Source organism: Marmota monax, unplaced genomic scaffold (genome assembly GCF_021218885.2).
Source record: "Marmota monax isolate L192 unplaced genomic scaffold, Marmota_monax_Labrador192_F-V1.1 WCK01_AAM20220418_F8-fsc00125, whole genome shotgun sequence".
Lineage (NCBI taxonomy): Eukaryota > Metazoa > Chordata > Mammalia > Rodentia > Sciuridae > Marmota > Marmota monax.
Window position 1 is genome coordinate 5,482,449 of NW_026695235.1, and position 144,179 is coordinate 5,626,627.

Sequence of the window (144,179 nt, forward strand, 5' to 3'; positions counted from 1 at the left end):
GAATGTTATGCCACACTTACAAATTTATTAAAAAATTATAATCTAGAGATAGCAATAGATAAAGTACAATTACATTTTCCAATTAATTATTTAGGAGTTCTATTATCCTCAACCATGGTCCGTCCACCAAAAATTCAAATACGAGTAGATCAACTCAAATCACTTAACGACTTTCAAAAGTTATTAGGAGACATAAATTGGATAAGGCCTTATCTAGGCATACCAACAGGAGAGTTGGGACCTTTATTTGATATCCTAAAAGGTCCATCAGATCCAAATTCACCCCGCATGTTAACGCCTGAAGCAAGAAAGGCATTAAAAATTATTGAAACATATATGGAAAATATGCATTTGGATAGAATTGATATAACTTTGCCTTTATTATTTATTGTAATACCAACAAAAAATATTCCTACAGGAGTATTTTGGCAAGAAGGTCCATTATTGTGGATACATTTATCTTATTCTCCTAACACTATTCTTACTAGGTATCCTGAGGCTGTAGGACAATTAATACTCAAAGGAATAAAAGCAGCAAAGGGAGTGTTTGGAATTTCTCCCAATAAAATTATTACTCCATATACTATGGATCAAATTGATGAGTTAGCTAATGAGTTAAATACTTGGGCAATAATCATGTGTAAATCTAATGTTTCATTTGATAATCACTTACCATCTAATCCTTTGTTGTCTTTTTGGTCTTCGCATCCTGTAGTTTTTCCAAAAATGACAAGAAAAACCCCTATCATGAATGCTCCAAATGTATTCACTGATGGGTCAAATAATGGTACAGCAGCAGTAGTTACCCCTGATCAAACTTTTACATTTTTAGTACCCAAACAATCAGCTCAAAAGGTAGAGCTTAATGCAGTTTTACAAGCTTTTGTGATGTTTAAAGATTCTGTATTTAATTTATTCTCTGATAGTCAGTATGTAGTTAATGCTATAGTATCCCTTGAAGATGCTGGTAGGATTTCCCCTTCCTCTACTGTTTTCTCTTTGTTTTCTGCTATACAAAGTCTAATCTGGGACAGAAAAGATCCATTCTTTATAGGACATATCAGAGCACATACAGGATTGCCTGGAGCCCTTAGTTTGGGCAATGATTTAGCAGATAAAACTACACATGACATACATATTTTCTCTACACTAGAAGAAGCTACACATTTTCATAAAAGGTTCCATGTCAATGCTAATACTTTACAAAAGCGTTTTAAAATAACTAAGGAACAAGCTAGACAAATAATAAAACAATGTCAAAATTGTGTGACCTTTTTACCACAAGTTAATCTTGGAGTCAATCCTAGAGGACTGATACCTAACCATATTTGGCAGATGGACGTCACACACTTGCCACAATTTGGAAAATTAAAATATTTGCATGTTACAGTTGATACTTCTTCCGGATTTTTGATGGGCTCCCTTCATTCCGGAGAAAAAACTAAAGATGTTATAGCTCATTGCTTACAAAATTTTGCCACTGTGGGTGTTCCAAAACAGTTAAAAACAGATAATGGTCCTGGTTATATTTCTACCTCTTTTAAACAATTTTGCTCATCATTTGGCATTACTCATATAACAGGAATTCCATACAATCCACAGGGACAAGGCATAGTTGAAAGAGCTCATCAAACTATTAAAATGTACTTACTAAAGCAAAAAGAGGGAATTGGAAAGGGGTATATGTCACCCAAAGATAAACTTAAAATAACCCTTTTTACTCTAAACTTTTTAAATTTGGATTCCTCAGGGCTTAGTGCTGCGGAAAGGCATATGTGTCCAAAAAATGTACATAAGCCTAAGGTACTTTGGAAGGATATTCTAACAGGACAATGGAAAGGTCCTGACCCAGTGATTGTCTGGAGTCGGGGTTCTGTTTGTGTTTTTCCACAGGGAGAACAGCAGCCGATTTGGATTCCAGAGAGATTAACTAAAACAATTTCTACAGGCCAAAAGGAAGATGATTTGACTCAAATCCATAACAGCTGATATCCAGAACTCCAGTTTGGCTATTCTTACATCTGCGACAGTGATTAACCAGGATGCTTTTTTCAATATTTATTTTATTATTTGCCTTTTCCCACATCATAAAGTTCTATTTTATTTTTGATCTCATACAGACCTAGGTTAATGTTTTTCTGATCAGTTTTATTTTTTGACTGTGGAGTTTTTAAGCATTGCAATGGAGATTTCACCTAGGTAAAGCTACAAGGCCTTTACTATTGTCTTATGTGTTGTATGTTATGTGTGCACACTTCCGTTTTGTGTTGTATGTCTGTATGTGCGTATGTCCATATATCATATATGAGGAGCGCTCATGACTAAATGGATCCGAATTTTTTTATTCACGTGATTTTAATGGTTTAATTTAGATTGGGTAAACAGCTGTTGAAAATTGTTTTAATATGTGAACAAATAAGGAGGTTAACAGATCTGTTTGTTTACTTTCACCTTTCCTTCTCATTATATTTAATAATTCTGTTCAGGATAATGTAAATTGTTCAAAAAATTGTTTTCTTAGTGCCTGTTGGAATGTTACATAATTTTTTTCTTAGCATCATTGCCAGAATTCCTATCTTCATCCCAGTGCCGGTGAAGACAAAGATAAAACCAAACTACAGCTTCTTCGATAGTTATCACAACAAACTGTAAAAACTGATGCATCAATGAATAATAACTCAACAAGTAATGCTCAATTAAGGAGTTGATTTACTTTGGGAGGAAATGGACATATTGACAGATTCCTCTGCTTTGAATTGCTTGCAGACCTTGCCTGGACTATGTATCACTTGTATGCATTGTGAACTATCTGTTGGTACAGCGAATTGTGGTAGTGCTGGAGTATTTTTGCTGATGGTGTCACCGGTGGTACAATTTTTCAAAGGAGCCCTCAATTGGCTTAGTGTCATGGCATTTTGCATCCTCCTCCCTTCTACTAGTGATGGTCTAAAATTTGGGGGCCAACAGAGGTGAGGCAAAGAACCTCACCCCCCCACTGGTGCAAAGGCCTATCCACAAGTATGGCTGTATGCTGGACCGGTAGTCAGTGACGGGTATGATCCAATTGCAGTGGTACCAACCTAAGACAGGAGGCTGACGCCTAGAGGTCAGTTCATCCGATGACGGGTAAGGACCATATGTTGAATTGGACTGCCTAACAGGCACGGTCCCTAAGCCACATTGCTTGTTGTTTAATTAAACAAAAAGGGGGAGATGCTGAGAGCCACGGCCGAGTCTGTACGGCCCCTGGCATTTTGCCAACAGTATTGATTGACAGGCGAGGCATTACTATCCGGGTCTGCTGCAACTTTTGAGTTCTCGCACTATTTTGGAGTTCTCATGGGGATTTCCGGGGATTCCCTGAGAGTTCCCATTGGTTGGGGAAGTGCAGGAGGAGGGATTTCCGGGAGAGATATTTCCGGCTGGGGGTTCCTGGACAAGCCTCCTGGCGCGCCTTAGGGAGGATTCCCCCGGGAGCTGTGTGAAGTGTTTTCCTGCAGTTTAAAAATAAAGTTTGTTCCTGCTTCAGTGGCTCGTGATTTGTGCCCAGCAAGACTGCGGCACCACCCCTCTATCTAACACTCATTAGAAAAAATGAATGAGATTGTTAAATTTTCCTTAAGCCGACCCTGGCTCATCCCTGGAGTTTAACTTCCCTGACCTTGTTATTTCCAGAATATATTTAGGAAAAAGAAATGATTGACTTTTAGGTAGGTGACCATTCAAATCTTTTTTTAAAATTAATTTATTTATTTTAATTAGGTATATATGACAGCAGAATGCATTTTGGTTCACTGTATACACCTGCAGCACAACTTTTCATTTCAGTGGTAGGGTCGCACTATATGTGCAGTCATACATGTACTCAGGGTAACAATGTCCATCTCATGCTACCATCTTTCCTGCCCCCTTGCATCCTCCTCACCCTCCTTCCCCTCTGCCCAATCACAGTTCCATTTGAATCTTTGAAAATGCACAAGATACAGGATTGCAACCCAAACGTTCTTCCCAGACCTTTACACCAACTAATGTCAACCACATACACAATTCACTTCCAAGCACGTCCTTGTATGTTTCCTTGCTGGCTGTCCTTCAAAGCAAAATCATTATTACATTCGTATTTGATTGCTATGTGGTACCTCGATTCTCAATTTTAAACTAACTAAAGTTGAACTTCTGCTACTAAAGAACACTCACTGTCTGAAGGGAACTATCTAGAAGCATGGTGGGAAGGGGTTTCAGTCTAAGTCCTCCCATCCAGGTGTGGCTGTCAGTTGGCAAACAGAAGGCGCTAATGAGGGTCTTGGCTACCTTTCACTTGCTTGAGATACTAAGAGACTGATCTCTCTTCAGATTTTGGCAATGGAGGCTCAGACATATACACTTTTACTCCAAAAATCAAAGTCTTTTATCTCTAAGAAAATATTTAGGTAGTTATTAGTTACATCATAAGAACCCTCTCTAAATATTAATCATTAAATAAATCTTTTTGTTTGCTAACTTATGTCCTCCCCCTTTTCACTGGTGGCTTGGAGAAGCCTATAAAATATCACCAAACTAAACAAGGGTCGTGGGTTGTGCCATTGTCGATTCCTGGTGGAGATATTACACTATAGTTATGTAGATGATGTTATCTTTGGACAATACCGAATGAGGGGTTCAGTGTATTTGTCTGTACTGTTTCTTACATCCGAGTGTGAATCCACAACTATCTCAAAACTGTAAGTTTAAAAATAGGGTCCTGATTAGAATAAGATCTATTCCATCCTTGTGTAGTCATGATGGATTCTATGATATAGACAACTCAAAAGAACCATAAAAATTAAATAAAAATAAAAACTCAATAAATAAGATTCTATTTTGCATTACAAAAATAAGTAATATATAAAAGTGAATAAATCATCAAAAGAGTAAAATGCAAACAACTAAGCATATCATGATAAAGGCAAAAGTGGGCAGAAAAATGGGAACCGCAGGAGTTTGCGAAAGGCAGAGAAAGACGGCCGCAGCGTCCGGCCTTCCTCAGCAGTGTCTGAAAGTCTGATGAGCTTCCTGGGGGCGCAGTAAAGAGGGAATTCCTTTCAAGGATCACAGTGCTCAGAAGACTTCTTTAACGCCAGAGGGGAGGGAGGAGGGGACTGAAGTTCTGACAACCGAGAGGAATCTCTCTTGAAACCATTTATAGTTATGTTTGCAATATCCAGCATACCCCACAAAAGATCAAATAGAAAAATGTGTAGGACGGTTGTTTTAAATGTTCTGTCCAAGATATATAGATGATGGAACTCCATGGTATAAATTTCAGGGATAAAAGCAATTTTCTAAGGGAACAATCAATTTCAGCAAGGGTAATTAAAGCCAGCATGGTGACATCATTTGGCCACCTTTCTGCTATCATTACTTCATGATTATTGATGCAGATTTTCCTCCTGACACTGTGAAATGCATGTTCTTCGGGAGCAATGGTTAGATACATCTCTTCAATGCGTTTCCGGCATCTTCATTTTAAGCAAAATTCAACTGCTTCCAGCCATCCCCTGACACCCACCATCCCCACCATCAACTCCAGCCTGGCTACACAACTGCAAATCCAGCTTACACGGGGACTGGTCGCAAGTCCCTGCCCAAAGGAGCCACTCCAAACAGGACACACATAGCCGCTGAAGCCCACAGTGTCATGGGCTCACTGCTGAGCTTCCTCTCCTTGTGACCAGCAGAAGCAGGATTTCTTACGCAGTCATGGGCAGGGTGAGCTGGGTGGTTGGCTTCTGGCTGGCACAAGTCCAGCATCTCTTCTCAAGCACAGTGGGAGAATTCAGAAGTTTAAGAAACAGTCTGGGGTGAGGATAGTTTATAATTTATTGTGTATCTAAAATAACTAAAAGAGATGAGTTCAAGGTTCCCCCCAAAAATGCTAATTACTATAATATGATCAGTACATGTCCTTTACACATAGCACATGATCACACTTACCCCGTAAATCTGAACAACTATTATGTGTCAATTAAATACAAAAACAAAATAATTCAACAGCTCAAATGGTTCCATGAACTCAAACTCTACTGGTGGATGGGGGTCAGAGCCAAGAATCCAAACACATTCTAACTTCCTGGAGGTGATTATCTGTTCAATGTCAAGGACAAATAAAGCTCTTGGAGAAGCCACACAGAAGTGAATCAAATGAAAAGCAAAAGGCTATCAACTCAAGATTTAAGGGAGCAATCTGAGAAACACATCCAGTGAACTTTAAATGGAGCCTTGGAAAGAAGGGAGTTACATAGACTGTCAGAGGAGAGAGGGTGCTGCTCCCACAGGTGGGGAAGAATGTGAGGTGGGAGTCTGCAGTTCACCTCTGGGGCCCTGGGACAGGCTGGCTTGGTTGGAAAGCTGGGCCATAGTGAAGAATAACGGCAGAGAAAGTTGGAGAACTAGGACGAGCTGACAATAAGTATTCGAAAAACTGCACTTTGGCACGTAGGGGACTCACAAAGGCTGATGTCAGCAGGCACCGGCCAGCTAGCCTAACCAAAAGTAGACAATGGAATGTCTCCTGCATCAAAGGTACTCGCCCTAAATTATTTTTGATCTATTGGCACATCTCTTATGATCTACTAAAAAATTAAATTTTTCATTCATCTATTGTATTCAACAAGCACATCTCAAGCCCAGATTATTAATGATGTCAGATCTTGTATTACTAAAACAAATGCATAAAGATTCCATTTCTGATGACAAAAAGAGAGTCATTTGTTTCAATCATGGAGGACAACCTTATTAAACATTGCCAACTCACTGCCCAGCTGGCTGGTCACCAAAGCACAGCTACACAACAAATGGAATCAGAGGGTTGTCAATCTTCAGATAGTGTCACTGCCCCCAAAATAATAAACTTAGGGGGAGATAAATCTGTTATGACTTGAACACTCTTGCTTCTCAACTCTGGAGTCTTCAGATGCAGCATGTCCACAACCCTTTTATATGGCTAAAGACTATTTGGCAAATGCTACTGAGGATGGGCTAAAAGTCTTATCTGCATATGAGCTTTATACATGCTTGCATAATCTGACTTCACCTTTCAGAAAAGTAACTTAGTAAAATAAGTAAAAGTCCCTGGTTTGATATGATAAGATCTACCAAGTTCTTACACCTGTTTGGGACACTGAGGTCTTGTCTAAGAAGTCTCTTCCCCCCCAGTCACCAAGTTATTCCACACTTTCCTCTACTGCCTTTGCAGTGCTGCCTTTTATATTCAAATTTTTATATTTTTATATTCAAATTTTTGAATTTATCTGGAGTCCACCTTTGTAGACAGTATAAAGTTGGTGTTCCATTTGATTTTCATTCATAGAGAAAGGGAGTTTTCTTAGTAGCAACAGAAGGGGAGAAGCAATGAAAGGTGGGGACAGCCAGTGGCACGGGCATAGGATTCAAAGATGGGGCCACCACCAAGAATAACTGAAAATCAGGAGGAGAGGAGTGGGGCCAGCAAAGGCCTGGGGAATACTGCCTGTCATCTAAATCCTTTCTCTTTTCCTTTACTTGAATAAAGCTGTTAATCAAGTCAAACTTTTCAAAAGCCACATTGGTTTTGAAGCCTTCCTTGCAGACTGATTTCCCAGTTGGAGAGCCATCTGAGTTCTGCTGGTTCCCCACCAACTTGTTACATTCCTTCTTTTTGGAATGACTTCACAAATGAAGACATTATCCCAGACACTCTTCCTGACACCTTTGGGATGGGAAGTCAGCCAACAGCAAGAAAGAGTGATGGTCCCCAGGAAGGGGAAGCCACAGGAGCAAAGATGCTCCACATCATATGTTTTCTTTGAAAAGAGAAGGACATCACCTCAAGTATCTGCTGATACTTAAGATTTAGAAAATAGCACTGTCAACTCTCTAGCAAGTTCACATTACCCAGAACCCCCATTACCGTTGCATGGGTTCTATATGCAAAGGCTCTGAAAACACCCTAAAGAGTATAAAATACCTTGGTTGTGTTCATGTAAGAGACTTTACAGAGTTGCCAGAGAGCACTGAGAGAATCAAGAAAGTTGAATTTTGGTTGCTGTCCTTGACCTGGAACCAGCCCTCCACATCTATCAGATTAATTTCCTCTAAGAAAATGGGTCAGTAGATGGCTTCTCACACTCTTTCCTGTTTTAGGAGTCTGGCATCCAAACACACAATTATATTCTTGGAAAATTCCTTGGTACCAAAAGATCTAAGAAACATGTTTTGACCCAACAAGAGAATTTTACTGAAATTGACCACCACACAAAAACTTTGTAAATTTGACTGTCCTTTTAAAATATGTCTGTAAAATGGCATTAATTGGTTGATAAGTAGCTGAAATGGCTTCAAAATCTCATAAGTTTTTATTATGATCCAACAAGGTTTCTATGTGTTCTACTTAAGATGAATCCATTAAATTTTTATGATTACTAGACCCTTGCGATATTACAGTTCATCAGAGAGATGCGTTGTACTTCTTCGTGATGGTTCAATGTTTTCTTATCAGTCTCAATATTTACCATCTGAGGGGTGAGTGTGTTTGTGGGTGACCTCTGGTATGCACACACCTTTCCAACATACACGAAACCCTGCCATTGCTCAGTACAACCCAGGTAACCACCTCCTGCAGCTCTTCTCATCCTGTGTCAGACCCACCTGGAAAAGTCCCACACCTTGATAACTGGATTTTCTACTCTTGGCTGAGGGAAACCAGGAAACCTAATCTTTATTTTTCTACAATTTACAGAAAAGAAGGATAGAACTTTTTCCACCCTGCAAGCCTTCCCAATTAGGGAATGTGACTGGTGTCCAAAGGCACATTTGAATAAACAGCCATTTCTATGTATCTATATTTTTTGCTTTTCTATGAAAGGAAATATGGTAATCTCATTGGATTAATGAATGTATCTGCTGAGAGTCCACCAGTTGTCAAGCCCTTAGGTGACTCCAGTTTCTCACTGCTATTAACAACCAGAGGACGACAGAACCAAGTACGACTTACACAGAGTCAAGGGGAAAATACTTTCAGTCCAAAGAATGAGCCATATCACCCTCGGCATGAAAAACAACTTCAGTTCTACAGCCAGAATGGAAAATTGGAGCTCTTTACTGAGGGTGGAAGAGACAGAAAGGGTGGGGGGGGATCTCTGTGTGGTGCCAAGTGGGACAGAAACTGAGGAAGAAGAGGATGCCCTAGAAATGGTTGTGGCAATCCCCGACCTTCCTTTCTCTCCTCCTGTTCATTCTCCTTCTTGGTCTCCTCTCAGCCTAGGCCCTGGTCAGAGCTTCTGTCTTGCCCAGGGACACCAGTACTGGGCTGTCCTCTGGCCCTGGCCCCAGTGACTCCCACCCCAGTGGGCACCATTCATTTCCCTTCAGCAGAGCTCCTTCTCGGCGTTAGTCCTCCAGTCCCTCCAGTTTTTACCAATCTGAAGCACGTTTCTTCTGAAATTGCATCCTCTTCTGGTTTCTGGGACAGCTCTTCCTCATCACTCTTCTTTCTGCCTCTAACCAAATGCTACCATCCACTAAGATGTTTTGCCCAACACTCTAGACAGCTTTTCCAGCTTTTTTAGGTCACATGTGAAGGTGATTCTGATGAACTCTTCAGAGAGCTCCAGCATGAAAATTTCAGCTTCCAATTGTATGTTTTCCATCTTGCATTTTAAATTTTTAAGCACATTCCTTCCTTTAAAAAGTAATTTTTTAAAAGTGATTCCTTGCCCTAGTTTTTTCAGTTAATGCCAGCATAATGCATCCATTAACGTGGGTCTGGAATCTTATATAAGGCATTTAAATTCTACTTTATTTCTATGCCTAATATTACTAATATTACTAATATTTTGATTATTTGAGGTTCAATTAACCATGGTGAAGGCTGAGCTGTGAGCTATGCCCCTTTACCTCTCCAGCTGAAGGCACTTGTTATTGGTCGACTGCCAACCTGGGAAGCAAGAGCCCAGAATGCAAAGCTGCAGTTCATGTAAGCAGGGAAGACAGATCAGTCTCCCTGTTCTTAGTCTACCTCCTCCATCCCACAAGGTATTTTCTCCCAAGACTTGACCCATCCCCAAAGGGGGCAAACAGCATCCATCAGCCTACTGTGAGCATGTTAGCTTCTTCTCTGTCTTAGCCACAGCTGTTCCACCACTGGGAAACCAGGAGTTGACTGTAGCTTTGATTTAATTGTAATTAGGGATTAATATCTTTTTCTTCACCAGAAATATCTCCTAATTAATAGAAAATGAATGATAATTCCAGAATCTTTTCACTCCTTTCTCACTCCTCTCTGTAGTTTGGATTTTAAACACTAATGTGTTACAGGCTGATTCCCCAACGGCATGCTTTGGGGAGGTGCTGGATCCTTCAAAATTCCATGGGTCTCCATGGAAAGGCTGCAGGTCACTCGGGGAATGCCCTCAGAGGGGATTGTGGGAGCCTCATCTCTTCCTCTTTCTCTCTTTTCTCCCTGTCCTGAGCTGAGCACTTTGCTTCCCCATGCACTGCCGCCATGATGTGCTGCCTCGGGGCCAATTGATCATGTAGGGGAACCTGCAAACCTTTGAGCTCAAATAAACCTTTTATCTTTGTAAGTTGATTCTCTCACATTGTCCTTGTTATAGGATGGGAAGCTAACACACTACCATATTCTTAATTTAAATCTTTAGGATCTCTCAAGTAGAGGGGGCCTATTGTTCTTTTTTGCTTAGAGTAGTTAGTCTCTAACTTGAATTCTTCAAATACACACTCTTGATCATACTGTTCTTCTACTGAAGGTCTCCATGGTCAATTATAGAATATAGCTTACATGTCACGTACAAAGCTAGCATCCCTGCTATAACAAGTTCTTGCTTCTTCAGAGTCCGTTTAGAGTCTCATACAAAAAATATATACAACATAATCACAATAACCTAAGTATCCACAAACAAGGAAATCATAAATAAATTCTAGTATATTAATGAGAGGGTTAATAGGGAATCATTTAAAAGAATGAGGTGTTGGCAGGCTCAGATATCCACCATAGATGTGCCTTATTTTTATGTTTTTTAGGCAAATGAATTTTAGGAAGAACTCACTTCAACAAAACCCATAGCCACCTGGGAGTGCAGCTGAGGGAGAGAGAGGGCTTTATTCTTATTTTGTTATGGTTTCATAAGCTTCTGTTTAATTGAAATGTTTGACAGCAAGTATATAATATTTTTTAAAGGTCTAAAGTCAGGAAAGGGTTTATAATTGTTATCTTAGGACTTCATTTAGAAATTATTCCCTTTACATTTTTATTTGGGGTACATTAACATTAGTGTATGCATAGACCTAGAATTTAACAGTGTAATGTACTCACTAGATTGTGTACTTATAGAAGGCAGAGTCTACAGTCAATTCAACTTGCTATTTTCCTATCAAACATATATTAGGAAATGTATATAAGCATGTGTGTGTGTGTGTGTGTGTGTGTGTGTGTGTGTGTGTGGTTCTACTACCAACTTACCCCAGTTAATGCCATATAATAGGACATAGACACAGACATGGACTGTGACTCTGGAATCGTTCCTCTAATGCTGTTTTCCATATTTTCATATGCATATATATGTGGAGCCAAATGGGGGACTTATCTTATTACTGGGCTGACAAATGTGTCTTGATCCCTGCTGTGGGAACTCCAAATCACCAAATGTTTCCAAACATACAAAAGCCATTCGACAAGGAACGTTCAAGTTGGCCTAGACCAATGTGTACACACGACATGAACTGGCTTGCAGGAGTCAGAGAACTTTAGGTGGAAGACACATTAGCAGGAAGCCCTTTCTGAGCAGCTGACACTGGGGAGCCACACCTCATAGGTGGCAGAGGGATCTCCCAATCTTTTAGGGGTAAGGAAACAAATTCTAAGGCCCCAGCCAGCTCCAAGGAAGTGTTGGCTTTCTAAACACATCCAAAATCCTGTCCAGTGAGTAATAGGTATTAGCTGGTGTTTAATTAAATATTTAAAATCTTAAGGAGGCAAAAACAATCACCATAGAAAAGAACAAAGAAAAGCAAGCTCAGCCTTTGCCCTTATAGCAGTCGATTCCTCTCCCAAACCCCAGGTAGCTGAGAGGTGGAAAGTCCAGAAACAGAATCGAACATGTCTAATCTCTTTTATAACAATGTTCTTATTTTAACCTATGTCATCAGGGGAAATGGCTGAAAATAGTGACAAATACGACATCAATAAACATAATAATAATTGATTTTCCAGAGATGAAAAATTTGAAATTAGTGGCCATTTCCCCCCAGAGCATTGGTTGATTAATTTAATGTTCATCTTAGTCTTTCAAAGACATCCTCTCACTACTGATCTGCTCTGCCAGACTTTGTGATGTGTTTTGTGGTTTAGGGCCTGGTGGTTAAAGTATATTGCACAGTTCTGCAGTTTTAAAGAGCATCCTGATAGTTCAAGGAAGGCTGTAGCCAACAACGACAAGAAAAGTTAAGACACATAAAGCAATTATATTTGCAGAGATTGGAATTCGGGTTTTCTGTCAGGGTGTGTTTACTGAATGTACTACTAACATTTTTCCAGCTTATGTGCTTAAGTAACAGATTTTAGGAATATTACCTGCATTTTCCCAGAGCTCCCAACTGCCACTTTCAGAAATCTCAGGCGACCACTTTTCCTTCCTCCTTTTCCTGTTTCCCTCCTTCTCCCCTTCCTATCTTTCTCTTTTCCATTTCCCTCTTCCTCTCTTCCTTCCTTCTATAACTCTAAAACAATGAAAAGTCATCTTTAAACAAGTTCAAAGTCTCACGTTCATACTCATCCCGAGAAACAAACGAAGTACCTATTGTTGTTTCCTTTTCTGCAGACTGGAGTGAGACACTGAGAGGTTCCCTGGCTTCCCAGGATTCTGTGGAGCTGAAGAAACAGCTTAGGGACTGGTGAACCCTCCCAAGCTCCAGGCCTGCACGTGTTCTGTAAATAGCCCGCCCTGGGGCACGCTGAAGAGAACTCCAAACAACCCCTCAGCCACAGCTCCACCCAGCACCAACCACCCCACAGGCACTCTGTCTGGGTGTGCACAGTCAGGAAGTCTGGGTTCCCTCTCCTCTGTCCCTTCCAAATGGCACATCACTCAGAACTGTGTACTTTATCATTCTGCACATTAAGAGTGAACTGGCATTCACCTCCTTAGAGACTAGGGATTTGTGAGATTCTTTATATCACCACCTGCACAGGTGAGCCTAAGCTATCTGCTTTAGAAACATTTGGCATGGCTCCTGGCACTGGCTGCCTGGTCCCTTCCTTTTAGAGCTGTCCTTACCGTTTATTCTAACCTTACTTTTCTTTAAGGCCATTGCTATGCCAAGTGATTTCTCCTTCCTTGAACTCCTGCCTATTGTCCTTGCCCTCTGAATCCACCAAAAAATGTGACTTTCACCTTTCCCAGAAAGAGATGACTTCACGCTTCTTTCTTCCGCTTTCCCTGATCCCTACAATTGTACCTGGAAGGCATAAGATAGCTCTGTGGGGCCACAGCTGGCCTTCTAAGTGTAACTCCATGTATACAGCCCTGGCGCAGGAGTGTCACGCACCCCCAGTGAGTCTACCGAAGGAAGTAAATGACAGAACACAACTGGGGCTCGTGAATGGAAGTGAACTTCCCTTGGACACTTTGCACAGAGTGATTCTTCTTAGACAAGAGTAAAGGTGAGACATAGTGCCAAGTTACCACAAGGCCGAGTTCCCTAGACCTGGTCAATATCAGGCATCAGCAGAAGACTCCAGCAAATAAACCAAGCCATTCCTCGAAGGAGAAAACAAATCATCACTTGGAAACACTTACAGATGCATTCTGCAAACTTCTTTTCATCAAGATGCAGCCTTCTAAAACATATCAGAAACAGAGGGGAGAAAACCTCATCCTTCCCTTGCCTAACTCTGCCTTCTGGAGCCATTAAGGCAGTGTGAGGCTGTGAACATGAGGGATCCTACGATCATGGGGAGGGCAGGGCAGGACTGAGGAATCGAGTTAGAGTGACAGACACAGCCTGAGCCACTCAGTCATGGTCCCCAAACACAGGCCCCATTTATAACCTGTTCTTTAACTTTGTTTATCCCTATGGAAATTCGCAGAAGCGTCTTACTTTCCAGAAGTTGGGGCCCTATAATCATTACTTGTCTTTGGAGAAAATGAGATTAGGAGCCTTTAATTCCTCTTCTCAGAAAGTCCACATTGTAATGGATGACTCTTCACTGACCCTCCTTCCCTGGGTGGGGCCTCTGGGTTTTCACATTTCCCTCTTGACCTTGGTAAGAAGAAAGAACAACCAACAAAGGTGGATCCTTGAAACCAATCCTCACTGGCAAAAGGAAAGGGGCAGGAGGGGCTCACCTGTTCAGGTAATGTTTGTGATTGAGTCCCGGCTCTCCCAGAAAGGAGCACCCTTCTGGAAGTGCATACCAATTCCAGAGGTTTCCATCTTGTAGTTTGGAACAGATGCTGTAACAACAAAATCAGTGGCTGGGTGGATTACACAGCAGGTGTATATTCTCTCCAGTTCTGCAGGCTGGAAGTTCTAGATCAAGGTGTCACCAGGCTGCTTCCCTCCAGGCTGAGGGAGGATCTGTTCCAGGTCTTTATCCTGGACTTGTAGAAGATTCTCTTCTCCCTGTGTCTCTTCACATCTCTGCATCTTGCCCTCTTTGTGTCTGATCTCCATGTCCAAAATTGCATTTCAGTGAGAACAAGAGTTGTGTTGGATTAGGGCCCACTATAAGGACTCTTTTTTAATGATTCCTTCTATAAAGACTTCATTTCCAAATAAGGTCACATGCTAAGGTCTTGGGGTTAGGCCTCTACCATATGCATTCACTACACAAGTCAACCCATAACACGGCTCAATTAAGTCATTCCAAGTTTCAAACAGAATGACTTTTGGTGACAGATAACCCCCGTTGGCCAGTGTGTTGCAGATCTCAATGTCTTTCCATCTCCTGTCAGATTTCAGCTCAGAAGTAGACACCCCACAGCTCCCACCCAGCCTCGGCCCCCTCTCCACCACTGCAGCAGTTCAGCATTGCCAGTCCCCTCACTTTGTCAGAAACTGTGCCTAATGGTGGCACTGTCAGAACCATTGGGGACAGCCCTTTGGGAACAGATGCTGGGCTTTAATAAACGTCCCTCCAACTTCAGTCAAGGGAACCAAAGTCTGTGAGCACAAACTGCCCTCCTACTGCTGCATGCTTTGGCTGGTAGGCCCTTCTTCCATCTTATGAGACAGTAGCAGTAGTATGACATCTTCAACTCTTTCTCTCTGACTCCTTCTTCTACTTATAAGGCCCACATGATGATATTAGGCCTACTAGGTAACCCAGTGTAACTGCATCTCAAAGCCAGCTGTTACAACCTTTCCTCCCCCTTACCATGTCATGTATAATATTAAGAAGTTCTAGGACTAGAGTATGGACATCTTTGTGGAAATGGAGCTCACTCTTCTCCCATGCTAAGCAAAGACAGTTTCCTTGTAGAAGGGAATTCTGATGTGAATGTTAAGAGAACAAGGCTTTTATATCATCACAGAAGGAGAAATGTCCTGGGCTGTTGAACAAAGAGGGGACCTAGGTAAGCATAGTTTGGAATTTAGCAAGGTAAAGCATGAGAGATGAAACAGAGAATGAGAGTAAATACAGAAAATCCTGTAAGAGTATCAGAGGTTTTTAGGGGAGTAATTTATTAGTGTTAGAGAGCTGAACAACATCAGGATAGGGTGAAAACATCAGATTTAAAGTCTTAATTACAGATGTTCCAGCTCTCAAAATGAAGGAATCAGAATTCTTTGTTGCACAATTCTTATTCTAGCTAATCAGTTTTCTGGAAAGATCTGGGACAATGATGGACAACCTGGTAGCGAGGTTCTGGGATCTTTGCCAGGAAGTATGGTCTCTGCAGAGTTTTCTCAAGTCAATATACACTCCCTTAGCCAATCTCTGTTCAGAGCCCTGTGACGAGCCCCTGTAGGCCCAGGCCCAGGCAAACTCCCCAGGCCCCGCTGGTCCCCTGCTGGTCCATGGTCCATGCTGTCTGGGCCTGGCAGTGCCTTCCCTGTTATGAAGTCAGCTCCTCCTCAGCTTGGACATGCTGTGATATGACCCTAGTCATGGGGTAAGGACCTAAATGGGAGGTAGACACCTCTTGAGAGAGGCTCCCATTCTCTGCATTGTCTCCAAGAAGGAGGAGAGTTCTAGCTCTTCCCCAGGGACAAAGCTACTTCTTACGTCAAGGATTTAGGGGAACTTAGAGGTTCTAGATTTTGAGGGCACCAACATAGATGGTTTCATCCAGGCAGGGCTTGGACTAAAGTGAGGTTGGTGAGGCTTCTAGGGAGCAACTTTTCAAGAACAACTCCTCACATGTGCATGGACCTGAGAGAGGCACTCCCTTCAATTCTTTACCCTGGGCACCTTGCTTGCCTAACCCTAGCCGCTGCCTTGCATCCAAGTATCAAGTCACATTATTTCCCAACAGGAACCTGACACTGGCCTAGTAATTGGCCTTGCTCACCTACTTCAGCAAGGCCCCCAGGACATTGTATGATTTGGCTATTAGGATGGAGCCTGGAAGCACAAGGAAACTGATAGCCATGGACTGTGTTAGCTGCCCTTCCCTCCATTGTATGATGGACTGAAGAGATCTGGACACCTGGGCATCCCACAGAGCATCACACTGACGTGTTGCATTAATGACATCATCTAATCAAGCCAGATGAGCAAGAATCAACTAGTATTTTGGAGGCCTTAGTAAAACTCACATGTCCCTAAGGAAGAGAGATAAACCCCATGAAGATACAGAATTTTACTATATCAGTAAAAGTTTTAAGGACTTTGGTGGTCATAGTATGCCAGGGCATCCCATCCCAAGTAAAGGACACAATATTGTACCTCCCGTAACAAAGAAGGGAACCCAAAGATGACATCAAGGACTGACTTGTGACATTCCCAATAGCAAGATTATTATGCCATGAGTAGCAGAAGTTCAGCAATGCTGAACTTCCTAAATAAATGAACATCTGTTGATACACTTAAAGGAACATCAGCAACTAAAGAGATCATAAACACAAAATTTGATCAAATTTCCCAGCTAGTTTATCAATTAGCTCTTGTTGCATTAAAAAGCCACACTAAAGCTTAAAACCACCACCATTTATTTCATTCATGATTCAGTCAGCAATATGGTCTGGATTTAGTCAGATGGCTCCTTTTATTTTGTCCAGATTCACACATACATCAGTGCCTAGCTGCAGAGTCATTCAGGGACTGGCTGGGTTGAGTGGCCTCTGCTGGGATATCTTGCCTCTGCTCTCCATGTTTGCTCTTGCTCCAGCAGGCTAACCTGGTCTTGCCCACAGGCATCTGGGCAGGGTTCTAGTGAACAGCAGTCATTGAACAGCAGTGCATAAGACCCCTGAGTTTTTGTGCTAGGTTCAGAAATGGCACAATCCCACTTCTGCTAAATTCCCTTGGTCAGTGTAAGTTACCAGATTCAAGAAAAGGGGAAACACACTCTTGTCACTGATGGGAAAGTTGCAAAGTCACATTACCAAAAAAAAAAAAAATACAAGGAAAGTGAAAGGTTGTGGCCATTTTTGCAACCTACCAATCTGCTAGATTCTGTATGAATTAACATGTTGGGGCTCATGAAGAGTGTCCCTTAATAGACGGAAATAAAAGCCTGATCATATTTCTAGGCCAGTCATTTCAAGGCAAGACACAGAAGTTGCTAAGTAGATCCAGTGTCTCTCCTTAGAGACCCAGCAGCACAAAGAGGCATGAGCCAAGCCCTGGACTATACTGCATCTCTCACTGAAGGGACCTGCATGTCTCCTGTCCTCTTTTAGAGTCAATTTAGAAATGACTCCAGGACTTCTGCCCTCAGAACAAAGCAAATCTGTTAAGTATACTGAAAAGCAAAAAAGAAACAAATTCCTACAATCTACCTGGCATTCTTCCCCATGGTTTTTATGATATTCTTTGCTTCAAAGCAGAAGAAAAATAAGGAGTTAATATGACATATAAACCACACTAAAATACTATTATGTCTGAACACACAAAGAAGCAAAAAGAAAAGACAAAATCCTAAAAATACCAAGATTCAGAGCCAAATGTAGCATATGGTTTTGGGAATCTAATCTTTACAATGAAGCCCCCAGACTCCTGTCAGAATGAGCTCAGTGGTGAGGTGGATGGGGTGATAAGATGCGGTGTGTGTAACTTTCCACTGGGTTCATCGTTAGCATAACCATGTGCCAGCTGTCCTTCTCCCCTCAAAACTGCATCAGTGAAGCAAAGCAAATCTCCTATGTCTCAATCCTACTTTTACTTTCATTTGCAAGGTTTTTTCCTCTGTTCTTTTACTTTTCTTAGTTCTCTTTCTACTTTTTCTTTTCCCTTCCCTGCTAAGGGAAAAAAGGATTTTTCAAGGTTTACTCCCTCATCCAGTTAAAAAGGCAAGGGATCAGAACTCATGGAAGTTTTGGTCTCCCTTTTTCCATCTCAAGGTGAGATGAGGTCAGTTAGATTTGCAAAGTAGCAGAGGCACCGTGAGCATTACATGTTCATGACTCTAAGAACAAGAATTTGGAAGAAGAAAAGAAAGTAATTAGGCCTCTCAGTCATAAAATGCCCTTAAGACGTGGGTTTAAGAAAATAGGTGCTCAGAAGTCAGAAACAACTTTTAGATTCTCAAACATCATGGTTCCTAGTCCAAAGAGCATTTAGAGACTTCTCTATAAACCATTGTGATCCCCCTGATCAAGCAAGTCCCTGTTTCCAAGAGTACCCACACAATGGACCTTCTTAGACACAAATCAGTAAGAGAGTCTAAACTGAACTTGCCTTGATGAGCTTCCTGTATTCAAAACACCAAAAGATGGGAGGCAGCATGGTGTGGTGATCAGGAGACTGGGCCCCAGACACCTGCTTTAAACTTGGCTCTTCCGGCATCATGGCTTGAATGGTCCCTATCCCCAAAACCCATGTTGAAGTGCTAACCCCCAGTACCTCAGAAGGGGGTCCTTAATTAGAGACAAGGTTTGTGCACAGGTAGTCAAGTTCAGATGAGGGCATTCAGGTGGGGCTGAATCCAATATGACCAGCTTCCTTATAAAAAGTGGAAATGCGGACACAGATCCAGGCACAGGGAGAACACCATGAGAAGATGAAAGCAGAGACTCGGGTGGTAAATCTCCAAGCCAAGGAATGCTAAAGATCACCAGCAACCATCGAAGCTAGGAGGCAGGCCCGGAACAGAGTGCCCTAGCAGCCCTCAAGAGGAACCAAGCTGCAGAACTGCATCCTTAGATTTCTGGTCTCCAAAACGGTGAGACAGAAAATTCCTGTCACTTAAGCTGTTCAGTTTGTGGTGCTTTGTTATGGCAGCCCTGGAAAACTAAGGCAACCAGTCATCATCTCCTTGACTCTGTCCCTCGCAGGTAAGTGTGGATAGTAAGCATCTAATGCAAAGGGACACTCAAAGGAGGATCCATTAGATGAATTAATATGCACAAGAGTTTTGAATGGACATTGACACAAAGACAATAGGTATATAAATATTTATTTTAAAAAAACTTGTTAAAGACCAATATCTGCATGAGATGACAGGAATCATTAGTGGATTTTGTGGACTCTTCAGCAGCATGGTGTTCAAGGGGAAATAAGAAATCTTTTAGAAACCTAAGTGCCATTACTAATTCCAAACATCAGCCACGAATTGTTATAATTAGATCTACGCTGTTTTCTTTGTTTTTCTTTCAATAGTGTGTTCTGGCAGTGCCTAGGGCCTTTAGGTTTCTAATAAATTATTAATCTAGGAGTTAATAATTCATGTTAATTGGTGCTATAAGCACTTTCTCTGGCAAATGTGAGCAAAGGTCACAACTTTTTAATAGTAAATGTGAAACCTTTTCTAAGTTTCTTTTTCCATATCCTATCATGGAAATATTAAGATATGGAAGACAAAGTTTAACCAGAGTTGAAAAAGCAAGATAATTCCAGGGGAAAGGTCCAGACCTCCAGTCACAGAGCCCTGCTGGAAGAAGAGGAAGTCTCCGAGGAACCAGAGGACTCTAGCCCAAGGGAGCCCCCCGGGAAGGATACAGCCACACAGGTTTGTGAACCTTTGTTGAAAGGTGTATAATAACTAAAAGTGTTGATGCCTTTTTGGTCAAAAAACAATTTTTTTTTTCAGAAAATAAAAGAGAGCCTGTGAGAGACTAGCTCACCCACGCGATTTTCATGAAGAATGGTTATTTTTCTAAATTACAAGGTGCAGAGTGGAGAATTGAGGACAGCCATTCCTCCTGGGTGACAGCACAGAATTCGAAGTCAAGCCTACCACCACTGACTTCTTTGATTTTAATGAATGTATTTATGTTCTGCTTTCCTCCACCCCCAGAGACAATTTGAGGTGATGCCTGATTGCAAGTCACAGAAGGCAAGAAATAAAAGGTTTCTTACCTTCACAAATTTGCACATGCTTTCCAACGGACTCCCCCTGGGTCTGCAGAGCAACCACAAGGGCCCAGATGCTCTGGGTGTTTTATTCCTTTTTGAGCCTTGATAATTGTTTGAAAGCTTCATGTCAAGTCGCAGACTGATGTGATAAAATAACTTTCCCATTTGGAGAATAAAAGTATTCTTAGTAGCTTTTTTCAGCTCTGATTAAAAGATAGATGTAAAATATGCAAAGAATGATGTCTAAAGACTGAGGATAAAAGTTAAATGAAAAGCACTAGTTTAAAGAGTTTCAGGGCTCAGGGTCCAATCTTCCAGCTCTAGTTTTTCTATGGAAATGTGAACAGCATATGCTTCGATTGGGCCCCTTTTCAGCCATTTACATATTGGGGAAATGTATATTTGGCAACAGATCCTATTTTTAGGCGTCCTTGAAACTTGCCCTTTGAAAATGTTTTCACTTCTGGCACATATGTGTGTTTTAAGCAGAATGAAAACAAAGCAAAAAAAGAAAACTATGTACAGAAAGGAATGATTTTTCCAGCTCTGGGTAGCACAATAAGAAAGCAATCATTCATTTGTGAGTTTAAAAATGGATTCTTGCCTGAATTTTCCAACTATTTCCTTCTAAATGACCATTTCTCTACAGAACTGAACTAATGTAAAGAGACAGGTTGTTCCAGTGCCAGAACCAAGCCAGCAAAAAAGGACGGCGGCTGTATTTTCCTGGGAGGAACTGAACAAAATAATACCTACTCTGTCTCCTCGCAGCCCCGGGGGTCCATTCAGAAGAAGGTGCCTCCAGACCTGATGCGTGGCTCCGAGCACACCTTCCCAGCCTGCCTCTTGAGCACCATTAGATCTCTGTTAGTTGCAGTCAGTAACAGAGATTCATCCTTGTGTCGATCATGCAGCAAGGGGAATCTCTGTCACTTCCTGTAATTAATGGCCACACCTTGAAGGGAAATATGGGAAAAGGGTGCTCTTCATACACAGTGTGGGTGTTTTCAGAACAGGCTTCACCCTTGCCACTTTTTGACCAGCTAAAATGCCAGAACTCCAGCAGAGGAGGAAAGAGGGGAAACAAAATGTTTCCTTGGGGCTGTCTCAAGCGCTCAGACTGTGGTTCATGAGACTTTTCCTATCAAATAGATGACCTGGAAGACCCCTCTCTGCTTCAATGTCCTTACCAGTGCCCTTCTCATAGCTCCACCATGTCATCTTCATGAACCTCTAGATAGATTCCATTATTGAACAGAAAATAAGAAAGAGAAGCCTCGTGCTGGTGGAGGGCCTCCCTCTAATTGCTCAGTGACCCATCACAGAATGTACCATGGGTCTGGTTTTCAAGATGAAAAAACTGAACTGCCACAGTCTGGCTGGGCACAAAATCACGAGCCACCACACAGCTTGTAGATTCAAACAGCAACTCTTTATTTCCGAACTCACACCAGCCGTCTACAAACACGTTCTGGGGAAATCCACGTTCTCTGCCCAAATCCACGTTCTCTGCCCAAATCCCCCTCCACTGGGCTTCTATCTCCAAAATATACTGTCTGAATCCCGTGAGAACTCAAGGGGAACTCAGGCAGCAGGATACGCCCTATTCCCAGCAGGAATAATCTTAAACCTTAAACCTGGAACCTAAACCGGGAACGCCCTAAACAGGATTATCTTAAAACCGGGAACACCCTAATCTGCCTTGGTCCTTGAGCAAGGTCACTTACATTCAATGTCACTGCAACATGTCAGCAACATGGGGTACGCTGGCAAGGAAATTGTCATACCTACTTGGCTAATGGCTCCCAGCACTGAACAGAGGTTTGGAGAGGCCAGCACTTGCTCTGAAGCACAGATGGACAGTGTCAGATGGGGACCACGTCCAGGACCCATGCCTCCTCTGAGGTAAAAGTAGGGATCCGTTTTTGAATTCTCACCTTTTCTCACCTTTGTAACCTCACTTTTATTCCTCCTTCTCCATAAAAATGGCTGGACTTATGCCATGTGTCCCTGAATCTTTACCTTCCTGTCCCCAACAAAGGAGAAAAATCCAATCTTATCTCTGAGAGATTCAGAGAGCCCTTGGGTACAAATGGCTCCTCACTGTCTCACTTTCAATCAGTGTGCCTCAAAGTTCTTCCTAGACTTCGTTTGTGACTTCATTTAGCCTGTCTATAAAGATTCTAAGATCAGTGGGGTTATTTTTCCCTTCCATTCCTGCCCAAGGACAAAGAAAATGCTGAGGTTCAGAAAGTGTACCCCAAAGCACAGTTGCTAAGCTCGCTGGGTACCTTGCACAGAAGGACTTCCCCCTGCCCTTCTCCTGCCTGTCCTTCCCCTGCCACAGCCCTTTCTCCCTCAGGCAGGCCACAGAAACATTCCTCTTCCTAAGGTGGGTCATAGGCTCTAGAACCCCTTTCCCCCGAAGCCAGTTGTAAGACCTAGAAATCCTGCTGACTTCCCCCTTCTGTCTGGAGCTGGGGAAAGGAAAGTCTCTGACCTAGATTGTCTGAGAGCAGATCATAACACCCTCATCCAGAGGGGTCCTGCCTGTATGCAGGAGGAAGGAATGTCTCCAGGGGAGCTGAGAAGAATCTGAACAGGCAGGCCTTGCTGGGTCTCCCCACTTGGGACATCACCACGCCCTTCCATCCAGTCACATTTCAACATAGCTGCCCAGGCTCCATTGAACCGAAGCACAAATATTGTTTTTCCTGAATCTTTGGGTCTTCATTTCTGAAGACTCCCATGTCACATAAGACTTCCTTTAAATAAATATGCTATGCTTTTCTCTTGTTCACCAGTCTTCAGTCATAGGCATGACCCCATGACAAGCACCTCCCCACCCCATGCAAACACGTGGGTGCTGCTCTTGGGTGCCGGCTCCACAGCCCCACTCATCTTCCATCACATCTTCAAAGACCTCCCTTCCATATTCTGTCCTTGGCTTGGCCCTCAAATATTTGAGCTCTTTCTCACCAGCTTCCCCTCACTGCCCTCCCCGTGGGTGTCCTGACTGGGAGTGTCCAACCTCACTGCTGGGCAGCTGGGTCTGCTAATTCCCCCATGGACACTGATGCGCCCTGACTCCTGCCACTCTTCAGGAGCCACGACCCCCTCTTTCCTTCCTTGGAACATGGATGTTCTCCAACCACAGCTGTTTCAAAACCTCAGCTCCCTCTCCTTTCTCCCACCTCCTCAAGGATGGTTCTTCAGTCACTTCCCAGCGACAGCTTCTGCCCTACCCAGTCTAACAAACTGAGCAGTGCTGCTCGATGTTCATAGTGCACTGCGCCCAATCTGGGGGTCTCTCCCCACCCAACCTGCTGCTTCATGTTGGGCTGCCATGATGTTGATTTGGGGGGGCCCAGCTCCTCTATGACTTTATGCTGATCCAGAGTATTTGGCTATGTGCAGCTTCTCCTCATTTCTGTCATGCCCCAGCTCCTGAGCTGAGCTGTTAGTGCTGTGGCCCTGGATGCATAATAAATTATTACACTACAATGAAAATATGCCACGAATAATTGATAAATTACTATACTACAAATGAGCACTTAATTTCTGTAGATATGTATAAGTCATAATCACTCCTTCAAAGCCATGAAAATGCCTTCCCTACAAAACGTGTCATTATTCAACTGCAAACGCTGCATTTACCCAAAGTTCAGCCCAGCATGGCAAGCTTTGCCAGCTCAATTTAATTCCCACATCTACCACAGCATGTTGGCTTGACGTATTCCCAAGTATTTAAGTGAGTGAATTTTCCCTTCCTCCCACCCAAACCCCTCTCTCTTACATTATACCACTGATTTAGCCTTAAGAAAAAAATTAAAGCATATTCCTAAGCCTCAAATGGAAAATGTCCTCATGTCTTCCGTTGATGGAATCTACTAGAGCTGTGTCAGCGTCCAGATGCACATTGATTTAGAGAGCAAACTAGGAGTGCTGAGAACTGGAGCACTGCTTGCCGTGTCTAGCCCAGACCTCTCCACAAGCTCCAGGCTTAGTCACCGGCCAGATGTCTACCAGGACATCTCGAGGCACTCAAAATGTCAGTTCTTGAGTCCAACTTTTTTGCTTCTTCTCTTCAGGTGAAACCAGGAAGTCTTGGCAGTTAGTTTGGATTTCTCCCATGCTATTATCCCTCCATGCCATCCACTTCATATCCAAATCTGTTGAATGGATTACCTAAAATCACCTAAGCCTGTCCTCTGCTGCCTGTGCCCTTCTCTCTAGAGTCTCCATCATGTCCTTCTTCAATGCTGAACTAGAAGTGGCATCACAGGACATTACCTGCCTTTTACCCATACCTTGGGCTTGCATAAAACCCTTCACTACCTCTCTGTTGCCTTCACCATAAACTTGTGAAGAGGCCTGAGAGGGACAGATGGATTTGGAGGCAGCCAGAGCCTCAATTCACAGTGTTCCTTTTTTGTTTGTTTGTTTGTTTGTTAATATCAACATGTACACAAAAGACTGGTGCAGTTTTCTGGTAGATTCTATAAATGGAAGTATTCAGATAACAGCAGGGGCTGATTCATGCTTCTTAGAGTGACTTGCAAGATTTTCCAAGGTCTGGCTGCACTCAAACCCACCAGTCTTTGCCCCTGGCTCTTTGCCAACATCCTCACAGCCCCACACAAACCCTTGCCCCTTATTCATCAGAGAAAAGTCCATTACAAGCTTGCTGGGATGTTAAAGCAGAGGGGATGGCTTTCAGACTCCGCTGCCTCCTGCCGAACCCTGTCCTAGCTCAGGCTGCCATAAGTAAACACCAGAGACTGAGCAGCCAGAACAACAGACGGTGATTTTCCCAGAGCTGTGGAGGCTGGAAGTCCAAGATCAGGTCAAGTAGGATCTGCTTCCTGGTGAGGGCTCTCGGCCTGGCTTGTGGAAGGTCACCCTGTGGCTGTGTGCTTGCTTGGCCTTTCCTTTGTGCATGCCCGGGGACAGAATCTCCCTCTCTTCCTCTTGCTAAGAGGCCACTAGGCCACCAATTCTATCTGATTAGGACACCATCCTTATAACCTCATTACTTCCTAAAAGCCTCGTCTGAAATCAGTCACATGGGGGGGGTGAGGTTTTCCACATATGAATTTTGGAGAAGCACAGTTTAGTCCATAGCCACCCACACCCCAAAACTCTCTCATAACAAAATCCACTATCTGCACACGGCAGAATAACTCTCACTGACTTGAATGCTCTACAAATCAGCTTGCTTTTAGGAAGAATGACTTGGTACAACATAGAAGATATTTGTAATATATTTTAATACAGTTGTACCAAGTTGTATTATTATTGTTTATGAATAGAAAAGCAATATTTTCATGTGTATTTTAATTTGCCAATTTATGAAATTATTCATATATATATATATATATATACTTAGCCAAAAATGTCAACTTCATAAATACAAAAGATATATGTATATATAAGCTATCTTTGTATTATCAATCAACCATACAAATAATTTGTAATTTACTTTTTGTTTATTATTCTTTTTTCTACTGAAGTTCTAAAGGTAAAGGTCAAAGGCATAGTGATTGTCTAAACATCAAGCTTTTTATGAAAGGAAGTTTCACCACTGCCATCAACCTATGAGTCACTGCAGGAGGGAGGCTCGATGGGCTGATAAAGGCCCACTTTACCTGCCTTTCAGGACCATGCCCTCTCCTCTGTCATGAATTTAATAAATCCAGAGACGAAAGTTGCCATTCTGGAAATGATGCTATCAGGAATGCTATCAGGAATCATGTTACAAGTTAGAGTTTATTATCTTTAGCTCATAGCTCCCTCTGACATATTGAAAGACTTTAAAAAAAAAAAAATCCCAGGACTCATTAAACACCACAAGTTATATGGTGTCTGAGCACTCAATGTTTATGGAGACCATTTTAAGTTTAAACTTCAGTCCCACTTTAATTACGCACCTTCCTTGCTCCCATTCTGTGTTGTGTTTGAGTTGCCCAAGAGGCTGGAGCTGCGAAGAGGTTTTGGTTAGAGTAGCTGCAGAAGCAGCGTCCACACCAAACCAGTCTGCGAGCCCCTGACACGGAGACCAGAAGACTGAGAATGCCCTGCTCTCTAATGTGGCCATCTTCTAAGCAAATTTTTAAAGTGCTCCAGACCTGCGAGTTGGACTCTCCTATTCATACCAAATGGCCACTCTAAGGACTAATTAAGAGCTGTTTCTTTCTGATAAAAAGGAGTCTATGCACTGAAAGATAAGAATTGTCCTACACTAGATCCCAGAGGATTAAATTCTATAGCTAAGGCATAGGAAAACCTCAGCCTGTTTTCAGGGAACCCGTCTCTCCCTGCACCAGCCTGCCCTCTGCCCCACCCACAGCCATGGGTCAGTAATAAAAGACTCCCTCTTCATCAAGACCTGGCTTTCATTTTCACTCTCCATTCCCTCAGACTTGGAGTTCTGGAACTTTTCTGCTTTTCAGGAGATCTCCATCTTGATCCAAGTTTCAAACATCAGTTCAGTTTCCCTGGGGGTTTTCTTCCTCTTATTCTCAAACGCGTATCTCCTGCTGGATCTGAGACCATGGACCCTCTCATTCCAAAGAAGCCAAACAGCTTTCTTCCCACGTGTGGCCTTTTTTTTTTTTTCCTTTTGGTCTTAGGACAGCTCTACAGAAATTAACTGACACTGGCTTCTAGAAACATTTAAACTCTGAAAGATCATAGAGGGACCCATGCCCACACCTGCCGCCATTTCCCATCTCTCCATTCACACTGTGTTTTGGGGGCCTTATCTCCTCAGCCACCCCTTCCTCACCAAGCCAGTCCACCACTTGTTGGCTAGGGAAGACCGTGTCCAGATGCTGACTGCTCTTCCCTCCTTCCCACTCCCTGCTTCTCCCACATCACTACATACACCTTTCTGTTCATAAAACTCACAAAGCAGGCAGCAAGCTGTCTGTAGACATAGAAGATATTTGTTATATATTTTAATACAGTTGTACCAACTGTAGAAGCTGCTGGTTCCTCCTAAATAAGTCTGCTGTAAAGAGCAGCAACCATCCTATACTAACGAAAAGAGGAATCTCAAAGCTTAGGCCATTTCCTATTTCTTCATCAGAAAAGGGTGCTGGGGCTTTCAGTCCCCATTCATTTCTTTAAAATGTGACAAGCACTTAAAAAAACTGAAAGACTTTTTCATGTATAAATATATATGATATTTTTCTGAGAAAACTTGAACCTGGAAAGGCATAAATCCCATTTGAATTCAGATAAGAGCATCTCCCAAGCATATGCTAAAAGACTTCCCCAGAGTTCTATCTTATTGGTATCCATATATTAAACTTGAGGAAAGAAGGGATCCCTTCTTGTCCTTGACAAGTTTCTAGGAACCAAGGCATCAGGATAGAGCCATTAGAAAAATTAAACACTCACTTCTAAAAGGCACCCAAATAAGCAAAACTTTCTAAAGAAATGGACATTTTATTTCTTTTTCATTACAAAATTAAATAACAAGTAGCTCAAGTTGGTTGGTTCATCATTAAGAGCAATAAAAAAAGTTTAACATTCTGGTACTTACAAGTGTTCCACCCTTTAAAAAATATAACTTATAGAGAAAAAGACATATACAAGTAAATGCAATCTGAAACTCCCCCTTGTATTACAGGAAAAGATGTTATAGGGACATTATGAGATTGATCAACAAAACTGGAATATGGACAACACATCTGAGTATTGTATCACTGCTAAATTTACTATGGTTGATAAGTGTACATTGATTATATAAGAAAATAGACTTGTTCTTTGGAAGTAAACACCGAATATTAAGGGGCAAAGGGCCACGATGTATGCAAATTATTTACAAATGTTCAAGAAAAAAAATATTTTGTGTGCCTAAGTACATGTACACTGGGTATAGGGGCAGGCACAAGTAATAATGAAAATGGAGTCAAACATTCTCAGCAGGTGAATCTGGGTAAAGGGCTCTTTGTCACAGATCCTAATATTTTTATTATAATCTGCCTATACATTTGAAATTATTTCCAAACTAAAAGTTTTAAAAATGTATCATTTTGTTTGAAGTTGTTCTGAATAAGAGTTGGAATTTGGAAAGACAAAATGAAAGAACAAGTAAAAACTTAATTTCAGGAATATAATTCTAATGCATCTAGGTGGCTTCTTCCCATCTTCAGAGATGGTTACAGATGCTCATCAAACTCCTGTGTGCCAGATGTGTCCTTTTCTCTGTAGTCCTCCTCATCAGAAAAGAGCCTTTAAAAGCACTCGGGCTGGTTCCAAATATCTCCAAACAAAAAGCATGAAAATGAACATCTTGGAGTCCGTGACCTTGGCCTTGAACCCTTTGTTTCTTCCTGCTGTTGATAGAGCCACCATGGAACTAGGCAAACATATCTCTATGCTAACCCCAGGGGGAGTTCCCTGGATCGAAGTTCAAAGGCATGAAGCTTCATATTTCCCTTTCAAGTTAGGAAGCTTAAAAACCCCTTTGAAATAAATGTCTATATTCCCGACCAAGGTACCAAACGGTGTTTTCAAGCAATAATGATAATAATTAGCAGCAGTATAGTATGATTCTGTTCTAAACTTTTAAAAGTATTAATCATTTAATCCTCATTTAATACTTAGAAATATTATGATTATTTTCAGTTTAATGATGAAGAAACCAAAGCCCCGAGAAATTAAGTATCTTGCCCAAGGTTCACACAGCTGGTGAGATGCTGAATTTGAACCCAGGCAGACTGACTTTAAAATCTGCATTAAAGCCACTTTTACTTCTCAACACCATCCTCCTAGGACTCAGACATCTCTGTGGGTTAAAACAGTTCTAATTATCCTAGTTGACTGACTGGGATGATAATACAGGTGCAATATTGTCTTTGTCCAAAATCCCATTATGAAATCCCTACTAAAAGTCCAATTTATTCTGTGGGCCCTATTAAATTTCTAGGACCACATTTAGCATTTGTTCTTTTTCGTGTGCTCACCCCTCCCAAATGGGCTAGAGAGACTAAATACCTCATTACTTATTCATACAATCCTCGATAATTTCTTCATAACACAAATGATCTCTCTCCCCTAAATCCAGGCTGAATCATTGGTGGCATTTGGCTTCCATCACAATAGGAAATGTACCATTTCCTTGTATATAATCTCTGAGTTGCAGATCTCAGGCTTGTTTTGTGGGTATAGCTGGCACTTCACGTAGGTTTGGATGGAGAAACCCAGCTGGGCACAGTGGTATTTCCTGTGGTCCCCCCTTACTCAGGAGACTGAGGCAGGAGGGTCACTTGAGTTCAAAGCAGACTGGGCAGCAAAGCAAGACCTCACATCATAAAAGAAAAAGAAATCTGTTTTCCCCTCTCATGAAGCCAAAGATCAATGGTAGGTCTTCTTGGAATGAGCAACCATTTTCCTCATTGGTTTCTCTTCCCCTGAAACCAAAAGCACCATAGCAGTGAGGGGAGAGGTTCTGTAAGAGATGTATGGGTAGCAGCAGTGACACTAGCAGGAATAGCGCTGCAGTACTGCAGCAGTGGCTCTCATGTCCCTGAGCACCAAGCATTATTCTAAACACTAACTCACCCTGTCTCTGGTCCACGAGGAAGTTGAGGCAAAAAGCAAGGCTGTGTTGGCCACTGCCAAGTCCACTTTTGCAACTGCTCTGTATTGGTCACGTAGTCTGACTGCTCTAACGGATGATGCTAAATCCCAGCAGCATCACTGTATGGTGGCTTATGCCCCACTATTATCACAGTCTGATCACAAGGTGATCTGGGCACTATGGCCCCCTCCTTCTCATGGATCTACCATCCTCTGTCCTCAGAGTTGTCCTTGGAACATGCCCAGCTGATGAAGAATAGGAGTCCTGAAATGTGGTCTCCCTGGGACCAACCAAAAACTGAGTGGCTTGGGGAGCATGCAAATGTGCCTGGGGAGTAGTGGAAAGGGGGCCAAGGGGAGAGGGCAATGCTGGTCCCTGTCTGCCCATCCAGTGAACCAGGCCAGTCCCCCCTTGCCTTGCCTCACAGAGAAAGCCAACCAACACCCACACAGGTCACACTGTGACTTCTTGTGTTTTTAGGGGTAATCAGCCCTCCAAGACTTCCAGGCCAGGCTCTCCTTCCATAACTAAACAAAAGAAGTGGGGTGGGCTGAGGAGCACAGTGAACTTTCTCTGACTCACCTGAGCTTTGACCCAAAATAAGCCAAGTGCTGACATGCAGACTGGGCCTCCACCTGGGCACGGTGCTGGTTCATATGAGTCTGTTCCTGAGTGTTCAGGCAGGGCTTGGCCAGCGGAGCCTAGCTCGGTTCCCACCACACCTTATTTGCTTACGAGGTCACAGAACCTTCCTGAAGTGAAGCCGGGCACAGCAGGGCTTATCTGACTATGATTACAGGCATACAGGAAGACTGGCAGCGAGACACCACGAAGGGGCAACCACCTCCCTCCTTGACAGTCAGCTGATCCTGTTTATTCCAGATTTTATTTGGTTCCTGTCAGTCTCTTAAGACATCCCTTTTAAGAAATATCAAACATCAAATTCCGGACATTCAGCTTTTCACTGGTCAAAAAGATCTCATGTTGCTTTAAAAGCGTCTCTCAAAGACCTTGACTTTGCCTATTTTTTGTTATTTTAGGGGTCATCTATAGTGAGGCCACTATATGAAGACATGGTTAATATACAATTAATTCAACGTTTCCTTAGAAACTTGCAGGTTTATCTTTTTCCCTGACTAGTTTATGTCTTTACCTAATATCGGAGCCCACCTCCCAGAGCAAAGTCAAACTGGTATTTCCATTATTCTCAGAGTAGACAGGCTGTCTTTATAAACATTAAAACTTTTTCTTTCAAGTTAAAAACACCACTGTTTTCCCAGGAAAAATATTTAAGAAATACTGCAGTGTTTGCTGCCAATATATAGCACAAAAATTTAAAAACTAAACACAGAAATGACCATCTCTGTCTCTCTTCCAGTAGGTCAAGATGAGGATGGACAATCCAGTCTGAGCCAGCAGTCAGTGGCCCATGGGAAAGTCAAGACTCTTTCTGTCCCCAGTCCAGTGAACCTGCTGGTTGGAAACATCTACTTTGAGGTAAGTTACATGCAGCTTGGGCCCTTCACAGGAGATGGACCTCATTTCCAAGGACAGGCCTATGTATGAGTTGTTGAATGCTCTGCACTGGTTGGAGAGGGTAAAGCTAGAGGTCCATATATCCCACAAATCTCAGAAGTAGCTCAGATTCCCTAAGCCTTGTTAAAAACAAAACATTCCCTGTTAGTCTTGACACTAGTCTTGCTTGTCCAGCACTCATGGTGGGGTTCCACAAGAACCAGACGCAGGTCTGTGATGGTACCTCCTGGGGCAAATGGTGCTTTGTTTTCCCAAAGGAAGCCCAAGAGAACTCCAGAAGGAAGGAGAGGCTTTTCAACGTCTAGCCAAACATCAAGTCGCCAAATGACTCTTCTACTTATCTGTCTTTTCCGTGGTCAGTCAGGGCCCCACCTGGGCAGCAGCACCCCTAATGGGAGCCCAGGGGTGACAAAACCCCAGGGAGAGCAAGCAGATTCCTGTGCAGAGACTGGGAAGAAGAGGGCGCTGAAACTGAGAGCCTCAAGCAGCAGCCTGCTCTTGGCAGGGCTGCTGCTCATTTTCTTTGGCTCGCTCTGAGTACCTGTCTGAAAGCACTGCAGTGCAGGAAGGAAATTTTTCAAGAGATTAAACTATTATTGTTTCCTGTGTGGCTGTCTTCACTGGTGTACGAAAAAAAAGCTTTAAGGGCACTTGAAAAGAGATCTGTCTGAATAGCAGGGTTGTTGTGATTCATCCCCCTCCCCTCCAGTCGGGATTTGGCCAATTTCCTCAGGAAAGTGGTTGATTAGGACCCATGGATTTATCCATGGCCTAAATATAAGATGTCATAAAGGTGATTAATGGTGAGCTCACCATAAGAGGGAGTTAAAAGTTTATAAAAGCTATTTTTAACGGTTTGGAAGAAGAAAAAACTCATTTGTCATGTTGCCAACCTGTTTCAATAGTTAAAAACCTCTTTGTAGCCCCTGATCATTCATGCTACTAACTGTTAAAGGTTGGTTGTGTTTTCTAATTTTGTAAGTTTGTTTGAAAAATCAGTTCAATGTGTTTTGCTGTTTATATAAAGCACATGGGGGAAGGAAAATACATAAAATGTATTTGCACCATGATTAGTGATTGCGGCTCATGGTGACATTTATGTACAATAATCTTCCTTCTTTTTTCCACCCTGCCTCAGGAGAGAGAGAAGTGGTCTTTCTGTTTATATCCCTGCTGTATAAACATCTATTGAAGGAGTTTCCAAGATGGTTTTCAGAGCCCAACTACAACCAGCCTGGGCTTCCCAGATCAAGGGAAATTGGAGCAGTTCAGAAAGTGAATGATGGTTTCATGGCTACCGGCAGTGTCTAAAGTGGCCCAGACATGTCATATTGCCCAGATATGCTCCACAATGTCAATTTATTGTGATGACAGTTTCATAGACAAAGTCCCTCCTTTTAAATAGTACATTTTCTTTCCAGTCACAAACAAGCCAACTTTGTTTAAAGGAACATATATGATTAGCCTCTTTTTAAAGTTAAGATTCCTATAAGGTACCTACCAAATTCTCTGAACCCAGCATTTAACATTGGCTGAATAATATAGCAGCACACAAATATAATAGGTTGACACCGTTGGAGAGAGAGCTGGGCATTTTGATGGATTTATTTTGTGGACTGTGGAAACATGAAGGTATGCACAAGTGGGCGTTCTGCCCCAACATACATGTGGCAGGTGAGATGTGAGAGGGATTAATTATTGAAATCCAATCAACTGCTATTGACAATTTTGTCAACATCAGGAACAGACAGGATGTTTTCTGCAATTCTTGAAGAGAATTGGAAGAGGACCCCAATCAACAGAGGCAACTGATGTACAGGGTATTCCTTAATTCCTTCATTATTTAGTAAACATTTAAAGGACCCTCTAATGTACCAGGAATACAGATTTAGACTTCAATGACTCCATGGGGAACTGGTAGATAAGAAGACTCTTACAACAGAGGGAGATAAGAGAATGGCTTTCTCATACTCCTCTGGCCTAACACTTACTCAGACCCATGCACCTACCTGCAAAGGAGGCTGGGAATTGTAGTCTCCAGCTGAGCAGGCGTCCCACTTCACTCCGGAGTTTCTGGTTAACATGTAGCAGTTTCTCCATGGGAGATTTTAAAGTATCATCAGGCAGGGGTCCAAACGGAACCATCCAAGAGCATCAACCAGCACAGCAGCTTCTGCCTAGTATGCACTGCCTAGGCCATGCTGCAGGGTCTGCCTACAATGATGGGCAGAGGTTTTATTGTTATTATGCATTAAAACTGATTATCATCACTGTGATTATTTGCAATCTATAAATAAGAAATGTAATTAATTTTCATACTTAAGTTGTTAGATTATTTTCACAATTTAAATTCAATTGTTATCAAAGTAAATAGCAAGGCAGACTATATGGGATTTATCCAAAAAGTTGTACAGAATTTAAGTACAAGAAGAACAGGGCTGGGGTTGTGGCTCAGTGGTAGAATGCTCGCCTAGCATGCATGAGGCACTGTGTTCAATCCTCAGCACCACATAAATGTAAAACAAAGATATTGTGTCTACCTACAACTTAAGAATAAACATTTTTTAAAAATTTAAAAAAAAATAACAAAGGGCAAGGAAGTAATACTTGCGTTAGCAGACTTATGGAAAGAGCTACATGAGGCGGGTCACCTAAGTTGGGGTTAGCTGCTACCGTGGGGGGACAGTGTGACCACCTAGGAGCTCCTCCAGTGTGAGCCTGTGTCTTCATTACCCTTGTGGCCCCAGAACCTAGTGGAGCTAATTTCCTGGCATTTATTGGCTCTTGATTAACATTCAACAAAGGAAGAAGACTACCTGGGTTTTAAATGACGGATAAAATGCATAAAGGCACCACTAAAGGGCCACTGGCCTTGGCCTCACCATCCTAAGTAGAGATGATTAGAGCTGAGGGTCTCAAATTCCAACATAAAAGTCACCGTGTGGCATACATCAATGACACATAAGGACCAAAGATGGTGGTGCTCCTCTCAGAGCCCTAGTCTCAAGCTTTGCTACACGCCACACTACCATGGTACATAATGAACTTATTTTCATAAACCCTATAAATGTCTTACATATAACACATATTGTATAGTTGTGTTTGGGTTCAAAAGAATCAGTTTGTCAAATGCAAACTTATATTTTCAGAATACTTGCAGGTTTGGCATTTTTCTTCCTTTTTATTTTGTTTTATTTTTTGTTTTGTTTATTTATACTCAGGATCTTTAAAATCTTGAAGCATCCTGGGCTTTCTCAACTTCTTAAAAGTCAACTTCTTTCAAGTCAAGTGCCCTGAAAGCCCTGCCTTCTTTTGTCCCATCTAGACATGGCAAATGGGGTTCACCCAGTTTCCCAGAGTGAAGTCACTGGGTTCTGGCAATTCCCTGGTACTTCCACCTTTCATAACTCTTACTGTAGCTCACTATTCCTTCTGGGCCTGTACCCTCAGTATACCCATGCTTCCACTCAGTACAGTCATTCATGGAAACACAAAAACAAGAAAAGAACATTCAGATAGACACAGGCTCCAGGTTCCTCCCTTTCCCAGGGGGTGCCTCTTTAGACATTTACAGCATCTGGGGTACCTACTGTGCTCCCCATTCAAGCTATAAATGTCCATTCCACCCAAATCCCATAGCTTATAAAAGGACTTCAGTGCAAGCAATCTCTAAATGGATTTGATAAAAGTAGGTCGTTTCCATATCCCATGTCAAGCCCCACGAGGGAAAAACAACCCAAATAGTGATCCTTTCCCAGCAAAGATTCAAGGAGCACAGCAGTGATGTTGGCATGAGAACAGATTTTGTAAACCTGTGATTCAGGGCTTGGTCAGGGCTCTCTCCCCTTCTCCCTTACACTTTTCCTCTGTGTGACAGTATTCATGTCCCTAACTGTCTTAGGCAAATACTGAGAGCTGGTGAAGTCAAACCCCTTGTCTGGAGCTGTGGAGCAGTGACCTGGGCAGCTGGAGTACAAGTAGATGTGCAGAGCCCAACGTGCTGGCTCAGTTCTCACACAATGAGCCAGGGCATGCCAACCTTCATCCCACAGTACCCTGCCTCGCCTGAGGCAGAGGCCTGCTCCACACAACCCACAGCTCAGAAACCCAACATCTACCATCCCACAACCTCAACCTCCTGGAAGCTGCGATTGCAGAGAAGCAGCAAGAAAACGGAAGTGGGGCAGACTGAAAAGAAGTTCAGACTGAAGGGTCGACCCATAGCACTAGTACTCTTCCAAACCCTGATCAGCATAAATTTGGACAAATAGCATTGACCAAGTGCTATATTAAAACCCTAGACTAGCACATTGAAGAGCAACCCCTATGGGGTCCCTTCTTGCACTGAGGGAGTACTGTATCTATCACATTTGAATAAATCCTACTCACACTCACTCATCCTCTTGAGACAGAACCTAGAAAGAAGAAGTTGGTGAGCTTCTGGGGTCTGCTGCAACACTGGAAGGCAGAGCCCACCATTAAGAGCTGCTACACGTCACAGATTTTCTCAGCTGCAGAGGCAACTTATGACAGCTATGGCAACCACACTTGCCATCAGAATCAGAGACACTCCAGTGTCACTGGGACAACTTCTAAACCTTAACTCCAGATTCAGCCTCTCCTTCAAGCTTTCCACTTACTTTGCCTATTGGTAGCAGACATTGGGATATCTCAACCTCAGGCATCCCAACTTCACCCCACACAAACCACACAAATCTACACTCCCCGTCTCATTCAGACCTGCCCCTCCTCCAGTTCCCTAAGTCAGTCAAAAGAGGCACCACCCTCCTTGGTACTCAAGCTGAACATCTGGACATCACCTTCCTCACATCTGATCCATCTTCAAATCTTACTGATTCTGTCTTCTAAATTCTTCTAAAAGCTACTCATTGATACCCTCTCATCCAGGTAAGTCTAACTCCATTTCTGGAAAATAATAACTTTCTAACTTGCCTTTCTACCCATTCTTGCCTCTGAACTGTCCGTTCTTCCCTCTGAAGCCATAAATATCTAAATGTCTTTTTCCTCATTCATCAGTATATTTTTGTAATGAATTTTCAAGTGGAAGGAACAGCGTCAAACAAAGGGTACACAGAAGAGAGCAAAGAAGTCATGGTCCTGTCCTCATGGAGTGTGCACAAAGTAGTTGGTGTCGTTGTCATGCTTAGTGTCTGTGATTGCCAGATATGGTCCCCAAAATGTTCCTAATGGAAGAAGGGCACAAGCTAAGGAAGGTAGGGAGTCTCTAAAAGCTAGAAAAGGCAAGAAAGGGGTTCTCCCCTAGAGCTCTGAGAAGGAACAGAGCTCTGCCAACAGCTCGACTTTAGGCCTGTGAGATCCAGTTTGGATTCTGATCTCCAGAACCGTGTTGTCTAAGCCACCATATGTGTGGTAATTTATTACAGCGCCACAGAAAAATTAATACCATAGTTTCATAGAATCAAAATAATACCCTTCAGTGGCTTGCCAGTGCTTTGAGATGAAGCCCTGAATACTCAGCAAGCTCAGCAAGACTCCTGCAACCTGCCTGCCAGCCACACAGCTTCAGCCCAGACACGTCTCTGTTCTCCCCCCCACTGCCACCAGTTGAGTTGCTCTCAGCTCTCAAGAGGGCTCTGCTCCTCCCATTTATTCCTGGAACAAACCCTGTCCTCACCCCAGAACTCTCCTCTCTTTCTCCCCTGCTTCATGTGACACATTCCTGTTCCCAACTTCAACACTGAAATTGAAGGCCATTTTCTGCAGAAGTCTTGTCAGAACCCTTCAGTCTGGTCATGTTCCAGACTCCCTTTCTCCTCCCACTTCCCTGCTCACACCTGTCCCCGTGTGTTCTAAAGTTGTTACTTCCTACTTGATTACAAACTCGTGGAGGAAAAAGTATAGGATCCTTTTATTCTTCTTTAGACCCCCCACCACCAACCCCATGCTAGGTGCTCATTACAAATTTCCAAGATGAACGAATTCACGAACATGAATGAACAACAGACCAAAGGTACATTTCTTTTTCATCTGAAGAGAAGTCCCTACTGAATACTGGCCACTTTTTATATTCAAATAACTGTTTCGTGGTCTAAAATGCTTTTGACATCTTAAATTCTGATTCCTTTACCTAAACATAAGAAAAAAATCCCACCTCTACTATGATGCAGACAATCGAGTTGTAGCTGGTAACCTTCTTTTGCCTTTTAGAATCACTTATGATTTTAGAATCCTCTATGATTCTAGAAGGTTCACCTCCTGGGTCTCTGTATTTATTCATTTCAAGCATAATGGTAGTCACCAAACACAACATGACCAGTGACAGGCAGTATCCAAACAACCATTGACCCATGGCAACTTGGAATTTCATCATTCCTCTCGACACATGGATCCCTGACTTCCCATTTAGAGTCTAGGTGTGGAAGTATGCCACTCTGCTGGGAAGTGGACCAGACCCTTCCTGGGGTGTCCCCTTAACAGCAACTCCTGTGGGGACCTGCACCTTCCAGGAACAAGGCGCACGGTGAACAGGCCAAGCAACGGGCCGGTCACCTATGATTTCAGAATCACCTATGATTCTAGAAGTCCCCTCCCTTGTGGAGCTTGAGTCTTAGCTTCAGAAGAGTGGACAATAAGCCTTTGAGTCTTCTTGATCAATTCCATTCTCTCCCATCATGGCTTTCTAAAATAAATCATAAAGCCACTGACCCTCTTCTGTCCCTCAGATTCCACACAACAAAGGCTTGTGTGCTGACAAGAACCCAGAATTCCTCCAGGTGAAAAGGATGCTGTGAACCTTCCCAAGGGAGGAAAAGCCTGCAAACGGACATTCTTGAACTGTAGATACAAAACTTAGGCATGAGTAAGAATTTACAATAGAGATGCGTATGTGGATATACACATAAATTTACATATATCTCTGTGTGAGATGGAATTTCAGAGCAGGCAGAGGAGCTCTCAGTTGAGTAAAAAGACATAAGACTTCATAGAGCAGCTGGCTGGGACAGATGAGTATTATCTCTGCTTGGATGTGGCACTGAGTCCAGGAAGAACCTTTAGGGGTGGACAGGCAGGAAGGTGGGTAGACTAGCAGATCAGTGTGGCCATGCTGGAGGACTTATAAGAGGGACAGCAGGAGGCAGGCAAGGTGGTTCAACTGACGTGGACTTCATTGGGTGGCCCTGAACATTGACCAGATGAGTCCATATGCTCTCCAGCCCGCTGCTGGCTACTGAACCCAGAGAAGAAAGGAAGGGGACAGTGCCACTGAAACTCAGCCCTGGAAGGATATTCCCGCCCAGCTAACCCTACCTGTCATGGAAAAAGTCACAAAGACAGATGGAGGATTACAGTCCTAGAGTCTCATGCTCTCTTTCCTGCACCCTTCTGAGAACTCATTACTGTCTAAATGAATTATTAAATTGATTCAATGGGGGAGGGAGAGTGGGGAGCGGGGGCATGGCTACTAGAAACGTGCTTCAACTGTCTCAGCCAGAACCAAGTGATAATGGCCTGCAACTAGGGCACCGGGGACCGGGAGGACGGGTGCAGATGATAACCCTAACAATAATGGGAGGTTAGCTGTGCATGATGCAGGGAAGACGCGGGGAAGGGGCTTCCAGGTTGAAGCCCATCCAGCAGATCCCCCCGGTAGAGAAAGTTTTCAGTCAACATCTGTCAGACGGAGCGAACCTGTGATGAGGGGACAGACAGTAATGCTTTTCCTCTCCCAGTCTTACATTCTGTATCCCCTTTCCTGGGTCTTTATTTTCCAGGAAAATGTGAAGTAATTGTCAATGGCCAAGCTTTCCTTTCTTGCCACACACATTCAGGTGTGACCGTGGGTAGCCTAGAAAAATAGCTCAGGACTGACTCCATGCTGTTCTGTGCCTGAGGGAAACAGGCGATAGATCACAGAGGGTACAAATGGGAAACAGCAGGCCTAAGGGCAAGCCCAGATGGCCCTCATCTAGGGGTCTGCCACTGAGATGTGCCAAGTCACAGAGGAAACCTTTGGCACTCTAGAGCTTTGAGAAATTCCTGATCCTGAAGTCAAACTTGCCTCCTGATCAGACTCAGGTCACTTCCTGCAGCCACAGAAGCACCTAACAAGCACCTAAACTAACAAGGGCAACAGGGAATTTATCCCTCCCCACAAAGTCAGAATCTGAGGGTAGGACCACTCCTCAGATGTGTGGATCCCAAGACAGAACAAGGTCGACACCAAACCCCCCCTGCCTATCACACGTCCACCATTACCACTAACTCATGTGGTGGGTTTCATATTGGTGCCCCCCCAAATTTTGACAGCAGTGGCATCTCTGAAGAAGCAAAGAAGTCACAAATGGGAGGCATGTAGGGAGGAAAAATTGGAACAGAAATGGTAGCTCAAGATGCACACGAGCTCTGACTCGTTCACATTAGCTGAGGCATCACGTGTTTGTGAAGTTATAATCCATCTATCAGAAGCAACATGGGTGCCCCCAGCCCCCTCTCCATGGCAATGACATCTACTTACTGTGACAAAAAGATTCATCTTGGACAATGAGCTAGTTTGTACACTTCCGTTGTTTCCCAACACCAGTTCAGAGCAGCATAACAGATCAGGTAACCAATGCTCCATGGAGTCATCTGGAACAGAACAATGGGGGAGATAAGTGCTGGGGCGGAAAAAGTCATACACAAGAATTCAAGAGAGAAGCACATTTATAAATCAATCACATTGTAAAATGATAGAAAGGGAGGGGTGGCGGAGAAGGGACATTTCCCTAGATCCTAAGTGTCCACAGGAGGCCTGGACCTGAACGCCCAAACCTAAAACAGCTCTCTGTTCTGTGGCTTCTGTGGTCTTTCAGCACAAGCTAACTTTTCTGGCTGTGTTTATAACTGAACTCTGGTGTGAAATACTGAAAAGAAAATGACTACAGAGGACCTATTTAGACCTTCCTGGCAAGAGCCAAGTTGGAGGAGTGGAGGGAAAGGGCTGTTTATCTTGACAGAGGATTCCCTTTCCAGAACCGGGAAAACATTCCTTTTGTCAAAAATGGTTAATAGCCATCCAACAACACAAAGAGTGGTTTCAGTAGCTCAGCATCCACGCGGGGTGCCTGGGAGCACTGTGACCATGCCCCCATGGAGGGAACGGCAGCAGACTCATGGCCATGTCTTGGAGAGGGCCAGTGTTGTTGATGGGCATAGGAAAAATATCATCACCTCCTACACTTTCCACCAGGGAAAATGTGGTCACCTACTTAGTAGGTGATATAGACATGCTGGACCAAAAGTGAGGCAAGAGGCAATATTAACACATCCTCAAAATGCTTTGAAAGACCCAGCAGCCTTTTCAAATAGGAAGGACAGGGACGCCATGCCCTTCCCCATATACCCTCCCCATTCTAAAGGAAATGACTGAATTTTGTAGCCTTCTCACTGAACTCCCTGACTGAGCTCTGAGGGTAATTATCCTGGGGTTAGGGGGTCCCTGAACAGAGTATCTACATGTAAAACATGTAGGACTAATGGAAAACACCTCAGAGTTGGATTTGGATATGTAGGCTCTATTGTGAGTCTGCCACCAACCAGCTGGGTATCCCAAAACAACTCTGAGTCCCTCTGAGCCACAATTTTCTAAAAAGCTTTTAAACTCACACAATACAGCCACAAAATTAATAAGCTCCTTAAAGTTCATCTATATTAGAGACAAAATTCTGGATTAGTTAGCCAGTTTCATGACTTCAAGTATTGAAGTCAAATGGTGACATTACTGTCTTGTCTTGTTTTGCTTTCAAAGATATAACATTTTTATTTTGTTCTTCAGATTTCAGAATTAGCTCAAGGAACAATTATGTGTGGTTCATTTTACTGGCCCTTTCCTCTACCCACACCAGTCTTCTGTGTCTTTTCTCTCTACATACCCCTCAATTTAAATTAAACTAAAATGATTTTTTTGTTCTCAAACTCTTCAACTTTCTAATTACTTACAATACTGTTCTCTAATATCTTCATTACAAAAGCTCCTTCCAATTTATTGTTTCATGATTATGTAAATTATTTGAGTCTTTTATATGTGTTCTTCTGTAAATCAGAAAAGGCATGTGTGTGGGGAGTGCGTATTTCTCTGACAACTTGTGCAATTCTGACTCACTCTGAATTTTGTAATTCAAATAACAAAAGTTGGAGGCAGTAAATTCAAATCAGATAAGTACTTGTCAATAAGATGTTTCTGGAAGAGTGTACTTAGCCTGGTAGGTGGGAAATATGTCCAAAATATTTGTAGCTGCTCCCAAGAGGTGGGGTCTGTTTCCCGCCCCTTTAACAGCTGTATGACTTGCTTTCAAAGATAGTGGTACTTGGCCACAGCTCAACTTAGTCCTCTAGAGGGCTCGTAGGCTTCCACGTGATGCTGTAAGAATCCTGCCATCACTGAACAAGACCCTATCTGTCCACTGGAAGACAAGAGGCCTTTGGCTCTATCACCTCAAAACCCCAGCCTGTTGCCAACCAAATACCAGTCAAGTGATGAAGTGCTCTGGCATCATTCAGGCTCAAGATGACCCACCAAATAACCACAGGCTCACAGCAAGCCCAGCCAGGATCAGAGAAACCCATCCAAGACCAAAAGAGTTGCCTAATAGAACCATAAACTAAAGGAATGTCTGTGGTATTAAGTCAATTAATTCGGGGATTGTTTGTTACACAACAAAAGCTGACCGATATACTTTGTTTTTAACAAGAGCTAACCTAGCTATCGTTTTGCATTATATTTTAGGTATTAGCATAATCTAAGTGAGACCCCTGCCCATCCTGCTTTTACCCTCACCCTTACCAACATAGTACTTGTCTCTTTAGATACTACTGCCCCTTGCCATCCCAGGGGGAAAATTTAATAAAACCAAATTTTAACAAATATATGAACAGGAAGAGTATTTTTAGATGTATTGTCTCAACAAATTGTGTTTGGGGTTTTTTATAACAACTTGTGAAGTCATAAATATCATGCCCATTTTACAGGTAAGGAAACTAGCTGAGAAAGGAAAAAGCTTGTCTGTGGCCACTAAATTATTTGGTGGTGTCTCCACTCGAAAGTCTATATATTCTTCTCTCTGCTTCCACTATCTCAAGTTTCTCTTATCCAAGGTGTTTTCATTACAGAATTAGAATTTGCACTCTGGAGGAGCTCGTGGCAATTGCTCAGTCCTCTGACTTCCTGAATAGGCTCTGAACTGGCCAATGGGCAGGGCAGCCAGCCCTGTTTTTACAAGTGCACTTTCAGTAAGGAACAGGGCACTGCTGTTGCCTGCACACAGTTTAGCCTGCTTCTACACCTCCAGGGAAGAGCTGAGTGTTGTAACCAAGACCATATGGCCCACAGAGTCAGAAATCTTTGCCTAGTGTCGCTTTACAAATAGAGTTCACCTACCCCTTTTCTGGAGTTGCTCGCATTAGGGTACAATAGGTAAGAATACAGATTTCGTACTCAAACACATGAGATTTCATACCAGCTCCACCATTTCCTGACCCGCCTAGTATGGGCAGTTGGTTAACTGCTACAAGACAGGTTTCTTCCTCAACCTTGCTCTAGATGCAATCAACCCGTAAGATTATTAAGGGATGAAGTGACAGAGGATGCAGAAGTGCTTAACAAGGCACATGGCACAGATTTGATAAATGGCTTTTCTACCATCACTATCAACCAAAGTAAGTTTCTGCCTCCTTAAGGCATCACATGAAGTTCAAAAGCTGCTGTTTGTGGTCAGCACTTGAGGCACGGGCCAGACCCCTTCAGCAGAGGATGGCCTGTCCCAGCTGCATGCATTGGGACCCACAAGCAGCCTCAGACAACAGGGCCCACAGAATGGCCTGCAGCCTCAGACAAGCTTTTCTGATCAGTCAGGAAAGGGAAAGGCCGGGCCCACCTCAGCTCCAGTGAGGATAACTCTGAGGGTCAATCCCCACAGAGTGACAGAGGCTGTGACTCAACTTCTGTCCTGCTTGCCCCCATCCCCATAATTGCTGCTTCCATCCCAGAGCCTCTGCTTAGTGGATGCCCTGCATGCCAATGGCATGGACTCCCAAGAGAAGGATATAAGATACTGTGGTTGGCAGAATAACACCCACCTTCAAAGATGCCAATCATCAGCATCTATGAATGTGTGACTTTCATGGCAGAAGGGACCTTAAAGTGGCTACATTCTAATCCTTGATTATCTGGGTTGGACTAGAGGATGACATGAACCCTTCGAAGCACAGAACCTTTCCTAGCTATGGCCCAGGAAAACATGAGTATGAAAGAGCCCGAGAAGAACACTGTCGGCTTGAAGATGAAGGAAGGAAGGGGCCCTGAGCCAAGGACTGTGTGTAGTCTTTAGAAACTGGAAAAGGCAAAAAAGAGAATGGAAACAGACTCGCTGCTGCAGCCTCTAGGAAGAAACAGCCCAAAGACACCTCGATTTTAGCCCAAGGAAACTCACGTAAGATTGTGACCTGCAGAGCTGTTAGGGTATGAGACGTGTTGCTCTAGCCCACGACATCTGTGATATTTGCTATAGCACCAATAGAAAACAAATACAAATAAAGATAACTGACAAATGTGAAATGCACAGGGACAGTCTACAGGACCCAGAGGCTCTTCAAAGACCCCTGAGAAAACCATGTATCTGGCACTCAGGGGAGATGTGTCACAGACGGAGAAGTCAAATACAGACAAAAAACTGAAGTCATAAGGACAGACACTCTCCTCAGAGTGGCTTCTGCCTGGGAACCGTTCTACCAGGTGAGGGGCATGAGGACCAATTTGTTTTGCGATTGACCAGTGATTCTTCTGGCAACATCGGGACACCAGCTAGGTAACAGTAGGAACATGGAAGACCACATAAGGGTCATTAGGATTGTTCATCAGACTTTTAAAACTATAATAGCAAAGCTTTCCTGTTCAGCCCAGGTGTTAGAGTCTGTACACAAGTCAAAATAACACCTGGCATTTTGACAGGGGAATGTTAGAGTTCGTAAACAAGTCTGGATGGTGCCTGGCAAAATGCCAGAGGGAGTCGTTTGAGAAGTAACAAAAGCGAGCCATTAAGTGTGGAGATTCCTGATTGGTTGACTGATGTATCTAGTTTATGCTAATTAGATAAGCTGTGTGGAATGTATAAATACTGCTCCTGTCCTGCAATAAACGGCTCCCACTCCTGCTGTATCAATGCACACAAGTTGTTCGTCACCCTCCGGTTATTTTGCTGCAGCCGGACTGCGGCACCCAGGAAGACTTTTTGGCTCAGGAGGGAGATGGTCAAGAACAAGCAAGGTCACGGTAGTGCTTTCACTAGAGCTGACACTGGGCACACAGAGGGCTTTTGTAAAGTCTCCTGTTCATTCAGAGAAAGATGCAATCACCAATAGCAGTGCCCCCATATCCACGGGGAATGCATCCCAAGACCCCAGTGGATGCCTGAGAGCAGGGTCAGTGCTGGACACTTTCTGTGTTGTTCTTTCTTATGCCTATCTATCTATGATAAACTTTAATTTATAAATTGGGAACAATATGAGATTAACAATGAATAATCAGAACACAGAATAAATATAACAATGTACTATGATAAAAGTTACTTAAAACTTAACAACTGCTTATTTTTGAAATTTTACATTTAATATTTTTGGATCCAGATTGACAGCAGGTATCTGAAACCATGGAAAGCAAACTCTGGGACCAAAGCTCGCCGTACAAAACACACAGCCCGCACTATCCTCCAGCAGGCAGACCATCAGAACTACTGGGAACCTCAGAATCGTTTCACCCACTCCCATCCTGTGCAGATGCAGACCTAAGGACCAAGAGAACTGCTAGGCTCACAGTTCCTGGAGCACAGCCTCTTGACTGCTTAGGTTCTGGAGCAGAGAGGGCCAGGGCCACAGACAAGGCCTGTCACTTTCTATCAGCCAGTCATCTGACCCCTTCCAACATTGCTCTTTAAATATTTGCCCTGCATTTCTTTCAGTGGGGACAAGATTTATTTACATTTATAAACATGTAGACAAAGAAATGAAGTCACTCCTCAATTCAATTTCCCCATCCAAGTCAGCATCCATATTTAAAAAGAAATGATAGCAGAACACTCCTCACTTTTCTCTACTGACCATACATGTTCGGGAGGCACATAAAGGCTTTAAATTTTATAGAACAAATTAATCCCATTATTGCCTATAACTACACTGCAGAATGCATTGTTTGGCTTCAAATTTTCAGCAGGTATAACTGCCTGATTCTCTGGCAATAATCTTCGAAGAAGGACTTGGGCAAATAGAGAGTGTTTTTATTTCCATTGGAGAGTACCGTTTTGAGTAGATGAAGTTAACCTGCCCGAGTTATTCTGGTAGACTTGGTTTTACACTCAGTTGCAACAGGGGGAAACTCCAGTTCACTGGGGCACCAATGACAGAGAAGTTTACATTCACTTTTACAGCTCAGTGCCCTGAACAGCCATCCAGCTATCCTGTCCCCTGATACTGCTCTGAGTCCTGAAGAGACTTCAGGTCTGACAGATGGGAAATGGGGCATCAGAAGGACATTTGGGTGCACCCCAAGAAAGCACCACCTTGTTCCCAAGGATAAGCAGTGGCTAGAAAGGTGCAGAATGATGACCATGCGCACACAGAGAGAGCCCAGCACTCTCATGCCTACCCATGTGCCATTTCCCAGCAGAGAGCCTCCACCGAGGGTCAGGGAACCATGAGAGCAATGAAGACAGGTGGAGGAGGAGGAGGAGGGAGGGAGGAAGGAGAGTGGGAGACTAAGAGAGGAAGAAGCGAGGGAGGAGAGAGGGAGGGACAATGGAAACAGGGGAAGAGAGGGAAAGGAAGGGGAAGAGGGAGGGAGGAAAACAGCAGAGCTTGTGTTCATAACTGCAAACTAGCCCAAGGCCCAACAACAACTACACGCAAATCATCGCTCCCATGCACTTAGGATGCACCCGTTTTCCTGTGCTTAATGTTAGGAGTGGATACCAAGTGCTGAGAGGTAAAATCAGAGGCTGATGGGAAACAATCCTGAAATTAGAACACCAAAATAATCTACAGATGGAAGAGAGAGAAATGCCTCAAAGCACCTAATTGCAGTCTGGTAATTTTGTCTGCAAAGAAACACACTATTTGCATCAATTAGAGGTGAACTCTCCTCTAGACCCTTTCAATATGCACATTTGCCAAAATTTGGCTTCTTTCTCCAAAGGTCTGAGTCAATGCCCCCCACTGTTTACTAAAGAGCCAGTCTTGAAGAGCAGAAAAAAAGTTTTACAAGCTGCTAATGAGGGCTTAGCACCCTTTGAGGAACAAATAGCTCCAGTCAGCAGCTCCATGAGGGAAATGAGCCTCTTGCCTGCCAGGCACAGCCAGAGCACAGTCCTGCATTGATTGCTGAGGGAGCTCAGCAAAGAAGGGTCTACAGGCACAGTGCAGGGGACACACTAAGCATCATCTCTGGTTTTTCCCAAAACTCAAGGCAGATGACAAGAAAGCATACCCACAGTAATAATTGGAGTTTCACCTCCAGATGGTGTGATTCCTTTTGACTTAGGGAAATTTCCCTGTCAGGAAATGTTAGGAGTCAATACCAATTGCTGAGAGAGAGTATCCTCCCTTGTTCCCTATGCCACCCCCCATGCCAAAAAATAAAAAATAAAAGTAAAAACAGAGGCTGGTGAAAAACAATCCTGAAATTAGACCACCAAGATAATTCATGGCTCAAAAAAAAAAAAAAATTTCCCTGTTAGGGAAATTAAGGGGAAGGGACCCAAGGAACACAGTATCATGTATTTTTGCTTATTTCATTAATTGATCTAATAATTTTTGAGTCTCCTTTTTGTACCAGACACTCTCATAGATGCCACATTTGCAGCATTAAACAAGAAAGATCTGCAAAGTCTTTGCCCACTCTCTGGGTAAGACAGAAAAGCAAGTCCTCAAGGAAGTACCAACAGAATGTCAGGGGATAACAAGTGCTCTGAAGAAAAGTGAGGCAGGTTAGGATGGAGATGTTGGCCAAAGATGGCTCCTCCTTTGCAGCTTGAGTCAAAGTAGTTGGTGGTGCAATCTACTAGAATATCCCCACTTCCCAGGGCACATGATAAAAAGATGGTTTTGCCTATGGAATTTCCTCTGTCTCTATTGCCTAGAGAGGACAGAACTAGACTGGACCTATTCCTTGGGAGACTCATTACTTTATTTTAGCCCTTGTAGGCTGGAATTTGGGGAGCACACAATTCATAAATAAGTTCAGTATAGCCTATTTATCTTTTCTTTTTCCCCATGTGATTGATATCCTGGGCATTGGCTTCTACTAGGATGATGAATTTGGCTAGAAATTTGTCACATTCATTCAAGACTAATATGGTGTTATCTGGCACAAGAAACAGATGGGAAATCATTCCTGTAGGACTGAAACTCAGACTGGGCTCAAAGGAAACATCCGAGACATAAGGAAATCATTGGAATACAAACGCTAGACAGTCTTGTGCTGAACTAGAAAATGTCTTAGTTCACCAAAATAAAGTATTTATAGGCAGGATGGGGATGAGGAAACGTGAACGCACAGCACTTATGCAGCTGAAGTGAATTTTCTTAGACTTTGAATAAACAATGAACCAACTTAGGGAAGTCATGCAGGTAACAAATGTTTATTGAGACACTTCTGCCTTCCAAGTGCCACTAAGCAAGGAGTGGGGACCAAAGTAAACCTGTTGCTTCCCCTGGAGAAGCTGTGCTGTGAGGGGAAAGGGGACAGTAGCAAAGCAATTATAAATAATAAAACACTTATAAAGCTAAATTATGGGATGCTCAAAAGTGCATTCTGGGGCGACAGATCTGGTCCAGAGAGTCATGCTGAGACAGAAAGGATGAGCGGCCATCCTTGAGACAGCCATGGGGTATAGTAGGAGTAGTGTCTTGAGGGAGAATGATGGAAGAGGCAAAGAGGTCAGGAAAGGTCAGATCAGGCAGTCAGGATTTTAGAAGCATGTCTTGCTGGCTATTTATTCTAAAAGCAATAGGAAGCCACTAAGTGGTTATAAGTAGAGGATGGAGGGTTGTGTTTTTAAAGATCACTCTGGCTGCAGGGTGGGAGAAGATGATTCAGGACAAGAGTGCTCATGGCCAGGCAAGGAGGGGACATGATGAAGCAGGGGAATGGGATGCTGCACAAGCTTATTAGGAAAGAGGAGTAAGACTGGGTAATGCACAGGATGTGTTCCCATGTGCAGGGTTAGGCCAAGGTAGGAGATATGGCAGGCAAGGAGGTTGCAGGGTCAGCTGGGATACCCAGACTCTTGGCAGAAGCATTTTATTAAAATGGAGAACTACAGAAGTTTGCATGAGGCTTGGTTCCAGTTGCCACCCTAGGTAATACAGATGTCATCTAAGAGGAAATCTGGAATGAAAGTCAGAGAAACCCAAGGAACAGAGAAGCCATTGAGGAGCAAATAGATATAGAAAGTAAAAGACAGAAAGAAAAACATGAAAACCATCAACAAATAAAATTAAGTAAAAGACAGAAAGAAAAAAATGAAAACCATCAACAAATATAATTCAAGCGCCTAATACATATGGAAACCAACAGAGAAGGAAAAACATGATAACCACCAACAAATGAAATCAAGCAACCAACAAAGATAACTGAGGACCTCCCTGCCTGTGACAGATGAGAGAATTGCAGCAACGTGTGGGACCTGAGAGACACCAGCAACTGCCTGGCTGGGTTTCTGGATGGGTAGAAATTACGGCATTTTTCCAGCCAGGGACCCCCCACAAAGGCAGGAAAAATGCCAGAGGAGAGAAAAGGTGTCCACTGCATGGAGCTGGGAGGAATGGAGAGGAACCTTCTTGGCTGATGAGAAGGCTGAACACAGAAGCCAGAACACAACTGCACTCGCTCTTGACCATTTTTGGATAGAAATGAAAATACCAATGCCTAGTCATCCTGAGGTGCAGAGGTTTTGCAAAACAGAGTGTGTCCACGACTCCCAGCCCACATATACAGGCTTTGCATTTAATAACTTGCATGTGCAATGTGTAACGTCTCTGCTCACTTGAGCATCTTAACCATAGAGGATGGAGTTATCGCCCAGGACTGCAGCAATGCTCAGGGTGCTGGCAAAATGCAGAAATACGTCATCTATAAGATTCCCTGGAACCAGTTACTGGGGAATTCATTAAAAATGTTACAGGTGGTATGTCACACCTAGAATTAACCTCTTGTCCCACAAGTGTGTCTCTCCACTGCTGGAGAATCTCCCAGATGGAGAGAAAGTAGACTCAATCAATGTATTCCAGGAGGTCATATTGCTTAATGATATGTACAGTAAGATCCAGAACTCTAATCACCCAGGCTATGAAGGGAATGGCATGTTCTCAAAGGAAAGAGGGGACATAAGAATGACAAGTCATTCCTCCTCCTCCTCCTCCTCCTCCTCCTCCTCCTCCTCCTCCTCCTCCTCCTTCTTCTTCTTCTTCTTCTTTGTAAAGGCTCTAGGGAGAGAAATGCAGTGGGGAAAATACTTCGATATTAATAAGAGTTTCCCTTTGAATTTTCTTATACTTGTGGCAAGTCTTTCAAGTCTCCCTCAAATCAGAGTCAGTAGTAGGCAGTCAGTGATTCAGGGAAGCATCTTATAGCAGAACAAGGAAGAAAAAAGGGGGGGTTTTAATATGACTTTGAATATGAATGAACAGCTTAATTCAAAATTTATAGCCTTCTCCTTTCCGGAGACCAAGATTTTGAGCTTGAACTGCTCACTGTATTAGTCTGCTGTTACTATAGTGACATACTTGGTATAGGCTGCTTTATAAAGAAGAAATTTATTTAGCTCACAGTTCTGGGGGTTCAAGGGCACAGTGCTGGCATCAGCTCAGCTCTGGTGAAGGTAATGCAGATGGCACTACAATAGTGGGAGCAGGTGCAAGAGGGAAATCCCACAGCAGACAAGAAGCCAGAGAAGGGGAAGGGGCTAGGTTTGCTCAGTCCCTCTGCAGAACTGATCAAGGTCCCATGAGAAATATCATAATCCATTCCAAGTCAGGGCCCCCAGTGACCCAACCAACTCAGTCCAGGCTGCCCTGTTAAAGGCAGCCACAATGGCCAAGCTTTCAACACAAGAACCCTTGAGGGACACATGAATCCAACCCATAGCACCCACAGCTAACTGCCTCAGTAAACAAGGTCTAATTGGTTTATTATCATGAGTGGCAGGCACAGAAATCCAGCCAAATCTGCTCAGTTTTGAGCTCTTTATTGCCAGCATCATGCCATGAAAAAAAGCCCTCTCTGATTTTATCTTTCCCTTTGATCCATGATCCCCACTCCATTCCCTGAATCCCTGGAGTTAGTCCACGCTCAAATGTTTGCTTATCCACAAACATGCATGAGTCCTTGTAGAGTATGCAGCACCATTATATGTGTGTGTTTAATTAATAATATTCAGCTATTAGGTTGTGATTGTTAATAACAAGTGATCTATCCACATGTGTTTATCTATGTTGTGGGTAGTGACTGCTACCACATACACACACAAAAGGCTCAGGGCTTAAAGTTTATAAAACAAACAAGAGATTGGAAAATATGAAATATTAGCTGGATTGTCCTGCCTCACATAAGAGAAAGTGTCTCTGAGTTGGGAGGAAGGAAGAACCAAGTCCATGGGGAAGAAAAGAACCGAGGAGGGCTGGGGTTGTGGCTTAGTGGTAGAGTGCTCACCCAGCGCAGGTGAGGCACTGGGTTCGATCTTCAGGACCACATAAAAATAAATAATAAAATAAAGGCATTGTGTCCACATACAACTAAAAATATATATATATATATTGAAAAAAAAAGAAAAGAACTGAGGTATCAAGGGGCGTCATCAGTTGCCCTGACTCCCAGATAAACCTGAAATCAATGGTTCCCTTGATAACTGATTTAAAAAAAAAAAAAGTGTCTCTTTTCCCTGCACTGGCAATGAGCTATCTGGGAAGCCCCAAACTCAGTCAAGTTGACCACAAATTAACCATCACAGAAGCCTGAAGAGTCTGTCTGCCAATGAAACACTAAGTTAGAGACACATCATTGGTTGGTCAGTGTGTCCTACCACCAAGACCACTGGAGAGAGGGCAGCAACTTGACTTCATAGCTCCTCCATCAGAACTACAAGAGGGTGACACAAATGAAAATCAGTACCTACTGCCCTCTCTCCTACAGGACAGCTGGGGTTGGAGTGAGGAGACCATAGTCCAGGAGGCTGCCCCTTATAGTACCACTTTTCAGTTTTTAACATTTTCTATTTAAAAATTAAAATATATGTAGTCTCCTCATAAATATACAAAAATATTATTTATCAAAAAAGTAGTGTTTTCAAAATTAAAATTTTAAATCTCAAGTGAAATTTGAATACCTTGATTACAGAAGAACAAAAGAAAGCATAGAACTTTTTCTTTAATTTGAAAGAAAATCACTAAGCAAAAAAAAAATGATAATAATATAAAACAAAAGGAAAAGAAAACCATTATGAAACAAATATCAGCTAAAGTCAAAGGTGATTAAAAACAATTCCTAAAATCATGGATCATACTCATATTTTCTTCAACCATATCATCAGGGTATAAAAAATTGGCAGGTAGCTAATAACTACTGCCGAGAAAAATAACTGGAAAATTCCTGAGTTATATGTTTGCAGTTCCACTCCAAACAGTTGTTGGCTCATTACCAAAATCCAATGAACCTTTATAGCACTCTCTTAAGTCAGAAAAAAAGAAAAGAAACACAAAATAGACAATTTGAAAATTAAAATAAGAAAATTAGGGTCTGTCTTGTGCATTTGGTGAGCAAACTTACGATGGATGCTCTTTATTCCCAGGAGGGAGGAGATATGAGGTCATTCAAAGATGAAAGACTCATTGGGAATTATTGAGAAAGGTTTGTATCAGTACAGTCTTTGTCCTGAGGTTGATTTCAAAGCCTCCAAGAAGTCTGACCTTGGCCTTCACCCACAGCAGCAATCTAATTATATTTTATTCTGAAGGAGTTCTAAATAAAGATCCAATACATGCTGGATGGGCCTCTGTCATTATAGATCAATTATCATAGATCACTCCATCATAAAGTCACCTTAGGTGAATCCTATCAAAAAATATTTCTGGGGCATCACAGATCAAGTGGCTTTGTATAAGAGGATCCTGATTCCAAGACACACACCCCCACTCTCCCCCCACACCAGCCAATCCAGTATGCTTTCTGCTATGATTTGGGTCTGGAAGCCACTCAAAGGCCAGGTTTTAGAGGCTTAGTTGTCAGCTTGGCACTATTGGAAGGTGGTGGAAACTTCAAGAGGTGGAGCCTAGTGAGGGCCCTCAGGTCACGGGGTGAAGGAGACCACGGGATCCCAGTTCCTTCCTCTCTCTTTGCTTGCCAGCTGCCATGAGATAAGCAGCTTCCTCTGCCACACATTCCCACTATTCCTACTTGCAGTGGGACCAAAATCAATGGGGCCAACTGACCATGGTTTGAAACTTCCAAAACTGTAAGCAAGTTAAGTCAGTTAACTCAGATACTTTGCTACAGTAACAGAAAGCTGACTGCAACTTTTCCCAAAGTGTTGTTCTACCAGGAGTCAGCAGGCTCCAGCATCAACTCAACCTGTCCATTCTGCATCTCTAATTTTTGTTCTATCTTTGACCAATGCACCAGAAACTCGCTCCTTTCCGTAGACCATGAGATTTCCACAACCATTTCTCCCAAGTGGCATTTACACAGGGCAAAAAGGCACAGCAAATAGTTACTCACATCTAATGCCAATAGACAATAACAAACTATGGCAGCCACCAGTGGCATCTAAATAAGTCCTTGTATTGAGGTTTGCTTTTTTATTAACTCATGTTTTTTGTTTTTTGTTTTTTGCCCACAAAATATCTAATCAAATAACAGTACATTTGCTTGTGTCAAAATTCTTTCTGTATGGCTACGGACTCTACAGTTTATACACATGTCATTGTGAAGGCAAACTGTCTATATGAAGTAGGTTAAATTAACAACTTGGAGAACCACCCATCTCTAAGCATGCCAGGAGCTAATTTGTGCCTCAGGTAACAAATAGGAAGTCTTATTTTAATTTGGTGCTCTTTATTTGAGTCAACCAAATCTCTTTTTTTAAAAAAGACATGCTTCTAAGACTAATATTTACTTGTTCCCCCTGAGATACTTTAATTGGCTTTGTGAAATCAATGGTTCCCTTGATAATTGATAAAAGAGTGTCTCTTTTCCCTGTGCTGGCAATATCTTGGTTTGAATAACAGAACAGATAATTCTTTCACAAATATGAAAAACAGATTTTCAGAAACAAGCTTATTTTATTAAGCCATGTTATTTAATTTTATCTGACATTTGAAAGTCATTTTTGCTAGTAAGCACTCTACATTAATACCTTGAGTTCACATAGAGTTTAACAATATGAATTTCCTATCAGAGAAAAGTACAATATATGTTTGGCAGAAGCCAAGTTCATAAAGAATTAACAGTTATCAAATCCCAAAGGAGAAACAAATTCTCTTTGCTCTTCCCTGGCCAGCAGTCATGAATCCAATTTGCACTTTCAAAATTCTGCCTCTTACCCTGGATTCAGGAATGAGAGGACTGGTTGGTAACTTTGCATTTCCATGCCCAACCACATGAATCCAAACACCTGTAGAGAAGCAATGGTCACCTGGGCAGAAAAGGAGTATCAACTTTAATTATTTCATGTTAAAATACCTAGAATGCGGGCTGTGGCTATAGCTCAGTGGTAGAGTGTCCACCTCACATATGTGAGGCACTGGGTTAGATCCTCAGCACCACATAAAAATAAATAAAGATATTGTGTCCAACTTCAACTAAAAATATTTTTAAAAATACCTAGAATGCATCACAGAGAATAAGTTATTTTTATGTGCGTAAGTAAATGTGACAGGAACCAATATCAAATTAGAAATTAAATGGATTCCTAAAAATTTGTGTTAGATGAAAATCAGCTATTGAATCTTACTTTCCTTTGACATGTATTTATTTGAAAATAGTGTTCAGAGTTTGAAAGTGTGGAAATCAAGCAGTAATACAAAGAGCAAACAGCAAACAATTCGTAGAATTTCAGGAAAAGAGCACTCCTTCTTACTATAAATATAACGGATGTGAAAAGACTCTTTGAATAGACATGCACTCCCTGCTGTACTTCTGGGCGTTAGGAAACTGTTTCACCTGGCAAGGCTGTGTTAATCTGGAAAACTCTGCCCGACCTGAAAGGCTCCGCCTCTAAATATCCAGCTTTTCCTGTCCTGTGGTCTCAGAGGGGAAAATGTCCAAGCTTCCATGAGCCCCATAGCACATGAGTGCCCCTCTTTCTCTCCTGGCACCCAAGCACTCCTCTCTGATAGCTCTTGTAGGACGAGGGTGGGTGGTGACTGTCAGCATTGCTGATCTGGGTCCTCCACTGGGCCCTGTGCTCCTTGGGGAAGTGCACCCTTAAGCCCCTTTGGGGTTTGCAACCTACATCATCACCTGCATCCTCAACCTAAGTAATAGTTGTGAAATAAATGAGCAAACAAATTAAGAAATTAAAGAATTTTAAGTAGTATGTTGAATTCTGGAAAGTTCATCATGGCTACCCCCTGGATGGACCCCTATGTGTGGCCCAGACATCTTTTCATTAGCAGCTTCCTTATATCCTGGTGTCAATCCATGGGCTAGTTTTAGTTTGGTTGTTCTAAGTCATCCCTGAGCTCTCTGATTTCAGAAAGGAGAATCAGTGGACTTTTGAGACCTGATGTGCTCATCAGTTCACATCAGGGTGACTCAGGAATAGGCCCACGACACCCCACTTAACAATGTCAGAGTTGGCCGACTTTGAAAACTGTTCTCCCCAGCTGCTCAACAAGTGCTGCCAGGGGGATTGTGAGGTCTACAGAGACAGAAGTGCTCTGGATCTGATGAAAGTGTGAGGTTGCCGGTTATAGGTACGGTACGTGCAACATCCAGAAAGCAAGTGCCAGAGAGCCCATGGAGAGGGCATCCCAGGGGCCCTCACAGCCTCAAGGCAGGCCACACAGCGTCCACCTCAAGTGCTCATGAGAGTCCTCCCTCTGCCTTCTTGGAATAGATAGCTGTCCAAAAATGGCTGCGCATACACTAGCTTTGAAAGTCCCCTGAAAGGAAGCGTTGAGCAAATGCTTACAGGACTTGTTAGGATCTTAGCCTCCCTACCCCAGGGAGCACAGGAAGCCTTGGGGTTCATGTGCCGACAGGTGGCTATGAACAGAGCAGCGAGTCGGAGACCATGGGCAAAAACAGCCAAGGAAAGGAGTCCCGGAAGGTAAGCCCACCTGAAGCACGCTGTGTACTGGTGGGATTGCAACCCAGGTAATGACAGGAGCCGCTTGTTTTCCACAGATGAAGAAAAGAAAAAGGCAAACTGGAACTAAATTACCAGCAGACCTCACTAGGGGGTGGGAAATTGGAAAATTCTCTAATGAATATTAGATGACAAAATGGGAAGGTACTTTTCCTTTTGCATATTTCACTTTACTAATCATGATCCTGAAAGCTAGAAAACATGGCGTCCATATTCCACCTGTCAACCTTCAGCATACAGAAGTGCTCTTACATTATTCAAGGTTCTGGAATCTTCTTAATGCAACCACCATCTCCTATAGAGTATGAAGTCACAGACTGGCTTGAAGGGAAACAACCTCAGGAAGGTATCAAGCGGCCTGCAGAACCGTCAGTTGCTGAAAGCTCCTGATTCAGTGGTGACCTTGAATTTGAAGGTTTTTAAGCCCTCCCTGGACAGCCAACTACACAACTAAAGCACGATATTCCTCTAGTACTCTTCAAACAACTATATGGCAAAATTTGTTTACAGAATTTACCTCAACAAATATTAAGAGTCCCTAATTCAGTTGAATTAGAGACTCTTCGCTCCTCTCTCCTCTGCACTGTTGCCTCTCTGGTTGGCCACACTCTCAGTCTGTTTCCATTTATCCAAATTGCTAGGAAGCTGCAAGGTTTACCATTACCAAGAGCGGCTGCCTCTTCCTAATAGCAAGGGCAGGGTTTTGAGAAGCTGAAGATTTTGTGGCATCTGCAGAAGTATACAACGTGGTGGGTATGAACAGATGTTCACAGTTGCTCTTACTGGTTTCACATTTTTCCACTGCTTCATCCAATGCACAGACTAAGAACAGATATTATGCTTTTAATATGCTGTGTCTTGAATTTGTGACTTGTGATCATTTTTAACAAACTCCCCATGAGTTAAAAGTGAAGGCAGTTTCAGTTTCCTACTTTAAATAAAGTAAACATCCCTCTATGTATATAAATATACACACATATGTATTATTTCTCTCTTTTTGTGTGGGGCAGGGTTTCAAAAAGCAAATAAAGTTGAGTACAGCGTAAATAATAAATTCCTCATGATGATAAGATTCCTAGAGAAATGTATGTCAAGATGTCCTTTATTTTACCTCATCTTTAGGTATTTCTTCAAGGATTTGTATAGCATTTCAGTCATTCCCTTAATGTTCTGTTTCCTTTTCACACATGAATGCATAAGTGAAAACTTCACAGTAAAGCATGCCTAAGGGTAGCTCTCCACAAAAACCCTCCATTTTTCCTCTAACACACCGATTCCTTAAAACCTACACTCCTAGCATAGGTATCAGCCTTCCAGTATTAGCATTTTCCACTCACTACTATAAATTAAAGTCAAAACTCTAGAAATGGCCAAAGAATGGTACAAGCACTGCCTTTGAGTTAAAGATGACAAGTGGCCAAGGTCGAATGGTCTAGGAGAGGCAACACCAATACCATCTTCATCGGAAGCCTGCCTTAGCATCAGCAGTACCCCCAAGTCTGAGGAGTTAAGCTCAGTGACCATTTTCACTTGCAGGTCTCTGGCCCTTTCTACACAGCAGCCACGCTGGGAGACCTCAGCTCTTCACAAAGCCCACGCTCCGTCCAGTGTAAACAGCTGCCCTTCCATCTCCTTCTGCTTCCACCAGGCTCACTCCTGCTCTTCAGTTCTCAGCTTCAAGGCAGCCTCCCATGCACCTCCACACCAGACTCCACGCCAGGCTCTATACACCCTCTAGCGCCACTTTGCATCTGAGGCTCAGCGACACTGCTCAGGTGTGTGACGATATTAGGAGGCCACCTTCCCTAAACAGCACTGGCCTCTACTCAGCCTGGGAACTTCTCTCCTCTAGTCCTAGATGCCCTCTGCCTGGCTCGTGGTACACAGCCATCAAGTCCTCATGGCACTGGATTTAAACAAGTTAAATGGCAAGCTCAGTTTGTTTCTTGAATGAGTAACTTTCCTCCAAGAGAGACGCTTGTCTGCAACACAGGGATGGGATGCCCTTGAGTGTTGGAGCCTATTCATGACTTCCCAGTGGGGCAAGACTCCGCTTGACAGACAGGTCTCCAAGGCCAAGCAAAGCAGACTAAGGCACACTTGGGCCTGACGGCTGGGATGTTTGCTCCTCATCCATTTCTTCAGAGACCCCTAGGCATAGTGGCCTTGATGCTCTTTGATGTTCTGTGTTCACCATATGTTCTCTCAAAGCCAAGGGAACACTTCTGTCTTCAACTGGGAACTAGGGATTGGATTTAAATGTGAGTCAGAAAACCCAGGATCCGAAATGAGCGCCTAAGTGGGGCCTATAATTTTAGCTTTGGAGAAAGTGTGACGTAACAATGATTCCAAGTGCGTGATTGCTAATTGTCACTAACGGCACCACCTGCAGCTCCCAGGCACATGCAGGAAGCAACCAAAACCACAGGCAAGTGATCACATATACTTTATTTTATACAAAAAAAAAGAAAGAAAAAAGCCATTTGGAAAATTATTAGTCTAGTCCCAGTGAGAGAGAAAAATGGGAATGGGTGATAAAAGAAATATAAGCTTATATATAAGACAATAGTATTAACCATGAGCTTTTAAACAAATATTGCCAAAATATACAGAAAATTCTTTTTCATTTAAATTACTGAAGCCCAAACTTGGGATTGCTGCAGAAGCCATGGAACTTGGCTCTTTGCCTCCCATTAGGGACCATCACAGTACCTGAGTCACCAGCAGAACGGGAATACTGACAGGCCTGTGCCTCAATGTGGTCACATAAAGCAATGCAGAAACAATTTTTGGCTTTGCTGCAAATGTGCATAATGGAAAGCAAATATTATTAAAAAGACAATCATTTTTAGTGATTAAAATAATCCAAGGCAGAAAAAATTTCTCCCATAAGTTTCTAAGTTCTCATTTATCATCGTTTCGCCGCAAGAAGCCAGAGTAATTTTATTTTTCCTGACTTCTATTAAAAAGATCAATACATATGATTCCAAAGAGTCTCGGCTCATGAAAAGATGGAGCAGAGCTGTAATCACATATGAAAGTATTGGTTGTCATTAGCAGAGACATTGATCTGAAAAGACAACCAACCCGAAGTGAAAGGACTTAGAAATTTCCACTGAGCTGCCCAGCAACTTTCACCTTCCAGATAATTAAATACAGATAACAGATTGCCATATTAGAGGGAAGAAGTGGATTGGGGGTATTCAGTAGATACCCACTTTAGCAAAGCAATATCAAATTTCTCAATAATGATTTTGTTTGATGCAAAAAAATTAAGGTAGCCCAACAGTTCAAAGTCATTGTTCAATGTGCATTTAAGTCAAAGTTGTTGGGTCAGGTTTTTATACAGCTACCTACGGCATCAGAGACTCTAATGAATGCACATGTCCAGTCAACTTTTAAAAACAAAGTGCAGGAACACATCAGGGCAAACATCATGTGTGGGCTAATCCCATGAACAGAGCTTCTTTCAGCGAGCTATTGACACGGCCCATGGTGATGACTGTATGAGATTCATAAGAACTGAACCCATGGGTATGCAAAGGGTTTCCTTGCTGCATGATTCACCTTTCCAGAAACCCACTTACAGTGTAGTAAAACACCAGCTGCAAACCAAGATGGAATTTTTATGGGTCCTTGAAAGGGCACGATAAACTTGGAAATTCAGAGTTGCTGTCCAAAGATACTCCAAACTGGAGATCAACATTTTCAACATCTGCACTCTTGTCCTACACAGCAGCAATATGGACACCACTGAGGATGGTGTTCCCATGCTCCAGAGGGGACGGACAAGTGCAAGAGCCACTGAGACCAGGAGCAAGGGCAATGCTTTTAACCAAACTTTAGCTTCTACTTTTTAAAGACATCTGAATATTTTATCACCCTTCAATTCCTTTACTTATTTAGCTGCCTGAAAATACCTGGGTGTCTCACAGGAATCACAGCTGTTCATAATTATTAACCACTGATTACTTCAAAATGGCCTAAAAGCTGGTATTGAAGAAAGATGAGCATGTGTTCCCTTGAACAACAGAGCATTTGTGTCAAGAACCATTGTTTGTAATGCAGTCCAACAGGTTTGGGAGATATTTTATGTAGTATGGTGTTCTATTACCCTGCTATGAATTCTTAAATGCCTTCATTATCTAAATTTTCCACAAAATCACATTGTCATGGCACCTACTAACACTTCAAAGCATACAAAGCAAAACTGTTTTCCTCCATGTCTAAATTAAACAAAACATAAACACTTGATTTTATGAAAATACCAGAAAATGTTCACGCTTTTGGAATTTCCTGTAATAATAGTATCAGGAGTAAATTCCTCTAAAGACAGAGGACAGGAATAAGACCAGCCAGGAACTATTTTTAGTTTTTCAAACTTAGTAAATTCTTTCCCATTTTCAGATGAAAGGATCATTTTTTTTCCTTGCAACTAAGAAAACATCTCTATTTTACTAATCAAGTCAAGATTTTTAGAAGAGAAAGAAATGGTATTTTTTCCATGCATGCTTTATACAGGATTCTGTGCAAGGGCACATGGACCCGAGTCTATTCTGTGCTAGTAATGAGGGTGCATCTTTTTCCAGCCAATTCTCTTTTTAAGAAGACCAAAGGCACCACTACTTTAAAAGTGGACATTAATGCTCTCCAAGACTGGAGCAGGCCGTGGAAGGTGCCACCCTGGTTCTAATGAAGGGGTCTCAGAAGATGACCCTTGAGTTATACCACAGCTGGAGACAGCCTATGACATAGGTGTGAGTGCTCATGATAAGAGCCCCCACTGCCATCCCCACCATCCCCTGCTCTGCCTGTCTTGCTAGGGCCTTGAAGACATGACATCTGGGTCGATGGTGCTTCTCAAGGAGGGTAGCAGCAAAGCTTGTGCCAAGTCCCCTGTCACACACGCTGGGCTCCGATCGGCTGGGCTGGGCAGATGGCAAGGCCTAGTGTTTGTCTCTCCTTCCTGTCCTCAGGAAGAGGACAAGAAGGACACAAGAAGAACCGGGGCACAAATACCATGTTGACAGAGCGACAAACACCCTAGTTCCTAAACACCATGGAAATTCCAGAAGAGAGAAGAAAGCTATCCAATAACTGTAACTGTAACTCTAGAGAAAGAGAACCCAAAGGAACCCATGTAGAGAAAGAGACTTATCCATTAAAGGAGTTGATGCACACAATTATGGAGGGAGAAAAGTCCCAGGAATAAGTGAGGAATCTGGGCACTCACAAGAGATGAAGGTACAGTTCCAGGCTGAACTCCAAGGCCCAAGAACCAGTATAGCCAGTGGTATAAGTCCCAGGCCAAGTATGGGCAGGCTCAAGATCCTGCTCAAATCTGAGGCAGCAAAAACCCAGTGTTCTAACTGTAAGACTATCAGGCAGGAGGAATTCTGTCACTAAGTCAGCCTTTTAGTTCTAACCAGGACTTCAACTGATTGGATGAGGCCCACCTACATTAGGGAAGACAATCTACTTTACTCCATCTATCAATTTAGATTCCAATCTCATCTAAAAAACACCTTTGCAGAAGAGTGCAGAATAATATTAGACCAAATATCTGAGCCCATGACCTGGTCAAGTTGACACAAAAATAAGCCATGACAATAACCTTATAAAATGCCAACCAAATATAATTTTTCTTTTGTTTGTCCTCAGCACAAGTGATTAAACAATTTCAGCTCATCTCTTTTTAAATTATTCCTTTTCTCCATTTGCTTTATAGAAATAAATATTTCTTCTGAGTTTCTGCAGGGCGTCAGGTGGTCCAGGAACACCATAATGAAAATTCCTTTTCCCCCAGCTAAAGCAGAGTCATGGAACATTTATTTGATAAATTAGAAAACAGAAAACATTTTGATTTCAAGCAGTCAGATTCACTGCCAAGTTGTCCTATAAAGAAATCTGATAAGAATTCATGCTTTTTTCTTTTCCTAGAAAAAATAAATAAACTTTAAAGTAGAATAAATGTAATAGCCATCATATGGGTTGGTTTAGTGGTGAGAACTTTGGGAAAACACACTTAGCTTCTTTTCCCCTGAAACTGCACCTCCAATTCTATCAGACCCCTGTGACTCCCGGGGGTTCCACAGTTCAGCAGCGGCAGCACTTGGCAGTTTATTAAAAACACAGGTTGGTGCTTCATGAAGCTCCACAGGTGACGCGCTTGCACTTGAGGATCTCTATATTAAATGACAGTTAGACTCAGTTCACAGAATTACAAATGTTGCAGGTTAAACCTCAACTGGAGAAACTCACTACTATCATCCAATAAAAGCCTGATTTATCAGACAGGTACGCCCACATTCCAAATCAACTAGGGAGAAAGAACTGTGTGTCTAGCTAAATGTATTCATCTTCTCTATATTTTAAATGATTATATTTATTTTGATATAGGTAGAGGAATTACAGATTTATCAACATACTATTATATCAAAATTAAATTTTAAATTTAAATATTTAATTAGGGCTACTACTGAAGACAGATGCTCGCTTTGCATTTCACTCTCTGGCATAAGTGGATACCCCTCAGAAAACACTTCAAGGGGCATCACTTCTCTAATTACTCCTATTTTCAGAAAAAGGCCCACCGATGAACACGCAGGAGGGAGGCACTGGCCCCAAATGCCAGTAAAGATACGTGCTGGTTCAGACTATTTGTTTCAAAGCATCTGTTAATTTTTTGCCTCCCAGGTGCATATTTAGAGAGCCTCGCCTATTTAAGGTCTTAATTAACCCACATTCCCTCTTTGCCCCAAATACATTTTAAAAGGCTGCCACGCTCCATGGCGCAGCATTGGCCTCACATTGGCCCCTGGTCCAACCCCTAGGAGTGTAAAAAAGAAAAAAAGGCTGCTCTAGTTTGAAGGTGTCCCCCAGAACACACGTGCTGGAAACTCAATCCCCCACCCCACCCACTCGTGATCAGGGAGGGGGTGGGGCCTAACCGAGGGCTCCACCCTCATGATGGATGGATGGATGTCATTGCACCAAGGCTTGAGGCTGGAGTCCAATCTCCTGTGCTCACACTGGCACACCAAGACCTGGAGGTGGTCCTTGACCCTGGGCTTCCCAGCATCCAGACCACAATCCAAATAGCTTTCCCTTTTTCATAACTCACCAAGTCTGTGTTCTAACAATACAAAGCAGAATGTCATAACAATACAAAACCAAACTTTGAAACAGTAGAGCTTTCCTTCCCTTCCCCCAGCCATAGTTCCCAAAGCTGGTCTTCGTGCCACATTACACACCACCAACCCCTGGTCCAGACACTCAGTGCCTTCATGTTGGCCTCTGCTGCCTGTGGAGTCCCTCTAGGTGGGCTCTGCCCCCAAGATCACTTGCACTAATTAAGATCTGCTCTCTAGAGCTTTCTTTCCTCTTTCCCTAAAAAAAAAAAAAATGACCTATACCATTGCCCACTCTCAAGAGCCCTGCTATGGATTACCTACTATTCAAAATCTGATATTGTTTCCTTTGGGAAAATCATAACAATGAACAATAATGCAGAATTGTCAGGTTGTAATCTGGAGCAAAGAGGGACAAGGAGCTATAAAACCAGATTTGGGTCTTGTAACCCTGGGGAATATTTTGCCTTCAAAGAACTCATAATTTAACAAGGTAGATAAAACAATTAAACAACAACAAAAAAAAACAGCAGACTGGCAAATACCAAAGAAAGATGCCAAGTTCTTTGGGAAATCCAGAAGAGAAGAGCTCACATCCAGTTGGATGTGAGCCTCAGGAAGTGCTTCCCAGAGGAACCACTCTGGGTCACACTAAACTCACTTTCCTGGGATCACACTAGAAATAGGATATATCAATAAGGGCCCCTTCTGAGAGCAAGGGGGGGTCCTTGTGACACATGCCGTGTATTCCTTTTTCTTTTGGTTCTCAGCAGACTCCCCTTGGAACATTAGAAAAGCCCCTGCTGGAGTCATTCTGACATAAGTAGCCACAGACAAGGACCATCACAGCTGTCCCTTCAGATTAGACTCGTAGCACTGCAAGATACATCTGAGGCGCCTGTGCCTATGTGTGGAGCAGGACAAGCAGGAATGCAGCTCATATATGATTCTTGCCTCCAGCACACTAGATAGTGTTCCCAATGCTCAGTAGATAGGACATGTTATTTGCTGCAGGTCAGGCTCCCTATTGAGGCATGAATAGTGCAGATCAGGTCCTGTTCTCCTGGAGCTTACAGTCCCGAGGGTAGCCTGAGACATTGAACAAATAATGACAAATGCTGAGTTAAAGGGTAGTTAGGAGTTTCAGCTTCAGGTCTGTGCAGCTGCCATTCAGTGATTCTACCTCTAGTCTACAGTTCCAGGATCTGCCGTAGCAAGGAGGGAATGGTGCTGCAAACACTTGTCTCAGATCCACAAGGACAGCTGAGTCTCTCTCAGAGTCCCACTCAGCAGGTAAGTAGAGCCCAAGAGTCCCTGGGGTGCTATAGAGAAGATGTATGGCCTCTCTCTCAGAAATTCTGATCTGATAGTCTATGCTGGACAGGTCTACACTGTTTGAAAAACGCTTTGTGGCTCTAAAGCAGACAGTAAGTGAGTGCCCCGAGAAATCCTGCAACCCAGGGGCAGATAGACTAAAACCTTCAGTTTTTCTCATCCAGACAAATTAAGAACATAATTTAATTGATAGGCTACATTAGCTTCAGAATGTCTCAAAAAATACACACTAATGCTCACCTAATAGTACCCTTTCCAGCCTCCCAAGGCACTGGCGAGAAAATGATGCTGCGAACAAGGGAGGGAGGGCTCACACTGCCGCTCCCCCTAAGAAGGTGCCTTAGGATGTAATATTAGTGTATGCGCCAAGTCAATAAAAAAGAGTGTTCATTTATCATTCAGGTTTTTAAAAATATTTGTTAGTCTATCCCTCTTTAAGAAAGCATGAATAAATTCTGAAGGGAAAGAAACACACTAAAGCAAATTCTAAATACTTCCCATCACTCACAATAGGAATAAAATCAGCTCCAAACTCCAAGCCACACCAAGGATAAGTCAGAAGCTTTTCATTTGACCTTCAACTTAGATTTTTTTTAAATCATTCTTAAATAGTAGACAACTGGGGGGGAAAACCTATTTATATAAAACCTAATTTTGCTTTCATGTAATATTGATCCAAAAGCAAAGTTATCAATACTCACAAATAAAAGGAAAGAGACTTCCAAAGCCATAAATTCTACCTGAAACAAGATGCCAGGTTTATAAGTAAATATCAACAAATACTTTAGAAAGAGGCATTAAGACTTGCTGATAAGCCCAGAATAACATGAACTTAGATGGGCAGCAGGAGAGTAGGAACAGAAAGAAATGAGTTTCCAAAATGCCATTAAGATTCTTTTTATTATTGATTCAGAAAAGGAAATGTTATGTAAAATCTTTCCAAACAGATGAACATTAAGACAGCTCAGCAGTGAGGCCATCATTGAAAGACCTGGAAACAAGCAGACAGCCACTGAACTGCCTTTCCTTCAGGGTACGGGCGTCATGCACATGCCCTGCTCCTGATGCAGGCTCTATGAGAGGGGTACAGGGGGAATAAGACATGGCCCATGTCTTCAGAGGTGCTCACCTCCTGGCCTGCAAAGAGACAGGCATCTGCACAAGCCATGCCACAGCAAGCAGTGAGACATGTGCTACGGCATGCCCTGAAGCAACCATAAGGAGGAGGGTGCGGGGGCTGATAGGTTCTTCATGGGAACAATGACAAAGGTGGCACCAAGAGGAGGTGTTTTACATTTAGACTTGGGTCTGAGCAACCCTCAGTCAAGGCACCACTGGCTTGGAGCAGCTGCTTGTTTGCTTTGCACACTCCTCCTGGTGAGAACCCCCCAGTACCCACAATCAGCTCCCATTACTACTGTGTATCCATGCCTCCCAAAACCTTGTCCTGAGACCAAAGCTCCTGCCTGGGATCCAGAACTCATGCCAGATTGCCTTCTGGATTAATGTACAGGCTCCAAATGCAACTTATCTATCTAAACCCATCAGCATTTCCCCCTCTCCACTCTTAAATCAAACCTCTTCATCCTCTAGCTGCCTTTGCAGGGAATGGCACAGCCACATGGCCACCTGCCTAAGACAGAAATGACCCAGACTCCCCGTTCCCCACTGTACCCCTGTCACCAAGCCTGGCCTCTCCCACTTGCAGAGCTCATCCTCTCCCCTCCACACCTGTGATTGTAGTCAGTTCTCTCCGCTTATTTCACCTGGCATCCCTGTCTCCAGTCTCACTCTCTTACAGTTCATCCTTCATGCTCCAGTCCACGTGCTTCCCTGATCAAAATCCTCCAAGGGTCCCTTAGCATTTCAAGAGTCTGCGCCCCTCGTGAACTGAGCCTCTCATCCTCAGCCTCTCCCGCTGCCCCAGTAGGCACTCAGAGCTCTGCCCAGACAGCACCACTTCCTGGGCCTCTCAGGGCTGCACATCCTTCCCTTCCCATCAACCGGTACCTTCTCTGCCAGTTGCACCTCTGCTCAGACTGGTGACCCTGACATGGCAGGCTGGGTCAGCTCACCCTCCCTCCCCGTGGGTGCCACTGTTGAAGCGTCCTCTCACCCTTCAGTCGTAGTTGGGCTATCTGTCTGCCTCTCCCACGCTGTGAAGCTTCTGGGAAAGACTGTGCCCTGTTCATCTTTATATCCCTCACAACCATCATGAGGCTTCACATAAGAAGAACTGAACCGCCTGTGGGTTATCCTAGTGGATTAATGCCATGGTTATTATTATTCATTTGAAGATGGATAGTTAAAAACCTCAGAAAACATATGACTAGCCCACAACTTTTACTCCTCAAAATCCAACGACTAGAGTTGGGGATCCAGTTTAGTAGTAGAGCACTCACTTTACATGAGTGAGGTCCTGGGTTCCATCCCAACACACACACACACACACACACACACAGAATGAAAATCTGCATTCTCAAGTTGTACAATTTATCAGAGAAAAGTAACTGGTTACATAAGGAAATGTTGGGTTGACATTTTTTCTCCATTGTGCCAAATACCTGATTCGGTGGTGGTGATGGTGGGGGTAGTGGAGGAAATCACTATATTACTGATACTTTTGAGGCAGCTGGGTCAACAGAGCATTTGTTTAAGCATCATGTAGGTTCCACCTGTGCAGCATTAGCATATCCCACCGATGAACCACATCCAGTTCTCTCAGGCCTTTGAGAGCATCTACTTCCTACCAGGCACAGATCCTGTATCACTGCTTCTCAAAGTGTAACCCATAGAACACCTCCACTCCACACACATAAAAAACCTCCTAAAAATGAAGATTCATGCACCTCACCCAAGGTGTCCCCAACGAGAATCTCTAGAGGCAAGGTGTTGGCACCTGCATCTTAAAAAGGCCCACCCCCCTGATGTTTATTCTGACTCAAGATTGACAGAGAGCCACTGGCCCACACTTTGAAGAGTCCGGCAGAAGGTGAAAGAACAGAGTGGGGCAATAGTGGTGATGGCTTGAGAGGTGTCAAGTGGGAGGGAGGAGAGAAGGAGGATGGTCAGAACATCGGACAGTGACTGACAGAGGCCTGACACAGCAGTGGCATGAACAAAAGAGTTCCTATTTCACATAGCAGTCAGGTGTATGCGATTCTGGATTGATTGGGCTGTCATGGTGTCAGAGTCTCAGGATTATTCTGTCTTATTAATCTGCCATCTTTAGGGTGTTTCTCACATCTCCATGGTCTAGGTTGGTTCCTTTCCTTGTTCTCATTCTAACCAGAGGAGAAGAAAAGAAGGGGCCCCTTTCTCATAAGGGACCAAGCCAGAAAGTGCCCCTTCGTGCATGTCCATATTCCACAATTTACCCATGAACTTCTACCCAACTACCGAAGAGACTGAGAACATGTGGGGAAGAACAAGTCCAGGTACCTGCTAAAACTGAGGGTCTGTGACATCTGAGGAAAGAGGAAATGGATAAAGGAGTCAACATGCAGCCTGGCACCAGACAGAGGGAAAAGACAGGGAGAAAAGTTACAAGGAGGAGGTCGAAAGGAATGAAAAAGAACATAGAATCAAGTAGTCCATTGTCAATCTTCCAAAACCTGCAGCCCAGCACCTCCTCTCACGGCCCGGTGCTCCTGATGGTCTCAGCTTCTTCAGTAAATACCGTTGAATCGCCTTCGTACAGTCTTGGCTTTGGATATTCACTTTGATTAGAAAATAACCTGCTGCTGGTTCCTCCAAGATCATTAGCACCACAGATTATAAGCACAGGCTGGCTCTCCACGTTCTCTGCTTCATATAAAAATCATGGGCTCGAGGATGAATTTTAAACAGCAGTTTCCTCTCCCATGGTTAATGATGGTGCTGTTTGTTCAGTCCTAGCACAGCACCCTTCGTAGGGGATGTGGCCCCCTGGAATAGAGCAGAGTTGTGACCTGTGCTTGGTGAACGGAATTTCCACATGAAAATGGGAGTTCATAACCCACTTGAATCTAATGTATGAAATATGATATGTCAAGAGCTCTGTAATGTTTTGAACAACCAATAAAAAAATAAATAAAAATAACCATCCTGACGTAAAGCATGCGAAACTGCCCTTTAATTGTAGTCTGGCTGCTGGAGAGAGTCTAAGCATGAAGGGGGACAGGCAGCACCAGGGATACTCCTATGCTCAAATTGTCTCTCCAATGGAGTAAAACCTGCCATGGCCTCGTTGTGCCCAGAATGCAAACTTCTGCAGAACAAGCCTCCTCCCACCTTTTACAGGCCTAAGATGAACCATGTGACGTTCATTCCGTGGATCAGACATCAGGTCAGACTTTATTGCTTTTGGACAACGGCCATCATGTGATTTACAGAGCAAAGAATAGGTACAATACAATCCTCAGAGTAGGTTACAAAGTTAGAGGGTATTTCTAAGCATGAAAATATGCAACATTTCAGGGGTAATGTCATAAAAGGAAGCATCAGACCAATAGATCACTGTCTCCATTTAACTGTAATCTCTAAAAATAACTTTAGCTCTCATTTCTGACAGTGAGAGTGAAACTTTAGACCTTACATTCATGATTTTAGGAGTCAATATGTAACCTAACTTTTCCAAAACCAAACTTAAATATTGTTTAGTTAGAATTACATTCCCTAAGGACATTTCAATATAGATTCACATTCACAAAGCAGAGTAAAGGATAATGTGGTTTTTTTCCAAAGCACAGACCCAAGCACATGGCAACACTCATCATTCTCAAAGTTCCCGATTGCTTCATTTGCTCCCAAGAGTCAAATGGCTTCTATAAGAAAATTACATGTGGTCAGAAAATTACAGGAGGCCTGGTTCTTTGGGAGTAATGAGCCATTCATTTGATAATTTGCTAAATGTCTTTCTGCTGGTCATTTTTTCCTTCTTGGTTAGCACATCATGTACATTGTGATGAGAGATAAAGAAATGGAACTGCTCCCCCAGGAAAAACAACAAAAAATGGCGATCAAAATGATACAGAGTGTCTTTCTTAATAAACGAAAAAGGACTAGTGGAAAAATCTAAGTGTCCTGTGGCAGCCCCACACACTGCTGTTTCTGACGGTGATGCCAGGAGCCCCACTGCGGGATTCCATGGATCCCACTGAAAATGGATCTGGAGACATCCAGGGGAATCCCGAAGAAGAATCTGTCTGTGGGCATGTCTAGCTCTTCTCCAGAGACTTCTACAGGATTCCAACTCTGGTTTTAAACTGTGACTAGATGAGAAATTCATATCTGCATTCCACAGTTTGTAGGTGAACCCCTGTATTTAATTATTCTCAGGTTTTTCTCACTCGATGGCCACTCTTCCCAGTGTTCCAGGACATGGATCATCAATAGCAGGGAATTTCATCTGCTGAGGCACTGTGAGGAGAAGGGCAAACTAAAAGCCAAGATGGCTTTCCAATATGCAATGCAAGATGTCCAGTGTCAGGTGACACCAAGTAAAACCATGCAGACTTTCGCTTCCTTCATAGCCAGGATTTTAAACATGTCAGCTCTTTTTGATTTAATATAGTCTACTTAAAAGAAAAAATGGAAAATCTATGTGAAGATTTTCTAGCTATCAGATCTAATTTCCCATGACAAGGAACACATGGTGTTATCGAACAACTTTAACAATATCAGAAAAGGGCTGATTGAAATTTGTTCTCGTTCTTCTCTTCCTCTTCACTCTTTCTGAATCTCCTTAGGAAACATATCTGATTTTCAGGCTTCTCCAGCCAAGCAGGATGAGCCAAAGGACACCTCCACTGAATGACTTCTACAAACATTTGATATCAATTTCAATACTCTAAGAAAATAACTATGATATTCTGATCTTAACAGAAGAAACATTTTTTTTTCAACTCTGCCTAGCTATTCATGCCCCATGTCTTGGACAAAAACGTTCCATTCTTCTCATGAAATCAGTTAGTTAAAAAGCTGAAAAGTCAAGCAGAAATTATGTCATAATAAATCTCTCCATTTTCTTCATGAGCTCTTAGGTAAAAACAGTAAAGCTGAGAGAAATGCTTTCTAGGCTGTAAGATCAGGAAAGCAAGCCTGTGATCAATTCAGTGTAGAGCACCAGGCTCAGAACCTGGTACATAATAGTTGCTCAATAAATTTTGTGCTATATATCGAATGATTCTTTCTAATGGATAATTTGGTTTTTCTGCTACTCTGTTCTGCTCTAAGCTATAACAAAGATTATTTTAAAGATCGAATCTATCTAATCATTTCTATTTAGTTATTCTACTGAGCATTTTCCATTTAAGAGTTTCTCAATGCATCCTTTTTTTCTTCTACTTGGTAGCTTTCTCTTGCATATTCAAAGGTCACCTATTTAGCTTAGTAATAGAGCACAAGGGCTTTGAACTCAAACAGACAGACATGGGCTCAACTACCTAGTTCTACCACTTGCTGTGGTGATTATCTTAAGAAAGTTGCTTAATTTCTATAAGCCTCATTTCCTCCACCTAAAAAGCATGATAATATTCCACAAGGCTGTCTTATCTTTGAATTAAGTGAATAATACATATAAAGCATCCAGAAAAGTATCTGACAATAGTCTATTTATGGTGACTACTTCATTATTACTATTATAATCATTATCATCTACCTGAAACTTCAGAATAATCCTATAGCATGACTTACAAGTGAAACACTGCTATATATTTCATTGAGAAAGTCTTCATGCTCATAAATTTGTAATCTGTTCTTTTGTCCTATACAATAAATATCAAATGAAAGTTGCCCATAGTTTTGGTAATGTCCCGGGACAGATAATTTCGAAGTATGCAAATTCTTGAATGCAAATTTCTCTAGAGCTTCCTTAGGTAGTCTACATAATTCTTTAAAATGTATTTAGAAATTCACAATCACAAGCTGGCTGTCATTTCCCAAAGTAAACAGCCTGTCAGTGGCCACAAGGTTCAATGGAAAAAGTAGCATACATCTGTATACTGGCTAAAGCTAAAGCTCTAAAAGGCTGGGGTAGAAAACACTTCATCTGCCTGCACCTGGGTCTCCCTCCAGGAAGCCCTTCAAATGGATCAAAGATCACAGGGCAAAGATGGAAGCCACTCACCAGCCCCAAATCACACACACACCTGCACTCCACCTTTTAGAGGCAAGGACTGGTTCACTTCAATTCAGAAATATCAACTAAGCACGTGCAATGTGCTGAGCAGTGCTTTGTGCTCCATGATGGAGAGAATGTAATAAACATGATGTTCTATGGTGGCCTGCTCCTTGATGGTGAGTAAAGGAGGCTGAGAAAGAGACTTGACAGTTGATGTACAATATATTTATCAATCTTTCTAAAATTTCCCAATTGTCTCAGGTCTAATTGCTAAGCCAAATTTTATTTCTTCCATGCAAAATGGCATGGCCAGTCTGGCCACCAAGTAGCACAAGGCCTTAGCTATTCAAGTACATTGTTGGCCAAAGAAAGCAGACTGTGGGAAACAACATGGCCAAACACGCAAGTGGTTTGAATCAATTCTTTCAGCCAGTTTCCAAGGTATGTATCACAAAGTACCACAGTCTTGCTAAAATATTTTTCAAAACACAAGGAGAGCTTTGTCCCTAACCTCCAAGAAATAAAGGGAGTATCCTATCCCCATACCTGTTTTGTGAGTTAAAGTGAAAAAATACAACACCGAAACTCATAGTTGCTATCTCTTCAGAAAAGAAATTCATCAACAAGGCACTAATTCCCAGTAGCTATACAAAGAAACCACAGTCTTAGGAAAACCACATAACAGGGAATGGAATACTGCAAGCAGCCCACACCATTACTCATGATAGATAACTGTATCAAAAATTAAATATAAATTATTGTGGGCATTATAGTTTTGGCATAAGATGAGAAAAGTGCTTTACATTACTTAAAAGTTTCAATAACTGCTTAAATTTTGCTCTGTTGAAAACTAAGGCCATCCTGAGTAAATACAAAGCTTTTATTATTTAAAGTATTATGTTCAACACAATCATTGGTTAAATATGTCTCTTGAATTTTCTAAAAGTTGCTATATGACACTGATCTTTTTAGAACATACTAAAATTGAATACAAATAGGTAAATTTTAAGCAGGATCTTACTTTAGCATATGACAATCTCTTATTGAAATTGCACTAAAAGCTAAAATTAATTCCATGTGATCTTTGAATTTAAATACGAGAGGGAAAATGAATCTTTTAAAGAAAAACATAAGAGAATATATTCCTCACCTCAAGGCAGGCAAACTTTCTTTAAATAACACAAAAATCACTGTAAGTCAGCTTCCAATTCCTATAACAAATATTTGAAATAAATCAACCTAAAAAAAGGAAAGGTTTATTTTGGCTCCTGATTTCAGTTCATGGTCACTTGGTCCTCGGGGCCTTTGTGAAGCAATACATCATGGTGGAAGTGTGTAGTGAACAAGTTGCTCTCTTCTGAGGAAAACAAGGCTGGGGTCCCCATATTTCCTTCAAGGGCACACCCTTCCAATGACCTAGTGTCCTTCCCCTAGGCCCAGTCTCCTAAAGATACCACCCATTCCCAATAGTGCCACAGGGTGGGGACCAAGCATTCAACACCTGGGCCTTTGGGGGATATTCAAGATCAAAACTATAGCAATTATTAATCTTAAAACAACAAATAACATCAAAAAAGAATGAAAACACATTGAAATTAAGAATTTTTGTTCATTATTATTAAAAGGGTGAAAAGGCAACCCACAGAGATATGTGTTGGTATGTGTGTGTATGTGTGTGTGTGTGTGCAGCAAGGAACTGACCCATAATATACAAAGAATTCCTACCATTCAATGAGACAAAAGAAGTCAACTCAATAGAGAAATACTGAACAAAAGACTTTAATATAATTCACAAGAGAAGATACCCTAATAACCAATAAACATGAAAAGAGTTCAACTTGATTGGTCATGGGGAAAACGTCAATTAATACCTCAGGGAGAGACATCACATTTCCATCCATATGACTAAAGTAAAAAAAAGGGGGGGGGGGAGGAAATACCCAGTAGAACAATGGACACTCTCATTGGCTGTTGTGAGACTATAAATCAGTACAAATACTTTAGAAAATTACTTCACAGTATCTGCTCAGCTGAAGGTTTCCAAGTGTGTTCCCCAAAGCAGCAACAGCAGTTATCACCAAGAAAGTATCAGAAATGCAAATCCTTGGGTCTCCTACCAGAGCCACTGAATCAGAAACTCCCAGATGCGTCCCCGTGAGCCTTAGTTCCACCAGCCCTCCAGGTGATGCTGCAGCATGTGATGTCTTGGAAAGGGCCCGGTAAAGCTAAGTGTTCGCGTCTACCTTGAAATGACATGCTTAGGTTTGCTCTCAGAAATGTGACAGGTAGTCATCAAAAATGGGTGCAAAATGTTCGCAGAAGCACCTATTAGAAGAAACAAAAAAAAAATAGGAACTCCCCAAATGTCCATGATAAATATATGATGCAGTCAATAAAAATCCATGCAGCATTGAAGATGAGCAATCTAAAATTTTGTGAAGACTGTAGATGAACTTCACATAATGTTGAACAGAAGTCAAATGCAAAGTAGTGTGTGATTCCATTTGCATAAACTACAAAAACAGACAAACTGCAACTCTGCTGTTCAATGCAAAGATGTAGTCATATGTGGGCAAGGCCAGTGGATGGAGACTGAAAGAGGCCCTAGGAGGGCCTCTGCATACAGTCAAGGTTCCCTCTTGACCTGGGGTTGGTTACAGCAGTGGTCAGTTTAAAAAAATTCATGGCAATATACACTTGCAATCTGGGCACTTTTCTGTATGTATACTTCAATAAAGAGCTATTTTTAAACAACTTGATTAAAATAATTATTTTCAAATTGCACAACAGATGAGAATTACTTTAAGCAGAATGTTCACCTTGGGAAGAGAATAATGTCCTAATATACCACTCTGGGAAACTGTCATCAACGTGGCTGGAAAATTAAAAAAGGAAAAGCTCACAAGATCAGACACCAATGAACACTTCCCTGGATGGCCTCACTGAGGTAGTAAAAATGGTCCCTGGGGTCAGACTGGGCAATGGAAACCCACCAGTGGGTGTAGTTCAATGGTAAATCTATGTTTTAATAATGAAAATGTAAGCACTATATTTATGTAGCCCTTAACTCCATAGGAATTTCCAGTGGTTGTGATTGCATTAACGTGTTCATCAGTCAGGTTAAGCAGCCATCAGAGGAAGAGGAGAAGCAAAGGAGAAGGTCAAGCACATTAATTACTCGTTTGCTTCTGATGAAGTCTGCTAATACTTTTGTCAGCAGAGCCAGTCGGTTTTAAAAAGATTGTAAATGTCACATATTCTCTGCCACCAGCAGAGCCTTCATTCCACTTTGAACTCCCTTTTGAGTTTCCAGGGCTCTGGTTTAGATGAGGGTTCAGTCTGGTGTTTTACCAACAAGGATGCTGAACCAGGACTGTCCATCACTTGGGTAGCTCGGTATGAGACACACCTACATTTCTTTCCTTTCATAAAATGTTCTATATTTTTTTTTGAAAAGACAATTTTCTCACAAACTCAAAAGGTACAAAGGGTCTTGCAGAAAAAAAACATCTCCCTCCTAATCCTCTTCCCCTGTCATTCAGTTCCCTTCTATTAAGGCAACAAATGTTACCAGTTTCCAGTGCAACTTTCCAGGCATTAAATACTAATTGGAAAAAAAATACATAGCCAGGAGGCTGGAGCCAGAGCTCAGTGGTAGAGTACTTGCCACACACATGTGAGGCACTGGGTTTGATTCTCAATACCATATTAAAAAAAAAAAACCCATAGCCATATCTTAATATTCCATACGCCATACAAATGGAAGCAAACAAGGCTGTTCTGCATTAACATCTTAATCTTCCAAAATATAAAATAGGACATCCTCATTATTTTTCATAACTTCTATGTTATCAACCGTATAAATGAATGTATCATAATTTAATCAGTCACAAACAAAAGACACATCTATTAACCTTTTCTCATTGTAAAAGTGCAATAATAAATATCTTTCTACCTATGACTCTATAAATGTGTGTGTGTGTGTATCTAAGGATAATATCTGAGTTATTTCTCATTCTTATTAAACTCTAATTTGTAAAACATTCCAGACCTGCAGAAAAATTGCAAAAATATTCCACTGAGCCACTGATAATATCTGGATAAGAATTTCTTCAGGATTGCAACCTGCTGACCATTCTAAATGAAGAGAAAAATCATGCACAATGATTCCTAAGAAAGCAAGAGGACCTAGCTATTTGAAGGAGCTATTTTTTTAAAAAAACTGCAGCCTGATGGAGAAGAAGAAATACAGAAGCAGGGTGTTAAGAGTACCACCAGCAGCCAGCCTCACACAGCTGCCCTGTGTGTTTGCAGTCTCTCATCCACCATATTGGGACAGGGATGGCAAAAAATATTTTCTGTGAAGAGCCAGATGGTAAATACTGTAGGCGTTGCCATCCAAACAGTCTTGGTTGCAACTCTTCTACTCCTCTGCTAATGGCATGGAAATAGAGATAATATCTAAATAAATGGGTGTGACCATGATCCACATTATCTACAAAACCATTTACAAAAACAAGCAGAAAGCAGGGTTTGGTTCTCTGGCCATAATTTGCCAACCACAGCTTTTAGGCTTTGTAGGAAATTGTTCATCTAAAAGGAGAATATGCTCTAGGCCCCATTCCAAATGAAGAAAAACATTTCCAGCTATCCAAAATCAAGCACTAGTTGCTTGCCTCTGAGTTGAGACAGTCATTTCCAGAGTGTGTGGGTTGCACTATTCATATTGGAGCATTTGAGGGTTTGTACCACTCAGTATCCATTCCAGAGCTGGCACAGGCACTGTCCCTTAATGGTCCTGAATGTACCCACACATGTGAGCAGGACTGATGAGTTCCCACAAAAGCAGTGACCTGCCGAAGCCTGTAGGTCTGGGTGTGCACAGGTGTAGCTGTGAAAATATTCTCCTGCTCCAAAGAGAAAGTGTTGTTTTGATGCTTGGAACCTCATACAACAGAAAGTAGAGCTGAGACTGCCCGAGCAATGTGGTCCCTGTGATGTAAAATGTAAAACTGCCTTCCAAACAGGTCCGTACATGAACCCTTTGTGGTTATTTCTTTTAAGCCATGTAATTCTGCCTCTTGAATCAGATGTCTGTTTCATTGATATACTATTTCCAAGAGGCTAGGGGCCCTGGAAGAACCTCTTCACTTACTAAAAAGAAGCCATGCTTTTGGTGCTCTGCAAATGTCTGGCCATAATAATTAAGCCAGTGCCTGGCCAGGGTGCTCCAGTTTGGATCTGGTGCATGTGTTCCAGCTTGGATCTACTGGGAGATGGTGGAAGCTTTAAGCCTAGTGGGAGTTCTCAGGACATGGGGTAAGTCCTCAAAGAGGACTGTGGAGCCCCGGTCTCTTCCTGCCTCTCTTTTGCTTGCTGGCCATGCAGTGAGTGGTGTTGCTACATGCTCCTGCCAGCATGTGCTGCCCCAGAAGCAACGGGCCAGTTGGTCATGGGCTGAACCCTCCAAAACTCTAAGCCAAAATGAATCTTTTCTCTTTATAAGTTGATTTATCTCAGGTGTTTGTTATAGTGACAAAAAGCTGACTAACACACAGGGAGTAACTGGATCTCCTGCTCTTTTTCATCCCTGTTCTTTGCTCATCCTCATCAGCTTCCTGCTTCTCACACTTCCTTTCTTCTCCAATCATATTTTATGTTTCTGCTTTTTCTCTTGCCTTAAGCCAAAAAAAATGAATAAAGGGAAGTTGAGTATAATTAAATGCATCTATTGATAAAAGGTCTTAAATGAAATGCCTTTCACATTTTAAACTTTATTCTGTCATTACTTGGAGTCATTTCTTTGAGAACAAGAACATATGTCTTTAATACCTTGAAGATCAGAATCGCTGTAACCACACAATAAACTCAAAATACCAACTTGTAGTAACTATATCTCCAATATCCTTTTATGATTCAATCTCAAAAGTTCTCTTCAGTTGATACGTACTGTTAGTTTGATTTCAATGGTAACTAAAAGCAGCATATATTATGACCATATGCAATGAGAGTGGAATAAGAAAACATTAGTATACAGTATAGGTCTGTAGAAGATGCAGTCTAGAACATAGAAGATGCAAATTTGATCATTACAGTGCTATATGTGTTTGAAAAGAGGCTGACAAACAACCAGTGATGTATGAGTAATATACTCTAGTCTCCCTTTCTATCCACAGGAGAAAACATAGACTGAAATAAAAAGATAATTTGCTATATATTAAAATGAGAAAACAAGGTGTCCCTTGATTCATAATATTCTAACATGTTCTCAACAATGAATCCCATCATTGAGTATAATTATAATGTACCCATAAGAAACATAGAAAAAAAGCTTCCAAAAACTGAAAGGAAAACAAAAAAGAACACAGTCTCACACCAACATCGTTTCCTCCTACACTGCCCACCACTGAGAGCAGTCAGTCAGACACCACAGGAAAGCACCCTGGGAACAGCCAAGCACTCTGCAAATGCTGGTCCATCTTGATTTATGGAAAAGCAGGAAGGGTAGATCCATTCACTCAAAAATCTTTCTTTCCAATATGCTTCCATGTTACCCACATGATCTAAAAGACGACTCTTTCAAGTCAGTGTTTATAATTATGCAGTGTGAGTGAAATGTTTAAACACACCATTTGATCCATGGATGACTACCAACAATATTTTCTTTTGACTTTTTTTCTGGCATGAGATTTTGTTTTGTTGCTGGACCATAAAAAAATCCCATCAGCCTTTGGTTCATTTGTTAATTCATAGGTAGATGCAGTCCCCACCCCACCCACCACCCCCTCCCATTTGAAATCTCTTTTTCACACTGCCAATGGATAGAAAATAGAAAGTACTTGAGATGCTAGGAACTGTCAGTCGATAGATGTGCAAGTTTCTACATATTTCAGCAGGAACACAAGCTGAGGACCTACCACCGCACAAGGTCAGAATGAATGTCTGTCCATCTCCATCTCTAGCCTGCCAATCCTGAATGCCAGCAAGATTTGGCAACTTCCCAATAGCATTGTGTATAGTGTGTCTCACAGAGACCCAGAAGGGATACACACACACACACACACACACACACTCCAACACATTCCTCAAACACTCTCCTGTGCTTGGGCAATTTCTCCCTTATCAGTCTTCTCTCCTAGAAATAAACCAGAAATTGACTTCTTTGCAGCAAGGTACAGGTACAGTCAGCCCTGTGTTTCCACAGGTTCCATACCAGTGGATTAAACCCACTGCATATTGAGATATATATATACACATATATATGTCCTGCATCTGTACTGAACATGTATAGACCTTTTTCTTGTCATAATTCCCTGTATGATACAGTACAGTAACATGGTATTTATGTTGTATTAGATAGTTTAAGTATCTAGAGATTATTTAAAGTATATAGGAGGATATGCATAGGTTATATGTAAATACTATGACACTTTTTATAAGAGCCTTGAGCATCCATGGACTTTGGTATTCATGGGAGGGTCCTGGAACTCATCCTCTATGACACTGCAAGATCATTGTATGTGACCTAGTCTCTTAAGAGACTTCAGTAGAAAGTGATATGGAGAAGCCCAAGCATCCCAAAACAGGCAGTGGAAACCTCCAACTTTTGGAGAACATGACAAAAAGCCTCCAGCCACCAGAGGTAAAAACTTTGGTTTCTGTGTCCTGCTAAGGGAGAAGAGCAGCCATCACAAAGAATTTCCAACAAAACAAGAGAATGTGGAGTAGCAAAAAAAAAAAAAAAAATCCTATACAGTGTTCCACTTATATTAAAGTAATTTAGAGTACATTCTGCTATTTCCGACTAAGAACCCCAACAAATTCAGCTGTTTAATTTATCAAATAGAAATGGTAAGAAGTGCATCACAAAAATGTTGAAGATTGTTTGGAACACCTCAGTAATCTCCAACTGTGCATCAAATGTTCTTTTGCCACATTTTTTGCTAATGAAATACTTTATTATATTTATTTTTATTAACATGTTAGGTATCCATTTACTAGTCTTTTAATAGTTAACCTAAAGTTACAACATGTTTTTTTATCTTTCACAATCTGATATATACATTTTTATCACCCAATACTCTTAGAATTTCACAACTGTTTAATTCATTTATCTCCCTCCCACATGTTGCTTTACTTAGTATATTGTTTTTATTGCATTAATTTTAAACTTCACAGGAAATTTCAATTATTGCATTTCACAAGCAATACTTATACACAGTCATATGGTTATCTCTTCAGGTATTATTCATTTTCTCCAGCATTTCCATATCATCATCACATGAAATTGTTTTCCTTCTGCCTGGAGAAAAACTTTTGCTTTCAGTATAGACCTACTGGCAATGAATTCTCTCCATTTTGATCTGTCTAAAAATATCAATGCTTCACTTTCACTATTGAAAAATATTAACTTTCCTAGTTAGGCAGTTATATTTCTTTTATCACTTTAATGCTGTTCCATTGTCCTCTGAATTCCATAGTTTCTCATGAGCATTCAGCTGTCCATTTTATTGTGGCTCTTTTAAAGGTAATGTGTCTTTTTTCTCTGGTTGTTTTTATAATGTTATTTTATTCATTTATTTTACTTTTGTAATCAGTAGTTTTACTACAGTGTACTTAGGTGTACTTTTTAAAAAAATATTTTTAGTTGTAGATGGACACAACACCTTTATTTATTTATTTATTTATTTATTTATTTTTCTTTTTTTAATGTGGTGCTGGGGATTGAATCCAGTGCCTTACACGTGCTAGGCAAGCACTCTACGACTGAGCCACAACCCCAGCGCCTGGGTGTATTTTTATTCATGATGTTTTTGTTCAGGATTCCATGAGCTTCTTAATCTAGGGGTTCCATTTGGAGAAATTCCTAGGAATTATTCTGAAATTTGTTCCTGCTCCATTTTCTTCCTCCACTTATCCAGGGAATTCAGTTATGGGTATATTAGACCTTTTTAGCATAGTCTGTGGGGGGGGCATCTTACATATATTTCTTACAATCTAAATATCACTGTTTACTAGTTCTACATTTGGCTGTGTTCAATCAACTGTTAAGCATAATGTATTCTTAATTTCAGATATTTATTTTCCACTCTAGAATATGCATTTGGTTTCTTATAGAGTTCAAATCTATGTTAAAATCCTCTATCCTCAATCTCTTTTTTTCACTTTCTCTATTTTTGAACATACTGATCACAGTTATTTTGAAATCCCTATCTTTTGTGTAATTTTTATCAGTCATATAGTCTTGACTTTTTGCATGGCTTATAATTTTTTATTGCATACCAGACATAAAAAACCAGAGTATACAGGTAGCTTTATCATCCATCAGGGGAAACTTCTCTCCTCTGTAAAAGGAGAAAGTATGGAGAATGTGAAGAAGAACATGAAAGGCTGATCATGTCACTCCAATAATGTGCCAGATTGGAAACGAACAAGGTTTTAATTTGAAGAAGACTCATTGTATCTCTGCTTCCATTTTATCTCTCTGGGGTGGACATCCCAGATTTTTATTAAGATCCTGTTAGAAACTTTTTCTTTTCAGTCCTCAAAAATTCCATAAGTTTGAGCTTTTAGAGGTTTTCAATGTAGCTCTTTATTCTTCCACCAATCCACCTCAAAATTTAAATATGTCCTGAGGGAGAGAATAATCAAGTTTGGACACTTATTTTCTCCTGGAAGAGGGTTTCTGTTTCCTCAACTCATATCCATCATTGGTGAAAGACCCCAGATAATGATTGCCAGCTCACTCCAGGAGCATTCTGTGTTAGTTAGCTTTTTGTCACTATAACCAAAATACCTGACATAAACAACTTAAAAGAGGAAAGGTTCATTTTGGCTCACAGTTTCAGAGGTTTCTGTCCATTGACAGCTGGCTTCATTGCTTTGAGCCTGAGGTGAGGCAAAAATCAAGGCAGAAAGGCATGGTGGAAGAAAGCTGTTCAGCTCATGGCAGCCAAGAAGAAGTAGAAGGAAAAAAAAGAAGAAGAAGGAGGAGGAAGAGGAAGACCCAGCACAAGAAATATCCTTCAAGAGCACACCCCCAGTGATCTTCTTCCTCCAACTGGGTCCCACCTACAACAGTTTCCATAACTTCCCAATAGTTCATTATTAATCCACCAAATGGATTAGTCCACTGATGTAGAGCCTTCATGATCCAATCATGTCCTAGAAGCCCCACTTCTGAACAATTCTTCACTGGGGACCAAGCACTCAACACATGAGTCTTCAGGAAACACTTCATATTCAAACCAGAACATATTCTCTCCTTGGCAGTCTAGTTTATCTACTCCTCACTGCCTCCATAGCTGTCTGGTGCCTATAGCAATATGCTTTTTGTAAATTTATGAAGTATCTATTTCCTTCTGACTGTTGCAGCCAGAGCACTGACCAGGGCCTTCTTCCTTCTATCTAGGTGTGAAAGTTCCCCTTCTCTCCTTCGTAATAAATGGTATAACTAGTGAATAGATGTGCATTAAAAACCCTGAAGTTTTTCATTATCAATAGCATAAGTTGAAATAAAAGATGATCATAAACACCTTAATGGTGAGTTTTAATGGAATTTTTTATATGGTCCTTTCATTCTCAGATCTGAAGAATACTACTTTTAGTATAAGAACCACTTCTTATAGACAGATGAGGTTGGCAAAATTTAAATCACAATTTCTAGTTCAGATTCAATTTAATCATCCATTTATATAAACCATGAATCAAAATAAAGCCATTGTGACAGAAGACCATTTTACCTACACATTTCACCATTGTGATGAAAACATGCTTGGAATAAATTATTTGGGTTTTGTTAGAGTAATATTGATTCTTAGTCCCCTATCTCCAGTCAAAATACGCATTACACAGACATAACAGAAAGAACTGACTGTAAAAAAACAAAGAAAAGAAAACAAAATCTGGATAGTGGCCAAATTGACAATAGATTGTTCTTTCTATTTATAGACAGATATAGCAACCTGCTAGATATGGTTATTGTAAAAAGCACCTCTGATCAAATGGAAAAACATAAATCAGAATTTTGCATGTTGTGTACTTCTTCCATGGTCCTGCTAGTTCTTTATTCCTGAAAGTATAAAAACTCTGGTATCCACGGAGGGTCTGGCTTAAAATTGTGAAAGGCCTTGTCCAAGGCAAACTGCCTTGACGTTTGCCTTCCCCATCTCCATGGCCATTTGTCCTTTTCAGAACCACCTTCCACAACTACTAGTTGATATCTTCTTTTATCCTGAATCACTGAGCCCTGGGATGTCTCTTATCTTCCGGGGTGAGTCATTTTCTTCCCTCCCACCCACAATTATGTTAATGCACCTTCACTGGCAGAAACTTACAAAGGAAGTCAAATGGAAATTTAGGAAAGAGGCATTTGAAGTTCCTTCTACCCTAACAGGGATCAGGGAGCCGGGAGGCACAGCCCATGTATTGATGCATAGAGCCAGTCCTGGCCAGAGCCGTTGAGGAAATTGATGGTACTTTTTATAAGATGGTCTGGGAGAACAATGCTGCCATTACTTGTTCACCATTTCCAGCCCATATCCACTTTGGATGTACCATCCTACCTTGTCACAGGTGGTGAAAAATTTAAACACCACTTTTATTTTTTCAATCAACAGCTTGATAGGATTCAATAAAAATGCAATCCCTTTAATGGATAGGTTAATGTACTGACAAATTGAGGTCTGGGGCCCCCATACCTGGCACACACACAGAGGATATCTTTCCTGAAACAGGCCCTTCCCTTCCCATCAAAGCGTATGAATTATTTGTCCAAACAATCTCCCACTCTGAACTTAATACAGAAGTCTGATCAGTGTTGAAATCTGGGTGGGGCCTGTCAAAATTAAGGCTCTATTTTTCAGAAAGAAAAATCAGGTGCATAGTAGAATAGATCAAATGAAGCCAAGATACTCTACCCTGCCAAGCCTTTCCAGCTGCCAAATACCAGATGCAATGCAGGATGGGGCTGGCTGACTTAGACTTCATGCTTACAGAATTTTCGACATTGTTCCTTCAGCAAGTGGCCTGTTTCCTTGTACTTCTCATCAAGCAGTTTTTAAAATGTTTCAAGATCTTCAAGTTTGTTGATTTCTATGATACTTTATTTTCACATAAATACATTTATTTATAATTACTTAAATTACTTTAACATGTAGGGAGAGGTACTGCATTTTTACAAAACACATTATATATACCTTAAAATGACCATACAATATGGACTTTTTGCTCATACAATTGAATGACCAAACTTCTGATATGATCAAAAACTTGCCATCTTCTTGATATGTCCAGCTCTGGCCAGGTATTCCACCACCTCCCAGGTACCCAGGAGTATAATCACAACAAAGAGATCAACTGAGCCAAGAATTATTTCATATCTCAGTCATCCAATCCCAAAGCCCAAATTCTTGTCCTTCATTCCAAATTTTAGTCATATCAAAAACTTCATCCACATTTGGAGACAGCTCCTTTGCAAACCTGCCTGACGGTGGCAATCTCCTGCAAACTCTCAGTGTCACGACCCTCACATGTGTTTACATTGACCAGTTGCCCATTGGAACTCAATAATATCTAGATTCAGAGGGCATGACTCAAATCATGTGCCTCGCCCACCCAAACAGAACTACATGCAGAGAATCCTACTCTGCTTCCAAGATCAAAAGAATTCACTACAAAAAGATATAATGGCTAACTTCACAGATCATCACAATTTTACAAAGCACTTTCAAATAAACATTATTTCATCTGAGCCCCACAAGAACTCAACAAGGTTGACAAAGCAGGCATTATCCTTATTTTAAAGATTATAAAATCAGGAGCTTCTAATAGTCCCTATCAGGAAAGTGGCACAGTCTCGGTGGCATGATTGTTCCTGCACATCACATGGCCTCAGAAAAGACTGATCCTTGCAGCACAAAGAACAGAACCTACTAGAGCAATGGAATCTGTAATCATCTCAATAAGTATCTCTCGAAATGAAGTCTTCTGCATGTGATACCAAGTTATTACACAGCTCCCACTCTTAAGAACCACATTTCAATTATTGTGCTGAACTGTCTAATCACATGGCTCTCCGTCATCTTTTGGCTATTGCACATTTTAAATATTACATATATCCTGTCAGGTCAAAATGGTTGGGAAGGACCACAGTATTGTTTAGTTAGTGCTGTGAAACTATCAACAGGAATAAGTCATTCTTTGTATGATTTACTCTGCTTTTACATGATTCCCATTCCTGGTAATTAATATTAGGCTCTGACTTTGTTTATAATTTTAATAAATTATTCATCAGGGACTTTTAAATATTGTATGATCATATCATTTGTCTTGATGACTGAGCTAATACCACTTAATTTTTTTTGCCTGGGACAAGTTTCTCACTGCCCTACCCTAGCCCTAGACTGTTTCTTTGAAAATTTTTCTTTTCTTGTAAAAAGCAGACTTTAGGGTCACACAGGCCTGGGCTTTTAAGGCTATGACCACTATGACCATTCAGAAGCTCTATGACCTTGGTCAAGTTACTTAACTGCTTGGCCCTCTGTTATCCCTTAGAATCTTGGGCCCACAGAAGTATTTAGCTCATGAAAATATTTCAAAGCTGTTCATCAAAAGCCTGGCACATAATAAACATACATAAATGATGGCCATTGCTAACATTATTACTACTTACTTTCTTCTTAATTTTTTTTATTTCTAATTGTGGAAAAAAATACAAGTGAGATTTGCTGTCTTTACCATTCTGAAGTTCAGGGGTATTAAATACATTCACATTCTTGAGCAACCACCACCACTGTCTGTCGCCAGAGCTCTTTTCATTTTGTGTAACGGAAACTCTGTTCCATCAAACAACAGCTGTCTGCTCCTCCCCACTTAGCCCCTGGCAGCCACCTGCCAGCTCTGACTCCATGAATTTGACCACCCCAGGGGCCGTACATTAGAGGAATCATGTGGTACTTGTTATTTTGTGACTGACTTATTTCACCCATCAATGTCCTCAGTTCATCCATGTGTCCTGAGTCAGAATTCCCTTTCTTTGTAATGCTGAATATCATTCCATTGTATAAATGTAACACGTTTGTTTGTCCATTCACCTGTTAATTGACACTTGGCTTGCTCCCACCTTTTGGCTGATGTAGATAATGCTATGAACATGCTAAACGAATCATTACTATCAGTTTTATTATTGTCTCTGTATTTTCTTTAATACTTCTGACAGTATATAGAATGGGATCAGATCTACCCAGCAAATGATAAAACTATTCTTGCAACATTCTGATGCTAACTTCGGTGACAATTAAAAAACGGTAACTTCTAATCATGCGTTGTTTGAGCCTAAAATTTTGGTAAATATGGTTCTGGAATGATTCAACCAATGAATGGAGTACATACAACAAACCAGTGCTCACAATCCTCCTGTCCAATGAAGAAGCATCCAGAGGAGTTAGCACTTTGGCAAAACCTGCAATGTCCAAAAAATAGCCAAGATAGTCTATATTTGCAATATGAATACATAGAGACCAAGGCCTTCTGAGTAATAGGTGAATCCCAGGGAAGAAAATTCATTATACTATTGCCAAAATATTGTTTAATCCAGCCATGTTTCAAGGGAAATAATAGATGCTGGAATTAGAATTCTCATTTTCTTTATTTCACTCATTTGTTCTCAAAAACTGTGAGTACCTAGAGGAGCCAGGCATTATGGGTGGCTGCTGGTCAACTGAGATGAGCAGATCAGAGTCTACCAAGAGGCACACATGTGGAGAGATCACTTGAACAGCTTAATGTGACCCCATCTAAGGCCACGCCCTAGGACTGCCACAGAATGAATTTCCCCCGGGAAACAGTCACAGAGCACTCTGGGAATTTTTATAAGTGGTCCTTGGACATTTTCCTTCCTGTTGTCCACTGGTTTCGTAGCCATTTCTTTTTCTATTAACTGGAGATGGGTCAACATTATAATGTATATGTTAGTTAGGGTTCTTCAGAGAAACAAATAAGAAAGATGACCAATGAGAAGAGCTAATAGAAGTAGAGGTAGATGAAGGTGGAGATGGAGATGGAGATGGAGATGACAGAAATAGACTTATTAGAAGGAATTGGCTTACACAGTTGTGGGGACTGGAAAACCCAAAGTCCATGGCACAGGTGAAGGCACACGTGGAGACCCAGATAAGAACTTTTATTGCACTCTTGAGTCCAAACCTACAGGAAAAGCACACAAGCTTGGCACCCAGGCAGGGTTTCCATGCGGCAGTCCTGAGGAATCCTTGTCCTTCTTTTTTACAAAGCCTCAGTCTCTGCTTAAGGCCTTCAACTGACTGCATGAGGCCCACCCACATTATGTCTGATTTACTTGATAATCAGTCACATGATGTCTGAATTAATTGATTAATTACTGATTTAAATGATAATCACATCTTCCAAATACCTTCACAGCAACATTTAGATTGGAATGAGAAAATAACTGGGCACCACAGTTTAGTCAAGACAACACAAAATTAACTTTCACTGTATTTCAATTATAACTCAATTTCAAAAAATTCAATAAGGAAACACATTATTCAGTTTTTTAAATGAGCCAAATATTTGGAACATAGCCTTAATCAAAAAGTTATGTAAGGGTAAAAGAAATTGAAGTTAAAGCGTAAAAATTAAAGGGTAAAAGACCGGGTGTTGTAAAGTTTCTAAGCTGCAAGGTCTGAGTTAAAATGTAAAGGATTAGGTATTGTTAGGTTTCTATGTTACCTGCAAAGCCTGAAATCCCTGTAGCTGATAGGACAGTACTGGAATTGCCCAGTAAATATTCCCACTGATTCCCTGGTTGTCCAATAACTAGGGACTCTGTGTAACTGGTCACGTAGTCCTCTAGGCCCTAAAACCAATCAGTTTGAATGTGTACCCCGTTTAGAAATGACCTATCACTCCAGCCTGACCTGTTCCCGCCAATGAATGAACTAATCATGTTTAGGAATTGTTGTTTGATTTTCCCGCGGTGTATAATGATTTGTTAAAGGAGACTGTGATGTATGTAAAACCCCCGCCCTCCCAAAAAAAAGTGTACTTAAGCAGTGCTCAGCCCCTGCTCGGGGCTCTGGGCTGCTTTCCCTTCTTGAGTGGGCACGGAGCCCCAGCATGCTGGTTCAATAAATCCCCTTCTGCCAATTGCATGAGTGGTCACTTGGTGGTCTCTTTCTCCGACGTTTCGCGGGACCCTTACAGTTGTACAAATGGCAAGCAATCACATGAAAAGATATTTAGCGTCATTAGGAAAATAAAGACTAAAAAGAATGCTCACCCCACTTTTTTAGAAACCTGAATTCAACCTTAGCTGATCTGAAATGGACTGAACGATGCCCTGTGAGGCAACCCAAGCCACCAGGAACACCCATGTGCTTCTCTCCCTTCAGGCCTTAACACAACCCCAGCAAATAGAAGCTTCTCGACAGTGAGTATGGATCCTGGTTTTCACTGTTGTCTTTCAGTACAGAACCAACATCACCACCTGCTGAGTCAGCTTCATGATGAGCAGAACCCTTCCCACTGAAGCCTCTCATTTACCAGCTTCCGTTTGGGTTGAAGGTTTGGTTTTGGATTGTCAGTTTCAAATGTCTCTTATCTTCCAATTGTTGGTCATCTGTGGTGCTGCTGGTCCTTGTAAACCCTGTGCTGATAAGGAGACCAGTCATGTTGGATTAGAGCACACCCTAAGGACCGCATCTTAACTGTAAAAAGCTGCACAGCAGATGTTTCCGGTTTTCCTTCAGCTATTCACCTCTGCCCATGACGACACCAAAGCCAGCACAGACGAGGTGTAAACATCCAGGTCTGGCTGTTCTAATAAAGCTTTATTATACGTGGTGTATTTGGTGCACATGCCTTAACTTATTGACCCCCCTATTCATACAACAATCCTATTTGGTTTTACTTTCCTCATTAGAAATTAAAAGGGTGACATGATGTGTTTGTATTTGCAAGATGCCTGATCATTGTCAATTTAGTGGAAAAGGTACAGTTTGGGCTTTAAGGAAGACACAGAAGACCCGCAAAACCAGAGCCAGTGGTCCCTCTCACAGAGTCATTCCACACGATCACTAATGACACTGCCAACAGGGCCTGAGTGCCTGGCAGAGAGGAGATGCTCAAATAAATATGGATATTGTTGTTATTGGGCTAGATTAGTACAGTGTGTGTTGCTGAAGTTGTTTCAAATATCATGATTAAAGACAGATACAAATATTTTTTAATTCAGCTTATCTCATTCATTTATGGAACATGAATTGCCAACTCCCTTTTCAAGAGGAAATCTGGTTAAAAACAACCTCAGAAACCAGGGATTCCCTGTAAAATGAGAAAATGGCACAAAGTTTCAACCCTCACCAAGTATGGGCATGTGATGGGCCCTGTTATGGCTGTTCAGCTATTTTGCCCAATAACCACTCCTTTTATTACAGCAACATGGAACCCAAGTCATCCCTAAACTTAAAATTTCTCCTAGTTCACCTAAAATTTCTCCTAGTTCATAAATTTTATATAGTTTTTATACCCACATTTTAACAGAAACTACAGGCACTGGGGAGCCCCAGAGGTTTGGGGGCTCCCCAGTGCCTGTCCTTGCTTTGCTACCTGCTGCTGTGCTGTCTGGGTGAGTCATTTGGACGCTCTGGGTTTCAGTTCACTCATCTATGAGTAGATAACAATACCTATCATGTAGAAGTATTTAAATGCTATGGACTGAATTGCATCCACCAAAAAAGATAGCTAGAAACCCTAACCCCCAACACCTGTGAATGGGACCTAATTGGGAGATGGGGTCCTCATAGAAGTACTTAAGTTAAGATGCAGTCCTTGGGGATGTGCTCTAATCCAACATGACTAGTCTCCTTATAAAAAGGTGGACCTAGAAACAGACATGCACCCAGGGAAGACTGTGTGAATTCAGAGGTAGAGATTGGAATTAAGCTGCCACAAACCCAGGAATGTCTGGGACTACCAGAAAAGCTGGAAAAGGCAAACTAGGGATCCTTCCTCTACAGGTTTCACAGAGAGCATGACCCTGCCACCACCTGGATTTCAGACTTCCAGACTCCAAAACTGGGAGACAATTAATTTACATTATTCCAAGTCACAGGTGTCTGTGGCATTGTGTCCCAGCAGGTCTAGCAAATTTGTACAGTGAAAATTCAAGTAAAATAATGGAAAGAAAGTGCATATCCCAATGCCTGACACGTCAGATGCTCCAAAGTGTTTGTGGAAGACATAAATGTTCTTTTAAAAGTCTATTTATTGTACACCTTGTATGTCATCTATTAGGATGTTTCAAACATGTTGTCGTCTGTAACTCTCACCGTGGTGCAGTCATATACAGAGAATTACCAGTCTCACCCACATTATAGACAAGGAAACTGGAGTCCAAGGAAGTAATTTGCTCTTGCAAGGGACCCTGTTTGGAAGTAGACACTGAATATAGCAATGACATTGGAAGAATCAAGGAGTCAGAGTTGTTTAAGAGTTTTCCCTATAAATGTAGTGTCAGGGCTCTGTGTCACTCACACCATGACAAATATTCCCTGACCCTGTGCTAAGAGCCATAGCCAAGTAGTATGATGCATGGCATTTTTGGTTGAAAGCCATTGAGATGATATGATTATGTTAAGATCTGCATTCATATGGATATTAGACCCCTGCTGTCCACCTCGGGCCAGCTAGGGACTCCTGGAGAGTTCCCATTGGCTGGGGAAGTGTGGTAGGAGGGAATTCCGGAGGAGGGATTTCCTGTTGCGATCCAGGAGAAGGCTGCGTGTGTCGGTCGGCAGTTTTTTCCCCGGGAGCGTGCAGGGCATTGGTGGGAAGTTTCAAAATAAAGCTTGTTCCTGTTTGAGTGGCTCCTGATTTTGTGCCCAGCCAGACTGCGGTACCCTGTAGTGGCATACTTTGCACCACAGATTTCTAGAGGTGTTCTACAAGTTAATTTCACCAAAAGGATCTGGAGATGTGCTGTCACCCAGATCTTCCTTCCAAGGAGGGCTTGTGGCCACAGCTGTCAACTCCTTTATTGTTGCCTGAGCTACAGAAAGCCCTGAGCCACATCATTCCTGCAGGGCAGTCAATATCCAATGGCTCAGCAAGAGGGCTGGCCATTTCAGGCCACAGCCAATCCAATAGAGGACACTCCTTGCTCCCCCTCCCCGGTGGCTGAGGTGTTGTCAGGCCTCATCTTATGTAGCTATAACAAGGTCAAGACACCAAAATTGAGTGTATGGTGAGGATCTCCTTCCTGCACCTCACATGGCAGAAGCTAAAGGGCAACAGAGCTGAGGGCTGCGTGAAGCCTCTTTCTAAGGGTCTTTATCCCACTCAGGGGAGGAGATCTTGTAGCCTAATCACCTCTTAAAGGCTCCACTTCCTAACACCATTATGTTAGTATCACCTGAGTTTTGGAAGGGACACATTTAAACTGCAGCAACTGGTATACAAGTGGGCATCTCCTCCCCAATCCTACGTCCCCCTGCCCTTCTCCTTTTCTTAGGCATTGTCTCTTAAACTACACTGCACCTCAAACTCCATCTGTGGGTCTGCTTCCTGAGAACCCTCTGAGCTCTGCCTCTTCCTTAAGCTGTCAGAGGCCATACTGACCAATAGGAAGCTGGTCAGACAAACCAGGAGCAATAGGACTCTGATTTCCAGAAGGAGGAAATGGAGTGAGGTGCAGAGCCAGGATTTAAATGTCTAAAGATTCTTCACCCCGTCTATGAACAGATTTGAGGTCAATTGACTTAAAATGCAGAAGAAGGGATCTCCATCAATTAAAGCTAAAATGTAAGAGCTCACCTTCCAGGAGTGTTCAGAAGAGATCCCTCTGCTCTACTGTATGTTTTAAAGGAATGTAAGATAAGAACACAGAAGCTCAAAATTTCAAATCACATGGATCAATTCCACAAAATATACATGTTTAGCTAAGAATAGCCTTCAAATGGCACTTTAAATTCATATGGTCATTGGGGGGAAAAGACATCAAAAGTCTCGTGATTGTACAAAAACTTCTTGGAAGGTGGTAATTGTTTCCTAAGAAGATATCCACATTTCCACCGAAGGTCAAGGACAAAAGAAGATATGTAAGGGGAGGGGGAAGGAATAAGTGTTCCATAAAAATTTTTGAGCTGATCAAAAATGTAGAGAAAATGCTCCATTTCCAACACAGGCACCCCTCAATTTTAGACCTAACCCCGCCTTTCAGGCTATCTGATTACCCTTTATCAGGGGCCATTAGAGTCTGATAACAGCAATCAATCCAGTGCTCGGTCTTAATACCTTAAAGAAAGACCCCCTCCTTTGGATGAAATTTTCCACCTTGTTTATACAATGTACTGATGTGAGGAATAAAGACAGACTTACAGCTCTGGCACCAGACGTGAGATTGCCCCCTATCGATCCACAAATCCACCATTCAGTGTCTCTATCACAAAGCAATGGCAACTTCTTGCCCCAAGCTTTGCTGACCAGAAAAAAAAAAAAGATGAACTGGTGTGTAATATTTATCATGATAATTACAAACTGGGTGGAATGCCACAGGCAACAGAGCTGTGGAGATCTCTGGGCCCAGGCTCTTCCTTCCTCAAATCAGGAAACAGCCATCGTCACAGAGGGCAGCAGAGGTCCAGTCTAGGTTTCTAATTGACACACGAAGTTTATTTCTGCTACAGGAGATCACCACCCACATTGTGTCGATTTTCCCCACAAAATGACTTGGGAAGAAAACTGAACCATTCAGCCTGGTTCACTCCAGAAAGTTCATCTTGCCTTTGCCATTTTATGCCTCGTGACATTTATAGCCATTTTAAAAATAATTATGACTAATTGGGACCCATCACTAAAAAAACAGTATCAAATGGGGTAAAAATCCACCCTGAATTTTAAATTCTGAAGACATCGTTGTCGATTCTCTCTCTGGTTTCCATTAAAGAGGAAAAATGATACAGAAAAAAAAAGATATAGTAAAGCAGGGACCCTCACAAGATTAGTGGAACTAGGACTGGCAGACAAATATGTACCAGAATACGGAAAGAGAAGCCACTAATTACAAAGGTAAATCCAATACCTGTCCCTGGAGCTCTGACTCTCACCTGCCTCCACCCTTGGAAATGCAGGTCTCTGTGCAGCAGAAGGCAGCTCAGCCATGCTCAAGTTGGTGGGTGCAGGTGTTAGGCAGTTATAATCCCTTCAGAGCCTCCCTGTATACTTTTATCTCAAGGAGGAAACTAATTAAGTGACTCAGGGGGTGGGAAAGTGGGGTGAACAGGATGGGGCACTGCAGGCTGGGAGAGGCAGCTCCAGGCTATGGCAGTGAGCCAAAAGATGCCACAGGAGATGCTACGTGGATGCAGGACATTCTCCTGAACTTGAGCAGGTCAGTGTATCAGGAAAGCAAATGACAAAGAGAGGGTGTCCCCTGAGCAGGGCTCGGGGAAAGAGCAGGGGTAAGTGCAAATTAAGTGGCAAAAATTTAAAGGTTGCTAGTGAGACCAGGAAGAGTGCAAGAAAATAACATTGGCCATCTTAATTAAAACTCTGCTTTGTGTTTTGTAAGAAGCAGACTAGATCACATAAAAGAGAGAAAGGGGATTTGGAGGGAAAACTGGGTATTCAGGATGAATGAGAGAGAAGAAGATCTGAACCATCAGAGAGAAGATGGAGGCTGCCCAGATCAACTCCACCAACCCTAACATGAAATTTAGAAGTTGAAAAAACAGTTCTGACATTTGTGAAAACTTAAGAGAGTTCAAAAACACTTGAGTTAGTGGAGGAAAAGGTTCATTCAGCACCTTCTAGCCCTAATGAAGAGAGCACGAGACCCATGCTCAATGACCACCACCATAGGACTGGCTTCAGCTGGCCCACATTCAGCCAGAGGAACAAAAAGAGGGGACCCACAGCAGAACAAGGGGAAAGCAGCTGCAATCATCTCTCTGCTAACACTGGAAACGAAGAGAAAACACAACCACAAATTTAGCTAAATTTAAGCTAAAAATAGTTTATTAACAGACATGTGCCAAATGGTCAAGAGAAACTTTTAATAACAGACTTTTGTTATATAAAAGGACTGGTGGTAGGTGGTCAAAACAATGTTATACAAAAGCTGACCAAACTAAATATACATGCAAAATGCCCGAAAAATGTAGTCTGTAAAAAAAAAAAAAAATCTAATAACAATAATCTGAATATAAAAACCACTTTACATTTTTTAAATGTCACAAATGAGAAAGAAGAGTAAAAACATATTAAACCTCTTACTTGATATAGAAAATTCTCTAAAATTATTTTTTTTAAATAAATTCTTTTTTTTTTTTTGAGAGAGAGAGAGAGAGAGAGAGAACTTCAATATTTATTTTTCAGTTTTTGGCAGACACAACATCTTTATTGTATGTGGTGCTGAGGATCGAACCCGGGCCGCACGCATGCCAGGCAAGCGTGCTACCACTTGAGCCACATCCCCAGCCCTAAAATTATTTTGTTATTATAAAAATACACATTTTAATGTTTTTAAAAATTTAAAGACCCACTAATAAAATTAAAACTAAAATACATCAACTCAATCTCAAGAGAATAAAGAGGTTTAAAAGAAGTACTCACAGAGAAAAAGAATAGAAAATATTAGAGGAAGAAAAATTTTTCTTGAAAAGCAAAAAATATTTTGGCAAAAAAAAAATTAAAACATCTTTTAGGAGATGATCAAATTAGATTTTTAAATTAAATATATTTTGCTCCCAAGAAAGAATGTTGAAAATAAAATGACCAGGAACAGATTTTTTTAAATGAGCAGAGATTTATTAGACAAATATTAAAAAATGAGAAAGAAGAAATATTAAAAGTGATTAAAACTAGAAAAGTATAGAGATATTTATTTCTGACAAAGTTGACTTCTCAGTAGAATATTAAGCAGGACAAAGACAGAAATATTATATCAATAAAGATATAATCCATGAACCCATAATCATATTAAATATTTGCTAAATGCTTAGCAGCAAATAATATGAAGCATAGGTTATTACAAATACACAGTATTTAAAATAATAGAAGTTATTACATAGAAATTTATATACATTCCCCTACACAACTTCTAATTAAAAATCAAAACAAACTAATAAACAAACTAATTTTTAAATGTGTAAAATTTTAAAACTATATTATTAAAACTTTTGAGATAGGCTCAAATAAGCTCTTATAGGAAAGTTTACATCTAAATTCTCTTCAAATTAAAAAGAAAAGAATAAAACTAAATGAACTGAGCCCTTGATTCAAAAAGCAAATAAATCTGAAAAAGGAAGAAACACTTTTTCAAAAAATTAGTGCTATTAAACAAACTTTAGACTTACTAGATAAGTCCTGGACCAGAGTTTTTGGAAAACATACACACTAAAACATATCTCTAATCACTCAAAGTAAGAAAATAAAATCAGAAAATAAAAACACACCAATGTAAAAAAAGCAGAAATGATCACAAATAAAAAGAAGGTTAAAAGATATTTTTAGAAAAACATTTTGCATATGTCTTTGCTAATGAGATCATCTCCAGATGGCAGATTCTTCTGAGAAAATGTTTCTTATCAAAACAAAAGCAAGAGCATCTCACTTGGAAAAGCCAAAAACTAAAAAAAAAAAAAAAAAAAAAAAAAAAAAAAAATGGAAAAGTTACCCAGAATTCACCCCCCTAAGGCTGCACTGCACAACAGGGCTGTAGTCAACTTTTTAAAATAAGGAATCGATTATTTTTATGATATATAAACCACATGAGAATGCAGAAAGTGGAGAAAGCCTGCCAGCAGTTTACATAACTGTTTTAATCCTGAAACCAAAACCAGATAAGAGAAGAAAAAGGGAAACTGAAGAAAAGAAAAAGGAAAGACCAATCTTGTAACTATAGACACAAAAATTCTATGTCATATGCCACAAAATACCTTTCATGTTATTTTAGAAGAATAAAAGATTTACCGGGGGAACTCATGGACCATTCAATATGAAGCACTGTATTACTATAACATGACACAGCAATGACAATTAGAACATGGCACTCAACTATGCCAAGAAAGTCCCTAACATCAGCTATTCACATCCTATCTAGAAAGATACTAAGTAGTAAAAAATAAATTTCCAGTAATCCCAGTGGCTCTGAAGGCTGAGACAGGAGGAGTCAAAGTTCAAAGCCAACCTCAGCAATGGCGAAGCACTTCGCAACTCAGTGACACCCCGTCTCTAAATAAATAACAAAGTAGGGCTGAGAATGTGGCTCAGTGGTCAAGTTCCCCTGAGTTCAATCCCTGGTACCAAAAAAAAAAAAAAAGTCCTGATATTAAGAAAATTCTTTAAGAAAAAAAAAAGGTCAAAGTCTAAACTATAGAGACTAAAATATTCATTAATTCAATAGACTATCATCTGAGAAAGAGAAACAGAACACTACAGACCATTCCCTCACTATTATGAGCAACAGAAACTCCCAGTTCCACCCAACACAGCCCCCAAGAACTCCATTCTCACTGTCACTGGTCATGGGCCATTGCCCCTCTGTTAGGCCATGGATTCACGCTCAAATCCCACTCACACCCTCCTGGAAGTTCTTACTAATACCCTTTCTTCTTCTTTCTGCATGACCCTCAGGCAGAGGTCTCTCAGAATACTCTGTCCTGATAATTATTTCCTTGTCTGTCTCCCCAGACCACAAGGTCCTAGGGCCCTGGTTTGTGTCATATAATTTCATTATTCCACCCTGCAACACAGAGCAAGCACTCAATTAGTGTTGATCCTTTGTTTAATTAATCAATATACCAAAAATTTACAAGTACATATCTGTATTGATTTCTACGCAGCAAAAGTGTTCTAAATTAATAATTGAGTTATAGTTTCCTCCAACAAACTCATCCAGAACACTAACACACCCATATGCATACATACACATGGAGCAAGTTTTAAGGGATTTCCTGATTCCAGCTTTTAAGACTTGAATCTGAGGAACAAAAGCTAAAAAACATTCCACTGTCATTTTTCTTCCTGGTTCAGTTTCATCTGGGTAGACAATGAAAAAAAATGCAACTAGGCTTATCTGGGTTTCCCATTTCAGTTACCTGCTGCCGAGGAAAAGTCTTCAAATGAAACTTAACCCAGAGAAATCACCTTACTCAGCCAATAGCCAGAATATCTCTTGGAAAATCCCAAGTAAATTCCCTTCTCTTTTAAGAGGTAACTTTCTGGGTTTTTTGTTTTGTTTTGTTTTGTTTTTTCTTTTTCTGAACCAGATTTACAAACCAAGATCCAACTAACATGGCCACTTTGCGCTCATTAACCAAGTCTTCATGGGAGTAAAAAAAAAAAAAGCTCTAAGAATCCTAACTTCTTCACATATTAATTGCCATGGTGAGGAAGAGACTGTTCTGCTTCATTTTTCTCACACTGAAATTACAACATAGATAAAACCCCTGGAATCCACCAAGAAATTGACTGAAATAAATATTCAAGAAAATTGCAATGGAAAATTATTTAGTGCCTCAATGCATCCTCTGTTCTCTTGTTGGGTTTTGAAATCGATTCTCTTAAAGAATCAGACTAGTCTTAGAAGTTCAGTTAAACAGAAGGGAGGGAGATGCAACATAGGAGGATAAGACTGGATTGTCTAAAGAAAAGGTGGAGCAGACAGACAAGATTAGCATTAACAGTGAGACCGCATCATGCAAAGGAAAGAGGAGGCTGGCACGGATCCAGGAAACCTGAGCTACGAAGTCAGCAAATCCAAATTATTCAGTACAAATCCCCATTTGTAAAAGATGGGCCAGGTCCATAAATATATCCACAAGTCCGCTGGCTCAATTTGTAGACACATGCCTAAATATTTAGATTTGGAAGTGGAACATCTACTAAGTGAAAAAGCCATTTTTTAACCCATCTTTTTATATCACAAAGGAATTATTGTTCAGTCACCACTTTAATTTGTACTGACAACCTAATGTCAGATACTACTAAAGAAAACAAATGAAAAATAGAAAGAATAGTTAGTCTCCTGTATGATATATGTTTATGCCAAAAAAAGATTAGTTAAGGATCCATCTTCCTCCACCTGAATCCAGGGTATGTTTGAAGGAACTGTCAGTAAAATCATTACTAATGAAGTACCAGAATATGTGAAACAATGGCTAGAAAGGAAATTTAAAAGATAAATTCAATTGCAGCTGTCACAAATTTTTCATTAGTGGAGGAAGATGTTGGGAAACTTCACTTTTTTTGCAACAGCCTGGAATAATTGCAAGTAACCAAAGCATCGACTCTTATCCAGCCCTGTGATCCTGTCCAACTCTCAGCCTTCTCCCAGCCCTAAACTCCTCCTCCTATGTTTTTGCACTAGACCATTCCTATAAAAATTGGAAAGGAAGCAATTGTGATCTTCTATTCCTACCAAACCTACTTTTTGTCTAACATTGTCTCCAGTATTAATAAACCATCTGTCTTTGAATGACTCATGAAATGACCTGTAATTGTGCAGACCCTCATAAATCACCTGGTTATTGGAAGCATCCCCAAATCCCACCACAAGGTCCATAAGAAGATTATGAAAAGGATGGGACTTGATCTAGAGATGTACAACCACCTAAGTCTCCAGCCACTGGGTTCTGGTGTGGGGCCCTGAGAGCAGTGAGCATCCGAAGACAGCATGGAAGAAAAGGAGCAGGAGTGGGGGGCAGAGTGTGGTAGTTTGTAGAGTGTGTCTGAATGATTCTGTCTGCACACAGACCTTCCCATCATGCTCTTTGTCTAGCAACTTGATCTTTGTAACCAGAGAAGGAGTCTGGCTCTTCTTCCAAGGAATATTGGAGAGATGTCTCCATGAGAAGAAGAGAGCCAGAGTTCATTGTTCCCTGGACATCTCGTGAAACACTTTCATCTCAGTTTCTGTTCACTGCCATGTCAACTTGAGAAGCCAAATGAACTTCCAGCAGCTTAGTAGGCCCTCAACTCTCCTTTCACCTGATGTTCAGAGAGTGGCCAATGTTGCCCTTGCCCATTTGCTTGTAGCTAAAGAGAAGAGCAATTACTTATGATGCTCAGACTGATGAACGAATGAGTGACTAGGAATTGGTTTTCTCCATGTATACAATTCCTGAAAAGTATTCTTAAAAAATAAAACTCAACAAAGGAGCTAGTGAGCCTATAGTAAGGGACTATAAATCTGCAAACCAGCTCAAGGGCTCTGATTTCCTTTATCAGATACAAAAAAAAAAAAAACCACCAAGAACCAAAATTGCTACAGTTGAGATTGATTAGTGAAACCCTGAAGATGGACCAGCTTACAGGTTGGACTTCACCTCTGAATCCATGTGAAAAATATTCCTGTTGTATAAAGTACATTTTCAGTTAGTGGTACACTTTTTGTTTCAAATGATGGGAAATTGGGATTTTGCTTTGACCAAAAACTTATAAAGCTAAAAAGTCATTTTACTTGAGAACAGGGCAGAGAAATCTGCCAAGTACCAAGACCTAGACCTGGACCTGAGGGTTGTCCAGGAAGCAAGAAGAGAACCAAGGCTCTTGACCACAAACTCCTCCAGGAATTCTACCTGTGCCAGTTTCCAAGAGCCCATGGAGACAGGAGGATGCAAAACTCAGGGATACAATTTCCATGGGAAGTTAGCAGACAAATCAGGAGCCAAGGAAGAAGTCTTACAAAGGTACTGCTCCCCCAGGGTCTGAGGAGAAATATGGGGAAAATAAAGCTGAAGATGAGTTTTCAGATGAGTCAGGCAGGATAGAGCAGTAAAGGATGGAAGTCATTGTAGGACACTCGCCAGTGGAAACTGGCTGCTCAACACACTGTGAGGACAGGCTGAAGAACTGAGGATGACTGAGCCTGCAGACCCTGGGCTTTTAGCACCCACAGTTGAGCCAGGCTGGGATGGACACAATCATGAGTCAGAAACCTAGAGGCAAGGCAGACAGCAGCCCGGGTCCACTTCACATCCAGGAGGAAGCTCTGCAGCCTTTCAGCCTGGAAGCAGCACCTTAACTATAGGAGCTACCAAGGGGCTGAATCCCAGGTTAAATGACGCATCTGCCTTCGACTAGAAATCACTACAGAAACACACTCCCTTCCTCAAACACCTACTGAACATGTGCAAATGGCTGGCCTCTTTAGTTGAGCTGGTGGTAAACACATCAACCCCCACAACACTCTAAAGGAGCACAGAGTCTGAGGTCCCACTCACAAGCTTCTTTACAAGGGAATCGTGGCTTGGGCGTCAAGGCTTACAGTGACAATAGCCTTTCCAAGTTTGGGGGTTCTGTTTTTAACCAAGTTTTATTGCCATGGTTTTTTTTTAAACTAAATTCATTTTACATGTAGTTTTTCCACTTAGCAGATTTTATAATATATTTCATACCAACTATAACAAGGATGTGTGGCAGGGTGCAGGATCTGATTTTCTTTTATAACTTAGCACTTTGGAAACTATACATAATTAATAAGGAAATTATATAATAAATGAGGATTTTGGTTGTACTTAGCATGTGGTGCCATATAATAAACAAGTACACTTTTACTTCAAACGTTGTCCTTGTTCATATAAGGCATGAGATGCATGACTTATCTATATGGTCTGATACAGGGAGTTTTATCCCCCTGAAGTTTGTGAACCACTGAAACAGACTTCTATAGGCTGAAAGCTTGTTTCCCCATTTTAGTCACTTTTTTTGATGCCTTGACTAAAAGGACCCAAAGAGAACAATTATAGAGAAGGAAAAGTTTATTATTTTTTTTAAAGAAGTGGGGTTTTTGTTTGTGTTTTTTTAAGTTGTAGTTGGACACAATATCTTTTTCTTTTCTCTTTTCTTTTCTTTTCTTTTTTTTCTTTTCTTGTGCTGAGGATCGAACCCAGTGTCTCACACCTGCTAGGCGAGTGCTCTTTTCTGAGCCACAACTCTAGCCCAGAAACTAGTTTATTTGAGGGCTCAGGTTTCAGAGGTCTTGATTCATAGACTCCATTGCTTGGGGCTCAAGGTGAGGCAGAACATCATGGTGGAGGGAAGCAGCTCATGTCATAATGAGGAAGAAGACAGAGAGATTCCACTTGCCAGATACAAATATATACCTCAAAGCCACGCCTCCCCATGCCCAACTCCTCCAGCCACACCCCACCACTTCACTTACCACTCAGTTAATCTCTATCAGGGGATTAGTTCACTGACTGGGTTAAGACTCTCAATCATTTCTCCTCTCAACCATCTTACATTGCCTTACATGTAAGCTTTTGGGGGACACCTCACATCCAAGCCATAACACTCCCTGAAATTCATGTGTTGCGATCCTAACTCCCAATGCCATTGGGTATTTGGAGGTGGGGCCTTTGAAAGGTGAATAGGTCATGAGAGCAAAGCTCTCATGAATAGGATTAGGGCCCTTCCAAAAGAGACCCAGAGTTTCCTCACTCAGTGAGAAGATAGTCATCTATGAGCCAAGAAGCAGGCCTCACCAGACATCAAATCTGCTGGTACCTTGTTTTGGGACTTTGCGGCATCCAGAACCATAAGAAGTAAAATTTCTCTGTTGTTTATAAGCTACCCAATTTGTGGCACTTTGTTATAGCAGCTTAAACATAGACTAAATGAAAGAACAACAAGAAAACCTCTCCACCCAAGTTTTGCACATCCAACTCATCTCACAGCTCAGACAACTGTAGTCCTTGGGTTGACCAGGTCATCAGTAAGGAATTTTAAAGTGTTCTTGCTGATAGGAAGAATTTACTCATTTGTTTCTAATACTGAACTTCTAAACTAAACCTGTTAGTTGATATGCCCCTGTTGGGAGGTCTAAACAAGAAAACTGTGGAATCACATCCTGGGACAAGTATATAAAGAAAGCTGTCCAGCTACAAGCATGTTGATCCAATTCTGTGAATTCAGTGTTGAACTACATGCTGAGAGTATTTCCTTGTTTTGCTCATAATTAATATGCCAAAAAATATTTTCCTAAAAACCCTCTTTTTCAAATAAAGTTAATTTGGTTGAAATAAACCGTTCTAAATATATTTACTGAAGAAAAATCAATCTGTTAAAAATCAAGGAAAGTATTTTGTGACTAAAGAAATCAGTCTATCACTGGTTGAGGATCAGAAGAAATTTATGGTGCACACTAAAGGTGTCATGTTACAAGAAAAAGAATGCTTACATGTTAAGATAGAGGGGCTAAAAGTGATAACAGATCTGTCACCCTCAATCAAACCAAACCAACAAGCAGAATATTTGGTTTATGAAATCTTCCCAAAGACATTTTAACACTGTGTACTTGGGTCCTCATAAAGCAATATGACCTCTGTAATTACTCAGTCACAGAATCGAAATGATAAAACAATATAAATTGAGATAATAAAAATATAATAACATAATGACATAAAAATGATTGATTCTGTCAAATTTTTCCCAGGTTCTCCTCACTCAGCTCGGGCCTTCTATCACCAAGGGGAATTCCTTTTCACATATTAACTGCCTTTGTTCCTTCCAAAGCCACTTGGATCTAAGCATCCCACTCCCATCCAAGCTTCAACTGCCTCCGGCAGCTCTGTATCAACATAAAGGCTCCACCAACCCCACTGACCCGGCTGAAAACCTGGACACCATCTACGATGCCTCCTCTCTCCCTCGCCCCACATTCAAGCAGTTACTAGGCCCTGCTACCCTTCCTGGGGGAGAGCCCATTTCTCCAAGAATCACGACCAACCCCACTCTCCTGCCAGGTTCCTTCTTCATGACCCAACTCCTGCCATCCTCTCCCCACTCACTATACAGACCTGCTGAATCCCATGCTCTGTGACCTTGCAGGGGCTTCACATGTCCTTGGTCCTTGGCCTGGACTGCCTGGTCCACCCTGTCCATTTAACCAACTCCATCATCCTTAGTGTCATTTGCTCCTAGGAACCCTGAACCCTCCCTGTGCCTCTAAATGACTCCCCTGTTACAGCTTCTCGTGGTGTGTAGGCAGCATCATGGCCCCTCCGATGATGTCCACACTTAGTCCCCAGAACCTGTAGATATGTGAGCTAACATGACAAGAAGAGTACAGATATGATGAAGAATCTGGAAATGAGGCAGGTCCCTGTATTATCCAGGCAGCCCAGTGTAACCAAACACGTCCTTTAAAGCAGACAACCTTTCTCACCTGTACTCGGAAAGAAGAATGAGGACAGAAGATGAGTCAGAGCAAAGTGACACTGCTGGCTTTGCAGGTAGAATAAGGGGGCCATGAGTCAAGGAATGTGGGTGGCCTCTAGGTGAAAAAGGCAAGGAAATGGATATCCCCCAAGAGCCAGTCAGGCCCATAACCTGGTTTTAGCTTGGAGAGACCCATGTCAGATTTGTAATTTACAAATCTGTAAGATAATAATTGTGTGTTGTTTTAAGCCACCAAGTTTGTGGTAATTTGTTATTCAGCAATAGGAAACTATGCACATGGTATTTGTCATTACCATAATATTCATAATTATTTTTGTCACACAGTGTTAAAAACACAGCTCTGGAGTCATACAATTAGGATCAAGCTTCTCCCAACCTACCACTGGCCACATGACCTTAAGTAAGTTAACCTAACTCACCAAGCTTTGATCTTCAAGAAGGGGATAAGGATGCTGCTCTCCAAGGGCTTTGTTGAGAATTAAATAAAATAATATACAGTACTTGGCACAGGGACTATGTAGTAAACCTTCACTGCACATAAGCAACAATAAATATTGTGATTGTTTTTTCTGTGATTATTAGTTTTCCCCATGAGTTTAAACTGTAAAGACAGACACCATGACACCATTACTGTTTGCTAAGAGCCAAGTATATGATGCATGGCATTTTTGGTCGAAAGGTGATGCCAGCTAGCCATTGAGATGATATGATTATGTTAAGATTTGCATTCATATGGATATTGGACTCCTGCTGTTCACCTAGGCCGGCTACGGGACTCCTGGAGAGTTCCCATTGGTTGGGGAAGTACAGTAGGAGGGAGTTCCAGGGGAGGAGCTCTCTCTGCGGTCCGGGAGGAGGCCGCTGGGTGGAAAAAATCTGCCTGGGCGGTACCGGACATTGGCGGCAGTTTCAAAAAATAAACTTTGTTCCTGCTTGAGTGGCTCGTGATTTTGTGCCCAGCCAGACTGCGGCAACTGTTAATTGACAATAGTTATAGAACTGAATGGCTCTGTATGCGAACTTTTGGGTAAAGAGAAGCATATCATAATTGATATTGCAAGTTGAGCAGCTATAAACATTGATGTGCCTTCATCACTGTAGTATGCTGATTTTAAGTCCTTTGGGTACAAACCAGGGAGTGGTATAACTGGGTCAAATGGTGGTTCTGATACAAGTTTTCTGAGGAATCTCCGTTTCCAGAGTGGTTGCAACAATTTGCAACCCCACCAGCAATGTATGAGTATATCTTTTTTTCCCACACCCTCACCAACACTTATTATTGCTTATATTCTTGATAATTGCCATCTGACTGGAATAAGATGAAACTTAGTTTTGATTTATATTTCTCTAATTGCTAGAGATGGTAAACATTTTTTCATATATTTGCCAAGCGAAATAAGCCAATCCCAAAAAACCAAAGGCTGAATGTTTTCTCTGATATGTAGGCGCTAATTCACAAAAAGGATTGAGGGGGACTAGGGAAGAACAGAGTTACTTCGGATTAGGTAGAGGGGAGTGAAGGGAGGGGAGGGGTACAGGGGTAGGTAGGAAAGTAGAATGAATCTGATATTATTACCCTGTGTGCATATATAACTACACAACTGGTGTGATTCTATATCATGTACTGAGAAATTATATTCCATGTATGAATGTGTCAAAGTACATTCTACTGTCATGTATAACTAATTAGAACAAATTTTTAAAATGAAATAAAATACCAAAAACTAAAAAATAACCAATGGAAACTGTATTCTATTTAAATGAAAAGAAAATCACCAATAGGAACAAATAGTTCATGGTCTTCAATCAGGCCTATTGGGAAGGGAATGAGGCACAGTTCAGCTGGTAAGTAAGATAAGACTTGCCCAGACATTAAGTCCTTAGCCACTCTCTCACTTGGCCCTTTGCTCTACTTATGGAATGTACTTTCACTTTCAATAAATCTACATTGGGAGAGAGAGAGAGAGAGAGAGAGAGAGAGAGAGAGAGAGAGATCAACAGTGTGCACCAAGCAGCTGCTATGTATGCTAGACACTGTGCTAAGGCAGGGTGGGGGGTATATTCTATAAGCTTATGGCAGCCCAGGGTTCCCACAGGTATATACAAGGTGACAGCAATTGACAGTGGGGGATGAGTATCATAAAAGTGACAAAGGTGACAAAATGCTGAGAAGTAGGAGGCATGAGCCTTCCAGAATCAGTTTGGACCAGTTTTTAGGTAGCTTCACATAGCGGCTAAAGTCTGTAAAATAACCCCTAAACAGAAAGGAGGGTCAGTGAAGACTTCTGAACTAGGAAACAGCAAAATGAAACAGACAAGAATAGTGACAGGACTGGGCTGGACAAACAGCTATCCTACATCATGTACTGATTGGGGAGAAATGTAAAAAGATTTCTGGAAGATGCTGATCTTTGCTTTCAAAATCTCTTTTTAATTTGTTTCCCGGGCACCATTTGGATACTTGCCCTGGATGGTTTTGACAACATGGTTTTGACATCTGCTTTGTTTGCTAGCCTAGTTAAGATTCATGATGCCCTCACTAGAAGGCTGGGTAGCTCTTTTGTCGGAGGTTTCCACAAGTGAATGTATTCTAATACCTCTCCCTGGGTGTGAGTACTTCAGTCTTGTGACAATACAGTTTGAGACCTCAGTCACACAAGGTGTTGAGAATGAAATGAAAGGTGGTCACGTCCTTAGTCCTAGACAAAAGCCCCAGATTTTTAGTCTGTGGGTGATGACCCTCCCCACAGACAAATACCAGCTGCCCTGCAAAAGTGAGTTTGAGTAGCTGACACAGATGTAGAATCCAAGGCCAACTCTCTCCTGAGAATCTATGCTCTCAAACAGGCAGGTGTAGATCTTTCTCCACTCTTGCTTTGAGATGCCAAACTCTATTCCAAAACATTGATTTAAGAAAGAAAGGTACCACAATGGAATTTATTTCTCTTACAAATAACATTCAAATATTTTCCAAATGGTTTACGAAATCAATTGTGTGCACTTTTTCAAAGTTTTAAATGTTTCCAAATTCGTTTGAAATTCGAAGTGATTGATACAGGTTTTTAAGTTTAGTATTACTGCTCATGTCACATTTTCACCTGACTTCCAGTCCTTTGTGGTACCCTCGATCGGTAAGTCACTTGATTTTATCTTTTATTGAGGGCCTTTGAATTTAGAAAAATGCTGAAATGATCATCAATCATAATAAAAGACATCAAAGGGATCCAAGTTAAACTTTAGGATTCTGAAACACATATCAGACATTCAACTTCTTGTATTTCAAGTTCAGGACAATGAGTCTAGTGGAGAATTTTGCTAAAAAGACCTAATGAGCATGTTAGTCACATCCAAAAATCATCTGCTGTCCACATGTTCACATCCATATAATAGTAAGTGTGTGAGTTTCATCCAACATCCATTTATTACGGAGAAAGATATGTTTTAGGCTATTCATTTCCACCAATCTATTCTGTGTGCATCCGAGGTCATCATAAAAGAAAAATACGGTGAATTCCTTGAAGAGGGAGCCATGCCTGCTAAAGCCAGAGAAACTGTGTGGTACTTGATTCCAGCTTTGTCTGTATGATTTCCAGTTGAAACATAAAATCAAAATCCATTAAATGATTGTTTTAAAATCAACAATTTAGAAACGTTCTTCAATCTTACTTACCTTCATATTTAGATATTTTGAAAACATATTCAACTGCATGTTTCCAAAGTATCTAAATGTTTGACTATCTTAAGTTTTAAAAAATATATTGTGGGTTGAATGTATTAATAATTATTTTATAAATGATAATAGCTTTGGAAACTGCTAAGAAAAGGCACTCTTCTCATAGCTGGGATCTGAAGGGACTTCACATGATGAGTCCATCTAAATTCCATCATAAAAGGTAAGCAGGATTTCACCCCTCAGGAAGGAGCCTCAGTCCAAAACTACATGGCCATACACCAGAGACATGAGACCAGGTGGCACAACCTTGAGGTAGCCAGAAGCCTAGGGACTGGAATTGAGGGTGTCATGGGGTGTGATAGCACCTGTCACTAAAAATGGTAAGTGTGGGTCAGGTGGTAGTGAGCTCCAAATGACATGCTGGGGAATGAGGTCATTTCTATGCAGGAAATGGGTCCAGAGAAGATTTTGAACAAAGTATTTTAGATAGATGGATCTGATGATACGCTAAAGGACACTGTGAAAGCTGGGGAAAGGAAGAAAGACTCACTGAGAGATTAGTGCACCAACTCATGAAAACGAGGTGGGCTTAACCCTGGAGGGCCATGGTGGAGACAGGAACAAGCAGGCAGAAGTCCATGTTAAATCAACACTTGTGACTGTTACCACGTGGGAAGGGGAAAAGGATTATTCAAAACTTTCTAACTGGGAGAAGGAAAAATAGAGGATATAATCAAGAAAGGTGAAAATCATAGAGAAAATCAGATTTTGAAAACACTTAGGTAACCAATGTTTACTTTAAAAAAAAAAAAGTGATACTTGGTATGAGTCTTAAAGTTCCCTGGTTAAAAAAATAAATAAAAGAAGAGGAGAGGGATGCACTCCAACAAGATGGGAAAACATGAGCAAAGCCACCAAGGTGAATTCAGAAAATGTCAAGACAGGAGAATGGTGGCTGATGAAGTCAGGCACAGGAGCAAGAATGGTGACGAGGAAAGATGGAAAATAGTCAGTAGGCAAAAGCACTCACTCAGATGTGGTGGGTAAGAGAATCAGGGCATCCAGGAAGTCTCTTGTTCCAAGCTGAAGTTACCCCTGAGATTTTGCTCCCACATTTGAATTGGAGAACATATATAGAGAAGTTCACAAATCAGTGAAGTTGGCTCATGCCATTTGGCCATGTTGAGTTCAAGGTACCCGGGAGACAGAGGCAAGATGTACTCCCAGAGATGGGAGTGTGGTGCTGAAGCTAAGGAAATACAGGTGTGGTGTAAAGATAAAAGATGTAAGGGGCATCACTATGTATGCAGCAAATACAGCCCTGAGTAAGTGGTACGGCTTTGAGAGAGCAAAGAGGAGAGAGCCCACAGTACCTCTCTGAAGACAAAACCACCAAAGACTGAACACCATTTATACTAGAAGAAATAATCTTATAGTGTGTCATAAGAGGTATCAAAAGACTAAACAGAACTAAAGACAATGGGGGCAAAGGACTATCTGCAGGTTCATAAACTTGCATGCTGCTTACTCTCCCACTGACTATCATCTGGTTGAGCAAAAATGTGACTTTCTACTGATGTCATCAATTCCTGCCAATGGAAATGTGTTAACTGTCTTCAGGATCTCTGGAGTGATGCATCCTGCTCTGCAAACCAATGTTCCACCTCCATCTAAGCCTCGGCATGTGGAGCATTCCTAAACGGCACCACAACCTGAGTGGCAGTGCCATGTGTAGACATAGTAGCAATCAGTCTACGTGAAGTTTAAGGGGTCTTGCTCCCAGGATCCTAGTAAAGAAAGCACAAGGGTTTAAGTGTCCTTTATTAACAAAGCCCTTACTTTGGAAAACTAACAATGTCCTTTTTCAACAGAGCCAGTGACACAGCACCAGGCTGACTTATCACCAGGATTTGTCCGTGGGACTCTCATGGGTTCTACCCACGATGCACAAGGAGCTCTCTTTTCAAGACTTGGAGAAACATAGGAAGCATGCAAGAGACATCACCTCAAGCAGGTGCTCATTGAGGACTGATGTCACCTGTCACAGAAGCTTGTGAACTCAGCAGTTCTCTCTGCTCAACTTGCCAAGCATAGTCACTCGACATGTTCTGTTCCCCTCCTGGAGTTGTATAAAACGAGAGGTGGTAAGATCTTCGTGTCATCATTGCTAGACAGAGCCACTTAGGTGACCAAAGTCAAATAACCTCATGGACTTGCTGCCCACCCTTTGTGAAAGACACACCCAATGGTCCATCCAGACCAGTATCACTGCTCGGGACCAGAGGCTAGAGGAGAGAGGGAGGGCGGGCGAGCCAGAGCTCCGCCACAGGCCAACCTCATCACAGGCAAGAACAGCTCATTCACGTTCCCACTCCAGGTCTTCTATCTCCTCTCCCTGCCTGCCTGCCACCCCAGGGAGGTTGTGTCCTTCTTTCATTTCTTGTGTCGGGTTTCGGGCTGACACGTGGTAATTGATTCCGCTGCTGGTTAGACGGGTGTTAAGTGGGAGGGATGAAGTTTCAGTGAAAACAAATAGCACTTCATGGGTCTGACCTTTCTCTCAGAGCCTCTGTTGTGGTCGACTGGGGGTGTGCAGTTCAAACCTGTGAGCCAGTTGTGTCTATGTCTGCAGTTCCCCTGGTTCACCTTCACAGGCTCTCAACGTGCAATGACAGCTAGGTTGTCTCACTGTCACTTCTGGCTTGATGACAACCCAGCAGCACGAGGGCTCTGATTCATACCCAAGAATTGGCGTCCAAGAAACAGATATGGTGGACTGTGGCTTTCCAGCATAGCATACCTTCATGAAAAAGACTTCTTTTCAGGAAACAATAAGAACAAATCTTTGAATGACAGAACCTTGATCCAGGTGCTGCTTCCAGTTTGGGAAACAGCTTCAGCATTCTGCCCCTCCCACCAAAGGAGGGATCGGCACTGACTCTTGGCCCACATGAAGTTCAAAGTTCCCTCAATAAACCTTTGGGCTATAATTATGGCTATCCTCTGCACTCCTCATTCCCTCTTTTAGGACTGAAGGATGCATCTTCCTGGGCCTAGGAGGGATGTTAGGCAACAGCTCTCAGCTACCTATCCCCAGCTGACACTGTCTTTGGCAGAGGGGAGTCATCTTGCCCAAGGTCACACCCTTTCCTAGAATAGCTGATACTGATGACTGATTGGTAAGTCAGGAGCAAGATGGTCAGACCCTCTAGCCCCAACACAGCATGACTGTGAAGACCACAGTAGCTTCCAACAAGATGACAGTAGCACTGTCTAATACCTCCTCTGCCACTCCTGCTTCCTTCTTTCCTGATTACTGAGATGCCCCCTAGCAAGCATCCTGCAGGCCAATCCCCCACTCAGTCTGCCTCCTGGAAATGAGGATAGGATTTTGGAGCTGTGTCACTCATTGCCCAACCAGCAATGAAGACAGCATCACAGAGCCCTCAGCCCATCGTAGCAGTCAAATTAATGCTTTGACAGAATGAACTGTGGTGGTCTATCAGGGGCAGGAAGTACACAAGCCCCGGGCTAAGCATCAACTGAGAAATACATATAGGAAAGACTAATGATAAAGTTGGTGAAATTACAGGGCTATTGCTGAGGGCAACTGATGTCTGGGAGAGTAACAAGAAGAGCTGAGGACATTAACCATGCATTAAATGCAGTATGTAAAAATCCAGAGGCCTGGTTTCTACAAGAACCCAATTGACACACCCAGAAATAATATTTTGCCAGATTTCTGGGCGTCCCTTAATCCAGGCAAGTGGACACAGAACTAGTTATTAAACAGATGTTGGCAGAGATGGTTTCGACCTCTCTCCTTGATTTGTAGATGACCATCTTCTCCATTCTTCTTCACATGATCTTCACTGTGTCTGGATCTCCTCTTCTTCTATGGGCCCATCCTAATGACCTCACTTTAACTTAGTTACCTCTTTAGCAACCCTACTTCTCAATTCAGTCACATTCTAAGGTATAGAGCTTCAACATAGAAATTTGAAGTGGGGAGCAACACATCCCAATAAGAATCCAAAGGGGTGGTATTAATGTGCTGCTAAGATGGCTCTTAAAAGCTTGGAGCAGTGATGGTCACATTAAGTTAAGTAGACATGCCAGAACTACAATGGCAGATGGTAGAGCAAGAATCAAAAGACTCAGAGAAGGTACAGCGACAGTGGACATACCAACTAAAGCCAAAATATCCACTAGAGTCTGTTCCATGAGAACGTCAGTGGGTATTTTACTTACTAAAGTAATAATCAATAGGCTGGTAAGAGATACAAGGATGAAAATCTCAATTGTTGCCATCCTCTATAAGGCAGGGCTGATGGTGGGACATGCCCGACAGTGGGGATGATAAATCCCAAAATATTAAGAGACCAATTGGCTATGCTCAGCTACAGAAGCCATATAGACAATAATCCTCAGTATATATTGTGGGGAGCATGCAAGCAAAAATAAAAGATGGTTGTTAGGGAAAAGCATCCCTGAGGGGCCAGAAGAGCAGCATCCAAGGTATCACTCATTCTATGCCATCAGAAGAATTAATGTTGGTGTGATCAGGAGTCTGAAAACCACTGCCCTAATAATTATCCAGGTCTCAACCCAGTTTACAGACTTCTGTCACTTTTCAGACCCCAAAGACCTGAAGTATTCTCATGGCTCACTGTTACATGCCATTACCTCCCAGGTAATGAGCAGCATTCAAGCCCAGGTCTGGTTTGCAGTAGGTCTGCTGGGTGAATGGACCCATTCCACAGTCATTTCCCCAGTACCTAAATGTGCAGTAGGAATGAACATACTTGGTAGTTACAAATATTCACATAGATAGTTTGGTATGTGGGATATCAGTGAGGAAGGCCAAGGATAAGTTTCTAGAAGTGCCCCCACCCCAGTCAAGATAATAAATCATAAACAATATCACATCCTAGAGTGGGGGCACAGAAGGTCATGATTTTAAAACTTAGAACCATCTTTAAATACCTAAATGATGCAGAGGTATGTCCCCTATCAGGTCAGTATTTAATCAAGTGGGTCCCTGCAGAACCAAATGGGTCCTGGAAGATGATAAACAAGTAGCAGCCATAGCTGGCACTGAAACTTTCCTGCCAGATGTTGTGTCTTCACTGAAGCATGGGCTCAGGTACACGGTATGCATGCAGTCTTTGATCTGGGAATAGTGTTCTTTTCATCTCTATCAAAAAGGACGATCAGAAGCCATTCGTGTTTGCTCAGGACAATGGTATTCACTTACAATGTTGACCCAGGCCTATGTTAATGCTCTCTCTGTCATAATGTAGTCTGAGGAGACCAGGACCAGCTGGGCCTCTGCAAAACATCACCCTGGCGATGACATCATGTAAACCAGACCTAAGTGGCAAGTATGCTGGGGGCCTTTGTAAGTCAGACTCTCACAATAAAGAAAATGATGAGCAACCTCTATGAGGATTCAAGAGTCTGCCACATCAGTACTTTTAAAGATCCAGGATCTGTAACATGTCAGAACATCTAAGGCAAAGAAAAGAACAAATTTTTGTATGTTGCTCCTCCTAAATGAACAATGTCGCATACCTGGTAAGTTCCCTTAGTTCAGGAGACATTAATTCCACAGTTGGAAAATACTGCTTATACTCATATAACAAGTGATACAAAGGCTTCCAGTTTTAAATGGTAGCCAAAATAGGAAAAGGCTCTGCAAAAGGTCCAGGATGCAGTCAAGTAGCCCAATAACCTGACCATATGACCCACCGTCCTTATGATATTGGAGGTTTGGGCAATGGAAAAGACACTGTGGAGTTTCTGGAAATCCACATTTGGAAAGTCACAACTCAGATGACACCATGTCAACAACAGCAAAGAAAAATAGACCTTTAGAAAGAATGCTCATAGCATGCTACTGGACCCTGGAAGGTGAACCACCTGACCACAAGACACCAAGTAACCAGTCATTCATGATGAGCAGGGTTCCATCACACCCACAAAGCCCCACAGTCAGGCAGACCCAACAGCAGCCATTGTAGGATGGAGGTGGTAAGCTTAGTTTGCTTTATGGATAACAAAATACCTGAGACTGATTGACTTATAAAGAACAGAAGCTTATTTCTCTCAGTTCTGAAGACTAGCAAGTCCCAAGGTAAATACATCAACAGGTTTTTATCTGGTGAGTGTCCATCTCTGCTTGACCAGATGGCACTTGGAATGCTGTGTCCTCTAGAGCAGAGAAGTGCTGCAGTCTCACATGGCAGAAAGCAGAAGGGCAAAAGAGCAAGCAACCAAATGCTGCCTGAGCCTCTTTTATATAAGGTCCTTAATCCCATGCTCAATGGGAGGAGCCCTCTGGGGACATCACTCTTGATGGCTCTACCTCTTAAAACTATCACTTGTCCATCAAGTTTCAATGCCTGAATTTTGGAGGGAATACACTGAACAACAGCATGGTACATCTGGGTCAAGGGTATGAGTAAGCTACACAAGCAGCATCCCAGACTCTCCCATTAGTCACCACTGTTGCCTAGTGGCTCTCCTTAGCTCAGGTCTGTGTTCACATGGGAGGTCCCTTATGAACATCCACTGGAGGAGAAGAGAAAAGCCCAAGTTTGCTTTATCATGAGTCATCTGAGTTTAAGGATAAAGCCAAAACTATCCAGTGACTGCACTATAGCCTCACTTACTCAGGGGGTAACTTGAAAGACAAAAAAAAAAAATCCTTCCTGTGGACAGAGCTTTAGACAGAACACACTTTATGCTAAAGGGGAACTGAAGTTGCTGGTGTGCAAATATTGTTAACTTCTCACACTTTTACTAGTCTTGGATAGACAACAACATCCATGGGGAGTCTATGTCCTCAAATCTAACTCAGCACTAAAATCACCTGAGAAGCTTTTAAAGAACTCAGACTCCCTAAGTCCAACACCAAAATTAGTGAAATAAATGCCCCAGATATGGACCTCAGAAATCTACGTCTCAAATGAGATTCTTAAGTGATCTTGATATTGAACTGATATTTAGTCTAATGATTAGCAATGCCATAATGAAGGGAAAAAACATTAATGATAAATGCAAACACATATAACACTACATGCTGTAATAAAGCTTTACTTTCTAAATCTCATAACCACCCTATGATATGTATTACTATTAATCTCAGTGTGTGGATGAGAAAACTGAAGTTTAGTGACTTACCCAAGGTCATACTACAAGTGAATGATGTGCTCTAGAGACATTCTGTAATAACCATGACACCACAGTGGACAAGGAAGTGAAGGAAAGAGAAGGGAGATGACCAATCAGCTAAACAAGAAACATACACTTTGTAGGGCCTGTCTCTATATTTACCTAAAATGAAGACAAAGTGTTTTTCCAAATAGTTTGACTTCAATACCAGATTCCACTGACAGTAGCATATGAGCACCACCTAGTGGCTACACGGGACTGCCTTTGTATTAACTTCTCTCTCAGATAAGCAGAATCAACTCACAAGAAAGGAAAAGTGGTTATGAAAATTTAACAGATCCAAGTTCCAATTCTAGGAGGTTGTATTCTTTGATTTCTGGGGTAAGTTTTAAAAATATAATGATCTAAAAATGAAAAATATCAGGGCTGGGGTTGTGGCTCAGTGGTAGAGCATGCCTTGCATGTGTGAGGCCCTGGGTTCGAGCCTTAGCACCACATAAAAATATATAAAGGTATTGTGTCCATCTACAACTAAAAAATATTTTTTAAAAAATGAAAATATCAAAACAAGTGAATGCAATAATAGAAGTAAGAATGATAACAGGTTTTTGAAATGAAGAAAACAGTAATAAAACATGAAAAAGAAAAAGCCATATGCAAGCCATTTTTAAATTTATATTCTTATGATGAATTTATTACAGTCATACATTAGAAATATTTTCATGGCTAAATACCTTTTCCAGGAATTATCCAAATTCAGCATCCTCTTCCTTCCAGGTGTTAAGACACCCTCTGCTCCGACCACTATCCATGAGAACTCATGGCCACTCAACAAGACGAAAAGTGCTGGAAGTTTAGAAGGTCCTTCTTCCTTATTTCAGTGAGAGCTGTTTTCTTTCAAGATCTACTGAACCCAAGTGTGCAAAGGCAAAGGGTGGCAGCCCAGGGAGGCGGAGAGTCAGTCCTGAGAGCACAGTGGGAGCCAGGCAGGGTGCAGAACAGGGGTGGAAGGAAGGAGCTGGAGCGGCTAGCAGAAGGCATGCAAACACCCAGGAATCCTAATTCAGGGCAGGAGCCTGAAGAGGCCTCAGAGTGGAAGACAAAAGGGTGGTTCCAGGAACAGAGGTTGGCCCAGCTGCCCAGGGTCTGCCCAGGCCTCACAGGTATTAGAATTCATCCCATGGTTTCTAAAAGCTCTTACTCAGCCTAACTAGGAGGAAGAATGACTCTTCCACAGGATTTATATGTGGATGGACCTCAAAAACAGGGTGCTAAGTGAAGGAAGCTGGACACAAAAGACCACATATTGATCCCATTTATATAAAATGCCCAGAATAGATAAATCCATCAAGAGAGAAAGCAGAAGGGTGGTTGATAGAGGCAGGAGGGAAGGAGGAGAATCTGCTTGATGGGCTCAGTGTTTACACTCCAGTGATGCAAACATTTCAGATTAGACAGAAGTGTTGTTTACACAACATCGTGGGTGCACCAAGTGCCACAGAATTGTTCGCCCTAAAGGGTTAATATTATTTGACTTCCACAGAGGTGAAATTCAAATTTAAATAAATTATTACATATTATGTATGTGTGTATATATTACGTGTATAATAGTAATTTATATTATGTATGTAATTATTGTATATTATGCATACATATACATACACATATAATTTCCTGCTATGGTCAATCCCAGAAATAGCATAAATAGAACAATTATTCTATCTCTTATCTTAGGTTTTTAGACCAGGATGTTCTAAACTTTAAATATGATGATGGTTGATTTGGGGATCAACTTGATTAGATGAAGGGATGACTGATAGATGGTAGAGCATTCATTACTTTCCGTGCTTCCATACACACTGAGCCAGTCCTTCTTCTGCTGAAAGGAGCCAACATAGTCTGGCATATGATTAATCAGTGGGCTGCCAGGATGTCTGTGAGGGTGTTGCCAGAGGAGATCAGCATGTGAGTTGATGGACTAAGTGGGAAAGATCTGCCCTTAATGTGGTTTTCGGCGGACACAACATCTTTGTATGTGGTGCTGAGGATCGAACCTGGGCCACACACATGCCAGGCGAGCGCGCTACCGCTTGAGCCACATCCCCAGCCCCTGCCCTTAATGTGGATACCTACCAGCTAACCAGCTGGGGGTCCAGGAAGGCTAAAGTCAAGCTCTCGCTTCCAGAGCCAGGACACCCTCTTCTCCTGCCCTTGGACTTCAGAATTCCAGTTTCTATAATCTTTGAACTCTGGGACTCACACGAGTGGCCCCAGGGCTCTTGGGTCTTCCACATGGGTCTGAGAAATCACATCATCAGCTTCCTTGGTTCTCACTACCAACTTGCCCAGCTCTCCAGTTCACAGAGGAATCCTGTGGGATCGCTCGGCCCCCATAATTGATGAGTCAACTCTCCTAATAAATCCCTTCTCAAAGCCCTCTCCCTCTCAAGACAGACAGATACAGACAGGTAGATGACACAGAGAGTTACATCTCGTAGGTAGAACCCTGGTTAAAACAAATAATCTCAGTTAGCCTGAGACCACCCTCCACAGCCAGAAGGTTTCTAGGGCCTTCTCTGCAAACAGGCTTTGACAGTGAGAAGAGGAGAAAGGAAATGAGCCTGGGGCTGTTGGGAAGGGAAAGAGAGCTCATCTTTAAGAGTGAACCTCTTTAAAGAAGCAACTAGAAAACAAGCTACTTCAATTTTGAGATCCTTGCTAAGCGAAGCAGAGCAGGGTAGGCTTTCTGACATGAATCAAGAAGATTTGGCCCCCTTCTCTGGGAAGTTTCTAGGTTCTGATCCCAGGGCACCAGAAACCCGAGTCTGGACAAATTCAGGGCTTCATCTGCAGGCACTTCTCTCAAGCATCAGAGGGAAATCAGCCCTCGGCCCACAAGCACGCATTCCAAACACACACCCAGTTAATGAAAACCACACTCAGGAAAAGGACCTTCTACCTGCCTGTGACAATCCGGACTGGGAAAAGCAGATGGAAAATCGCCTCAAGGACTTTATTCCGAATATGCTCCATCTAAGGGGGAATTGAATTTCTCAAAAATAAAGCCTTTCTGTTTACAAACATACTGTTTTTGCCAAAGAGAATTCTTTATTTTAGGTGCTTTGGGAAAACTGCAGAGTCCTTGGGTCTGGGGCCAAAGACGCCCAAATGTTGCAATCCTAAACCTTTGGCAGTGACAAAACATGTTTGCAAGTGGAAAGTTTCTGGTGTGGGGCTTCTCATGCTGTTTTGTTTGGGTGTGTGTTTGTTGGCTTGGTTGGTGCCAAAGGATTTCCTCCACTTCTTCCCAGAACCAGGGAGTGGGGTCAGCACTCCTCTTGGGATGTTGGCCCCAAACCACCTGCACCCCTCCTCGGACAGCCTGTAGAGTTTGAGGCCCAAAACACAACAGCCTTCGAGTTTAGGGAGCCATCTTTTCCCCACTTCAAATCCTAAGTGAAGCCTTTGGAGAGGGCTAACCCCAGTCAACATTCGGGTCACTGTTTGGCTGTTCCTTACCTCATGCCCAAGCAGGCCACATTTCTAACCTCGCCTACTCCCTGTGCCCTGGTAACAGTTTGATACATTCGCAGTGACTTCCCACCTATCAAAACTAGTCATTCAGAGAAGATCCGCCCTGAAGAATGTAAAGACAAAAAGAAGTGAACTTTCCAGATAGCTCTTTACATTTTTAAAAAACAGGGACAATAGTTTGGAAAACCAAGATTTCGAATGAACAAAACTATGGTAATCTGGAACTCACAAGGCTAAGCCTGGTCCCTGGGTCTAAAGTTTTGGACATAAGAGAACAGAGGAGGGTCCAAGTACCACCTGACACTGGACAAGGACAGGTGGAGGGAGGAGGAAACACCTTCTGGATGAGGCCTGGGCCAATTTAAGAACCAGAGGGATAGCACAGAGGGCCATCGGCACTCCAGCCCATCTGTCACCAACCCCAGACAGGAAGCTAGGAAAGAACACAACTGCACACTGATTCAGCCCTGAGAGTCCAAGCTCTGCGCTCCAGGACCACCTTGGCTGCCTGGATAGTAGGATTCCCTCATGACTGAGACTGCACTTGGTCCACCCTTCTCCAATTCTTTTCAGCACCTCACACTCAGGAAACCCCAAACTGATGACTGTCACTTCTGCCCTCCCCTCTCCCACTCGGCCGACCCATTCCTCCCTCCCTCCTGTCTTTTCAGGATAAGCGCATGTAGCATCAGCTTTGCTGTCCCTTTCTTCCTCCCTAGCTCATCTCTTACCGAATACCACAGGCTCTGCCTCCTGGTGTCGGTTCCATCCATCCCTGGCTTTCATAACAGTATCACCTCCTGACTGAGGAATTTCACCCTGTCTCCATGGAACCAGTTTAATATTCACCTAATAAACACCCCTTCTGCCTCCCCCACGAGAATCCTCGTAAACTTCCACCCTCATTTCTAATCTAGTTGTTTTTCTCTCTGGTCGTAGCCCTCTCTGCTCTCCTCCTTCCTTCCCATCGGTACCCCAGGTCTGTGCCAGAAAGATCACATTTTTCAGTGTCTCAAATGCAAGGGCGACAGGCTCAGCCCTTAGAGCTGTCACACAAACTGTTCTCTCTGCCCAGGAGGCTCTCTCCCATTCCACCCACTTATAGTCTACTCATCTTTCAGGTGGCCTGGATGTCACTTCCTCCAAGAAGGCTGCCAAGCTTTCATCTGAGTGGTAAAAACATTGATTCCCTCTGACTGAAACAATAAGGAAACAGAATAATGGAACCTTAAAGGCAAGGTGGGGTTAGTAGTATCATGGTGTCATCAAGGACCCTGTCTCATCCCTCCTGTTTCCTTGCTGTGTCTTTTGTCATCTTCAGGCTGGTGACAAGATGCCTGCACCAGGTCTAGACATTAAATGTCCAAATGAAGGAGGAGGCTTCCCTTTTGGACCTTCTGTAGAGACAGGGGAGACTTCCATGCACCCCGCCTTCCCTGCCCCGCACCAAACTTCCCCTTAACTTCATTGGCCAAAAAGAGCCCACGTGTCTGTGGCTCTGCCTATCACTGGCAAGGAGAACTGTGGCCCTCTCCGCTGAGGGGCACAGCTGTGATGAGGGCGGGGCGGTGTGATCAATGCAGGGTTCCAACTGGAAAGAAGGGAACAACCGTGGCAAGCGGTGTCCTCTGCCCTCTGCCTTGGCTCTGTGTTCCCAGAAGAGTCTGGTCTTGCCTTCCCCCACCTCCCGAGCTTTTGCTCACTTGTGAAAATGTGCCCCTCCCCCTCACCTTCACGTAGGCTCTCCCCTTCCCATCCTCTCTTCACAATGAAATTTCATGTCTTAGAATCCAGCCCCAAAGGCCTATCCCAAAATGAGCCTTTCTTGACTCTTCCAGCCAATTACTTATTCTGAGAAATGATACCATCTTATAACTTTTTTTTTTTTTTGAGTACATGACTTCTCTGGGAATCCCTTAATGGCAGAACTGATAGGCCCCACTTCTGCCTCCCTTTGGCACCTGTCCCCTTGCTTTATATATATATGAGCTCTGAATGGGTGGACAGAACTCTGAACTCAGAGTCCGCAGTGGAGCATTTCTGTCTGGACTTAGCTATGCACCTACTGTATCCTGGACAAGTCACTGAGTCTCTCAAAAACAAAATGAGACTTTTAGATCAGACAGAGTCTTCAAGACCTTTTACAAGTCTGTTTTTGTTTCCATGGGCCACTGCTAAACAAATTGCCACAAACTGGGCAACTTAAAACAACACAAATCTATTTCTCCCTATTCTAGAGGCCAGAAGTCAAGGGGTGGCAGACCGGGTTCCTTCTGAAGGCTCTGAGCATCGGCTCCAGCCTCTTGCCCTGCTTCTGGGGGCAGCTGGCATTCCTCGGCTTGTAGACACATCACCTTTTACACAGTCTCCACTGTGTGTCTCTGTGTCTCGAACATCCTTCCCTTTCTCTAATAAGGACACCAGTCAGCAGATTTAGGGCTCACACTAAATCTAGGACAGTCACACCTGAGATCTTGATGACATCTTCAAAGACCCCATTTCCTAATAAATTCATCATCTCAGTTACCAGGGGTTAGACCTGCAGCACATCTTTTGGAGGGAGATAATTCTACACATGGCAAGCTGTATAGTCCTAGTAGCAATTCAAGCCTGACTAGATATTGTATAGAAAACACAACTAAAGACTACTCAAAGCTGAAATGTTTCCTTCCTTCTTCTTGTTGTTTTAATCACCTATACCTCTACATTGTGGATTATTCATCAACCCTTAATCTGAAGGCTGACAGTTTTAAAGATTATTTTTTCTTTTCATCTCTTAAAATATTAGCAGTGAGTCATCTCCAATACTCAGGTGCTGATCTTGAACACCAGCTCTGTGCTACAAGAGCAGTCACTTTGGGTTCCATTACTGATCCACAGCTTAGAAGTCCCCAGCAGCACTGCCTCAGAAGATGTGTATGGGTCCCAGATGGCTCTTCATTTCCCAGTGCCTTAAACTCCCTGACAAAGAAGACAAGGACCCTCAAAAGGATCATATGGAGACCTCATGTTTGATGAGCCCTGTTTAAGAAGAAGTGAATCAGTATCACATAGGCCACCAGAAGACTAGGAGTATCACTGTGGACACAGATAACATGATGCACCCAGCTCATCCCAGATGAGTGCCATGTTTTAAATGCAGCCACAATAGGAAAGTTCTATACCGAGCCACACGGAATGATGCCATTGATAGATGAGGTGGTTCATTCATCAACGAACAAAAGCAATCATTTTTCTTTCTTGGGGAATGTAGGCTGCAGGCTTCCTGGCTGGCAAACCAATCCTATAGAACCAGAATCCTCACAGGCAATGCTCCACCAGCAGACAAAGCCAAGCTCTGTGCGGCTCTTACGTTATGTCTATTTTAAAAGTTGACTTTGGCAGAGGTGTTGACCACTCACACAATATATCGACTCCCAGAAAAGATAAGGGGGGAAAATCAAACACTGAATTTTCTTTAAATTCTCACTTGGAAGCAAATACCTTGGCTTTTAAGAAGGAGTATAATACTTGCTTCAATGATGAACTAGTTGGAACACATTATAAAGAAAATATTGAAGCTATAAATAATTTATTTTTAAAGGATCTGTGTGCTAAAGTATCTTCTGACTAGCAAATTCTAAAGAATGTAAATCTTCAGATTATATTCTATCTGAGGCAATGTTTTTCTAGAACTATTGGAATGTGTCTAAGTCATGAAACAAACTCAATAATCATTTAAAGAGACCACTATTAAGAGGCTGAGTTCAAATGGCAAATGGTTGATCCAGCACTCACAGAGGAACTTTGGGCAAAGGAGACTGAGAAGTAGTTAGTCTAAGCCATCCAACAGGAGGGAGCTCTGTGGCCAGAATGCTCTGGTTTAAAAAATTAGGAATGCTGTGGTCCAGTGCCAGCTTTCTCCCTTACAATAATGAATGGAGTAAAAGGGTAAATTCAAAAGGGCTCTCCACAACCCTTTCTAGTGTCTATTCTGTCCTACCCTAATACACCTTAAAGCTCCACTGAAGCCCTTTTTCCTACACCCTAGAATAAAAAAAAAAAGGATTAAACTTTATAAAGTTGATGAAAGAAACCTGTTCTTAAGGTTCAACAATGTATTTTTAAACCAATAACGTGAATTTTTCCATGCTGAAGAATCATGTAATTAGGTCACCAAATAAAAAAAGACACAGCTGTAATAGAAACCATTTCTGGGGGGAAAAAATCCCTGACTAATCATAAAGTGATGCAAATTTGAAAGGAAATACTTAGATTGTATTTTTACCCAGCTGAGCAGTCAGATGTTTGGAAATGCCCTGGATTTTTCTAAATATTTCCTGCTGTTAATAGCAAAACAGCTCAGATGCTTCAGAAACAAAGGACAGACTTTAAAACTTCTTTTTTTCTGTGTTCTCTCCTTAATTACAGCTGCTCATTCCAGTTGCAATAGGAGGTCTAACTGTAAAGACTCAAGCTAACATGTTTGCCCTGAGCTGCCACACAGAGTTATTTTTGTGATAATTATTAAGAAGTGTGAGTTAGGGAATATGCAGAGATCTTCACATGAGAGGCTGGGGAAAGGAGGAGGTGACAAAGGACTTCACACATTTTCAGTTTGTTTCTCATACAACCTGTGAGAGGACCCAGACAGTTGGTAGACTCCAGGAGAGACTCGGATGGCTGTACTCCAGGGAGTTTGGCAAGGCCCCTGGGGTAGGCCCAGAGACCTGTGGTGAGCTGGCCCGCCAGGGGGAGAAGGTGGTGACAACAGCAGCAGCCAGTTACATAGCAAAGGAGCCAGGAGGACAAGCTCTGGCAGCCCCTGAGCAGTCCCCTCTGGGCTTTTCTTCAAAAGTAAAGATGGAGGTGTCTGGTCAACCACAGGTGTGGTGGCAGTTCAGGGTGAGGCCTGTGAACTGTCAACTCTAATGAGGACCAGATACCCAGCAGTATTTGCAGACTCTGCAGGAGTGGGAGTGAGAAGCAGAGCAGCCGTCCTCAAACCACCACTGCTTCTCTGGGCTGCTGGGTCAGGGTGGCGGGTGCACATATCCCCTGGGACTCCCAGGGCAACACACAACATCAGAGATGCAAATTCAGAACAGGCTGTGGGGGCTTGTGCCAGGTTTTGCCCTGGGTGACTGCTTGGCTCTGTTTCCAAAATAGCATATGAGACCTGTGAAAAATGTACTCTGGCCCCTTTTAGACCCTGGCCCTGAGGACATGAGGGTGAGAACTAGTGGATGTGCAATGGCCTTATCACCATTTACTGGCATTTGTTCCCTGGCTTAAGGCCTAGGCCTTCAAAATGGAGGTGGGGCAGTGGGAAAACAGCCTCTAGCATGGAACCCAGAGGCCAGAACCCCTGTTGAGGACACAACAAGCAGAGGAGGGACCTACAGGACTCAGTGTCCTGCCCAACAAGAGGACAACTTTCCAAAGATTTCACACTCAGCTCTTTCTGAAGAGTATTTTTGTAGATAGCTAAATGCATTCATCTTCTAGTTGAAAATGCTATAATCAAACTCAGCAACATAATTTTCCACAGCATCCTATAAAAACACTAGTGTCGGGGGCAGTTGGAATCCCTTTTACTTCTTTAGAGGGAGGGAAGAGAACTTGTAAACACAGATAACTGTACACCATGTGACTCCCTCACTGTTCCCACTTCAACAGGGCTGCTGGCTAGCAAGGGGGAGAGGAGCAGGGACAGCTCAGGAGCCCAGGGTCACTGGTAGAGGTTGAAGTCCTAACCCCCAGCACCTCAGGATGTGGCCTTATTTGGAAATATAGTCACTGTCAATGGGATTAGTTAAGATGAGGTCATGCTGGAGTAGGGTGGGCCCCTAATAGCAATATGACTGGAGTCCTTGCAAAAAGAGATGTCATGGGAAGAGACAGGCAAGTACAGAGAGGAAATGATGTGAAGACTCAGGAAGAAGCGGGCCATATGCAAGCCAGCAGATGCCCAAGAGTACCAAAAACTAGGAGAGAGGCCTGGAACATTCTCCCTCGTGGTTCTCAGAAGGAACCAGCCCTGCCAACAACTTGATCTTGGATTTCTGGCCTCCAAAGCTATGAGACAATAAATACTACTGTTCAAGTCACCCAGTCTGTGTGACTTTGTTATGGACGCTAACACAGACACATATGACTTTTCTGGGCCCTAGGCCTTTGGCCTTCAAGGGCCCCTTTGTCCATAACAAATATTCAACTGTGTTGATATAATGACATAAAATCCAGGCTGAACCTTAATTCATTTTTATCTCTTATTTTAAAAGAAACGAAAACACCTTAATGGGTCTCAAAAGATCTCATGGTCCTGAGCACTGTACCTCCTGCATTTCCTGTAGAAACAGTCACTAAAGTTCTCAGAATTAGTCAGGTGCCTTCCTGTGCTTCCCCTGTCTTGGTGCCATATGGAAATTACCCATTATGGTACCTCATGACGCCCTCTGTCCCTGGCTCAGCTTACTCAAGCATAGAGACTCTGTCTCATTTACCTTTGTGGCCCTGACATGGGCTGGCAAGTAGTAAGTGCTCACTAAATAACTGCTGAACCATCTTGAACTGAATGGATAGGAACTCAAGGTCATTACTGAAACATAAAGCAAGAAGAGTAAAAGAGGGAAGTATTGGCAAGAACAGAGCCTTAACAGCTGGAGCCTCAGCTCCTGGTAGCAGGGTGATGATCTGGGAGCTCAGCCCAGGAAAGTTCTTGAATCTGAAATGAGTGTTTTATAATCATCCATTCCAGTCCCCACCACCACCACCACTCTTCAGCTTTGAATTTTGCTTTTCACTCTAGCGGGCTTGGGGGCTTATTTGCTTTCTTCTCATGAGGGTTTCTGCCAGTCAATCTGGCCCTCCTAGACCTAGTCTCACAGCTCCGGACAAGTTTACACTGTAGGTTGTTCTCACAATGTCCCCTCTTCCTGCTGACCATTCTTGACCTGTGCCATATATCAGCAAGACAAAAGTTATTTTCTCCACCAGGGACCCACACTGACAAACAAGCAAGCTTTCTTTAATCCTCTTGCCACCACATAAAATTTTTAAAAATAAAGAAACATTCCACTGAACACAGGGGAGAGACTAAAAAAAAACACACAAAAATCTAAAGAGTATGATTGGGAAGACAAGACTTCTAAATTTCTAAATTCCTAATGGTGTGTCATGAACTCCTAGAAGAACATTCCCCCCTAAAAATTGAAAAGGATGATAGTAGTGTCATGTAAGTGAACGGTTCTAAGGACATAAATTTGAGAGGTTCATGATTAAAAAAGCAAGTCCAGTTTCTCTACAGAACTTCTCACAACCTTTAGCGCATGAGCATACCAGTCTCCACAAGGCAAAAAGAACAGTGGGCTCTTCATACATCAATGGCCACAGAATCGCTCCAGCCAAGGAATGGAGTACAGGAATGGAGTTCAAGAGACAGACACATGCTCAGAAATACTCTTGGCCACACTAGCATAGCAATGATTAGTTGAGTTTACATAACAGACTTTTGCATAAGGACTAGTCACTTGACTATCTGCATAAGACTATTAAAGGTAGACTGGTGGAGTGTCTTAAAAAATAGTATGATTCCTAGGGCTGGGGTTGTGGCTCAGCAGTAGAGTGCTCGCCTAGCACATGTGAAGCCCTGGGTTGGATCCTCAGCACTTCATAAAAATAAATTAATAAAAAATAGGTATTGTGTCCAACTACAAAAAAATAAAATATTTTAAAATATATATGTAATATGATTCTAGCTGAAATTGCACTTGTAATCTCAGCTCAGAGGCTAGGCAGGAAGATCACCCTATGGAATGATCATAAAAGTCAAAAGAGCAGGAGCTGGTCACATAACTCAGTGACAGAGCACCCTGGGTTCAATCCTCAGTACCTCCTCCCCCACCACACACACACACACACACACACACACACAAAGAATGATTCCTATTAAAGCTCAAAACACAGCCAGATAGGCCTTGCTTTGAGTAAGAGGGAAGAAAGTGAGTGAAGGGTGTTTGGGCTAGGAAAACAGCACCACAAAGGGAAAACCTGTTAGCTGCATGGGAAGGACACCAGAAGATGGGCAGAGACGGTGTCGTGTGGACTGCACCATGAAACTTGGGAGGAGAGGTGGAAGTGGTGGGAAGGAGCATGAGAAGCCAAACTTGATGAAGAACCTCATCTCTGGAATGGATGGCAGGCAAGAACTCAATTGCAAGGCAAAAGCACAGACCTTGGTTGCTGGAAGAGGATAACTGAATGGGGCTTCAGCTGCTAAAGATACTGCCCCCGTCCAATTGCCAGGGAGGGAAGGGGATGCCAATGAGGAGAGCTATGCATACAGCACATGGTGGAGCCACGGTCTCCTAGGGTTAGAGTCCCACATGCCAGGAAACTCCAACTCTGCACTCATAGCTCCTTGGCTTTGGACATGCAATTCCTCATCTGTAAAATAAGAGGAGCTGATGGCATCCTTAGGTCTTCCCACTCCAACACCCTGACAGTGTATGATATTGTGAAATTCACATCTATCCAGAGCCAAGCAGGGCTAGAGCGAATGGGGCATTTTGAGGTCAAACATGACACTCCCTTCTCCCGCTATGAGCTTAATGGACGGTGACCACTGATAACTCTCTCCAAAGGAGAGCCTGGTCCCAGTCTGGGCAGCTAGGAGGCTGGACACAGCTGCCTGTATCACCTGGGTGAGAGGTGAAGCCTCCTTTGCACCCACAAGGCAAAAGTTCTGAGAGAATCAACAGGTCATTTATTACAGGGACAAGAGGACAGAGGAATTCCAAGTGTATATTCTTCCGTTTTGAAATCAAGCAGTTGCCTTCCCATCCTGAATTTTAAATTATGGGATCAATCAGGCTCACATTATCTAATCCCCCAGCTAACCAAATTAACTAAGAATCAGTTAATGATTCCTGAGTTTTTAAAATTAAAAAAAAAATGGTAATAGCTTCATAGAGTTTCAGAGTAGACTAGATGGCATGGGTTATATAAAACACAAAAGCCCATGCCTGGCCCAGGGAGACAAATCAAGAAGTGTTCATGGCTTTTCAGTACATGTCTGTTCTCAAACCTAATGATTTCCCAGGATCCGTCACTGATGTATTGCTCCCTCCATCTGACAACCACCTTTCACACCCCTAACTCCTTCCCTGTCTGCCTGTGGAACCTGGATCGAGCCACCCATGGATCCCTTCACCCCAATGCTGCAATGAACAAATGGAGGACCAAGAAAACATAGGCCTCCTCGAGCACGTCCAACTCCTTTTTACTTACAGTCAGCATTGTAATCTTAGCTAAAATGTTGGAATAATTTTGTTTTCCATTATTAGCATGATTCTTACTTACAAAGATGAAATATGATTTCCTTTGGTTTAAAAAAAATACCCAATATGTCATAAAAGATGAAGTAATGGCTAGTTACCTTGGTTGTTTTTTAAACTCCTTCCTATCGACTGCTTAAAGGATGGGTTGTAATGTTGATCCATGCCATGATATATTTGCTTCATTTCCTGCTTCTGGCTGACCCTTGAATAAGAAAATTAATTGGGTAACATGAGTCAGTTAATCAGAATGCATAGTTATTTTTATGAACTCTATCTACTGCCAGTGCATTAACATATGACATGTGGTTCAAAAATTGGAAAAATGGCTAAAATGTAAGTATAGATTGTTTCATGATATATGATTTTGAAAGTAAGACAGTGAATAATTAATTAATTAATTAATTCACTCACTCACTCAAAGAAGTGTTAATTAAGTACCTACAAAGAGCCAGTCAGGATTCCAAGCCTGAAGATAACCAATGAATCAAGTCAAGGAGGGAAAACCAGCATGCAAACAAATCCTCTCACACACACTTATGAAGCAGGTGTCCACAGGCTAGACAGTACAAAAATCAGGGCCCATGCCCCAGCCAGAAGGTCAGCTAAGGTCCCAGAGGCAAAGCTGCAGCTAGAAGAACGATAAGGGACTCACTTGATGGATTTATGGGGAGAAAGGCTATAGTGGTAGAAATGCATTCATGGTCATGGAAATTTCTTATGAAAAAAGTGCTCTAAGACACCAGGGAGCAGAGTAATTCTCAAAGGCTATAAGTGAGGTCCAGGGAGGGACAAAGTTAAAGAAGAACTGCCAGATCTTAGAAGACCTGAGCATCACACTAAGAAACTTGGGCTTTATCCTAAAGGCAATGCATAATTTCTGGCCACGCAGAGTTAAGCAGGAGGAGCATTAGGGTCAAATGTTTAAAAGACCACTATAGTTAGTTTGTTTTCTACTACTATAACAAAATACTTGAGGCTGAGTATTTTGTAAAGAAATAAAGTATATTTAGATCACAGTTTTGTGGGTAAAAATATAAACAACTTTTGTAAAGCCCCCCTGGGTGCATCACATCACGACAGCTGGCATTGTGACTGGGACGCATGTGAGGAGGAGAGAGCTAGAGCTCATGGTGAACAGGAAGCCAAAGATCACAAAGGGGTGAGGGCCACTCTCTTATAACAATCCTCTTGTAAGAACTAATCAGGATCCTGCAAGAACTACATCTATTCCTTCCTAGGACAGAACTCAATGACCCAGTCAATTTGCTCTAAGGCCCACCTCTTGAAGGTTCCATACCACCTCCCAATATTAACAGGCTAGGGACCAAGTTTTTCACACATGAACCCTGAAGGACAAACCACACACACACATTGAAAGCACTCTGGAGGCAATGAGGTTGACAGTAGAAGGCAAGACTAGTAAAAGGACACATCACCAGGAAACTGGCATCAGGACCAGGTGAAGGTTGGGAGGTTCGGGGTTGAGGCAGTGGCATCAAGGAGAGCAAAAAGGGAGAAGATTTCAGGTCTACTTCACAGCATGGGTCAGCAGGGTTTGCTCATATATAGAGATGAAGTGACAAGAAAGAGTCTGGGGTGGAAATAAATGAAAAGCAGTACCACCAACACAAGTTCAGGAGGGAGAAGAACAGTGCCGCTGGAGAAAGACTTTGAGCTCCATTCAGCCGTGTGAACCTGAGGGGTCCATTTGACAGTCAAAGTGCAGGTACTTGCATATGTGGGTCTGAAGCTCAGGAAAAACATCTGGGTTGGTGAAAGGCTCTTGGAAATCATCACTGCATCCCACAAGAGAGGGCATGCAATTGATTCCCCAGGAGGGGCAGGTAAAGGGAAAGGAGTCTAGCAGAGAGAAGGATGGTCCAAGAATGACACAGAGGAAGCTAAAGAGAGAGAGGTTTGTACTTGGAAATCATGAGAGCAGAGCATTCCTAGAATGTGCAGTCAACAGTGTCAGAGGAAACAAGAGGAAGTCGTGGTGAACACTGCAAATGTCGGCATTTGCAAATTTCAACTCCAGTGAGTTCAACACATGGTACTGCGCATCTACCAAGAACAAAGAGGTGGCAGTTAGTATGAAAACAGAAAAACCAGTGGTTCTCAAATGTCCATGTTGTCAGAAATACTGAGGGCTTAATTAAATATAGATTCATGGACCCACTCTCAGAGGCTCTGACACCAGGGATCACTGAGAAATCCAAGGAGTCTGCATGTTTCACCAGCGCCCACATGCTTCTGTGTGCAGTCATCAAATCCACTCTTGGAAATATTGTGCCTCCCTGTAAATCAAAGTGGGGACTTTTCTAAACAAACGTCTTTTAATAATGTAAGTATTTTCTGGGGGTTTCTACTAGCAGTTTCTCTTCCATTTTTCTAAACATCCATATTGGTTTTATATCCCAAGTGACTTCAACCTGCTAGCCCTCAGTGTCCTCAAAATGAGATCAGCAGTTCTCACGAGAAGGATAACCTGGGTTTTAAGAAAATGCATCTACAATATCCTGCTCTTGCCCTGCCTCCTGAATCAGGCTCCAGAGTTGGAACTTGGAAGTCCAGAAACTTTGAAAATCTTCCCGATAGATTCTGTGGTTCAACCAGGTGTGGAAACAATTGTATAGATCACCTCTAATCCAGTGTCAATCCTTAATAGCTCAGAATTCAATGAGCATCTGCAATAGGAATTGCAGTGGGGCTGCCAATGTAAGGCCTCATAAAGCTCCCTGTCAAACAGGAAGTTTAAGATTTCTTGATGTCAGCAGAGTCTGCAGCAGAGACTTTAGTCCAACTGTGAGTTTTCAGAGTAAATATTATTACAATGATGTACAACTTTAGCTGGCCTGATTAATTATGCGTTGAAGCACTTCAATAGATGGTGGGTGCCTTGATGTAAGCATTCAGCTCTGCAATTGTTACTATTGAGCTCAGTGGCCCCCTCAGATCAGTCAGCAAGGATTTACCATTGTTGCTGTAACAAGAAGAGCAGCTCAAGAAGAATGAGTCCTTTCATCAGCTCTAAAATAGAAAAATTCCATAACCATCTATTTAAGTCAGTGCCAAATAGCAGATTGTCTGGCTAATCAGGATTATTAAGGGAAATGAGATGTCTAATAAGTAACATACATGGCTGGTAATCACTATCATTTCAAAAATCCCATATCCCCAGAGGTAAAGGTGGCAAATTCTTTCAAATGTGTGGGTTACTCTGCCTAATCTTTTCTTCTCTCCTGCTGGCTGTGGTGAGCTCCATCCAATACTAGCAATGGCCTGTGTCCCTGGAAGAGGGTTTGCTAAAAGAGAAGAGGATTGTAGCAGGGAAGCACAGAGCAGATTAGCACTAGAGGTCCAGAACTTCCTGTTAGGAGAGCCCTATCTGTTTCCTACAAAACAGAGGAGAGAAGAATGCCCTGCTTAAAAATCCTCAGTAAGCTCCCACTATCTGCACAATAAAATCCTAATTGTTTGGAAAGGCAACAAAAGCACTTTCTACCTGGCCTTCACATCCTGCATTTCCTCCTACCCACCCTTCCCTGCCCTCATTCCTCCACACCCATATCCCATATACACCCTCCATGCCATGAACAGTAAACTTCTTATTTCCACAACTCAGGGTCTTTCTCACTTGCATTGAACCCTCCCATTCACCATCCTTTCTGCGCCCCTCTCACCTGGCAAACGCTTCCATCTCTGAAGTCTCAGTTTAAATAGGACATTGATGGGGATGCTGTCTTCCATGACTCGAGACATGCAAACTCAGCCCATCCTTGGTACTACAGAGCCCTTTGTTTAAACACCTTTAATATGAAACATTGTGCAAAGCTACTGTTTATCTAATTTCCCACCCGTCTTCCACTGAAGTAAGAGGAAATTCTCAAAGATGTCTTCTCAAAGACATCTATTGGATGGATTTAATGAATGAATGATGAATTAATAGGGAGAGGAAGAGATGATAGAAGGAGGGAAGATCAGGGAAAGGAAAGAAAGGAAGAGAAAAGAAAATCAAACTAGAGTCACAAGACCACTATTTCTTCTATTAACATAACAAATGTGTGTTAGAAGTAACCATTAAGTCCTAGCATTGTGTTAGGGATACTGACAGGAACACATTTTTCACCCCCACTAAGATCCAGGAAAGAACAAATGAAATGCACAAATAGACAATTACATCAAAGTCTGTAAAGCCCAGTGGAGGTCCAGGCAGGGTGCTCTGAGACCACATTGTGGACTTAGCCAAGCAGTCCAGGGGAGTCAAATTGAAAGCTTGATCCTGAAGTGTGAGTGTGGCTGAAAGCGACTGGCATTCCAGTAGGAGAGCAGCACATGTAAAGAAGATGAAGAAAAGCTCAGACAGAGAATCAAATAAGGCTTGAGGTGGGTGTTCAAGGAGAGGTGAGGCTGGAGAGACAAGCACAGTATGGCCACCAAGGTGTCTAGAGTCAGTGTGGACATGAGAAGAGCCAGAGAGTACTCGCAGCCTCCTCATGTGCCCTTCCTACTACCTGGAATACGCTTAGGCTCCTCCAGCCCACTCCTGGCATCCTTTAGGTAGAGAGGTTCCAGGGACTCTACACTCCCCATCCCAATGCTCATCAAAATCAATTGAACTATTCTGTCCTCTGGCTGCCCCAGAAAACTGGAAGGTTCCCCAGGGCGGGCACTGTATCTGTCTGTCTTGTCATTTTATCCCAACACCTAGAAAACACCTGGCCTAGAGTGAGCCTCTATAAACACTGGTTAAATGGAAGCAAGGGATGCACACTCTTATGACCAAATATTCCCATCACAGAATCTATGAAATAGTGAACAGGCCCCACCTGGAAAAATGTTTGAGAAAAATCTGTGAAGCAGAAAGGATCCCCATGAAGAGCTGGGTCTCATCCAGCCTCAGAATTATGGATCCACATGACATCTTCCCCAACAAGACAGGTCAGCTCATACAGCCTTGGTTTCTTGTCATCAGATGGGGATGTTGGGCTGGATTAACTTCAAAGATGCCTCCAACTCAAGAGCTGACAGTTTTTACACTGCAAAAGCTCCAGAGCTGGGGACCCATGGAAGGAAAATCCTTGGTGATATGAAGATATAGGCAAGAACTCAGCACCATCCACTTCCAGGACTGTGGTCTCATTGTTTTTGCCCTGAGGAAAGCAGGTGCCAAGGCCCCTCTTGACTTTATTAGCTGTAAAAACAAAATCAGAGGATAAAGAGATGTCACCCCCTTCTGGGCAAATAAACTTTCTTTCAGGGAGTCCCCAGGAGATGGATATGGAGAGCCCGACAATTTCCACTTTTGAGTTTCAGGTACCCAGAAAGATTCATGATCCCTAAAGCCAAGCCAGGAGAAGTGATCAAGGTGCCTTACATGGCAAAGGGCCAGATCGTCTGCTCTATGCCCAGGAGATTCAGAGAGTTGGAAACAAATGAAAGCCATGATTAAAGTAATTTCATCTATGTGTTTCCAGAGATTAATTATATTTATTGCATCTGACACCAGTCAGGGATAGAAAGCATCTTTTGTGAGCCTTATAACAAAAGTTTAAAAGCATTACTCCTAATGGTTGATTTTGTTTTATTATATCTGACTCAAAGCCAAAGGTACACAGCACTTAGAGCTGTCTGTAGACATTAATGTTTGAAAGCAGCACACACAGCGCCCCTCTCTGGCTTCCTACCAGCACCTGCACCTGCTACCCACCACCCTCAGTATACATGTGAGTGGAGTCAGATAGGGAGGCAGTTCAACACCTCCTGAATTTGTTGTGCAACTGCCACATCCAGTTTTGTTTTGTTTTTTGTTTGTTTGTTTTTGTGATGCTGTGGGGATTAGGGATTGAACCCAGAGCCTTGTGCATGCAAGACAAGCACTCCACCAACTGAGCTAAATCCCCAGCCTTGCAACTGCCACATCCAGCTAGGCATGGCTGGATCCTCTGAGGCAGGTAAGACAAGGGTCCCTGCCCTCCAGTGATACACCGGAATGGATAATAGTCTACCAAAAATTATTCCATAAATATAATTTATGTGCCATAAGACAGATAAGATAACCATGGAATGAGAATATATCTAAAGAAAAGGTGGTTCCTTTTATGTGGTGAAATCATAAAAGGAGTTGGCATACGAGATGAGCCAGAAAAGAAGAGGTATCTCTTAGGCAGACACAAAGGGGAAGTCGTTCCAGATGCCAAGAAGAGTCAAGAGAGGTAGGAAACTGAATAAGGGCAGGCCATGTTTTGTTACAGCTTTATGTGGCATGTGTTCATGTGGGGAACAGCGTACAGTGGGATAGGGGAGAGGAATCGTGTGCTCGAAGGCCTGGAATGGTGCCTAAAGAGTGGCATGTATTCGACTGTTGGTGAGGAGCATGTATGACCTTGGGCACAGGAACAAAGTGAGAAGAGCTACACTGAGGGGATATTAACACAGGGGGGGACGTCAGCAAGCCTTGTCAAAACTACCTCTGATGTCCACTCGTGAACCACTGCTTCTAGAGAGTCATGCCGGGCACAGGGTCTGTGGCATTGCTTTAGTACCATAGAAACTAACAGGAAGGTTGGTGATTCTATTCAGCTGGGCTGAGAATGTAAGGATCACGTGCCCATAGATAAATGCCATTTTTCACTTCAAGCCAGTGCCTTAGAAACAACCTCTGTAGAAAATCCATTTGTGAGTTATGGACTACCCTCTAAACGACAAAGATTTGCTTCACACCTTTAAGAGGTCCTTCCATTTTTAAAGAGAACCGGCAATCTACTGGAAAAGATGAAAACATTTAGACAAAGAATCCAGGAGCTGCCGCCATGAAGGCATTTACATCCACTTGTCCCATGACATCAAGACAAGAACATAACCCACCAGGAAGGTCTCCACCAGTTAATAATGGCCTGAATGTATAAGCTGTCAACATACACAAGCAGTATGGCTTCAAATTCATAAAATCTACACAGAGTTAATTTTACTGGAAAATTCTTCTCCCTTCTCAGAATATAAGTCCCTCAGGGCAGAAAATAAGGGGAAAAACTGTTTTTAAGAACTTGCCTAAGAAAATTATTACCCCCGAAAGGCCATTATTGTTATAAAATTCCACTGCGTCTGTCTCTTATTTATTTGCTTCATAATTATCACTCTAAATCCACTTGGGACATTCAATGCAAAATTATAATAGTTCGATTTATTTTCATTTGACTTTAAAGAAAAAAGTGGAAGAAGAGAGACAATGTCTCAATTAATTATCAGGACAATATGGCAGAGTTAGTATTTATGTGAAATGAGTTGTAATCAAATCTTTGTATCTCCATTGTCAATGATTCCTTTCTTCTTCCCAAACAAGACAACTATGTATTCCTCCCAGCATGTTTTCTAGATATATAATCAATATCCCATATTTTACAGCATCAAATCTAAATCCTTAAACATCAAAAGAGTTTTCTGCTTATTTGAAAAAAATATAACTCAAAATAGACTAAAAAGAATTACCATAAAATTAAGAGTAGTAGCATTAATAGGAACATACATACATTTATGTCTAGTGGGAACTACATATCCATGTAGATATTTTTAACTTTTAGTTCAACATCATTTAAAATGAAAAATATAAAGAATCCAGCATTCCCATGTACCTTTCACCTCAATTCCCCCCAAACTTACATATATTGTGTGTACACACGAGTGTGTGTGTAGATAAATATGGATGTTGCAGAAACAACACCCTTTTATCCCTAAACATTGAAGGTTATATCTCTAAAAAACGAGAACACGCTCTAACATAACCACAATGTAAGTATCGTAGTAAGAAAATTAACAATGCTATTGTTCATACCTCTTATACAGATTGTTCAAACTTCATCAATTGTCTAAATAGTTCTCTTTAAAGCAAGAGAAAACCCCAGATCATCTTTGTATTCATTTATTATATATTCAAGAAAAATAACTTTCACATTTAGAGAGCAGAAACAAACTATTACATCAGATAGCAATTCAAAAATATTCTCTTCAGCTCTGAGGAATCTACTAGAATTCATGCTTCAAATGCCCAAAATGACTCAAGAATCATTACATACTAGGACAGGCAATGAGTATTTTAACATATACATGATGATAAAAGTAAGAATAAATGAAGGCAAAAAAGGAGATTTTATAGTATAGATAACTCTATTTATGTAAATCTGACAATGTGGACATAGTACAAGCCATGAAAAATGGAAGGAGAAAGAAGATAATAGAGTCATCCCTCAATATACATCAAGCATTGGTCCCAGGATCCACATGAATACTGAAATCCACAAATGATCAAGTCCCTTATATAAAATGGTGTAACATTTACATATAACCTATACAAATCCTCCCATATACTTTAAATCATCTCTAGATTACTTATAACAGCTAATAAAGTTATAAGTAACTGTAAACACTTTGTAAATAGTGTAAATTAGTGTAAACATTTTGCAAATAGTTGTTATGTTGTATTGTTTAGAAAAATGACAAGGAAAAAAGTCTGTAACATGTTGAATACGAATGCAATTTTTTTCAAATATTTTTGATCCACAGTTGGTCAAATACACTGATGTGGAACTTGCAGACAATAGAGTGCCAACTGTATATGCAAAAAAATTAATTGCTAACACACAATAAGTGGGGAGATAGAAGTTCACTGGATTAGACAAAGGGAATGAAGGGAAGGGAGGGAGGATGGGAATAGGAATAATAGCAGAATTAATCTGACATAACTTTCTTATGTTCTTATATGAATACATGATCCATGTAACTCCACATCAAGTACAACCACAGAATGGGAAGTCGTACTCCATGTACATATAATAAATACAACTCTAGTGTAATGTATATTTAAAAAGAACAAATTAAGAAGATAATAATAAAAAATTAAGTTGACTGTTTTCAGCAGTCATGATTGGTGATAGGAGTATCATAGTTATTCTCAGACTGCCATGTATATTATGGGAAATGAATAATTATGGCATATTCAAATTCAAATATTCCAATTATGTATGCCTGATAAATAGGATTCTTGGTATAAAAGAAGTTATACAGATATATAATACAGAAAGTAAAGTTAAAGCTCTGTAATCTTGAATTCAAATTATAAATGAGTATGACACAATGGAATATTACTCATCCATAAAGAAGAATGAAATTATGGCATTTGCTGAAAAATGGATGGATCTAGAGACTATCATGCTAAGCGAAATAAGTCAATCCAAAAAAAAATGAAGGCCAAGTGTTCTCTTTGATATATAGAGGCTAATACACAATGCAGGGTCGGGGAGAAATTCATTGGATTAGACAAAGGATAATGATGGGAAGGAAGCAGGGACAGGAATAGGAAAGACAGTAAATGAATGGGACATAATTTTCCTATGTTCATATATGAATATACAGCCATATATTCATAACTGTAACTCCACATCATGTACTACCAGAATGAAAAGTTACTCCATGTATGTATAATATGTCAAAATACATTCTACTGTTATGTATATCTAAAAAGAACAAATTAAAAAAGAAATGAGTATGAATTCACCAGATATTTTCTCTTTATAAGGAGAGATAATAGATAGGCAGACCGGTAGGTAATAGGTAAATAGGTAGATAGGTAGACAGATGACATATGTGTGGATATTTTCTTAGCTCTTTGCACTGGAAAGGCCAGAACAGTGACTAACCCCATAGTTACAAACATCCCTAGCACCTAGATAAGTGGTTTTGAAAAACATTTCTCATTTAAGAAAATAGGACTTCTTGGAGAAATGGCAGGTTCCAAGTCTGGGGCAAAAGTAAATGTGTAAGAGGAGTTGCAACTTTAGATGTAACATGAAGCAAAGCAGCTACCAAAGGTTTTTAGGGTCATGTCAGGAAGACTCAAGAATCATTGGTCAAAGTGGCTCAATTTGAAAGAGGAGACAAAGGTCAAAAGGATGATAACTGCAAAGGATTTAAATACATCTAATATGTACTTAAATACATGAGTTTATAACAATATTTTAAACACTTGAGGATGACAGGGAATCAACACATTATGTTGGAACTAATGCAATAGAAGGAAGGAATGAAGCATTTACCTTAGTTTCCAATATAAACTATGCCACTAGATAAACAATTAGTAGATGGAAAGTTGTATCTCCTTTTAAAATCATTCCAGCTAATAAATGAAAGGAAAATGATAAAATCAGAACATTTGAATCTTCACCCCCCAATGATGAATGGATCTAGGCAAGATGTATGATATCACCCATCATGAAAAACAAGAGGCAATGAGGCCTGTGAAAGAACACAGCCCCACCTACCACCAGGGGACTGAAAAGCTAGAGAGCCACTGGAGCTAGCTGTCAAATCACAGGAGAACAAAGACCAGAGAATATGTTGAAGTGCACCTAAAGCAAAATCCAGACTGTGGGACACTCCAGTGGCTCAGAGGGGAAAATCCATAGGCTAAGAGAGAGTTGAAGTTTATACACACAAACACCATGGTATTTCAGGCTATGTACTTTCAATTAATTCATAAAGATGCAAAGAATTTATTAATATAAATTATATATTAGTGATTACTTTTGACAGGAAGAAGGAAGTTTCTGGAATAACTGGCAATATTCTAGTGTAATAAAAATTAAAACAGTTATTTCTAAAATATTTCCATAAAAAGGAATCTATTATGATTATGGATATGACATGGGGAAACCCTTATTATATACATCAGTAAATAAAAATGTCTACAGACTAGATATGGAACCACCATATGACCCATCTATTACACTCCTCAGTATTTACCCTAAAGAATTAAAATGAGCATACTATAGTGAAATGCATATCCACGTTTATAGTAGCACAATTCACATTAGCCAAACGATGAACCCAGCCTAGGTGTCTGTCAACTGATGAATTAATCAAGAAAAATGTGATATATATATATATATATATATATATATATATATAGATAGAAAGAAAGAAAGATATAGATATATAGATATAGATACACACACACACACATACAATGGAGTTTTATTCAGCCATAAAGAAAAATTAAATGGAAAAAAACAAATGGAATGGCATAATATTAAGATTGTTTCTGCACAGCAAAGGAAACAATAATGTCAAGAGAGAACCTACAGAATGAAAGAAAATCTTTTCTTGCTATTCTTCTGACAGAAGATTAATATCATTATAAAGAACTTAAAGTACACAATCAGAGATATGAAAAATTGTGCTCTATATGTGTAATAAGAATTGTACTACATTCCACTGTCATATATAAATTTTAAAAAGAACTTAAAAAACTTTACACACAAACATATCAAATAGCCCAATTAACAAATGGGCAAATGAATTAAACAGACACTTCAAAAAGAAGAAATACAGGGGCTGGGGGTGTGGTTCAGTAGCAGAGTGCTTGCCTAGTATGTATGAGGCACTGGATTCAATTCTCAGCACCATATATAAACATAAATAAAATAAAGGTCCACTGACAACTTAAAAATATACAAAAGGCCAACAAATATATGAAATAATGTTCAACATCATTAGCAATTAGGAAGATGCAAATAAAAACTACACTGATATTTCATCTCATAATAGTAAGAATGGCAGTCATCAAGAATACAAACAATAATAAATGCTAAAGAGGATGTGGAGAATAAGGAACACCATTACACTGTTGATGGGATTGCAAATCAGCACAACCACTATGGAAATCACTAGGAAGGTTCTTCAAAAGACTAGGCATGAAGCCAGCTATATGACCCACCTATACCACTTCTTGGTATTTATCCTAAAGAACTAAAGTCAGCATACTATAGTGATATACCCGTGCCCATGTTTATAGCAGCACAGTTCACTATAGTCAAACTATGGAACCAGCCTAGGTGTCTGTCAGTGGATGAATGGATAAAGAAAATGTGGCATATATACACAATGGAGTTTTATTCAGCCACAAAGAAAAATTAAATTATGGCAGTTCCAGGAAAATAGATGGAATTAGAGACCATCATTATGTTGACAAAATAAGTCAAACTCAGGCTATGTGGAAGCTAGAGAGTAAAAAGGAAAAGAAAGATGAGGGATGGATCTCATGAAAATCAAAGGAGATAGTAGAGGAAAGGGACCAAGGAGTGGGAGCCAGGGAAGGAGGGGGAGTGCGGGGGAGTGATACTGGCCAAATCATGTTGTTCTATTATGTGCATGTACAAATATGTAACAACAAATCCCATCATTATATACAACCACAATGGATAGGTAAAAAAAAAGTGGGAAAAATCAGGCAAATAAATGTTAATTAATCATACCCATTAAAAAAGGGGGGAAAGAAAGAAAGTGTTATGAGTTTTCACATCAGTAGAGACAGTTGCCAAGAGTAAGGATAGGTCTTTTGATAATGCTGTTCCTGGTCAGTCCTATTCCTCCTGGTGCAAGATCGTGTGCACTCAACAAAGCCAGCATGTACACATTAAAAAAAAAAAAAAAGTCTACAGAAAGTCTCAAAGCTTGCATATCTAACTACAGCTATGGATGGTGGGGTGGAACAAAGGATGGGGAATAAGGGGAAAGGCAACCAGGAAGGGGGCTAGAACAAGAGCACATTCACTTTTTGCTCAATGTATTTCTGTACCATGTGCATTTTTATAAGGAACTTTTCATGTATTATTGATACAGATTAAAAGACTCCATCAGGGCTGGGGATGTGGCTCAAGCGGTAGCACGCTCGACTTGGCATGCGTGCGGCCCAGGTTCGATTCTCAGCACCACATACAAACGGAGATGTTGTGTCCGCCGAAAACTAAAAAATAAATATTAAAAAAAAAAACTCCTATTTAAAAAAAAAAAAAAAAAAAAGACTCCATCAGTGAGTGAGTAACTCATGAGCACCTAAGCAAATGTGTAAGGGAAAGTGTGTAAGTGAATGAATGAGGAGAGAGTGAGCAAATAAATAGAGGGAAAAAGAGCACTCCAAGTACACTCAACAGGTCATAACAGAACAGTCACCATAAAATCATGTGACTTCAGTGAGCCACAGGGAAAGAAACAGATTATGCAAAATATGGTCAACCCAGATATTTTAGAGTCTGTTTTTTGTTGATGTTTTTTGTTTGTTTGTTACCAGGAATTGAACTTTAAACTCAGGGGAACCACATCTATAGCCCATTTTTTTTTTTATTTTGTTTTGTTTTGCAGTTTATTTAGAGACAGGATCTCACTGGGTTGCTTAGTGCGTCACTTTTGCTGGGGCTGGCTTTGAACTCACAATCCTCCTGCCTCAGCCTTCTGAGCTGCTGGGATTACAGGCCTGCGCCACTGCACCTGGCTAGAGTCTGCATATTTGAAGATACTTAACCCTTGATGAGATGACATGCTAAAATTTTTTAAATGAAAAATGACAAGAAAATTAAATGAAAAAAACAGTCAAATATTAATTCAGAACCAGACAGCTCCTTGAATGATCCCTGTGACCACCCTTACACTATATTGCCTGGCCACCAAGAATCCTCCAATCATGAGATCCCATTGAGATGTCTTACTGTTCCTTTAAATTTCATAATCCCTAAAGTATTTGAAAGTACATTTCTGCATCCACCCAGAACAAGTTCTTTGCAAACATTCCTTTTAAAAACAGAACCACAGCCTCTAAATAACTCACCACCCAGTGTCCAAATTCAGAGTACTGCAGCATTCTTTCAAAATTAAACGAACTGAAAACAACTCTATTTCAAATCAAAAATCACCCTTTGTAACTCTGGGAATCCAAGATTCCAGAATGTTTGTCAGAAGCAGAATGTGTCACTTAACATCTCTTGACCTGAATCAGTGCCCTCATTATAGGCAATCTCCCGCCCCATCAAGGAGCTATGTGGTGAAATGGAATTACATTAAACGCTTAGCATGGAGCTTGGCATATAGAAGTGTGCTCAGAGGTGTTTGCTGTAGTTTTAATTTTTTCTCATTGAGGTGTGTTTTTAAATATATTCCCTTGGGTAAACTCTGGCAAGGCCTGATGCACATCAGGAGAAAGAAACTGGAAAGAGTTTTAGAGTTTGTTTCTCCCAGATCCCTGGGGAAAACACAATATGCTGTGCAGAGCCACATGGGAAGCACTGGGGTTGTTCAGGAGGAGGGAGACAGGGAAGAAACCAAGTGAGCACCTGTCTTGTGGTTTCTGCGGGAAGGAATGGGCGAGTCTGGGCAAGCTGATTTAGGATTGGCTAGCTTGACTAATTTCAGCAGGCTCTGGGGCATGGGAGCCATTCTGAGTCATCTGGTACCTGGCTCTAGGTGATTAGGGCAGGTGGAGAGTGACCCACAGTTTGAGAGCCTAATACGGGAGGTGGCTAGGGGACTGGACTTAATCAGCTACTCAAGAAGGGGAACTGACTGACTTCTAGCTAACGTTGCAAAACAAGGCCAATGGCCAGGGAGGTAGCTCAGTGGTGGAGTATTCGAGTAGCCATCCCCCAGCACCACAAAAAAAGAGAAGAAAAGAAAGAAAAACCACAGGGTCAGGATAGCATTTTTAAAAACTGTATTACAAGGTAAAATCACATAACATATAACTGTTTAAGATATTTAAAATTCAATGGCATTTAGTATATATACAATGTTATACAACCATCACCTCTGCTTAGTTCTAAAACATTTTCATTAAAAAGAAATCTTGTACTCATTAAAGCAGTTACTCCCCACCACCCATAACCACCAACCCACTCCCCAATACCCTGCCAGCCTGTGGCAAATGCCGATCTACTTTCTGTCTCTACTGAGCTACCTATTCTGGATGTATTCCATAAATGGACTCATACAATATGTGGCTATTATTAATAGAATTATGTCTCCCCAAATTTCAAATGTTGAAGACCTAAATCCCCAGTGGGATTTGCAGATCGTGCCTTTCAGCAGACCATCAGCATTAAATAAGGTCATTAGAATGGAGCGCTAATCCAATATCACTTTTGCCCTCAGAAGAAAAGGAACAGACACCTATCACCTGAGTACAGAGGAAAGGCCACGCGAGGACACAAGAAGGCTGCCATCTGCAAGCCAGGAGATGCCAGGGGAGAAACCAAACCCACCCACACCTTGATCTTGGACTTACCCCTAGGACTCTGAGAGAGACGTTTCTAATGCTAAGCCCCCCAGTCTATGATATTTTGTCTGAGCAAACCTTGACAGTGAGCTTTCCTGTCACTTAGCACAAAGTTGTCAACACACGGCACCATGTATCTGTTCTTCATTCCTTTCTATGACTACATAACTTCCCATCATATGTTATTCCACAATTTATTTTTCCATTCCATTGATGGATATTTGGGTTGTTTCCACCTCCTGGCTATTGTGAATAATGCTGCCATGAACATTCACAAATGTGTATTTAGTTTTGAGTACTTGCCTTAGATTTTTTTAATTACATACCTAGTAATGAAAATTCTGGGTCATGAGGTAATTCTATATTTAACTTTTTGAGAAACCACCAAACTATTATTTTTTAAAGCATTCTTTCAGTGCCTACTAAGTACAGGTCATGTTCCACAGGGTGGTGTAAATATCCATGAGCTGTCATCCCTGCTCCATAGCTTACTGTCTGTGAGAACCATTCCTCCAAAAGGAAAGAAGTAATTACAATTTTCATAATGTTTGGTTTTATTCAAAATGAGTATCTAGGCAAACCCACAACAACTGAATCCCAAATTTCAAAACAGCCTTTATCCTCCAAATATTCATATTCAAAATGTTTATATGCAAGTAAACCTATTATTAATTAATGCTGATAACTTCCATGTAGGCTGACTTCTAGTCAAGGTTGCAAAACAAGGCCAATAACACAAGTTAATAAAATATATTTCGAAGTCTTAAATTATACATATCCACGTAGGCATGCATGCAAAATGGCAGAAAGTTTATCTGGCATAAGTGCTCACAAGAACCCAGAGCTAAGGAAGGCAGGTTAGAAAAACAAAGATTAGCAAACTGGGGGAGGGGTGGAACAGCTAGCAGAGTTCATAGAAACACAGATGGGAAGAAAGCATAATGGGCTTCAGAAAAACCAAGCCAGAGCAGAGATGCAAGGAGCAGAACACCACAAGAATGCCAGGATGTGGAGATCTGCCAGTTATGGAAGGAGACAGGGTTAAGAGATGAGAGAGGAATGTAGTTTCATGCCTTTGCCAATATCTTTCATGGCTAATTACACCCTGACAGCCTATAAATTCCTCTAATAGTTTTCAATGGAGAAACTATTCTTCCACCCACCCCTGCAAACATTAAGTGGTGTAGCTGGTTTCGACTAGCTTCCAGAATCACCCAAGTGGAGTTGATTATCAATGGTGGGTGTGGACAAGGGAAAAACAAGAATGCATTCTTCTGAGAGCCTTCTGGGCAAAAACCACCATGTATGGTAAATATCAGATTCCACACCTCAAATGTCCCTATTTCTCAACTGAAACTAATATCTGGAGATTACCCCCTCCTCCCTTTACTTCCTCCCCCATCCCTGAGACTAGGATCCTGCACAGCAACAAACCTCTCTAATCACTCCTCGAGTCCATTTTTCAGAATCAATAGGTTATCTTTCTCACTAGGAAGGGTTCTGCTTTCACAGGTGCCAGCTAAGAAACAAAAATTGAATGTTTCAGAGAAAAGAGCTCACTTGTCCCCAACCTGCAGCATCTTTCATGGTTTCAGATGAATACCATAATATTATGTGGAACATTTTGTCTCCAAGGTACTTTTTAAATAGATCAAGAAAGCTGGGGGGGAGGGGGGAGGGACAGTAGTATGTTGACCCTAGACCATTATTTTTCAGTCTATACCTTCACTGTTTAAATCAAGCAAAAAACAAATAAAGGTCCAGGTTCTAAAGAGTGAGTGAACTATCTATGGAAGGAAAACAGTAATACAATGTCCATCAAGTCCCCAAAAGTAAGGCCTATATCTGCTAATGATCACTGACTTTGAAGTCAAGCACATATCACTTAAAATTCTTAACCTACCACTTTCTCACTCTATATCCTCTGAAACCATCAATATTCTCATTGGAAATGGCAAACATAACACTACCTACCAAACAGGTTTGAGTTATGTCCAGCCTAATAGTCAGTAATAGTGTTGGTAGTAATAGTAATATGTCCCATATTGATAATCCAACTTTTAGAGCATAATTTATTATGTTACAGGACTATTTCCAAAATATTAAATAATTTATGGATCCTTGAAAATGTAGAAAAAGCAATAAGCATTTTGCATTTTTTAGCAACTTGAAGGAAGGTTATAATAGGTTTTAAAGCCTTTGCAGCTAATAATGGGATGTTATTGATGTAAGATGGGAGGGCAGGCCAGAGCCATTCAAGCCTCTTGTGTGAGAATGTCTGGGTGGGAGAAATGTGACATGGTAAACCCACACAGGCTTCTTCTCTGACCCATCGCCACATTTGCCACCATGAATTTTCCTGTGGGGCATGGACTGGGGAAGTGGCAACACAGGTGGAAGGAATTTCTCCAAGATTCAGGAAGCTTGCTGAGAAGGGCTGATTTAAGGCTGAAAGTTGTTTGTTCCTAATGTAGCTGAAGATGGGGTGAAGAACATGGAGGACACAATTGTTCTCCCTAAGCAGCACTTGGACAAGTGAAGTAACTTTTTACCTTTTAGATTTAGAAGAATATCCCTACTTAAAGACACCAATTAAACAGGACCTTGCGAGAAAATCTG

At 41.7% G+C, this 144,179-nt stretch overlaps 2 long non-coding RNA genes across 3 annotated transcripts; one reads left to right on the forward strand and one right to left on the reverse strand.

Annotated features, from left to right (window-relative positions):
* The first annotated feature begins 19,914 nt into the window (after positions 1 to 19,914).
* Positions 19,915 to 34,469, forward strand: LOC124088989 (uncharacterized). 2 transcript variants are annotated; one of them, XR_006850554.2, is made up of 3 exons: positions 19,915 to 20,150; positions 31,468 to 31,586; positions 32,764 to 34,469. It is a non-coding gene; the product is annotated as an uncharacterized LOC124088989 (long non-coding RNA). The 2 variants fall into 2 exon arrangements; XR_006850555.2 differs by having other exon boundaries at positions 31,471 to 31,586.
* LOC131423964 (uncharacterized) lies at positions 33,147 to 114,493 on the reverse strand. Its single transcript, XR_009226234.1, has 3 exons — positions 114,347 to 114,493; positions 40,123 to 40,235; positions 33,147 to 33,839 (listed from the first exon to the last, which is right to left on the reverse strand). It is a non-coding gene; the product is annotated as an uncharacterized LOC131423964 (long non-coding RNA).
* Positions 114,494 to 144,179: the final 29,686 nt, after the last annotated feature.